Genomic DNA, 144179 nt, shown 5'->3' with positions numbered 1-144179 from the left:
GGTTGGGTGGGTAGTGGAGAGATGGCTCAGCTTTGAGTACTGCAGTTGTAGAGGACCAGGACCCATGAGGGGCAGCTCATAACCTCCTGTAATCCTAGTTCTAGGGGAACTACATGCAGGTGTACACACATGCGCGTGCGCGCACACACACATGCACACACAAGTACTTTCTCTCACACACCCACTTAAATCTTTAAAAAAAGAAAAGGTTTTTTATACAGTAGGTATTTTAGTGCTTTTTCTTCTCTTCTCCCTGCCCTCCATCGTGTTTTGTGTGTGTACAAGCATGCACACTCGCAATCACACTTGTGGAGGGCATTCAGAGACACTGGGTGACTTCCTCCACTGCTCTTGGCTTATCACCCTGAAGCCGTCTCTCATGGAGGAGGAAGCCTGTTGCTAGAGTGGCCTGCCTCTGGGCTTCTGGGATCTGCTTGTCTCTGCCCTTCATGCTAGGCCTGCAGGCAGGCACAGCAATACCAGGCTGTTTGCTGGGTGCTAGGACTTGAACTCATGCCCTTGTGTTTGCAGAACTAACATTTTACCTACTGAGCATTCTGACAAGCCCCAATTTTGGTCTTCCCCACCCCCTTCTATAATATAGGTTGTAAATACTTCATCTCACTCCGATATACTTACTTTGACTTTGTTCATGGAGGTTTTTCTCTGCAAAATCTTAAAAATGTTAAAAATAACAATATTTTATCTTGGTGAACCTTCACTTTGGGGCATAATTGGAACATTTCCCTCATACCTGGTTTATAGAGGAATTTGGCTATATTTTCTGTTAATACCCCAACCCCTTTAGTTCCCAGGTCCACTTGGAACTTACAATATCTTTCCAGATGGCTGTTGTGTTATCTGTTGCTGTGTGACAAAGTGGGCTGAAGGCACGTCCGTTATTTGTTGCAGTCAGTGTAGAGCTCAGTGCTGCTGGTCTAGCTCTGGCTCTGACTCACAGTTGCTGTGTTTTGTGTTGGGCTGGGACTGCTCAGAGCCTTGATGTGGATGTTAGGACAGTGGGGACTTTCTCCTTCCCCTTCTGAGTCCATGACCCCTGCTCTGTGTGGCCTCTCTGTATCTCTTCAGTGGGTCAGCTGGACTGATCTCCTCCCCCCCTTCTCCCCTTTGTTATCTTCCTGAGTTATTTCTGTTTCATTGTGACAAATTTAACATATCATAAAAGCCACCCATTTAACATTTACGGTTCAGCTGGGCGTCATGATACTTTTCTTTAATCCCACTGTTCACGAGCTAGATCTCTAATCTCTGCGACTCTACATGTTGAGTTGTGGTCCAGCCATGGCTACATAGTGAAACTGAGTCTCAGTCAATCACTCAACACATAGTTTGCACTTCAATGTTTTCAGTATACTCACAAAATTTATTCACGTAGTGCTAGTTGGCCTAGAACTTACCATGTAGACAATATTGTTGAAATCATGGTGATCCTTCTGCCTCTGCCTCTCAAGTTCTTTCTAATTGTAGCACTGATACATATCTCTGAGTTGCCGTTCTGTTCCATGTGGCTCCCATTGATAAAATATATATACTTTATATATGTATATATGTGTGTGTATGTGTACATATATGTATGTGTGTAGCTAAGCTTTAACTACACATACATGCACACACAGCTTAGCTCTGGTCAGGACTCAGCTCCCTGGCTAACAGGCAGGTGCCTTCCTGCTGTATCTTCATATGGAAAAGAGAGGGAGGAGCAACAGGAAGCTGGGGAAGAGTGAAGAAGAGACTGATGCTATGCGGGGGAGGTATACACCATCATGACCTTACCTAAACCTGTAACCTCTAAATGCCCCATCCCCAAATATCAGCCCACTGGGGTCAGGGTTCAATGTGTGCCCAGAAAAGGCACTCATGGTCAGTCTGCAACAATATATGTAGTCTAAATGCTGAACTACCTGGGGTTTTGGTTTTTTGTTTTGTTTTGATTTTGTTTAATTTTTGGTTTGTTTGTTTGTTTGTTTGTTTGTTTGTTTTTTGCAACAGGGTTTCTCTGTGTAGCCCTGGCTGTCTTGGAATTCACTATGTAGACCAAGCTAGCCTCGAACTTAGAGCTCTGCCTGCCTCTTAACTGCTGGGATTAAAGGTGTTCATACTCATGCCTGTCTTGGTTTGTACTGAAGGGTGAAACACTTCTGCCTTGAGTTCACCAAGAATCAAATCTTCCATTTAAAGTTTCATACATGAGAGGATTGCCAGAATGTTCCAACCAGTTCTGACTGCTCAGCTCTGACCTAACACCTCTGACCCCGCATCTCTGCAACCAAGTTCTATGGAACTCAGTGGATGTGCTGGTCAAGGCCCAGTGGATGATGGGAGTCATAGGAGTTGCTCCAAATCCCCGAGGAGGAGCTGGAACTGGCGTAGAAGTGAAGAATTGCGTGGACCTTCACCAATAAGGCCAAACTATGTTTCCAGCTTCACTTCCTTTTTGCTCAGTCCCCAAGTGTCTTTGGTCACTTTCCTGTTAGCAAATGCAAGTAAGAAAACAGAATCTTAACCAACTATACCTCAGCGTTCTCACCTTACACCATGAGAATGTGTGGTTAGAGTCTCACAGGGCCTGGAAAAGAAAATGAGCAAGCCTGAGTCTTTGCCTTCATGAAAAATCCTCTTCTGCCATAGGGCATGGGTCAAGCATGGGTGGTCATGATAAAACCCAGGATTTAAAATGATGGATCTGGTAATTACACAGGGCCTTCCAGGGGAAACTCCCTGTATGAACACAGTCATTTAATCCTACTGTGGTTTGGGTTCAGCTTGTCTGCCAAAGGTTTGTGTACTACACACTTGGTCAACAATGCAGAGGCATTGAGAGGCAGCGAAGCCCTTAGGTGGTGATCTACAAAGGTCAAGCACTCCATCCTCAGAAGGGATTAATGTAGTTCTCAGAGGACTGCATTCCTTCCTGAAATGGGAACTTGTCGTAGAAGTGAGCCGGCTTCTCCCTAGTTTCCTGACTCCTGCCCATATGCATGGCTGACCCTTCAGAGCACGCCACCCCCTTACTATCTCCTCTGTGGTGCCCCATAAGGACCCTTGCTAGAGTTCACAGCAATATGCTTTTGGGCCTTTAGACTTTGCAGCTGCTAGACTCACAAGCTAAATCAACCTCCATATATTACTACAACATCACGTTGTCAAGGCAACGTGAGAGAACAAACAAATCCTATGACGTTCAGTGTTATAAGAATTCTTATTTTACAGATAGGAAAAGGAAACTTGCCCATAGTCAGAAATGTAGTTTGAGACCTGGGATTTGAACCCAGGCTGTCTGGTTCAAGCATGTCCCTGGAACATTCTCCATATCAGCCTGCCTGTCTCCACTGTGCCCCAGACTCTGCAATCTTGTCGCCTTATGACACAGTACAGTTGTTCCTTAGGAACCACAGAGATTGGTTCCCATGGAGACAAGATTCTGCAGATGCTTAAGCCCCTTATATCAAATTAATATCAGTTGCACAAAACCTACAAACATCCACCTTTCATACTTTAAATTGTACCTTATATTTATAAATGTACAATGTAAGTGTGTATATAGATAAATATTGTATTATATTTCCTATAAAATATAAAGAAAATATATGTATATATGTGTGTATATATACATATATAAAATTTGTATGTACATACACATACACACAAACATATTTTATATATATTTGTACATCTATGCATTTCCAAGTTAGTACATATAAAACCCTTGAAGACCTATCTGTTTCAAACAAGACCTTTGATTGAACCTGTGGTTGTAAAGTCATAAATACATAAATCTAATTGTATCTATTTGGCAAGATTTCCTTGTCTGTCCCTTGCTTCTTGTGGATGTTGTGAGACAAGAGCTGCTTAGCTGTTCTCCACTGAATCCTTAGCCCTAAGAACAGCACTAGTACACGAGATGTGGTAAATCTTGATGTTTGCTTAAACTCTTTTAATGTGTCATCTCACAAGAAGTAATGTGTTTAAAAAACCAAAAAAGAAAGCAAAAATAAAAGGAGGAAACATGCACTGTGGTCACCAAAGGAGAAAATGAACTTCTGAATACATCTTGATAATACAGCTTGTGGGGTGATTTGTCGTCCCCCATGGGTCAGCTCAGGGAGACTGGTCAGAGCTGACTGGTGTGTTCAGGTGGCCAAGGCCTGAGATTTGTAGTTCACATTAGCAGCCAACTGTAGGACTGTGTGATACATCTCACCCCTAGTCCCAGTCGTGGAAGTACCAAAGAGAACAGACAGACAGCCGGACCCAAGATGAGAATTTGTTGAGAAAGTCAAAAGGGGAAAGGACATAGTTTCCAGCGGTGACTGTGTCCTGAAAGACGAGCGCATCTGGGGCTGAGGCGGGCAGCATCGATGGCACCTTGGGAGGACTGGAGCCTGGCACGGTGGTGCTCCGGAGAGGCCCAGGACGGGGTGGAATTTCAAAGTTCAAGGTTCCAGAGGTGAGGGAGTTCTGGGCCCTGACAATGCCTTGTAACAGGATAGGAGAAATGGATAGCAAGGGAGTGGAGCCTAAGACGAGGTCTGAGAAGTGAGAAAATTCGATATTGTGTGTCATAGGCTCTAATGTGTAGTCCTCTCAGCTCCAACTGCAAATGTAAAGCCTTACTTCCGGTCACTCGCATGGTTTTCAAATATCACCTCGTCAGCAGCCCACTTTTAGTCAGAAATGCATTTCTCAGGATGATTCCACAGTGGCAGCCCGCTTGAAGGTGACGGAGCAAGATACTGACCCAGGGGTTTCATAAGAGTAAGGGCTGTCAGTTTTACACAAGGTTTGATTCTGTTTCAAGGATCCTTTTCAGTGAAATACTGTGTCAGTGTTTGTGTCGTTGCTGCAATAGCAACATGTGGCATAGACAAAGGAAGGGGAGATTCGTTTTAATCCATGGTTCCAGGTTGTCTGTCTGAAACAGTGGGAGGCGGAGGTCCTGTCAAACACAGAGAGAATGAGAGCCGAGGACTAGGGACCAGGTGTGCTCCTGGTGGCCTGTCTCTTCCTGCTAGCCCCCAGCGTTTCCACTACCTCCTAAAATATCTCTAACACCTGTGCACCGAGTGTTCAGCACACAAGCCCGGGGACGACATCTCACAAACCATAATATCCTGCCTCTGGCCCCTGGAGACACATCACCATCTTGCAATGCAAAATGCACATAGCCCCATTTCCAAGAGTCCCCAGAATGAACAGTTTGAGCACCCTTTAAAAGTACACGTTGAGATCTCTGAGACTCAAGGTAAATTCTGCAAACTCCTGCCAAATCATAAAGTCCTGTAATCCTAAACTAAGACAATACCTAGTAAGCATTCTCAGTCTGTAAGGAACAAGAAGAAAAAGAAGGGTCAGATCGAAGCAAGGTTGCAATCCCATGGGGGCAAACAGTAAATCCTACAGCTCAATGTATGGCATCTGGCACACATCTGGCATGTCAGCTCAAACAAATGTGGGCTGTGATCTTATTGGTTGCAGCCCACATGGCCTCCCTCTTGGTCTGGCTTCTTGTTGACTCTAGCTCTTCTGGGCAGCTGTTCCGTGTTCTCAGCAGTTCCAGCATCCTAGCATCTCCGTCACAGCCCAGGTTTCACCTTCACAAGTTCACGCTGCACCCTTTCGGGTGCTACCTGCAAGGACTCCGACCTTGTCAGGTCCATTGCCTGCTATTCAGACTCTCTTCTGAAATCTGAGCGGACGCCTCGTTAGCCTGTAACTCTTGGCATTCTGCATGACTGCAAAGCCATCAACACACGGACAGTGCTCAAGGTCTGCAGATGCTTGCTCAGCCACATTGGCCTTTGGGTGCCCATACAGCTGAGCATAGTGGAATGAATCCTGGGGAAACTGCAGTTCTCTGTGGGACCAAGATGCTTTGGAGGCCTTTCCTTCTCAAGACAAAAATCTTTCAGTTGAGTTTACCTTTCCATGCCTTGAGCCTGCTATGGAATGGTCTGCCAGGTTCTGACATGCCCTCGGGGTGTCTTTTCTGTTAGAATGACACTTTGCTGTTCTTAGTGGCACCAATCTCTTCGAAACCAGGCCTCCCTTAGCCTCAGCTTTCCACTTTGCACTTTTCTTAACAAAATACAAGTTATTTAAGCTGTTTCTCTCTATTTTTTTTTTTTTTTTTTTTTTTTGCCTATTCTTAGTGTAAGTTTGGCTAATATCCTGTAATAACCACAGCACAGCCTGAATATAAACAATGTTAAATTTTCTTCTTCTGCCACCTTGTTTAAACTCATCCTTCCACAGCCTTAGGACTGGGACAAAATGTAGACAGTCTTTGTTACAATATGATACAGTCTCTGATTCCCAAGCCAGTCCTTGTTCCCATCTGAAACTTCTTGAGTTGTTGTTATTAGTGGTGGTGGTAGGTGTGTGTGTGTGTGTGTGTGTGTGTGTGTGTGTGTGAGCACACGAGTGCATGCATCTAGATGTTGGTTTAGGTATTGCACATTTAGAGAGGGTCTCCAGTATCCTATACTGGCCTCACACTCACCATGTACCTGAGAATGGCCTTGAACTCCTGATCTTCCCACCTCTAACATCAAGGTGATAGAATTATTGGTATTGTCACTGTATTTAATGGCATTGCAGTGTAAATTGATCTCCTGATGACATCATCTATTAAGTTCCTAAAAATGTTCTAGGCTTCCACTATTCAGTGTTCTAGGCTTCCACCACTCATATGGTGTTCTAGGCTTCAGACACTCATAGCATTCAAAGCTTCGACCACTCACAGTGTTACAAGCTTCCTATCCACAGTGTTCTAGGCTTCTGCCACTTACAGTGTTCTAGACTTCCATCACTCACAGTGTTCTAGGCTTCTGCCGCTCACGGTGTTCTAGACTTCCATCACTCACAGTGTTCTAGGCTTCCATCACTCTCAGTGTTCTAGGCTTCTGCCACTCACAATGTTCTAGGCTTCCATCACTCTCAGTGTTCTAGGCTTCTGCCACTCACAGTGTTCTAGGCTTCCATCACTCTCAGTGTTCTAGGCTTCTGCCACTCACTGTGTTCTAGACTTCCATCACTCACAGTGTTCTAGGCTTCTGCCGCTCACGGTGTTCTAGACTTCCATCACTCACAGTGTTCTAGGCTTCCATCACTCTCAGTGTTCTAGGCTTCTGCCACTCACTGTGTTCTAGACTTCCATCACTCACAGTGTTCTAGGCTTCTGCCACTCAGTGTTCTAAGCTTTCTATACTCACTGTGTTCTAGGTTTCACTAGAATAATTAGAATTCAAACTTTTTCAAACTCTTAAAATCCAGCCCCATAGGCTTCTGAACCAGGTCAGGCTTGTTAAGCCACTGCGACAATCCTCCTTTAATTTCCTATATTGTAACATCTACATTTCTGTGATCAAATATGAAAATAAAAAAGAAAGAAAGAAAAACAAGGAAAATGGCGACTTAGGCTCATCACCACTGATTTTATTAACTTGTTAGAGTATGGTGAGAGACTCACACCATAGGCAGGAAGCAGAAAAAAAGAGGGCATCAAGGACCGAGCATAACTCAAAATGAAGAAGTCTTAATGACCTCTTTCCTCCAGCGAGGCCTCACCTCCTAAAGCTCCCAACACTGCTAAAATTAGTGCCAAGCACTCAACATGTGGCTGAGGGTATCTTGTATTGAAACCATAACAAATGTACAATTTGTAATCCCAGTTCCTGGGAGGTGCAGGCAGGAGAATTGCAAGCTCTAAGAAAGTCTCAGCTACATAATTTTTCAAACAACAACAACAACAAAAACAAAACAAAACAAAAAAACAAAAAAAAAATCCAGGGTGGGTAAGGTGGCTTAGTAGGTAAAAGTTCAGTCATATAAGTCTAATCTCTTGGTGGAAAAAGAGAACCAACTCCTGCAATTTGCCCCCGACCTCCATTTGTGCTCCACTGAACACAGGAATGCACATGTGCACACACACACACACACACACACACACTTTAAGGGTCCAGATTTTAAGATGTATTTTGAGATAATACTGAACCATCTCTACCTACTCCTGTGGTACATCCATCATAAAAGATCTTTCATCTTTGGAAGTTCATGTTCTAGAGCTACGAAATACTAAACATATAAACAAACATTAAGCAATGGAAAAGTGAGAAGCAGCCCTTAGCTCTCCCAGATACCCTGCCTATAAAGTGATCCAATTACAAATATAATCAACAAAGATGTCTCCTGGGTATTACCCAGCAGCTTAAAAGAGAAAGATAACAAATAAGAGCTCGGAATAGGATGGAATGTCCAGTGAGGAGGGAGACTTCAGGCTCTTTCCATCTTCAGTACAAGAGACAGGGAGAAGAAAACACTATTTAATGTGTAGTCTGAAAGATTGAAGAAAGCTATCAGAAATCCCAGAGTAACTGTAGCCTGTGGATGAACTGGCTACAATATCCTTTAGGGAAATGTATAAGGAAGGGACTCATCTGTGCATTTCACCTATGGGGCTAAAGAACCGAAGGATATTAAGCACCATCCCCTTTCTCTACCTTGCAGGGGAGGGCAGAAGCTTCCGGAGCCGCTGCAGCTAGTTTGGCAGATTGACAGGCACCTGGGTCCTGTTTTGGAAGACAGGAGTAAAGGAATCCGAGCACTCGATCCTACATGGGAATTGATTTTTTAAGGCATTTTTAAGTCAACAGAAGCCATTTTGCCCTTTCCGTTTCTGCATCTCCAAGACAGATGGAGCACCCTCAACAAAGCCAACCGAAGGCAGAGGATGCAGTCTGGGATATTAAAAATAAAATCTCTTCCAAATCTTCACAGCTCTTTTTAAAACACTTCCACCCAAGTGTTAAAGCATCTCACTGCAACGCCTAAAAATGGAAGAAGATGAGGTGCCCTGAGGGCTCTTATTTCAAAAGCAGCCAGAATTAATATTTATTTCCCAGGAAGGGCCTTTTACACAATCAGAAAATGTGACCAAATTTAGTTGCACGTGGGCTTGAAAGTGATTATAACCAGAGGACTTTCTGTCGCAGACCTCTCAAGTGTAAAGTCGTTGAATTGAATCCAGAACTAAAGCAAGTGTAATCAATACTCAAGTCCAATATTTACATTTTACTGGACCCCAATGAGACACTGCATACCATTAAATATTTCAAAGCAATTCTCAAAAAAGTTCAATTTTTGAGTCTTTATTCCCTATAGTTGCTATTGTATCTTTTTAATATAGCTTATTCTTTACATGTTTTGTAATATTTAAAGTTTGTTTTTTCATAATAATTAAAAACAGTGACTTTTGGGTTTTTCCTTTTCTATGCAAAACTAATTTATTCTAAAGTTTGAGCTTCTCAAGGGGTAGATTAAGCTTATAAAAGTATGTTCAAATATCACTGTTTGGCCATTGTCATTCAATGATGACACAGGACTACATCAATGATGGATTGAATGTAAATAAAATTAATATTTCCTCTATTTTACTCTTCTGCTGGACCTATAAAGAAATGATTTGATATAGATTATTGATGGAGATAAAGCAGAAATCAATACTCTTTCTTAATTATGGATTCTCCTTGAACTAGGATTTAGTGTAGGTTCTGGGTACAGCAGACCAGAAGACAGTTGAGGCCCACCCAAGGCAGCTAGGGACATTGGCTTCAAACCACAGATCAGCCAGCTAATGAGCAAACAAGACACTGTAGATAGTAGCAAGTAAAATGAAATTTACTGCCTGAACTGATAGTGGCCAGGAAAGGGGGTTATAAGGGGCCTGGGTCGAGGTCAGGGAATTTAAAAAGATTGTGTTTTGATGAAAATCAGCTCTGATAAGAGGACATGGGAGAGGAGATCCCCAAAGGCACCGCCAAGCATAAAGCTCTCAATAATACCTGTGGAGTCTGGTGTGTTCTCCCAGTAAAGTGTCAGTAGAAACAGAGTATCAGTGTGTTTTCTCAGCATTTTGTCTTCTAATCTCCCACCAGAATGGCACATTAAACTGTACTGACAGTTTTCAAGACTTCTCCAAGCCAAAGTTTCAAACTCTTTTACATTCTTCCTACAAACCAGTTCCAAGAGTCTTGGTCAGGTTTATTCCAGCAACAGCCTCACTTCTTGGTACCAATTTGTATCCACCCCCATACACACTTTGCTGATGAAATACCTGGACAGAAGCAACCTAAAAGAGAAAGAACATTTGGAATCACACACAGTTCAAGAACACAGTCTTGTGGCTGAGGCTGTCAAGGCAGCCAGAGTTCAAAGCAGTTGAACATACCGCGTACACAAATCAGGAATGGAGGGCAATGACTGCATACTGCTGCTCAGTCCCTTTTCATGTATACAGTCTAGGGTCCTGGCTAGGGAATGGTGCTACCCACAGTAGGTTGTCTTCCCACCTTAACTAACACAGTAAGATAATCCCCTTGCAGGCATTGCCAGAGGCTATTTCACAGATGAGTTTAGAATCTATCAAGCTGACAAGCAACACAAACCAGTGCACTTTGTAATTCTCTAAGAGATGAATGCCTGGTACAACCTCAGATCTAGTACCCAGTCCTTTGTCCTGGTTTCTGAAGCAACACTCCAAACCTCTTAGCATTTGTTGCGTGCTGGAAAGCATCCTGTGTTACGGTGAGGTGACCGGGCTTCTAAGTAGGATTTGGTCAACAGAAACACCAAATTACTATTGTAAGCTCAGGCTTTTTAGCTCCAATTCTACATGCTAAGACACAGAGAGGGGCTGGGTATAGGCTTAATCACCAATCATGATGTATGCTGGCCTCTATAAACATCTTTGAGACACACAACATTCAGAAAACATGTCCTTTCAAAAATCTGCAAATGTCAAACAAAATATCACCTGAGTTCTGTGAGCCATGCCAGCAAATGATCAAACTTGAGAAAGAGGTCATGGAAACTTCTGATTTATAGTCATATTAGGCAGAAGTTGTGTGTAAGTTGGGGACTGCCAACTGGTGATTGATATTTGAAGTGGAGAATGGTCTTAAAGGATTGAGCATTAAAATGTGGGGGTCTAGCTTGGTGGTGATGGTGCACACCTTTAGTCCCAGTACTCAGGTGGCAGGGGTAGGTAGATCTCTGAGTTGGAGGCTATCCTGGTCTACAGAGAAAGTTTTAGGATAGCCAGGGCTACACATAAAGTCCCTGTCTCAAAAAAACAAAGCAAAACAAACACACACAAAAATTCAGTAGTTTGTACTGACTGACACATTAATGTTAGGACTCAAGCTGCCATTAGAGAGTTTGTTGTTGGTGAGCAGAAGCTTTCTGTGTTGAGTATGAAGATAGAGATGGTTCGAATTTTCCATGAATATAGAGGACCAAGAATAGAAGGCAGGACCAAGGATAGAAGCAGCAGAATGACGAATTGACAGTGGGGCCTAGGAGGGACATGACGCTGGCCTTAGGGACATCACGCTGGCCTTAGGGACATGATGCTGGCCTTGGGGACATGATGCCAGCCTTAGGGACATGATGCTGGCCTTAGGGACATGATGCTGGCCTTGGGGACATGATGCCAGCCTTAGGGACATGATGCTGGCCTTAGGGATATGATGCTGGCCTTGGGGACATAATGCCAGCCTTAGGGACATGATGTTGGCCTTAGGGACATGATGCTGGCCTTAGGCTAGTGTTGGCAGTGGGCATAGCAAAGAGATATTATTACTTAAAATATATTTTGATGACACACCTCACCAGACTGGTTGGAAAATTCTTTCATCTCACTCCCATTCTCTCCTTTCCAAGTCTATTTTAGACTGAAGCCCTGTTTTCAGCTCTCTGCTCACAGAAACACCAGTACATTTGTGCCTCAGAAAAATGCCTCCATCCCTCTTAAATGACATTTGGTCTGAATGGCCCTACTGAGCCACCAAGCTTATCAATCCAGTGCCCTGTCCTCTAGCCAGCCCTTCCTAGACTGGGCATTGTCCAATTCTGTAGATTCATCAAGACCCTCACTTCATATCTGTGCACTGCACATGGCCACGACTCCTGTACCCTCTGGGGGTCTGCAGCAGTCCTGGGAACATTGGAAGGATGATCGGGGCTAACTCAACTCTAGGATCTGCACACAGCTCATCTGCTTTAATTGTCACAACCCACATGGCTGTCCTCAGCACTGGCATATGGTTGAGAAAATCAGTGTGTGGATACATTTTGCAAACTGTGGAACCACACCCAGAGAGGATTAAAGTGAAATGACATTTCACTGGGCTCCCAACCTCTGTCCCCTGCTCCTCCAGAACTTCTGCACTAAGAACCATTCTAGAACAGTCCCCACCCCTAAGCTAGGTATGGCTGGTAAAATACATCTTGGAAGACTGAGATGGAATTGTCACCGTATTTTAGTTGGACATGATACTCTGTGTGTTGCTTCCTCACCTGTAAAGGAGAGTGAATAGACATTCTGCCTCTCAGGAGAAGACCAAAGAAGTGACTAAATACAAAGGGCTTAATGATCCTGCTATAGAGTGAGTACCATACAAACATTTCCTTCTCCCCATCATTTGCCTGTTTGCACAGCCAACATACCATTCTTATAAGGCAAAACACCACCTATTGGCCCACTGAGCTGTTGTCACTCTCCAGGGCTGGGAGTAGGTTGTTAGGGGAGTGCAAAGTAAGGTCATTCAGAAATCCTGATGGGACAAAGTCTCGAGATGAGTGTCAGATGCCAAAGGGACATTTAATAACTCGTGATTAATTTACTCTGAATAATGCATTGAAGTGCGGACTCTCCACAGCTTTATTTGGATTATGTTCCTGGCTGTCCAAGGCTCCTCTCATTGGCCAATAAGTGTGTGGTGTGAGCAGAGGGATTATGCCCTTACCAACAAATGCCCACATATTGGCAGGTTCTGCCCCCTGTAGTTCCCCACTGATGCGTGAACACTCCCTCAAGGAGAAGTCAACACATGTCTCCTGTCTCAGAATGGGATACCAAGAACAAACCAAAGTTCAATGCATCAAAATCCAAGTTGGGAAAACATTGTGTTGATCAGTTTTATTTATTGCACGTGGCTGAGGAGTTACTTACATGAGTGTGGGTGACCCCAAAGTAGCCATACCACCAAAAAGTCTCATCTCCAGTGTGGATGATAACTTCCCTAGAGCTCATAGATGAGTCCCCACTTTCTCAGTCTATAAACCCAAGTATCTTCAGTTACAATGAGGGCATGTATATGCAGTCAGGACAGAGTAACACGCCACTGGCTGGGAGGCATAGGATCATGACCTTCTCCATCCTGTATCCTTCCTATTCGGGAATGTCTACTGTCAACAAGCCTCATCTTAAGGGTGTCTTGCAAGCAGGTCACACCTGCTCTGATGAAGGTAATGGCTGTTATGCTCAGAGGACAGTAATCTACCTCACTCACCCAGCTTAACAGGCAAGGTTCTGCATCTTGCATTTTTAATTGGACTCCATGGTTGTTAGACACCACAGAGTTTAAGACATCTAATAGTCAAAATAGAATAGAATTCTCTGTGCTAGCAACAGCACAAACAGTACATGTCAGGAGTTTGAAATAATATCTTTTGAATCCACAGAAGAGATGGGAATGCCCTGTTCCTCATGGCTTTAAAGAACCAGGCTGGCTCCTCTAAAGGCTCCTCGGACATAGGCACAGAGACAATGGAGTGGCACAAACCACACATTAGCTCTTAGACACTTGGCCTGGAAATGTCTATCATGCAACTCATATTTCATTGGCCAAAATAAGGTCACATGGTCATACCTGGTCTTAAAAGCACATGCATTCTTCCTGAAGGGAAGTGTGTCCCAGATGTTGGGGGATAATAAGAAAAGGTACCAGAACAGGAGTTGATGGAAAATAGAAATGTGTCTGGGGGCACTGAAGGGTCTTTTTTCCTTTAAACAGAAGTCTAGAGGGAGATGGAGTCCCAGCTCCAAGCTCACTGTCTCAAAGCTGACTTCAGAGCCGCCCTGGCTCTGTGTTTCTACTTTGCTGTTCTGCTTTCAACAGTATCTCGGTTGTGGCTGCAGATCTTATTCTCGGCCAGATGTCACATGGACCTTCAAATATCACACAACACCCAGAGAAGAATGACAATGCCCTTCCCCCTCCCATTAGTTGTATCAGTGAGGATCTTTCCCGGGGTCTCAGCTTACTTCACCTTGGCCCCATAGGCTAGAATTAAGCTACATGTCCATGGCTGAGGACTGGTACAGGAAGTAAGGCCATCTTCTGGCTTGAGGGAAGGCCTCTTTTCCCCCTCTGCACAAATAGCACTGCCTTTCTGACTCTCCCTTTGCTTTTCTTTTGCAGATTAAGCCCACCCTCTTGTGCCTGCTAGACAGACTCAAATCCTTGGCTTTATTGAGACACAGTCTCATTAAGTGACCCAGCCTGATGTTGAACTAGATATCCTTATACGTCCACCTCCCAAATGCTAGGACTACAGGTTTGTACCACCACACTTGCTAGCAATTCTGGCTTCCATAGGAAATGGAGTGCTGCGCTGTGCACATGCCTACAATTCTAGCACCAGGCTATTATATGGGAGGCTTGAAAGGTCAAAACCAGCCTAGGCTACAATGAGAGTTTGAGGCTAGTCTACATGGAAGGGGGTGGGGCTTAAGAAGAAAAGACGGAAGGGAGACAGAGAGAAAGGAAAAGAAGGAGAGGTGAGGGAGAGAGAGGGAAGGGGGCAGAGAAGGAAAGAAGGAGGCACTGGAGGAGAACACAGACCATAAGGAGTCAGGAATATACAACCTGTTTTCACTTCTTCTGGAAAGAGCCTTTGTTCAGATTATGAACAACAAGGAACGCAAGTGTCCCTTCAGGAAAGCTTGCATTTGTGCTTATGCAGTTACTCACAGGGGACTAAGTAGGGACAAATAAAGAGCAAAGCTGGCATCTAATAAGGAAGGATCATTTACCTAAGGGTCAGGGAAATTAGAAACTACTTTGGGTTGATATTACATCCATCTCAAAAGAGTTGACCAAAAGAATTCACCACTCCCTTTGCTGTGACCCCTCCATTATACCTAAAAATTGGTGAGCACTTTGCTCGTTATTATCCTTATCTGTGTACCTGTCTGTCTCCACCTCTAAGGATGAAAATTTAGACCATTTCATCTTGTTATTCCTGTGCATGATGGGAAATAGCAATGGCTGACATTAGTTGTTCTCTCTGTACACTTGAGCCTATCGCAAGTTCTGGGTACATTAACTCTTGTAAGCCAACAATATGTATTGATATGTTTTTGCCAGATGCAGAGGACACAAAAGTCAAATCATTTGACCAAAGGTACACAAGTAATAAGCTGGATTTCAAGTGGAGGCGGCCTTATGGAGATGCTTAGCACTGGTGAGCCTGGTACATTTTATGCACAGGAAGGTAAAGGCGTGAAGAACACTGGATATCAGCTGTCTTTTACATGCTTGTGTTGCAGGGTGTAGTACCCATGGGCATGTTCCTTACACAGGGTTCTGGTGTCTTTAACTTCTAATTCGGTTGCTCTCAGCACTTACTGATGAAGGGAGGGACTGAGAGACAAGGACAGAAGAGAAAATGCTAATACCTTCTTTTTTATCTTTTCCCGACCTTCTCTTCCTCCGCATGTGCAGGAGCAACTTTGTTTCTGAAACCTAAGTGTCACTTAAGATAGGAACTGTCAGAGTTTCTGAGGCTTAGAGGCTTTCAAAGAGAAAAGTTAAAATGTAACATTGTAACCCAGCAAAGCTCTCTACTGTCCTTCTAAGTCACTTGGGTTTTGAAACAATGTGTCTCATATAAAATGTGTCTTTTTTTTTTTTTAATTTGGACTTGTGCTTTTTCTTCTAATTGTGTACTCTTTGAAATGTCAGAGCAATGAAGAGATGCCAAATTTCTTCCTGGGCATATTGATTTATTTTCTTAAAAGCAATTCAAGGTCATAAGTAAATAAAGGCAGTAATTAAGGACCAGGAAATGGCCGCAGTCAGTTGATGGGATTGTTGCTCCAGCATACTCTTTGCAAGCCGCTTGTTGCATTAGCTAGATAATAAGCTATGGGCATTAAAAGCCCTATTTTCCTTCTTGCTTTCAGTCCTATTATCACAGGACTCTTCCCCTGGATTGTTCCGACAGCCACATAGACTTAAGGGATCAGATCTAGTCGTCAGCTCTTGAGGACCCTGCTCCAGAGCAAACAAAACCAAAGCAACATGGAAGCATCACTCTTTTGCTAGTGTGTGTGTGTAAAATTGTACTATTCTTATTCATAAAAAAATATTCAAGTTTTCTGTTTGTTGATTCAGTCTTTAAATTTTAAAGACAGCTGTGCTGTGTGAGAGCATGTTCACTGGGGTGAGGAGTAGGGGGTAGTGTGATATGTCCACTCGGCTCCACACAGAGTCTACAGAACAACCTTAGATACCATCTTTGGGATTATTACCCACTTTCTTTGAGACAGGGTCCCACATTGCACTGGAAAGAGCACTTAATTAGCCTAGAAATCACCTGGTCCTGTTTCCACCTCTCCAGCACTGGGACGGTACTTGTACACCACAGTACTTGGTGTGTTTGTATGGGTTCTGGGGTCCAACTGAGGTTCTCATGTTGGCTGAGTTATAACCCCAGGCTAGGTGGCTGATTAAGAAAATATTACATCTATTTATTTCTGTTGGAGTGTATGTCTGGGTACTCATATAGAGGTCAGAAGACAACTTTTGGGAGTTTTATCTCCCTGTACCATGTGGGTCTCGAGGATTGAATCAGGTTCAATTAGACTTGGTGGCAAGTGTCACTGGGCTTCAGGCAGCTGAATTTGTGTTTCTTTTTAAGGCATTTGGTGCAACCTCGAATTAGAACTTTGTAATTCTCTAAACACTTCCAAATTATTTTATTTTTTATTCTTTTATTTCCCCCTTCCCCCCAAAGCAATTCCTGCTTTTATCTAGATGCCCATTGCCCCACAGGTATCCCCTTAAGGAGCGTGAAGAAGCAGAAATCTCCTGGAGCTGCTGGTAAAAGCATCTTGGAGCAAACCTCAGCCTTGGGCATTGTTGTACTTGCCTGGGAACCATCGGACCAAGCATGGTTATTGTGGACACTGAAGTGCTGGGGAGAAAAGACTGCTTCTTAGTCATCTATGCCCCTACCACAGTCACGCTACACTCTGCAGCTGCTAAGGGCTTAAATACCATTTATTGACTCGAATCAAATACTCCTCATACAACGATCTATGGTTTCTAATCATTTGGCTGAAACCCCTTCTCCTCACCCCAATGATTTTAACTCAATTTATAAAATTCATGGTTTATAGAGTTTCAGAATTCGAGGTCCAACTTTTCTTCCTGGTACAGCAACGTGCTCAGTACATCTCTTCCAAAATTCCAAGACAGGCTGCTTGCTCTGCTCAGTCAAGATGCCAGCCCGAGAATCGTTTCTGAAAGATCACAGTCATCATCACTGCCAAGAGAAGGAGTTCTTGGCACGCAGAGAACCTGGTTCAATCTGAGATGCCAGATGGTGATTTCAACTTCAGCTAAATTCCTGCTGAAAAGTGTTTGAACTGCAGATGAGAAGAGCTTCTATGACAAATTTCCAAGCATGAGATGCTTCAGAGGAAAATGGCAAGTGTTGAGACTCCCCAGCCCCCAACAGCCACATGCACACATACCTCAGAACTACTACAGGCATCCTTGGCCAAAATTCCCTACAAAGATGCCTTTGCTTCTGAGTGCACTGTAGATCCCAGCTGATGTTTGCTGAGCTTCAAGTATATTCACCGGATCCCCTGAAAGCAAATGCCATTCAGTTTGTAACCAGTGTTTTGGCAGAGTGTATTTCTACTGATCCAGAGATAGCCTTTCCCTCTTCATCAATAGCACCATCCTCAGACCAGCTGAGCATCGCTGTTTCTCCCCTCTTAAAATATCATAAGCCATGGGTTGCCTGGCACCCCCGTTGCAGAATCTTCATGTCCACACCTGTGCCAGGCCTTGCTTCTTACAGCTGTCCTTAGAAGACAACCACTGAAATTTTACCTCTTTACAGAGGTTGGTACTTTGCCCGTGGCAATACCCTTATGTGACCACTTCTTTCTAACTCTGTCTTGCTCAACCCACACACCACACTCCCCTGTCTCTTGGCACAATTAATTACTCTTAATAAAAAGTCACTTGTACAAAGCCTCACCTCAGAGTCTGCCAAGGAGAAGACTTAAGATGATTCTGGACAATGGATCCATTGAGAGTGCCATGCTATTACATAGAGGGCAATGCTTTGGAGATCAAGTGGTGTATACGTTCCTACTTTATCAATCTAGAACTCAGAAGGTAAGGTGAGGGGATGGGTCAGTTAGTAAGAGGCTTGCTCCATAAACATGAGGACCTAAGTTCAGATCCCCAAGCACCCACATAAAAAGCATGGGACAAACCTAGACAGGAGGATCCCTTAGCTCACTGGCAAGGAAACCAACCTGAATGGATGAGTTTCACGCTCAGGGAGAGATACAGTCTCCAAATATAATTTGGAGGTCAATTGAGGAAGACACCTGACATTGATTTCTAGCCTTTCCACTCACATATGTGTGCATATGTACATGTACTCACATGTGTGTGCACATGTATAAGCACCCACATATGAGCACATACATACACATACACCAAGACAAAATGCCAGCTAGGCATTTACAGGATAGTGACTAGTAGAAGGTATATTTGCAACAGTGTTTGCAGAAGCAGAAAAGCAAGGAAAGTGCAATCGTAAAAGCTGGTTATAGGGGTCATTAGCAACCATTGCTAACCTCTGCCTCACTGGCAAGATGAGAGCACAGCTCTGGAGCTGGTGATGGAGCTATGTGAGCACAGTGGTGTAACAGGATCTGGTCTCGCAGCAGACCCACGGAGACCCTACAGGAGGGATGTCGCTGCTTCTCCTTCCCTTTAAAGCTTGCCAGCGATCCCATCAGCTGAAACGAATAGGATTTCAGGTTTGTGGGACCTTGTTCATGCTCATCCAGGTTGCACTCCAAGGTCACAGGAGAAGGACAGAGAGAGGATGTAAGGGAACAGATGGGAGCTATCCAGCATACCTATCACAGACAAAACACACACACACACACACACACACACACACAGTTCTTGATTTTCCGGCCTTTACCAGATAAACATAAACAGACACACCTTTTTCTCTCTGTTGGTCTTTTTTCCTTCTGCATGATTTGTTTGCACTTTGGGAGATCCAGAGGTAGGCTACATCACATGGGAGCAAGGGCCCTTAGCAATCAAGAACCAAAATGCATTGTCATTAGACTCTGAGTATGACCACTTTCCAACCCTCATTTTCTCTTTTCATAACAGTCATTTCTTGCTTCAGATTTGAAGAGAGTAAGAGGAAAGATCACCTGGTTGTTTCAAAGCCTTTGAGATTAGTTATGGAAAACAATGTGTGTCCTCAGAATAGATGAGGCAAACAGAAGCAGTTTTCTAGTTTGTCATTTCTAGGTATTAAAATGCTGTGCAGTGGGCTCCCTTTTTTCTGATGTTTTTAAAATTAAAATACTTTTGAAGAGCTGAGGGGTTTAGACAGTGTCCAGTCTAGGGGGCTGGAGAGATGGCTCAGTAGTCAAGAACACACTGGCTGATCTTCCAGAGGTTCTGAGTTCGATTCCCAGCAACCACATGATGGCTCACAACCATCTGTAATGGGATCTGATGCCCTCTTCTGTCTTCAGGTGTATTGCAGACAAAGCACTCATACATAAAATACATAAATACATATTTCATCATCATCATTATTATTTTAACAACTTGCATTATTTCAAGATAACTCTTTGGGTCATCTATAACCAGTTCCAGGAAGCATGTGCTATGGAGACAGGCCCAGGCTGTCCTGGGGTGTCCCAGGCTCAGATGCATCTACTTTGTGATCTTAAGCTCAGCAGTAGCTGTCAGTCTATATGACCAGTCTGAAGAGAGATTAGCTACAGGCAAAACTACACAGCAGGAACTGAAGAATTACACAAACACAAATGCAAAAATACCTCATTGGGTATTTAATACTGATTAAATGTTGAAAAGATAATATTTGGGACATATTGAATCAGATAGCCTATTAAACAATAATTTTATGTGTTTATTTTACATTTTAAAATATAGCCACCAGCAAAATCTTGAGCTACATGTATGACTTACATTTAATTCTACTGGGCAGAGCTGTTTCAAGTAGATCCCCAATTCTTACCAAAACTTACAAAAGTAGTCCCATAAACCACCCTTCTTCACCCCAAGATCTTTTATTTTAAATGAAGGTTTCACATCACAGTGGTCAGGTGCTTATGGAAGAAACATTACTGCTTTTTAAACTAAAATTCCATTTCCTTCTTCTCTGAATGAAGCCGCAGCGATCGTCACTTTAGAACAGTAGACCATTTCCAGGTTTCCTGACTCAAGGAACAGGATGGTTCCCATAATGAAACCTACCCTCCATGAATATGCACCACCCTCTCAGTGTGAGAGGGCCAAGTACCCGAAATGTACCTAAATGCTCAACCGGAAAGACTCTCGAGTTAAAAAAAAAAAAAAAAAGACATGGCACAAAGGCAAAGGCCCAGGCTATATCACAGGACCTCTGGATGGACAGGAAAGCCATGGGGAAGACTTGGAGGTACACGTGTAGAGCAGTTGAGGGAGGTCAGCTTCCATGAGAATACGCACTGCCGCAATGACTGAGCAGACTCCAGGGCAGCATGGAAACACAGTGGTCTGATTAGCAGCCATATTTTAATGATGTCCTTGTCTCTGTCCTGCTAGAATCTGTAAACTGCCCAACTTGTTCAAATCAGGGGCTGCCTCCAAGCAACCCTGTACCCTCTCGAATGTAGGCGTTTTTCCTTCTCTCAGGGCAAGAGCTGAGAATGCTTCCTCAGAACACCAAGACAGCCCTGGAAACTTTCAAAATCTGAGCTGAGCCCCTCTCCTCTGCTTTAAAGTTTTAACCATGTGACAACTCTAGTCCTTTTCTGCAGAATGTAGCAGAAAGCAGTTCCCAAAAAACAGGCACAAGTACTTGAAGAATCCAGGCTCCCCTAAGGAGGTTTCACACAATGACAATTAAAATCGGAAGCAGACAGAGAAATGGCTCAGCAGATAAGAGCACTGCCTGCTCTAAAGAAGACTGCGTTTGTAACCCCAGCACCTCGAGCTCACAGCTGTGTGTAACTCTAAGATCTGACACCTCCACACAGACATATGTGCAGACACAACGCCTCTGCACTACAAATAAGTTATTTTAAAAATCAAAAGCAGATAAACTACAACAAATGAAAGGTGAAAATTGGCTTGCAGTATTACCACTAGGCAAATGCTCACATTTCTTTCCATTTATCTTTATATTATATCTAGAGCAGAATTAAAATTGCTTCTGCCAAGCAATAGGCTTGACTCTGAGAGAAGTCTTGTGTTTAGGCTGAACTAAGACCTGCCTGGTCCTGCGCAACCTAACATTCAGGAACATAGTGTTAAAGCATCTGCCTCAGACCAGGCTGAGCTGTCTCACACCTTCAATCCCAGCACTTCAGAGGCAGGGGCAGGTGGATCTCTGAATTCAAGATCAGCCTGGTTTACAGAGTGAGTTCTGGAACTGGCAGGAATACACAGAGAAACCCTGTTTCAAAAAAAAAAAAAAAAAAAAAAAAAAGAAGAAGAAAAAAGATTTTGCCTCATACAGGCTCTTACCAACCCTGTACCCTGTACCACCCAGCAGCACCCAACAGGGAACTGCCTGGCTCCCTGCTGTTCCCTCCTCTGTGACAAAGCCCAGGCAATCCTAGCACTAACTCCACCCTTCCCATCCTTTCAAAAAAAAAAAAAAAAAAAAAAAAAAAACAGTTTTGTGTTTTTCTAATTACACCATCCCTAGCAATCTGTGCTTCCTCCACAAGTATCGAGATTGCACTCAATATCCCCTGCCCCAAGGATCACAGCTTTAAACTAAGACACTACCTCATCCTCAAGGATTCCGGGAGGCTGAAGGAGCGAATGGAGAGTTAACCAGCATGAAAGGTCTGACATGGCAGAAGCTGGGCAGAACAAGGAAGCGGCTTCCTCACCCTTCCCCTCAGAGGCAGTGGGTGGTTTGAGTGCCCACCCAACGTCACTGTCTTGTTCGGGCCATCTCTGTGAGTATCCTGGCAGAGGGCTGCTGAATAGTGTGCTACTGAGTAGCTGTGCTTATAGTTTGGATGTGTCTGTGCGCTAGAAGGGGAGCTAGACGGAGAAATGCCTCATTCTCCCAGATGCTCTGTGTGGGAGAAAGGTTTGGATTTTTAAAATCCCTGGCTTTGGCATTTGATATTTTGAGATAACTGGATTCCCGTAAGTTCTAAGAAGTATGGAGAGACCCTCTCTATGAACTATTCGGTTTTCCCACTCTGTAGAACTCTAAGCACATGCAGTAAGAGAATACTAAACCAGGCCTTGGTCATCTGGGGGCCCCAGAAAATCTCTTTCACTACTTCTGCTTTGCGAGCATTAAATTCTAGGCAGCTTTGACACATATGATGTTCTTCTGAATCTTAGTCTGTGAAGGGCTTTCTGTGTGACGCTCCGGCTTCCGGGCCTCCCAGCTTCCTGCTTTCGAAATGCTACGGTGTCTACCTCCTCAGGGAGACAGTCATGAAGAGGTCACATCTGTTGGTTCCAGGAGCCTGAACTCGCTAGTTTCCTTTCTGACGCCTACAACTCTCAGTGGCAAAGGGGCTTTGTCCAGGGTTCTTGTGGAAATAACTCGTGGATGTAATAAATCAAGACAGATCCTTCCTTCCACACGGACTACTCGTGGACTTTGCAAAGACATTGCCTCGGGCCCATGTCTCCCTCCACCTCTAGCCTGGATTTGAGATCCTGTTTGACTACTTGGTATTAGGAAGCATAGGGAAGGGAGAGCACTGAGGTTTAGTTAGCACTTTTTTGGAGGGTAGCATGTAGAGCAGGCACGGGAGAGAGAAGCAAGGCGGGGACCCACCCAGCAACCTGGACGGCAGAAGGACCGACCACCAATTCTAATGACTTTCTGTTCTGCGCGGCTGTCACAGGGGGTTGGCTCCACCCTCTGAAGTTTATACAAGGGGCAGGCACTTATGAGAATGAGATGGGCAGCTACTTAGGCTTCTAAAAAAGGAGGGGGGTCCAGAGGGCTCAATGCTCTCTAGGGTCCTTTGCTTTGGGGGGCCTTTTCCCGTGACCTCCAAAGGTTTTTTTGGAGCTGTGAAAACCAGGGTCCCCAGCCGGTGACAGAGGTACCCGAACCTCCACTTAAAGTTAATCAAGCTGGAGTCTTGGATCTCCAGAAACGTTGTGGGACTTGTGCCAAGCGCCAGGTACTAGTAGATGCCTTTGAGAGGAAAGAGAGGCGGTGGGCAAAGGGCCGCTGGTGCGCCGAGGCGACCTCTGGATGCAGGACGGACACGAGGAGCCAGGGCGTTCCCAGATTCAAATCTCTCTGGCGGGGGCTCGCACCCGCCGACTCTCAGCCGCTACCCGCTCCTCCCTCGGCTGCGGCAGGAGGAGGAGCCGCGCCCTGGCCGGCGTCCCTTTGACTCCTCCCTGCGCGGCCAGGCTTTTCCTCCCCGCGGCCCGATCTCCGGGTGGCAGCGGCTGAGCCGGGAGCGAGCGAGCTGGGCGCGGCCGTCCCGTGCCGCCGGGCCAAGCCGGAGAGTCCCGCGGTCATGGTCTGTGCGGTGGCGCGGGGCGCCTGAGCCCCAGAACGCGGTAAGCGACAAGCTGGGGAGCCCCGGGGGTCGCGCGGCCTGGGAGAGCGAAGAGGCCTCGGCTGCCAAAGCGCCGTCTACGAGGGACCCCGAGCGCCCTAAGTGGCGCAAACCCGCAGATCCCGGTCTAGCACGCGGTGGCGGCCCTGGAGGGGCTCTGTCGCCAGCGGGTGGCGGCGGGCGGGGGGGAGGGGCGACGGCGGGGGCGGAGGATGCGCCGGCGCGCTTTTGTGAGCGCTGGCCCCTTACATATGGAAATGACGCTCGCGCGGGTCCCTAGTCGCGTCCTCTGGAAGGACGCGTGCCCGGCTCGGCGGCGCGGGCTGCTGGGTGTCGCGGCGCTCGCGGGGCCCTAACAAAGCGCCCTTTCCTTGCAGAGCTCCGGAGGCGGCCGGCGTGGGCGCTCCCCAGAGGCCGACGGAAGGTAGGCGAGGCCGGCGGGGCTGGACCACGGGGCTGGCGTGTGAGTTCTGCGACCCGCGGGTGGACAGGTGGAGTGGGACGCCGCTCGGGTTGCTAGGAACCTGGGCTGGCCCGCCCTCCCGCCACACCTCCGCCTCGCAGACCTGCGGTGCCCGGGGCTGAAAGCTGCTACTGTGCCTCGCTCCAGCAAGGGGCAGGAGCCCGGGCGAGCAGAAAGGGTTCTTGTTCTGTGGGTGGAGGCCACCCAGGCAGTCCCGAGACCCAGGAGCTGAAGGGAAGCCTGCGTGGGGAGCCCCTGGGTGTCGATCTTGCGAGCGCAGAGCTGCTTGGAGTCCTAAAAGTGGAGATTGTAGAAGGTGCGTGGGATCGGTGCAGGTAGAGACTTGGGGGCAGCTAGCTGGAGAGGGTGGTAATACATCTTGACAGTTGCTCTGAAAACCGCGATCTCCAGAGCAGAGGAGTGTGGAATGAAGTGAGGAGAGGGTGTAGGTGGGAGAGAAGTATCCAAGACTCAGGTCTGAACTGCAGTACCGCCCCCACTTCCCCTAAAAAGACAAGGCTGATGGAAACCAGCCTCCCCTTAAGGCTCTGTGAATTTGAGAGACGTTGGAAAGGTTGATGCTCCTAGCCTCAGTCCGGAAGGAGCAAACGAAAGGGAAGCTGGAATCGTGCACTGCCACGAATCGTATTTCCAGACAACTTGGTTATGATGAGAGGTCTCATCGTCCCTTACATGGGACAGACCCTTTCCGGGCGTTGAGGAAGTCCTGAGAAGGCTTTCCTTACAGCTCAACCAAAACAGACTACGGTTGTCTACGTGGCTGCCATGGTAGCTTTTAGGGTGCTCATCCCAATTAATCTCATCTTGGCACATGAACTAGGCCGTGCTGAACATGAGACCATGAACTATTTCTCAGTTGGGTTCGCTCTGATATGTCATCTTGGCATCAATGTATGTATTTGCATGCTTCCCGAGGCTTAACAAACCATAAAGAAATACTTTCCTCGCACCGATGTAGCTTATTCTAGGTGCAATGGTGAGCACAGGCTATTAGAGGCTGACCCGGAATATTAGTATGTCTTGCTGTGGAATTGAAAGAAGCTGTGAAATACCCCGACTGTTCATCAGTCACATCACAGGCTGGTTGAAAGAGGAGTTCGTGCTGTCTCTTCAGCTGTGGTTGGTGTTCATAGGGAGGTGATCCAGGCAGGAGGTATTGGCAACCTGCCTATTTTCAAGGCGCTCTGATGTTTTAGAGGATAGCATTCTGAACTGCGGTGAATGGATTACCACAAGCAAAGACATTACCAATGCAGATACTGGGGCAAGGAAGAGTAAGCCACCATACCCTCTGTGGTCCTCTTGTTGAAATGTCACGGTCCAGTCATTTTAATAGATGCTCGCTGAGAATGTCACAAGTTCTTTTTTTCTTATTTCCTTTTCATTTTAGATATGTAATGGTCCTTCATATCAAAAGATGTTAACTCACAGGACAAGAATAGAGCTCCACAGAATTCTGTGGACAGTCAATCTTAACTTAATAGTCAGTGTTCTTATCATGAGTCAAATGTTGTTCAAATAAATTGTTTTAAGTGTCACTGTATGACTTTCTAAAATAACGTTTTACCAGTACTGATGCTTCCATTTTGTGTTGATAATGAAAATTCATTTTATAAGTCTTACCCTGATAGAGGCTTGGCAGTTACCTCAGGATGTCTTAGAGCGATTCTGACAGCCTGAACCTTTTAGATGGCTACTTTTATAAATGCCAACTCATTTGTGAGCCAATAAATAATGCAGTTTGAATTCTGGCTATTGATCTCACATTTATTGGCCAAAGGCTTATTGGGCAGGCTCACTGAGTCACACACACACACACACACACACACACACACACACACACACAAAAGGATATATTTATCCTTTAGATAATTTAAAGCATTATGGAATTATGCAAACGGGAAACTTCATTAGAAAGTAGCTCAGGTCTTTGCTGCAATTTTGTATAAGCAATTAGACACTTGTTCTACATGGAAAGCACTCAAAAGTGTCGATCTCCTAATACCTCAGTACAGTTGGGGAAATATCTGTAGATATGAGAACAGACCAGACATTTTCCACTCAGACCCTAGGGAGCTCACAGCTTCAGCCATCCTAAATTAATTTATGTAAATACAACTTAAGAAATGAAAGTAGTTTCAGGCTTCCTTTCTTCCTTCTTTCCTTCCTTTCATACCAAACACAAAACTCTGTTTTGTTTTTCTATTTTGTGTGTGGCTTCTGTAGTTTTGTAAGTAGTTGAATATAGGTTACTGGATGTGGTGTACAAAGCTGCTGTTTTTCCTTAACTGATTAGGTAATTCACCTGCTATTAGGTGTAACAAAAGCTGGATTCACACCAACCTGCAGGGCAGTAAAATCCCAACTTTTGTCTAAGTTGAGAATAAATACTAGGGGGTGGGGTGCTCTTGGTACCATTAAATTTTAGCGCATGGTTAGCAAAACAACTGTGCTTTAAAACTCACCTGAATGTGAACTCTCCCTGTCCAGTTGCATGTAGGAGTTTATATATATATTTTTTTCTGCCTCAGCCCTGTTCCTGCTGGTGCTGTATTGCTTTTGGTTTCCAGCTTGGAGGGAGGAGGCACTGAGTTGGGAGGAGGCATTTGGCAGTTTGTGGCTGAGCAGCAAACAGGACTTTGAAGAAGTGCTTTAGGTTAAGGGGGGCATTGCTTATTCTGGAGCAGGTGCTGTACTTGAGTTTCTTCTCCTTGTTCTTTCTCTTCACAATAAAATTAGTATGAAATTAAGCCTGGAAAATTGTGCAGCTGATAAAGGTGTAGAAAAAAGAAGAAAAGGGAAAACACTTTAATTTGATCATGGTTCATTATTAGGTCTAATAAAAGCATAGGCAGAAAGCCTTAGTAGCCAGGGTTTGTCTGTGTTCATCACTGCAACCCCCAAAGTAATGAAATTAGTCACTTGGTGGTCACTGCCTGGGCTGTGGACCCCCAACAGCTGTGTCTGAACACACATCGGAGACATCTATTATGATACTCTCTTGAAAGGGAAGAGGCTGAGCCTAGAGGGGCGTGCAGACATTCTGCAGAGCTGTTCAGCTGCTGGGCCATCTGGAAGGGAAATAAAAGGTCTGGGCTGGGGGCTCTGGCATTGTGTTTATTTATTATTTGGTTTGCACTTGCCAGACTTTGTCCCCCTTTTGCTCCCTCCAGCCCAGAACAGATACTCACCCTGGCTGGGATTCCAGACCTTCAAGCTCCTGGTGTGAGGCAGTTCACACATGCGCTTCACACTGATCTGGGGACACTTCATCACTCACTCGGTACCCCAACCTATTCTTTGGAAGTCCCCCTCGGCACAGTGTTTTCATCAGCTGGGGGGGGGGGGGTTGAATAAAGAGTGCATACAGCACAGACGCGTGACGGATGCCAGTCTGTGGCCTAGTGACAGCCTTGTTTGGGGCTCACTGGGAGGAAGATGCTCCGAGTAATTGTCACTATGGCTAGTTATTGGGCAGTAAATGTTTAATTGCTCGCTCTATGCATCTGTCTCTTATTTAACTGTCCCTAGTTAGAATGCCAGCATATTGCCCACACCAGCCCTTTTATTCCAAAGGAGTCATAATGGCTTCTGGCTAGCTGTCACTGGTGGGGTCACTGGTGGGGTCACTCTGGCTAGCTGTCACTGGTGGGTTTTCCTGAGGTTATGGTTGTCATCCTTAAACTGAAATTGTTCTTTGCAACTTCAAGGAGGACTTACTACTCTTCTTCAGCTTTGTAAGTCCCCTGCTGCTGGGTGCCTGCTGGGCCTTGGCTCTGGAAAGCCCTGGCTTCCCAGATAAGACCTGAAGCATTCATTGGGGGAAAGACATGGATGTGCCATTCCTGAAGGGCTAGGGCCCTATGGTTGTCTTACGTACAGATGCATTTCATCTCAGCCTCAACCCCCGTGCTGCTTTAGGGTGAGAGAGAGTGCCCATCATATCCGTGTTTCCCAGAGACTTGTAGGCTATGCCCATCCAGTCCTGACCAAGGTAGCTGGGATCCCTCGATATACCACAGTGTGTGACTTGCCCAAGGTTTTCTCAGTACTGTCTGGGTGACAAAGAGGGGAGTAGGAGTTGCTCAGTAGCCCCGCCATTGCTGTGTCCTTTGTGCATGTATAAGGCTGGGGGACAATAATGGTCATAGCAGTAGGATCCCACCTCCTCCTCCACTGTAATGCTCTTGCCTTGAACAGGTTGCTTAGTTTTGCCTAACCCCAATTTCTCCATTCGAAATGGGGAAGTGATACTATCTATACCTCTGAACTAGGAGGATTAAATTACATGAATGAGGTGGTCTACTTAAAGTACTTGGCATACAGACTCACAGTGAATGCTGGGAGGAACATACTGCTTTCTGAATCCCCCAGCCTTTCTGCAGTTATCAGATATTAAATTTGTCAATAATCCTCCTTATTCGTTATCATCATCACTTATTAATATAGTGATGTTTACGGGGGTCACGTCCTTTGCCCATCCTTACCCTCTATTCAGTAGATTCCACTTCTGCTTCGCCGCTCTGCACGCAGACTTCTGCCTGGTTGATTTAAATTACTCTCCTCCGGCTTCCTTTCCAGGCCTCGGTGTTTTCTTGCTTGATTTTTCAGCTGCCTCTCGGACCTGTCTCTGTGAGCCTAGCCACTGGCTTGCCCTACTTAGTTCTAGAACAACCCTTCCAGATGGCTGCTGTTACCCCCATTGTCTAAACAAGAGAGCTTGACAAGGGTTTTAGCACAGTCTCCTCCAAAGTCTGGTCTCTGAACTGAGGAACGAAGCCGCAGTTTGTGACTGCGTTAGGTACTGAGTTACACTTCGATGACTCTACTGTGGTTGGTACTCATTGTTGGTGCTCTGTTTCTTCGGTTATGCCTGACCCTAAAAAATGCCCCTGTGAAGGGAAGATGTATATGGGGAAGAAGTCAGGGCAGGAGCCGTCTGTGTTGGTTTTGGCATCTTCACTAGGGCAAATGTCCCTCCCTGGAACCCCCACAACAAGAAGACCGTCCGCTTACTGAGTCCCTGGCCCAAAGAATGGATTCCACTGTTCAGCTGGGGGAAGGCAATAAGGAAGGAAAAACTGTGGCCCGCACTCTACCTTTCTGGCAAGTGGGGAGGGAAATTACAGAGGAACATTTGGAGAATTGTGTCAACCAGCAAAAATGCATTTGGTGCCCAATGAGAACTGACAGCCTGTCACCATGTGTAACAGTTCCTGGATGTCGCAGTCCTGGAGCGCTTGCTCCACTGGGGTGCAGCCCTCTTTCTCCCATATCACCCCTACCCCCACCCCACGCAACCTACCTCCCACCCCAACCCCTGTCTTCAGTCAAAAGAACATTCTCCTAAGATCTGGGAGATGAAGTTCAGGGAGAAGAAGAAGAAAAGCTGTTTTTAAATGAAGAAAGTCTGATCTAGTGAAACTCCAATAGCCTCCCTAAATCACACATGCTAGCTAACCAGATTCAAAGCAGCCGATAAGGCCAAGTACTCTTTCACAGGCTTAGAGCAGTGGTTCTCAACCCTCCTAATGCCTTGACCCTCCTGTTATGGTGACCCCCGACCATAAAATTGTTTTCGTTGCTACTTCATGACTGTAATTTTGCTACGGTTACAAACAATAAGGTAAATACATGATATGCGGGAGATCTGGTACGTGACCCCTGTGAAGGGGCTGTTCTAGCCCAAGGGGTCGAGACCCACAGGTTGAGAACCATTGGCCAAGCGAGGACGTAATGTTGAAGGGAAAGTGTTAGGATCTTTTCGTTTCTGAGTTTGTAAACCCATATACAGAAATCAAGGGAAAGTAGGATCGTCTGGCTTTTCTGAAGTTGATCAGATTACAACCCAGAGAGGAAGCTGAGGAAGGCATCACAGCAGTGAAGATTCCGAGCCCTGGGGGTTCCCAGCAGACCTCAGAATTAACTGGCTCACTCCAGGCAGAATCTCATTAGCCAAGCTTAGGCTTGTCTCTGTTCCTTCTTTTTTGTGGTTTGGTTTAACACCTTGGTGTTTCTTTTCTGAAGCTTTGATGTTTATGTAGCACTACCAACATATTTTGAAAACATTTACATACTGATGAGTTAACCCAGCAGACCAACCCTGGGAAGGCAGCCAGAGCCTGCTGCACCTCTGTGGTTAGCTGCAGATGGAAGAGACCCTCCCAGGCCTGGGAACCTGGACCTGCACTCTATCAAGTGGCTTTCATGGGTGGCCCCAAACACTGAGCTGAGTGGCAGCTTCTTTTCAGCTCTTTGACATCATCTGGTTGTGGGGTCATGGCTTACAGATTGTCTGGTTTTTTTGTTTGTGTGTGTGTGTGTGTGTGTGCTTTTTTTGGTTGTTTTTTTCTTGTTTGTTTTACACACACACACACACACACACACACACACACACACACACACACACACACACACAAAGACAGAGTCTATGTAGCCCTGACTTCTGGTACTCTCTAGGCCTTTAACTCACAGAGATTCCCCTGTTTCTGCCTCTCAAGTGCTGGTATCAAAGGCATCCACCACCACCCCCGGCTATTTGTCCAGACGACATATTTTGGATGACTAGAGTGGCTTTGTATTGCTTCCGAGAGCTCCATTGCCTTGGGCCTGAGCTGTGTGAGGCCGCTTAAATTACACTATCTGAGTTGCTGGGAGCTGCTCTGAGTCCTGACTCCAGGCTTTAGTTAAAGGGGCTGTTTTTACTGTCAGTGCTCTTAGGGGTTGGACCCAGGGCCGCGCACATGCTAAGCAGATATGATGTAGCACCCCCAAGCCCTGGGGATGGTGCTGTGTTTTGTAGTCATGGGGTTGGCTAGAAGCCTGATTGCAAACGTCTGAGGTCACCATCCCAAGGGTGTGTGTGTGTTTGGCACACGCTGATTGCATCATGAAGCTTCTTCCAGGTGTGCAGCATATGGGCTGGATTCACACATTAAAAATGGATTACTGTATACGGGGGCAGGAAAGAGCTTTTTCGATTTCTTCCTTCCTTCCCTCCCTCCCTCCCTCCCTCCCTTCTTTCATCCTTCCTTTCTTTCCTCCCTCCCTTCTTTTTTCCCTTCTTCCTTCCCTCCTTCCTTCCCTCCTTCCTTTCCTCCCTCCCTTCTTCCTTCCCTCCTTCCTTTCCTCCCTCCCTTCTTCCTTCCCTCCTTCCTTTCCTCCCTCCCTTCTTCCTTCCCTCCTTCCTTTCCTCCCTCCTTCCTTCCTTCCCTCCCTCCCTTCTTCCTTCTTTTCTTTCTTGCTTGTTTATCGAAACAGGGTTTTCCTGTGTAGCCCTGGTTGTTGTGGAACTTCCTCTGTAAATCATGCTGCTCTGAACTCAGAGATCCCCCTGCCTCTGCCTTTCACGTGCTGGGATTAAAGGTGTGCACCACCACACTTGGCCAGTGAACATCCTGTTCTTGAATACCTGGAATTGTGCGGTTTTATTTTTAGCAAAAGATGACTTAATGCCTTTGGTGACGCCAGGTTTTTAATGATCCAAGGGAGGGTGAAAGGCTGGGACCCAGGTTTGTCGGGTGGTGGGGAATCAGGATTGGAAGACAGGGCAGCCAGGAATAAAGCATTGAGTTACCAGAGGTGGAGGAGTTCAGAGATGCTGTTCAACTCCCAAAACATCCAGTGGTTCCTCAGGAAAGGTCCTCGATGTTTTGCCCTTTCTCTAGGCAACTAAGCATTACCTATTGTACCCTGGGACAAGAGAGAGCCTTGGGGAACACTTTCTGCCCTGCTGTGGGTAATTGCACCAGCAAGGCTAATTGAGTTGCTTTTTGAATTAAGGGCATCTGGGCTGTGTAAATTGGGAGATGGCTCAGCCAGTGTCTCTGATGTATCTGTGATGTGGATGCCTAGGCTGAATGGAGTGAAATTTGGCCACACCTCAGATCCCAGCATCTGGGGAGGTCGTCTGCAGCTTGCTGACTTACTTGTCTGGCAGCTCTGACCCTGTAGCAACTGAGTACTAATAATTATTTTGTCTGACTAGACCGGCTGGTAGAAGAGCCTTTCACGTTCCTGAGTCCCCAGGCTCAGGGTGAGAAACCCTTTCCAGTGTGAGACAGGCCATTTGCCCACAGATCTGTCAGGAAGGAGGATTGCCTGCCTTAACCCTTCGCGCCTTTGCTGCAGACTGTTCCAAGTGGCTGATGGGACTGGGGGAAATGTGTGTGTCCAGATAGGGTTGGGGGAGATTCGTGTGTTCAGCAGTGACCTGCCCCAACCTGTCGTCTTTCATGTCTCTCACAGGTGTGCGCTGTGTACTATGGGATGGATGAAGTGGAGCAGGACCAACATGAGGCCCGACTCAAGGAGCTGTTTGACAGTTTTGACACCCTGGGAACTGGGTCTCTAGGTCAAGAGGAGCTCACTGACCTCTGCCATGTGCTGTGCTTAGAGGATGTGGGCCCGGTACTGCAGCAGACGCTGCTCCAGGACAACCTCCTGGGCAGGGTAAGATCTGGGGAAGAATGGAGTTTGTTGAAAGTGGGGTGCGGTTTCTCTCAGGGTACTGGGGTTGGTGGGAAGCCACAGGCGTGTTGCAACTGGTCTCTTGCAACCTGGCCGTTAACCTGGGGTGTGTAGTTTGCTTGAGTTGATAAGGGTCTGATGAATCTAGTCTGCACTTGGAATTAAGTTGTACACTGAGCATTATGGGCAGCAAGAGAGATAGACTGTTTTCCAGACTTTCCCCCTTGTTCTTTCTGGGTCATTTCACTGAGTCCATAGTCATTATTGGGACAGAAAACAGAGAGGTGAAATTTCTATGAAAGAGAAAGAAAGGCAGGAGGAGAGCTGCTCTTCACAGGAAGCAGAAGTAGGTTTCTAGCTTGACTTTTAAAGAGCTGGTTTTCTTGTGGGTCATTTTGAGGTAAAGATCGAACCTTCCATCCAGGAAGTAAGACAGGAAAGTAAACAAAGCCTAGGCCGTCTCCAGTCCAGCCCAACATGCATGGGGAGTGTGTGTGTGAAAACCGGTTAACTTCCACATTTGACCAGGTCATGTTTTCCCCCTAGATCAAGTCTCTAGAGAGAGGAAAGAGGTCCCCCTTGTCCAACCCCTAGCAGTGAGAAAGACATTTGCTGTGTTGCAGTCTGAGAATGCCTCCAGTTCTCCCATTCATAATCACTAGCCTCTAAGATGCTCTGTGTAGAGTTTTCCACCCTTGGCTCTAGGGCAGGCAAAATGAAAGGGGAGGGACTTCCATCTGAGCCGTGTTGCTAATTGTGACACTCGGTTCACTGGTTTGTTCTGTGCTGTAACTCCAGGAAGCAGTGTGGAAGCTTAGTTTTGCCAGATGTATCTTCTCCTCATTTCTTGTTCACGGTCTTCCAACTGACACATGGATAAGTGTCCAAAGGCATAGGATTGGCTGCATGACACATGAAGGAGGCAGACACAGCACTAACTGTGAAGCTAGTATACAAAAAAAAAAAAAAAAAAAGATATTGGGGCATCACATGATGTGAGGTCAAATAGTTCACACTTCAGGAAAAAGAAGTTGATTTTGCTGCAAAAAGTAGGGCCACTCTTGGTCACTTTGAGCAAGATTAGATGTTTGTGAGTACATGTGGTACTTAGAAAAGGCTAAAAGACTCATTCAGAAGGTAGTAAGAGTAGCTATATGAAAGGGCAAACCATTTACTCTATCTAATGTGCTCTAGGGCTTTGGGTATAGTGGAGAAAAGCAAAGCATCTCCCAGTGTGATCCTCAGGTTGCAGGCCTTTGGGATGAAGGAGTCGTTGCTTTTAGTGCTTCAAAAAGCACAAGGAGCCAGAGAACTCCTCGGGGTAAGAGGGGATCCTCCACTGCACAAGAATTCTGCCCCAGCAGCTGGCTAACAATTTGCTTTCCAGATGTTAGCCCAAACCAGGGAACAGTTATCGATTGATTTGTTAATGGCTTGACACCATCAGCCTGCTTTTTACCTTGGCTGTTTGCCTGAATAGTGAGTACCTAAGTGGTCTGCAGTGTGATATTTACTTAGTGAGCCAGTGACAAAGTTAAATAGATGTCTGCATATTGATTTCATGTGGGAGGTCCCGGTGATTGTCTTGAGAGACAGCGTGGTGAATTAACACACTACGGTTAGATTTGCGTCTTTATGAAACTGAGTTCTTCTCCTTGGTTGATCACATTGGCCATATGCTGTGACAATGTCTCATGCACAGTTATAATTTTCAGTTATAAATAAATACATCTCTTGGCATTTACTAGAGCCATTCTGTGTATCACCTTCCTGATACACTGAGCAGCGATCATATATTGTTAAGGTGTAAGTGTTAAAGATCAATTTTAGGTGACACAGAGTAACTATAAGTACTGATGTGTGGAATTTCAATACATGTGTGTCATGCTTCGTGATGAGCTCAGCTGACTGGCATTTTCTTGTATTAGGAGCATTAGAAATCTTTTCCATTAGCTTTTTGAAATATTTCATTTATCATTTTTAACTATGGTTATTCTTTTTTTTAATTTTTATTTATGTGTGTGGAAATATGTATCTGATTGTGTGTGTATGGACAGAGACAGACAGACAGTAGTAAGGGTCAGCAGACCACTTGAGGTAGTAGGTTTTCTCCTTCCACCACTATAGACCTGTGGACTAAACTCAGGTCCTTGGCAGTCCTTAGCAACAAAGCTTTTTACAAGTTTTTATTGTTACTGTTTTTTGTTTGCTTGTTTTATTTTGAGATAGGGTTTCACTATGTAGCCCTGGCTGACCTAAGACTGTGTATATAGACCAGGCTGGCCTCAAACTCACAAGTTCTTCTGCCTCTGTTTCCTATTGGATGGAATTAAAAGGGTGGGCCACCATACCAGTCCCAAGCTGATTTTTATGTCAGCTATCTTCTTGTTAGAAGAAGTTTATAGAAAGAGTTAGAGACTAGGGACATAGCTCAGGTGGTAAAGTGCTTATCTGGAATGTGTAAGGCCTCAGGTTCAGTCCTGGTACTATGGCTGTCAAAGGGTTGTGTGGGTCATAAGGACTAGAAGCTTGATTTAATGACTAGAAAAGTAGAATGACAAATCTTAGTACATTCATCAGTTCATTAATTCAGCAAATATAATTGTGTGTCACAAGCGACAGTCATTTGGTTAGTCTCATTGTGTTGGTCCAATTTATGTTTACTATAGACTATAGTAGTTTGTAAAATTGGCTTTTGGATATATTAGGATCCATCATCTTCCTAGATGCTTCTGACTTTAATTTTACATTTGAATAGTAAACACCTTAATCGAATATAACTGTTATTATATCAATGTGTGTGCATTCATTTTCTATGCATTTGCTAATAGACCACTTCCCTTTAAAGAGTTAGTTGATCTGTCTGGATTCATGACTTAACTCGATATTTCCCTGATCCTGTGGACTGCTGTTCAGATGTTGGAAAGGTGTGATTTTTAAGACCCTTGATTTAAAAGAAAGGATCAGGTGGGTGTGTCCAGTCCCTGTCATCAGCTAAACCCCACCCCACCTGTGAGGGCCTCCTCGAGATATGGAAGCACTGATAATCTGCTTGGGGACACACCTGGTGAGTGATTGGCAAAGGGATCAAATGCTCACACAGGGCAGGATGAAATGTTAATTCTTTGCAGGGCCAAACTTTTACCAAGCAAGTAACCCGGTATTAGGTGCTTCTTGTTTCTTGTGACTTTATTTTTTATTTATACCAGTTTTAAAAAACAGCATATAAACAATGGTTTTCATTATGCCACTTTCTTTTTTTTTAATTTTAAGATTTGCTTATTTAATGTATATGAGTGCTCCATCTACATGTACAGAAGAGGGCATCAGATCTCATTACAGATTGTTGATGAGCCACCATGTGGTTGCTGGGAATTGAACTCAGGACTTCTGGAAGAGCAGTCAGTGCTCTAACCACTGAGCCATCTCCAGCTCTCATTACAACAGGTGTTCCCTTGAGCCTCTTCTATCAGCAATTAGGATAGGAAGGAGATCACTTGCTTTGGTGTGATAGGTAGCTTCAATTCACTTTAGTTTGGTAGATACCTTAGATTTAGTTTAGATAGATAGCCTTAATTTCATTGATCTGTCTGGAAACCTTCAGACTACATTCATGCCATACAATGCATTTCCTTTCCTTATCCAATATGGCAACTTTGAGACAAGACAGTTTCCTGAAGCTTTGAAGGTTTCCATTGCCGTGTTCCTTGATAATAATCTAAACTACCCTGTGTTCTTGGCACTGCTGTTCAAATGAAAATAGGCAGAACTTGTGGCTCCAGAGTCCCAAGAGTACCTGACCTTGTAAGCCAGTGCAGTGGTGCACACCTTTAATCCCAGCATTCGGAAAAGCAGAGGCAGGCAGATCTCTGAGTTTGAGGCCAGCCTGGTCTACAGAGTGAGTTCCAGGACAGCCAGGGCTACACAAAGAAACTCTGTCTCAAAAGACTCCCCCACCCCACCCCCAAAATAGGAGAGGAAAATTTTAATATTAAATTTTGATAGCTGCGCAAACATATAATTTATCTCCCTTTACCATCCATTTCAAAGTGCTCGGGGCTCTTTCAGGAATGCTGCTATTAAGTCGGAATGGTAGATTTGTCTTTGTTTCCAGGTCATTAAAAGCTCCTTATGGTTTCTTTCTCTTACACATACTTAGCTATTTGAAGAGTAAATCTGACATTGAGAAAGACTTTCTGGCGGTGGTTATTTGGACTCGTTCTGAGTGGATGCAATTACACTTGATCATCAGCTCCTGCCTATTTATAACCATCCGCAATCACGCTCCTGTGGATTGCGCTGTGACTCTCCTCAGACTGACAGCTGCGGGGTGGGAAGCGTGCACCTTCTACATAACTGCTGTTTGTGCTGGTTTTTCGACTTTAGGTAGATCGCTCTTCTCCTATACAAGATTCTCCTTTGGGTTTTCTTCAAACTCCTCCAGGCCAGTAATCCACCTCACCAGGGAGCTTCTATTCCATATTGAGGATTTGATGTCAAACTACAAAACGAACTCCCATTTCTAATCCTGTGATTCCTTAAGCCTCAGAGTATTTAGTGTGTCAGGAAGCAGAGGTAAAGGGGTGGCCCGAGACCCTGGAAAAGCAAGTAGGACAAGCTATGGATGGCCATTGTCATCTGATCGTCTTTAAATAATGCCTGGTTTCTCAGCCAGGGACAATGTACTCAGGAAGGCTCAGTAGAATTTGCCAATATTTTCTGATTCCTTTAATGGGAGTCTTCTTGTCTGCTGAAGGGTATTTCATGTCCTTCAGTGCCCATCACAGGTATTAGTCATCGGAGCTCATCTGTGTGACAAAGAATCCTAGTACCCAGTAATGCTTGTTGAAGGTCAGATGACTCATTTGAGGCAGTGCCAGCATGGGATGCTAAAGTCCCCAGCCCTTGCATTTAAGCTCATGTGTCCATAGTGACTTGTACACTAACTATGCAAAAGTGAATCTCATTCCTTTGCATTCTCTCTAAACATCGCTGCCACAAGTACGTAGGGACATGTACCTCAGTTCAAATACTGACCCCTGCCACTTTTCAACTATGACATCTCAAATACTCCAAGCCTCAGTTTCTTCATCTGAAAAATGGGAAGTGCAATAGCTTCCTTACAAGGCTGATGGGCACTGACTGACCTTTAAAGAGAGCCAGAGAAAAGGGCCTGTCTGAGTATTCCCCTTCTATGAGTCTTTGATAAAGAATGACTTCCACATTATTGGAGATTGTATTGATGGTCTGATTGATTGTAGATCTGATGCTGCTTGTATTCAAATGCTAAGTACTGGCCCCCTAGGTCTGGTTGCCTCCTCAAGGAGAAAATCCTCATGTATACCAAATGATGCTATATAACCTTGCTCTCCAAGTTAATTGGTCCGTAAAAGGGTAGCGCCTGTGATTGGGCAGTAGATAGATGTAGGCAGGTTTTCAGTTACCTGTCTGGGAGTTGCAGGTACATAGAAATGGGTAAAAAAAGAACAGGGAGGGAGGAGGAAGCCACCCTGAGAGGAGATGGACCATGAACATGTGGCCAGGAGAAACAGCAAGAGACAAGGGACATATGGCTGGGCTGTGAGTTAGAAAGCTCCAAAACCTGCCCAATCTTATAGCTGAGACTTATAGCTTGTAAAGAAAACACATGGATTCTGTGTCTTTATATTTAGATTTTCAAAATTTCATAGCCTGGTCTTTTGTGGCAAAACACACCTGTTTGCTAGCCAGTGAAGGTTCTCCTCACTCTAAGAGACCATTTCTGATGGGTCCAGATTTCTATACCCACCTCAACTAACAATGCCCTGAAGTTTGTTACTGACTTCCTTTTGTGTTAGCAGATACAAACCAACTAAATTTAATGACAGCTACATAGAGCTTTGTCTTGTTAAACGCTGGTTTGGATGCTCTAATTTGAGTCTGTTTGAATATTTCCTGTGCACAAGTGGAAACGATATCCATTTGATCTCCATGGTTACACAAGGTGACCGTGCAGTTAGATTCTTTATTGTATTCTCTTCACAGCCGCTATTCTGCACTAACACTCTCGTCTTGTGTAGTACTTTACATTCTTTTCCTCCCAAAGGGAAGTTTGTTTCCCTAAAACAGCATTCATACAGAATGTGGCAGGGAATAGTGATGAGGTAAAAAATCTGTCAAGAGGTGGTGACACATGACACACACACACACACACACACACACACACAGAGAGAGAGAGAGAGAGAGAGAGAGAGAGAGAGAGAGAGAGAGGGAGAGAGGGAGGGAGGGAGGGAGGGAGGGAGGGAGGGAGACAGAGACATAGACAAGAGAAACAGAGAGACAGACACACCGAGACTTGACTAGCCTTCCTATTAATTTATTTTAAATGTCATGTGTGTTTTTAGTCAGGCATGTAATTTCTGCATTGCCACAAACTGCCCTTTGAGGCACAGATAGAGATGCTTATTAAATGAACGGTAGCTGTTCTTACTCAGATGGGAAGTACCAGCCACAACCTGGAAACTCATTACCTTGGAAGACTGAATTGCCTTGTTTATTTTTATGTGTCTACATTTTGACATACTACAATAGTAAAGCTCCCTTGGAGGGAAAAAGGATACTAAATCTTCTTAGTTACAAACGGGGTGAGCTCCCTCTTAATGTGATTCTTAACAATAGGGGCTATTTACCAGCATTATGGTTCTGGCTCAAACCCTGAGGGGCTTTTTACCACATCAGTATTCATGAGCATTGATGGAAAAAAGAAACCGAAATCACCTATCTCCCTTAGAGACCGGTCTCCTTGAATCAAAGCTGTGGCATTTACTGCTCTTTAAATCCTGGGGCCAGGGTCTGCATGCCCTTGCAAGAAGGAAACAGAGAGAGAAACGGAGCTTGAAGCTGCGCTAATTGCTTAGCTCAGCTGCTGAGTGCTGTCTGAGGTTTGTCTGAAGGAAGGGACCAACTTAGATAGGTGACATTAGGCCAGGAAGCACCTCTGACGTAACAATCATAGATGCTTTATGGGCTAAAATGAGACTGATTTCCCACTTGGTATGGAAACCTCTAACTGCCTTCTTAGAGAAGGCAAGATCACAAGTCAGGTTCTATTTTCCTTTCCACTGACCAAGGACATTCTGACTGGTCAGGTGCCCCCGCCAGCTTGCCTTGTCTCTTTCCAGGTACTCACCAGATTCTATCTTCTTGCCACTAATACACTCACCTCTCTTCCACATTCCATCCTCCCTGCTCCCTAGAGTGGATCTGATAACTCCTTGAGAGCAGAGGTCAGGTGTCTTGAGTCTGAGTTCTCTGCTGTGCGCTGGGCAGCTGGTGGCTCTCGGCGAAGCCCAGGGTTTCACTTGACTCGGTGGGGCTCTCTTGAGAGGTCAGGTCATGAGTGAAGTGGACCTGAGTTTGGCAGGATGGCTGGTTCTGGTAGAGCCACATCAGAAGGCCTGATTCCCCAGGCAACCCGCCACTTTTAAGACATGGGCAGGAGCAAGGGACAGGCTTTCTTTCAACTACCTTTATCTTCTAAACTTAAAGGTGGCATCTCAGATGGGTATTGTAAAGACAATCTGTTTATGCGAAAACCTTTAAGAGTATTCCACTTACCTTGGACTCTCCGAGACATACATGAATAACACTTTCTAATAACTAAATCCTTTACCCTATGTGCTAACACGCAAGGGGGAAGCAGAGATTAACTGTTAGACAGTAAAAAGAAAAATCAGTTTAAGTTTTATTTGTTCAAAGAGTATATTATACATAATTAGACTTACTTAATCATTTTTGCCCTATTAGCTTTTTCAATATAGAAAAGGGATATGTCAGGCCTCATTTAGCAGCATCTACAGCTATGCCCCAAACTAAACAACCCCAGCCTATTAAGTTTTGAGTGCATCTATTTTATCTTTTAAAAATGAGTTACTTAGAATTATTTTAAATTTTTAAATGAAAGAATCTTCTATTATTTTCATGTGAAGTTACTTTTTGTCCTTGCTGTGGGGGTTTCTGTCTTTTGCTTGCTGTTTCTAGACAGCTGTGTGGATCACAGCAGGATGACCTTTGTGCAGTGAAGCCAGATGTGGTGGGGAACACCTTTATCCCACACTCCAGAGGGCAAGGCTGACAGGTCTCTGTAAGTTGGAGGCCAGGTAGTGAGATGCTGTCTTAACAAGTATTAAAAATGTGTGTGTGTGTGTGTGTGTGTGTTGGTACTGGAGAAAAGTCTCAGTAGTTAACACTTGTGCTCTTACAGAGAATCTAGGTTCAGTTCCTAGCACACATGGTGTCTCAAACATGTATATAAAGTAAATAAATCTTAGAACAATGACAACAGTTGGGAACTCCTGCACTGGTCCTATCTATCCTGGCAGATGTGCCTTAAGCTGTATGCCACGGTCTCGACCATTGGCTTCCTCATTGTCTGCCATAAGCTAGATAATCAGATAATCAAGGCTTTTCGATTAGGAGCCTCCCATCCCAAATGCTTCTAGTTGTTAACGTCTTAGTAGATAGAGGACTTTGCAGCTCCATAGAAAGTCTAGTGTTGATTGGCGTAATTACAGTGCCTGTGCTTGTGTCAGGGGAGGTTTCTAGACCCTAGGATAAGCTTCGTAACCAAGGTCAATGCTAAAGGCTTTCCCCCTTCTTCCTCTTAAAGGCAGAGTCTCCCATAACTCTGGCCAACCTGGATCTTGCTGTGTTGTTTGAGGCTGACCTTAAACTCTCAATCCTCCTGTCTCAACCTTCTCCACCTCCCAAGTGTTCTGTGATTACAGGCAGGCACCACCACACCCAGTTCTCAGAGAGACTCTCATCTATGACTATCAAAACATAGACCTTTAGAAACCCTCCAGAGACCTGCAGAGTCAAGTATAAAGAGCTTGAATTTCTCAGGAAATTTCCTCCTTTCAAATGAGCCCCCCCCTCCCCCCATCTAGCGTATCACTGCAGGAAGCGGAGAGAGGCTTCATTCAGGGCCCTCTGTGAATAGCTCAAGTCAGGGGAACTCAGAGTTGGGGTCTCCGTGTACAACAGAGAAGCTTGGTTTCTCTGACTCTGAGCAGCTCCTGGAGTAGACTGGCTCCAGGATTTCCCAACTGCTACCTTACCTATCCTCTTGGAGGTTGACTATGTTGCTCCTGTGGTCATCTGCTGTGCTTTAAAATACAACCCATTTCTGTATTGGGAACAGTCAAGCCAGAATTATACATGTTAATATTAACTACCACTTGTGGGGGCCTAATAAGTCCTAGAGTATTCTAGACATTTGACATAACTTTTACTTTACCTCCCTAGCACTTCTTAGGGAAGGGTGTTATGAAATCATAAGATATTCAGTGCTTAGCACAGTGCCTGCTGAATCCCCTACGACATTCCCAATGAGTTTGAGTTCCATGAAGACCGGAGATTGTGTCACTTCCATCTCTGCTGTCCTACCAGGGCTTAGTGTCTGGCACATAGGTGCTGCTCAATTCATACCTGTCGAATGAATCATACACGATATTTGCTAGGCAGCCCCAGTTGTTGCAGATCAGCAGACAAAAGCTCTGGGTCATTGGGCAAGCTAGCCAGGTCACAGTGGGAATTGAGCAGCAGAGTGGCTTTCAGAGCCTGGGCGCATCTTCCCAGATGCTCTGCTGCCTGCCCTGAGGAAGAGGAATGGTTTTTGACCTTAAGAGACACCTGTTAGCTGGGCTGAGCTCCCAGATGTGTGCTGTTGTGAACTGGCAGCTGAGGTAAATGACCTCAGCCATGTGAACTCCAGTTTACCTGTGTGGGACCATGCCTACCTGAGCCTATTTCTGAAGTCAGGACTGCGTGCTTTCTTCCTCCCAAGATTTTAAGGTGGTTTGTCAGGCGCAAACTTCTGATTCGCACAGCGTATGTTCCTGCCATTGCTTAACTATTTCATGGACCATCCTGTTGCTTGAGCAGTGCTCAGCCTCCCTGGACAGACTTCTGTTACAGGTTTCCTCTAGCTTGTTGATTTCAAAAGTCTGTATCTTACAGGAAGTTTGCCAGCGTGTAAACCCTAACAATTCTCAACATATACGTATATATGTAGTATATATCCATCAATTATGCTTTAACAACAATTAGAAAATTACATAAAGGATGATGTAAAAGAAATATGGCTGAAGTGATGGCTCAGTGACTAAGAGCAGTCGCTGCTCTGGCAGATTTGGGTCTGATTCCCAGCCCCCATTCCATATAGCTCACAGCCACCTGTAACTCTGGTTCCAGGACACCCAGTGCCCTCTTCTGGCCAGGATGTGCACCTGCAGGCACATATAAACAAACAGGCACACAGGTTCACAATTGAATAAATTAAAAACTTTAACATCTCTAAAGGGAATACACCTTGGGGAGATGTTTTAATGAATCAAAGTTAGTGTAGCAGAACTCACATCTACTTTGGAAGAATGTGCAAAAGTGTAACTCAATACAGTTTTATTTGGTTTGAAGTTCCCCCCTTCCCCCCTCAAGACAGGGTTTCTCTGTGTGGCTCTTGCTTGCTGTGCTAGAACTTGTTTTGTAGACCAGGCTAGCCTTAAACTTAGAGATCCACCTGCCTCTGCCTCTGAAATGCTGGGATTAAAGTGATGTCTGGCTTGGTGGTGTGCGTGTGCGTGCGTGTGCATTCGTGTGCGTGCGTGTTTTGTGATTATTTGTTTGTTTAGTATTAGGAAATTGATCCTAAGGCCTTGAACATGGTAGGACACGTGCTACCACTGAGCTACATCAAAAGTCTGTTTTTAATTTTCTATGTATTTGATTTGAGACAGGATCGTGTTAAGTTGCTCGAGCTGGCCCAGAACTTGCGATGTCACTCTGGCAAGGCCCAGTGCCGGAGCTCTTTGGTAGTGGGAATTACAGGTTGCAACTCATTCTTCGGTCTTATGACATAAATCTCAAGAAGGACGCCTCTGCCTTGTTTGATTTGTGCAGATAGGACATTTTTTCCAATAATAAGATGACTAATATGCTTTCTCAATTTTCCAATTTTAATTTGGAAGTGATACCTAACCTAACATCTTTCTCTTTTGATCTTATTTAAAAGGTAAAAAGGGCTGAGAGTTCACAGTGTATCTTCCTGAGTTTATAGAGGGGTTGCCAGCTAGCTTTTCTCCTAGAAAGCTGAGTAGATAACTTGTATTTGTATAAACGCCAGTGTGTTCTCTGCACTGCATGTCAGCAAGGGGCAGCCTGGCTTTTTCTTCCTGTGCTTTAGAGGGATTAAAGACAAGAGAAATGCCTGATGGTCCCTCAAGCCTGTCAGGACGGGAGGGAACAGTGCAGATGCCCTGCAGATGGGTTTGCCTTCTTAGGGCTATGGAAAATGATTTTCAACTTATTTTTAATTGCTTTTTAGGTACATTTTGACCAATTTAAAGAAGCATTAATACTTATCTTGTCTAGAACTCTATCCAGTGAGGAGCACTTTGAGGAGTCAGGTAAGAGCACTACCATTTCTTCTGCTTTATATTTCACCTTAAAACTGTATCAGGGGAAGGGCTGGGCATGTAACTCAGTGGTAGACTGTTTGCCTGGTGTACACAAGGCTGCGAGTTCAATCCCCGACCCTTCCCTCCCCATAAAAGGTTTGAAAAGTCTGCTGGAAAAAGATGTGAGGAGCTTGAAGTGTGCATGAGGAGGATTTGGGATGTCTGTTCTCCATAGACTGAGCCCTTCTTTCTAGAGACTTCTCTTTTGATATTATCACAAGAGCTCTGTAGCTGTTCATCTGCAGTGGGTTTTAATGAGGCTTCTTTACCACAGCCGCATATTATGGAAGAGATAATTGGATGGTTCCTAGGTAAGGATTCATCAGAAGGATTGCTGGTAGCTCCTTCAGCCTTACTTCCTGTGTCTGTGGCATTTGGTCTGGGAGAGATTTTCCTGGAAGAACAGTGGCTGACAAGAGAGAATTCTCTGTGGTCTCAATGAGTGTGACAGTGTGACAGTGTGGCGGTACTGCATGACCCCCACCCAAGTGTCTGTGGTCCCAGCACTGGGTGAATGCTTAGCCTTAGTAAATGTGAAATAGCCATCATGAAAAAAAATTAAGCTGTATCTCACTGGTTATTTCTAGTAAGTGCCATATATTTTAAGCGATATAGTTACATATCTCAAAAGAGAAAAGTGCTGTCAAATATAATCTAAAATGTTTTTGATTGGAACATATATTCTAGTCTAAATGTCTTTAAGTCTGGCCCTGGTGTTTGTATGTCTTAAAATCAGAGAAATATGATAAATATCTGAGGGAAATTCTGAAGTGTAGAAATCTGTATTAAGTATAGAAAATTATGAAGTCATTTGATTGACATGGGCTAGGGATAAGGGCTGACCATGCAGAGGCATCAGGAAATTTTGAGGGTGTTGTAACTTCTGTCTCTTGTAATGCAATGGGAGTTCCACGATCACATGAGCTTTTCCTACTCATACATCTCAATAAACCTGATTTTAACAGAAAACAAACAGAAAGCTATAGTCCAGTGTGAAAAGAAGCAGCTGGCATTTTGTGGAGTTCTTTGGTGTGACCTATTTACACGAAACACAGATGGAAACTCATTTCTTATCTTCACTGGTGATCTAGATCTTCACTGGACTTTGTAAAGTGTTCGGGATTGAGCCATATGTCTGGGCGTTACCCTTAGTGACATTTTGGGGTCTGGCCTAAGTGTCCCCATTTTTGCTTATGGTATCTACTATTAGTAAGGCTGTTTGTGGGCCCAGGACTTGACTGAGCTTCTTGGAAGGTCCTTAGTGAGCCTGGGAGAGGTGCTCATATTCTTCAGACTTTTCTAGGCTAACAACAGAATGTCTGTAGGTTACTACTGTGGGAACAAGGACTTTCGTTACATTTGGGACCTCACATTTTATTGGTACTTTTGCTTTTTAAAAGTTTGTCATCTTGAGAGCAATTATACAAGATCCTGGATAGAGTGGTAGGTTTTGGCTGATATGAGCGCAGGCAATTTAAACATAACTTCTGTTGTCTTCCTGTGCTTTCAAGTGCCCTGGGAAATATAGGCTTATGGTGGCCACACATGTGGAGGCTTCCCCTGGGGTTGTACGGAGTTGGAGACTAACAGTTGGAAGAGATGAGCTTGGGTCTGCCAGGACGCCAGGCTGACAGAGTTAGCCGCAGATGGTGGTTTCATTACTTCATGTGGTCCATACTACTGTGCAGGCAGAGACTGCCATTTGGACCACTCTTCCAGGACTACACAGAAGGCATTATCATTCCATCCTGTCCCAGAACTGTCCCCAAACCAGTATAATGCAGCAGCAAGATCCCCGTGGACAGGACAGCATTTCAGCCAGCGTTTCAATGGTGCTGTAACCCTTGTCTTAACAGGATACAAATCCAGAATGGAAGCAGGGCCTTGAGTATTTTATCTACTAGGAAGCAGGCATCATGGCCCGTGACTTCCACCCTTCCTGCTCTGTCTCTTGTCGGCCTCTGTCTCCCTGGTCCCTCCAGTTGTTCCTGGCTATCAAGCCATTTTTCCCACCAAGCCATGCACCTACTCACTGTAAGTCTGATTCTTCTACCCACTCAGACTGACTGATGTGTGTTCAGAGACAGAAGGGACCCAAGCGCAGTGTAGCACAGTGAGTTCAACCCTACCTCTCCAAAGCTTCATGATAATAACCATCCTTAATTGATAGGCTGCAGCAGTTAGGACTGGGGGGAGCTCTGTAGTTTTATAAAAGGCTAAGTGAAGGCATAAAGCAGGGCCAGGGCAGACCCAGGAACAAATTGCAGGAGAGGACATTGGTACTGTGTCACCAGCATATGTATAGAACCTAGTTTTAAGTGTTCTTAAATTTTTATTTATTTTTAGCTTATATTATGTATACGTGCCAGTGTCCAAAGAGGCCAGCAGAAGGCATTTGATCCCCTAGGATTAGAGTTACAGGCTGCTGGCAACCAAATCTAGTCCTCTGAAGGAACAGTAAGTGCTCTTAACTGCTGAGCTATCTCTCCAGCCCCTAGTTTAAAGAAGTTTAACCTTCAGATGGATGGGCTGGCCCTCCTTCAGACGGATACCTGGCCCTCAGTTTGTGCAGCCTGTCTCAGAGTCTGCCAAGGTATTCTAGGTGACAAGAGGGAGTGAACTGCAGCAGGCCACGCCTGACAGTAGGTGACAGAGCTGTCTATGTCCTTGCATCATTGGGATGCTCAGAACTTAATTCCTTTCTTACCACATGGGCTTATATTGTGGTGTGTTCGTCATGCCTTTTGAAATCCTAGTGGATGCTAAGAGAAAAGATAAAACCAGGAAGGTAACCAAAAAGCCAGGGCTATAGGATATAGTGTGAGAAATTCAGAGGGTCATGAAGTAGTAACAGTGAGGTTTCTATAAGACAAAACTCCTATGTCTGTACTAGACAGGTGCTCTCAAGGGGCACGACCAAAGGACTGTGTGTATGTATGTGCATGTATATATACTGCTTATAAAATGGAATTCTCTAGATGGGCTTACATGATGGTACCTGGACAACCCGACAATGGCTGTCTGTATGTTAGAAAGGCAAGAACCAGAGATCCCAGCAGACCCCAGTTAGCACTGAAAACTCACAAGTGCCCATTCATCGAGTCGTTGGTACTAGGTGCCCCTTGAAAGACCAAACATACTGGGGTCTGATGTCTGGAGGAGAGCAGCGGCAGCCATAGGCCCAGTCATTCACAAAGAAAGCAAGCCGGTGTCACATGCGGTCTCAGCTCTTCCATTGGATGTTTTAATCCTGGCCACCCTTGGAAGGTACAGCCCACACTGAGGGTGAGTCTACTCCCTACCGCCCTCTTCACATGTGTGTCTTCTCCAGAAATCCTCCCATAGGCACACAGACGTGCTTCATCGGTTACAGACACTTCCTAATCCACTCAAATGAACAACCCAACCATTATAGCACCTGACCAAGCAACAGCCTTGAAAAATCTCCCTGTTATGATGGGGAGAGCCTAGAGCCAAAAGCCACTGGCTCCACCTCTTTAGTGGTGTGACCTCAGACATCTCTCCTTTATGGTTTTTGACTAGCTGACATCTAAAAATGGTTGGACCCCTTTCAGCTTACGTTGTCTACTAATGCCCCAATAGCATTATTTAAATCTATAGAAAAAGCCCCAAACAGTAGCTTTCTCTTTCTGGAAGAGTGTACCTACCATCACTCTGTTACCTGGCCTAACTATGAAGCTCTCTGAAGGGCAGATGCTCACTGTATCCCATGCTTTCTTCATCTGCCAGCAAAAGGCAGTTGTACATAAATAATACCAAGCAAAGCTCTAAGGGGACTTGAGAGGATACAGAATTAAGTCGTTATTTTCACATCAAACTTTTGGGCTCTGCCTTTTATACCTTCTCTTGCACTACTTTTAGCTTCTTTATAACACTGACTTGAAATTCTGAGACTGTAAGAGTTTTTCCTATAAAAAGCAGTAACAATGAAGACACAGTGAAATTTAGATAAGGACAGGACAGTAGACGGGGATGGTAGGATGTCTTATGTAACTATGTAACTGTGACAGGGGTCCAACTCCCCTATAGTTGCATGCGCTATTTAATTTTTAAGTTGTTTCAGGGATCAGAGAGGGGCAACAACTCATTATTTATTCAATTTGTAATGGCACTGGATTACTGTGGTTTCATAGTGGAGATGCTGTAACGCTTTGTGTCCATGCTCCTGACTCCGGTCTCTAGAGATGTTGGCTTTCCTTCGATGCACCTTGCACTGGGTTTCTGTGGTAGAGTAAATGTTAGCATAATGCAAGAAGCCCACTAAAATGCCTTTCCTTTGCTGACGTGTGATTGGGAGAGAGCTGTTTGGAAAAGCCAGCTGAGCTGGGAAAACAGGAAGAGGCATTGTTCTGGCAGGTGGTGGCGTCTGTTACACAACTTCAATTCCGAGGGCCATTCCAACCCATTTAATTGTAGTTGTTTTCCTTATATTTTTCAAAAAAAAAAAAAGCCATGAATGTAAAAAAGCATGCCCCTTTCATTCACTTAGCAAGCATGAGTTGATGGAGTAAGTTCCTTGGGCACTGGGCTAGATGCTGATTTGCATCAAAGATGGACATGTTTGCAACTCCATGCAGAGGTACTGAGCCAAGCTCTGAGTCTGGCTGCTGTCTGTACTTGGTAAATTGCTACACATATAGCTTAAGAGGCTTGTATGTGTCTTTGCTTTGGGTAAGATAAAAATATAAGCACTTTTCTTCTGATGTTAGTAGCATGAGGATTGCAAAAGACTGGAAGTTTTCTCCAAATCACCATCACCACCACCGAAATCAACCAAACAAGTGGGTCTTAGAGCATTGTTATATCTGCATATGGTGGTACATATCTGTAATCTCAGCATGTAGGGGATCAGAATCACAAGTTCAAGGTCAGCCTGGTCTATAAGTGAGATCCTGACTTAAATTTAAAAAAGAAGGTATTTGCAAGTCATGAAATTGGAAACACTCGTGCCTGCTGGTGGTCAGGTAAAATGTTAGAACCTTTGCCATGAGCTGTAATGATGCTCTTGGCCAGTCAGTGCGTGCCTCTCTCAGATTTTATGTAGCGTAAATAAATGATCATGTGTATAGAAGGATGCTCACTTTGGATCGTGTGTGTGGAGTAAAAAAGTTGGCAGTGTAGCAGTAGGCAAATTGTGGCTTATGTGTGTAATTAGAGGCTAAGCAGTTATTAAAATGTCATAGAGGGTTGCTTATTGTTGGGAAGTTTTTACTAAAAATAAAAGGCAATCTTTTCAAAATCCAAGCGCTGTCCTACAAATACTCAGGCTACTTAAAATTAGTAAATGGGGTGCTGAGAATCTCAATAATGAAGTCATGTGCGTGGCTAGTATATGTTACTTCAGCTGCAGTGAGTGTGTAAGAAGGCTCCAACACAGGGGACACAAACGGTACAGGAGTCTTAAGAGAGTTTGTTCATCTCTGTCACAGCAGCCTATCCATGGAGGTAAAAGCAACGAGCCGGGGAGAGACAATTATGGCAGGATTAAGATCGGGGCGGCTCTGGTTTCTTTACATTTGCCATGAGTCTGACATGTTAGAAGAAACAAGACTGAGGAAATACACTGTGATTTGAAGGTTGGGACACTCTTCCTGTCTCTGCTCCTCCGGGTGCCCACGGCTGGGCACATCTTCTAACTCCGCTGGCTTGGGGCTGCCATCAACTGCACAGCAGCCTGGGGGTGGGCTAGAGTACAGGATGAAGCTCCGAGACATGACCAAGACCTGGCTCCATGGCTTTGTTCAGGAGGAAAGGAGGCCTTCATGAGGTTAAAGGACTCCTAACCCCCAAGACCCTGGTGTAGTATCTTGCTCCAGATCCCATTTGGCCTGTGTTTTTTCCATAAAGTCCAGATACCCCAGGAAGTATTACAGTTGAAAATGGATAGGAAAGTAACGTGCAAAGGTGGCTTTAGAAAAAAAAATGTGACTGTGGCCATTATTACATTAGAAACTGCAGATGGTATGAGTTACGCAACAGCAAAGGAGAAAAGGCACCATGAAGTTCCTAGTGGCAATGCTTTGAGCTTAGCCTTCTGTAGCAGGGAAGGTTCAGTCAGGGGGCTGGGACCCACTGAGTGATGGCAAATGAGCATCCTCACAGGTCAGCCAATTATCAGCCCTCCAAAGGCTGGGATGCTGTCACTGTTACTGGTACTGATCCTTGACTGCTCTAAATCTGAGAAAGACTATGGAAGTGGCCCAGTCAGCTGAGGGCATTGTCACCCCCACATCTGTCTGTCTGTCTGTCGGTCTGTCTGCCTGTCTATCATTCTAGCTTGGTTGCTCTTAGATTCTGCTGTTTGCTTTGTTCACATTTAGACTTAGTTGTGGTTCTGCACTTCCCAAAGCCTTCTAACCCTGTGGTGGGGCAGAGTTGGTGTGGTGTGCTATAGGTCTGACCATGCAGTAAGTGACTATACAACAGGGCCACATGTCCTCCTATGCTGCGTGACAGCCTTCCCAAGAAAGCCTTGTGGGGTTGTTTGTCTTGAGATTTGCACACAGTTCATCCTTTTTAAAAAATCATTTCTTATTTTTGAGTTGAGTTCAGGAACCCTCCAAGCTGAACAAAAATGCGCTTTGAAGGGCCTCAACTGGCACCTCTCCCCTTCCGGAGTCTTTGAAAATGGGTGTGAGGACTCTGTGATCCTGTTGATGTACACAGAGAGGGCTTGATAAAGACCCCTGAGTGCCTGGGGGTAGAAACACCACAGGAGAGGCATAGTCATAAATTGACCAAGGTGCCAGTGTTCCCGGTGTCTCTTGTGATGATGTCCTTGGCTCACTAAAGAGTCAGAAGGGGAGATGGGAAGGGTCTTCAGGACTAGACCAGAAAAAATAATGTTGAAACCATAATAGCTTGGCTTGCTTCTTCACCCTTGGAAATCGTCTAAGGCTATTCTGAAAAGTCTGATTTAAAAATTATTTTAAAAAGGTTCCTCATATCCCTCAATGGACATAAGTCTGATGTCCTGTGAGTAGGCGTTGAAGGGGTGCTCTGATGGCAGCCCTGAAAGCCTGCTTAGGTTCTCTGTTGTGTGCTTTGGTGTCTCTTAGGTCCTGAGCTTGCGTTTGTGCAGAGGTTTGCATGATGAAGTCGTTAGACTTGGGTAACCATCCAGGCCCCCTGCAGGGACTCTGTGCCCTCTGCTTTTGACCAGCCTTGCAATTTGAGACATCAAGGGCTCTGGCAGCACACAGGAGGTTGTGGTCAGTCTTAGGAGGGAGCAGAAAGTAAGGCAGACACAGGGTGCTTCCTTGTGCACCCTGCGGCTGACAGGAGCTGAGGATAGAGTCAAGGTGCTTGTCTTGTTCCTCTGCCTGCCATTGGCTTATCCACGCAGGCTGCCATTGTCTGAGGTACTGCATTTCCACTTTAATCTTTCTGTAAGTCCGGAGTCTTTTGCTCACTCCATACACGCACCTGTCACACTCTGAAGTGTCTCCTCCTGGGAAAGACGTACTGTAGAATAAAGGAGCATCTGTGCTTTGGCTTCCGAAGAGGAAAAGAAAGAAATGGGTTTCTTTTCTTTTTTACCTTTGGAATTCCCTACTTACATCTTTTTCCCCCTACCTGCTTTGTAGAGCCGGTGAGTTTCCTCACTTGATCTAGCGTCTTGAGAGAATTGAATCCAGGTTTCTTTTCAGCTCTTTCTAACCATGTGTTCGGTTTACGCCATCAAACATATCTAAATTAGGCCGGGTAGGACTGCCTCGAAGCCATGTTCTGCACCTAAGCTTTTTCCCAGGCTGGAAGAGACCCCTCACAGAGAGCAGCCTTGCCTGCTTTTTATCTGACACCTATTTTTATTTAATTATCTTCTTTGATCATTATTAATTATTGAGTGACGGTCTGTCCCCGGGTGTGTGCACATGTGTCTGGAAGCTAGAGGTTGTCATCACGGGTCCCACCTAAGTGTCTTTGGAGACAGAGTCTCTCACTGAACCTGAGGAGCTCCTTTAGAGGGCATGTCTCTGAGAAGACAAGCAAAGCAGTGGGATTCCACCTAGAGCTGGGATTAGAGGTGTAGCTTTGATGTTGACCATCCAAACTCAGGCCCCATGCTTGGGCAGCTTTTTGCCAACTGTGTCATTTCCTACTTATCCCTCCCCCTGTTTTATTTTTATGCTTGATACCAACTAGTAAAAATGGGCAAGAAGAGAAAATGACTGGTGAATATCCTTTGACGGAGCACGCTGCCAGAGACAGGACAGTCCTTCATGCCGCATTTCGTGCCTTGTCTCCTTGGAGCTCTGGCCTTTGCTGAAGGAAGCCCCACGATGGAAACAGTTTCACTTCCCCATGAACCAAAGAACCCCATATTATCTAACATCAGTGAGATTGTTCCTGAATGAAACTCAAAGAAGCTGTTGCTTCTGAGAACACTCCTAAAGGAAATTCCCTTTGCTCCAGGTGGAGTTTTTTTTCCCCATTAGACATGGTCAGGTTAGACACTGCATTCTTCAACTTGAGTGAGAGTATCTTCAGTTGCCACAGTGGACTTCTGTTTGGACTGCTTCTGCTCCAGGGAAGCTCTGTGGAGATGGCTAGGGAGAGTCACACTCTGCAGATACTTGCTATAGCAACAGCTGTTGACCATGAATGTTCTCTCTGGACCTTCTCACTCTTGGGGTCTCTGCTTCCTTCATATGATCTCACTGATGCTAATGTTCTTGATGTTCTCAGAACAGGGAGGTGTGAGTACATGAGTCTAAGAGGTAGCCATTTCTAACTGCTATGGCGGGCCTAATTTTTATTTCTCACATGGATGGCTCTAGAAACTCTGAAAAGGAAGCCTTAATAATCCATCTTTTTTTAAGTATATTTTAATATCTTTATTCTAGTAAGATTTTTGTAGGACTCGGAAACACACACACACAAGCTGATTATATATGTGTGTGAAATATATGTGTGGGTGGTGTATATACATATATGTAATATAGAAAATATTAATTTAAAATTTGCTTAAAATTTGTTATTAAAATGTAATTTAAGAGGTTTCAAAGTTCTTGAAACAAACAAAAAAAGTAACCTCCAAATCTTTTGTATAGAAGAAGAGCTTTTTAGATCCTACCAACACGCCCTCCTCTGTGACGAGAATTAACAACACATATCTGCCACAGATAAGCTTAGCCTCCCATCCCCAGGAGAGTCTGTAGAAACCATTGCTTCTATTTTTTTTTTTTTTTTTTATACATTTTTTCCTTTTGGAAGCAGTGCAGAGCACAGTAAGAACTCCTTTGTCTGTTATATCCTCAGACAAACCCTGTTCTCATACTTGGAAAGTACTGGGTTTGTGTTTTCCTTTTAATCTTTCTAAGCCTTTCTAGTTACTAATGATGTATCCTGTTGTCTGGCACTAAAATCTAAGAACATCTAATAAATTAAGGATGCTTCTGCATTGCCTCTTGTCTGACCAGCATCTGTGGGTGTCAGCTGCCAGCAAGTAGCTCGGGTGTCTGTACCGCTCCTGGGTACCCACAGACTGACACACTCACTTCTGAAGAAAGGTACCTTCAAGTGTGCATGCCACTCTCAGTATAAGTTTTGTGTGCTTAAACAATTCCTGTAAGAGAACCGCTCAGTCTAATACACTGACTGGGCTGGGACGTGCAAAGAGCTGAATATTAATCACTGGGAACTGCATCACTGTGATAAATACTTCACTCCTAGCTTTCCTGAGCATTTCAGGATGCTGCAGCTATCTGAGTTTATGCCCAAGGAGGTGGTATGGGGAACAGGGTCATCTGTCCCCCAGGGATGCTGAAGTCATCCAACCCAACCGTTCTTCCACTGAGGATATAGGGGTTTTGTTCCTTCAGGCTTGCCCTATGATATATTTATTTATCTCAATTAAAACACTTGTATCTGAGTTCTGAAATGTACTCAGACTACTGTGTTTGAACAGGACCCAGAGAGTGTGTCCTCCAGAGAGTCAGGGGGTCCATACAGACAGACAATAAGGCAACAGAGAACAAACCATCGTATCTATTTTGATTTGCCCTGGGGCTACGCAAAGTGTGTACAAAGCTTAAGCTGGCACTGGAGTGGAGTATTTATCTTTATTGCTTCAAAGCATTCAGAGGAGGGAGTAGCCTGCTGGTGGAGGCGGCATTGGCAGGCGATGGTGTGGCAGCAGTAGAGGTGACGGTTGTAGACATGGCGCTTGGTGGGTGGGTTGGTGGCAGTGTGGGTGAGATTGGTCATTTCGGATTCACTCCAGAATGTCAGAGTTCTTCAGAGTTGGAGGTGACTCTACCCCGGGCACGTCCTTTTTGTTTACATGTGGAAAGCTGGAGAAGCGCTGTATATCACATTTCTTATGTGGCTTTCCACTTACCATTTTATCCCACAGCTTTATCATTTTTATAAATGCAGTCTTGAAGCCAGCTTTCGCAGAAGCGAGGAGCTGTCCTTAATTGACTAGGATTCTCGGTGTCAGTTTCACCCTTGTGTTGCTCCACTTATCTGGTACCTCAGAAAGTGGATCCCTGAGGCAAGGGAGGGTGTTTCCCTGTGAGTTCTGGGTTCTGAAACGTGCTCAGACTGGTGTGTTCCCCCAGTCTCTCCAGAACTGTATAGGACTTCTTTTGCACCCCCCCCAAGCCATCAGCTTACTAAACAGATAACCAGAATCAACTGCTGTACCCCCTTTTTGATAGTGAGTTCCCTAGCCTCAGCTGGCCCTGTCCTCACTGTGTAACCGAGAATGACACCGAGTTCCTGAGTTCAGGGTCACAGGCATGATCACCATGTCTAATTGGAGCTACGTCCCCAGCCCTCCTGATCTTCTTACTGTTGAATCAATTTCCTTTCCGCCATCATGGTTTCTCCAACTTACAGATACATAGATGTAAATGCAGTCACTTTGGACGCTCGGAAGTAGAAACTGCTCTGCATCTGACCCAGGGACTCACATGTGCCCATGGCCACCACAGCTGACCCACAGGGCTGGTTAATTTGGGGGGATCATACAAGAGGCTGTACCCCACGTGTCTTGGGGCTACTTCTCATGTAATATAGCCTCTACTCTTGTCTTCTTGTCTAGACTGCTCACCAGAAGCTCAGCCCAAATATGTTAAAGGTGGGAAGCGTTATGGACGAAGATCACTGCCTGAGTTTCAAGAGTCTGGGGAAGAGTTTGCAGAGGTGACAGTGATTGAGCCCCTAGAGGAAGAAGCAAGGCCATCACACATCCCAGCTGATGACTGCAGTGAGGTAAGGAGCTCAGTCACAGTCCCAGGCCCAGTCACCGATCGTGGGCACGAGCCCTCGGCAGCATGAAACAGAAGTTAGGCACTCACAGTGCTACAGCTCCACTCAGACATGGTGCCTTGCTAGTCTTCCCTCTCCTGCCTCTTGTACATAGATGCTAACCTTCCAATTTTATCTCAGTTTCCAGAAAGTCTCTGCCTTGTTTATATTTATATACCTAGATTTCAGCCATTTTTTAATATTGTCTCTAGGAATTGTATCTTTTCATGCTATGGTACTTTTTATTTTAATTTAATTTTTTTTATGATTTAAGAAGTTAACCAGGGGCTCAGCAGGTAAGAACACTTTCTGCATAAGCTTGAAGACCTGAGTTCAAATTCCTAGAACCTGTGTAAAAAGCTGGGTGTGGTTGACGCGTGCCTCTGGGCACGGGGTAGGGATAGAGGCAGGGACGCCGTCCATGGTACGGTGGTAGAGGAGTAAGGAAGATGGAGGATTGGAGACAAGATTGCTCGGCTTCCTGTGGTGAGCCTAATTCCTGTCTTAAGAAAATAAGACAGAGAATGCTAAGATAGAGCACACAGCATTCTTCTCTGGTCTCAGCACAGGCACTGGTTCAAGCATCCATGCACACATATGCACACACACTACCCACACAAACATACATACATGTATGCAAATTTTAAAACACCCCAAGTTTAAATTTAAATCTTTCACCGTCTCCAACCTCAGACCATGAAGCAACTTCCATGACAGAAGAATGGAAGTCTCAGGGTTTCAAATTTTTTCAGTTTTTTTTTAAAGATATATTTTATGTGTTTGAATGTTTTGCCTGCTTTTATATATGTGCACCATGTATATACATGCCTATTGCCTTGGGAGGTCAGAAGATGGTATCCTCTAGAACTGGATAAATGGATGGTTGTGAGCTGCCATGGAGGTGCCTGGGACTTGAACCTGGGTCCTCTGCAAAGCATCCAGTGCACTTAACTGCAGAACTCTCTCCCCTGCTCTGAGCTCTGATATTTTAAAATCAGTGGTACTTTAATCTTTTGGGATAAACCTGCTCAAACACATGGTTCTTACTTCAAAGAATGAGCTGGGGGTGCTTTTCCAGGCTGTGGCAGTTCTCAGCATTCTTACCTGGGCCTGTCACACCCAGGGGCAGCTCACATACTGGCTCCCCATCTTCCCTGGTGCCCTGTTTTCATTCTGCACAGCACTGTAATCTTCCATAAAGAAGGAACGGTAACATTTCCTTTAGTCTTTCTTTCTGGCTCATTTGCCAACATACCATTTATAGAACATGATCAAGAATGCCTTGCTGAGCAAACTCTAAATATTTCTTGCAAATTTCAGCTCAGATTGGAGCTGTAAATATTCCAGGCACGAATATGAGTTGGAAGAGAGACAAAGCACCTCCGCTTTCTGGACGGGTCTGCAGACTGCAGGCTGATTGTGTGTGTGTGTGTGTGTGTGTGCGTGCGTGCATACATGTATCTGTAGACTGCAGGCTGATTGTGTGTGTGGGGGCGGTGCATGTATCTGCAGACTGCAGCCCAACTGGGTGTTTGTGCTTGTGTCCACGTAAGCGTATGTATTTATGGTTGTTTAGCATCCCTGTTACTAAAATTTATAGGACACTTGCTCCCAAGAATGTCCTCAGCTATCAAACATCTATCCTCAACATCCTGAATACCTACAAACCTAAAGGAAGCAAGGACAAACCTAGGTGTGGAGAAGAGATTCTCCATAGAAATAAATACTGAAAAATAAAGGGGGAACACACACAGGCATGATCGCACAAAATACCTTTGACTCTCAAAAAAAGAAAAGAAAAATCAAATGATACTGTTGCCAAGAAATGATGGTTCAGGGGCCGAAATATAAGGAAAGGAAAAGCAGAAGAGACAGAGCTTACAAGATGGAGTAAGAATAATGTGGGTGACGTGTGGCAGGAAATTTGGAGAAGGAAAGCACAGCCTGGGGGCCTCCTAGGGCAGGGATGCTGGCCATCCCAGATGCTCAGTTCAGTGGTTCCTTCCTTTCTTGGTCCTTCGAAACTCAGACAGGGACCTTTGCCTAGGAAAACACACATACTTACATGCAAAAACACATTACATAGACAGTTTTAAGAGGGCAAGGATCTGCATACGTTATGTAGTTGAATATTCATAGTACTGAGTTTTTCCTTGCTGTTGGAGAGGGTGTCCTGTTACTATGTAAAATCTGTTTCTTCCTGAGTCTGGGTGATATGAAATTTAATTGGGATATACATCTTGAAAAAGAGTCTGGACGCTTTAGGAGGTAAGCTTAATTATTCAGAGACCCTTTTTAAGTCTAGTGTCTTATCTCTTGAGCTGGTCTCAAGATATTATTACGTGGTGCCAAGAAACCCAATAATTGTTTATTTTTGACACAGTAGTTTCTACTTACACTCTAGGGATACATGAGAGCTTCTGAGCAGAGTCAGCCCTTACTGGCAATGTATTTCCTGCCCCTTTGTTAGCTCAGTTACCAACTTGCTGGGTATTTACTCTACGGAGGTTATGATTTTTTAGATCGACCTTTGAAGTGAGCCTTTGGTTTTATGTATAAGTAAACGTGAGTTGAAGCCTGAAGCAGGAGAAACCTTGCTGATGGTAAAGGATGTTGTGGAAAGATTACTTCATCCTCAGTGCGCTATAACTTCCTGCCGATGTGCCGGAAACCTCAGGGAGGACCTATGAACACTCCAGTCAGAATCTGCCCTGTTCACCATCCTCTAAAAGAGCTGCAGGCAGAGGCCTGGGCAGGGTCCTTTTTCTGGGTGTTTGCCCTCAGCAGAGACTCTCCTCACTATCACAGTCTGTGCTGCATCCCACAACAAAGCACCCACAGGGGTACCAGATGATATTCCCTTGCCCTGCCCAAAACACTAAGCTGAGTCGGTGTTGCCATTCTGGGTTTTTAGTACTGTAGCTGAACCCAAAGTTTGGCCATGCTAAACGTGATCTTCCACTCAGCACCCAATCCTGCCATTTCTCAAAGCAGGTTCTCTCTTCAAGTTCTGGATGTTTCTGTGCAGCTGCGACCCTGCCCAAGGTCTTACTCTCACTGGCAGCCTCACCTGGGCCGAAGGTCCTGTGTTGTGGTTTTATGAGCATGTCAGTCACTTGTCCACATAGTGTCTCTGTTTACTGTCAGTTTCTGCCTCAGCTGCTTGTCCAAGAGGCTTCCTCCTTTCTACAGAAGCTGTGTCTCTGAGTGAGTGAGGAGGTAAAGGTTCTTCTTACTTAGAGGAACTGCCTGACTAGGGAGTCCAAATCTTAAATCTGTCAGGGGTTCTGTACTCTGCTGCTGCATTTATTTCTGTCTCCTTTCTTGTCACTTGAGAATTTGCTATTTCATGTCTTTGGAGGTGTTGAGAATCTATTCTCTAGGATCATACACCATCACAGGCCTTCCTGGCAATATCAAAGGAGAAGGAATGGGGAGCCGGAGACAGACTTCTTAGGTTTGCAAGATAGAGATACTTAGCCAGTTTTATAGATCTGCTATTTCTCCTGTTTCAACAGGTTTGATTTTGTTTTTTTCCTTCCCCAAAGTGGCTTCAGAGTTTCTCGCTGGAGACCAAAACATCAGAACTCGTTATCAGCAGTTGAACAGAGGGTGGTCTGGCTGTGTTCCCTAATGAGTAACTAATTTTAGCTCCAGGTTGAGTCAAATCATGATTTGAGGTCCTGTGGAGGTGTGGGTTACCAGCAGGATGGAGCAGTGTCCCATTCATCTATCCAAGCTGTCCCCATTAGGAACTTACCCTCAGGACAAATGAGCAAACTGTACCTGAAAAGGTAAAGTAAGAATTCATCTCTCCCCTCTGGGGTTATCCAATCAGAGGGGAGGTTGCTGCCCTCCCACTTCTGCATAGCTGTCATTTCCAGGCTCTGGGGTGACATGGTTCAGTGTCTTTTTTTTCTTTTTTTATACAAAGTCCTTCTCCCATACGCACCATCTAAACTACTGATCATTCTCGACGGTAATTCTCTGCACTTTACCTGTAACTTCACCTTCTTGCTCCCATTCATGGGAATGTCCACAAATGTAGACAAGTGTGAGCAAGGCTATTGTAAAGATTGTTTTGAAGCATCTAGATTTATATTTAATATCAGGCCCTGGTGACACTTCAGGCTTTATTAGGCACCAGCAGTTTGGAAGTTCACATGGTCACTGTTTGTGGTGTGCTTATGTCATGAGCTGTGGGTGAGACCAGCATAGTCACAGGTCATAGCTACTCTGCTTCCCCTTGGACAGAGCGTATGAAAATAAACTATATTGGGCCTGGAGAGGTGGCTCGGCAGTTAAAAGAACTGGCTGCTCTTCCAGAGGATCCAGGTTCAATTCCCAGCATCCTCATGGTGGCTCACAACTGTCTGTGATCACTCTTGCATAGACATCCACACAGGCAAAACACCAATACACGTGAAATAAATGATGAAATAAATGAAACTTTGCCATGACTTTGGTCATGCTTGGCTTTTGTTTCTGTTTGCCTGTGTTCAAGGCCCCAAAAAAACTGTAAACATTTTCATCATCTCTAGCCCTTCTCCTCCCTTGAGCTTTTTATCAGGCAATTTGACTCTTTCCCCCTGAAAGAGAAAAATCTCTAACCTAGCTGTTATGCATGTCTCCCCTGCCAAGTGTATAGTTAACAAGGCAACAGAGCCATTCTGCAGGGAGAGGCTCTGTGAATTCCGTGATGCTGCGTGAGTCCCTCATCTGGACGGCAGGGCATACAGAGTGCTAATTCGCAGGCCAGGTAGAGCTCACCAGCAGCAGAGATGTGCCTGGCCCCTGATTTAATGTGTTTATCTGGCATGTGGGTCCCTTGGGAGTCTGACCTCTCCTCTCAGCGGAGGTCGAAAGGGATGGCGATTTTTCTTTTTTATGGGATCATTTTCACCCAAGTCAGTTCAGGAGGACATTCTACTCTTGAGTGAATCACAGCCAACAAAGGGCACATTCTTGGTCCCAGCCTAATGTGTGACTAACGAGGGGGTTGTGGTTGACACTGTTTATTCTTTACTTCAATAAAAAACAGAGGTGAGACTTAAGCATTTTAAGAGTCCATTTTTATCCTCTTTGATGAATGGCTATTGAAAGAACCTTGGGCCTCAGGCCATGTTTCCTCACAGGTAGCTAACAGGGGGAAAGAAAAAAAAACCATACATTTTAACTCTATTCTCTGTTCTTCAGGCTTGGTAGAAAAGATTGTGTAATTAATACAATTGGGGCAGGGCCACTTTGCTTTCTGGCCTAGTTGAAGAACAGGGCACAGCTTGTTAACTGTTTCCCTCTATGGGGAATAAATTGGGTCCGTGAGATTCTTATCCAGAGCAGGGGGATTGCAACAATTATTTCTTCGGCTGTAGACAATAATAATGTAAGTCAAAACCGTTGGCTCACACGCTGTAGTTCAGTGAGAACCCGAGAGAAAAGTTAAATCTGACGGGCACATTGGCCCAAGGATGCTCAGTGGAGTCCAGGCTTTATGTTGGGTCCGTGCAGGTGAGAGGCCAGAGTGGTACTTGGTTAGCCCTGCCCTCCTGAAAAACAAAACAAAATTCCTGACCTCACTGCCCACATCAATCCAAACTGCTTTGAAATGCTGAGATTCACTTTTTCCCTTATGATATTTCCACATATGCATAACTGGGTGTTGAAACAGTGAATTTTTCTATTGTGTGAGTTAATGTTAATTGCACGCACATTTTTAACTGAGAGACGCTCTACTCGGACCTTTTATGTTGAAACACACATGTCATTTTTTCGTTATTCCCTTTGTATCCTTTGTTCATCTTTCCCCTCGCTCAGGGATGACATCATCAGGACAGATGCTTTTGTTAACGGTATTCCAGTCTTCCCTTCTTGTGTCTCACTAGATGACATGGCTAATCCAGTATGGATCACGGATCCCTTGAGTGTGACCTAAAACCTTGGAGTCCTCTTCAAGCTCACAAGATGACTCTTGTTCTTACAAGGCTTGCAGATCTTCGTAGTCTCCCTGAATTACACCAAGATGTTGTCCTTTAAAGCCCATCTCTAGGGGCTGGAGAGATAGCTCAGTGGTTATGAACACTGGCTACTCTTTCAGATGGCCTGCATTCAATTCCTGGCACCTACATGGCAGCTCACAACTGTCTGTAACTCTAGTTCTAGGGGATCTGACACCCTCACACAGACACACATTCAACTAAGACACCAATTCAGAGGAAATAAAAATAGATAAATCATTAAAAGACTCTTATCTCTACTTCACAGCTTCCAGATGAGTAATTTCTGATACTCACTTTTCACTGGAAACTTAAGCCGCACAGCCAATCAGAATTGAGCTAAAGATGACCATATCCTGATGATTGTAACCCTCTCCAACCACACTGTTAAGAATCTTCTGTAGACAAGTTGCTTACTACCCATTCCACAACTGAAGTGACCAGAAATATAAAAACTGCCCGTTCTACTTAATGAGACCCTGTCTTGGAGGTAGTGTTTGTCTGTATTTCCGTTTAATCTAAAATGCCTCCAGAAGGGGTGGGGAGACTTTCCCCTTCAGGACTTTAGAATCAGCAGTGCCCAGCCTTACTGAGGGAAGAGGCTTACACTGAGCATATCTCCTCATGGGCAGCACTTGAAGGCTTTCTGGCAGTGTGCTAGGACTCCTGCAATTATGGCTGCATTTTAAAACCATACATTATTCCCACTATCCCCAGCCCTCACTTGCAGCATTTAATTGCCTTTAGAGATGAAGGCACCAATTTGCATTCCACTCCAGTAGCCCCTCCCTGAGCTCAAAACAGAGAGACTGGAGGCTGGGGCTGTCAGACTCTCCACTGCCTTAGTCTTCTCAGAGTCCCAGGAAGTGTGTCCCCGAAGAAACAAAAGCAGACCCCCCCCCCCCAGGCACATTCCACTTCCAATATCCAGCTCAGAGTGCAGCTTTCTAAACATTTATGACTGGCCAAACACACTGCGGGTGCTGTGCTTTGAGTCATATGCATGCTTCCTGAACAGATTTCTGGTTCTCTTCAGAGATACCCCATGCTTTGCTAAATACATTTCCCCTTTTAAAGGAGCATTGTCAATCTGGGCAAACTGGGTTGCTCGTCCTCTGGGCTTGCAAGGCCTTCCCTTTTCAAAATGAATGTGCTGCGGTCTCCCAGGCTGCAGAGATCAGCTCATCAACCTCTGTCTAGGTAGAATAGCATCGTGTGTGCCCATAATCATTTAATTAGCCATACATTCTGTAGGGTGCAAAGGTCATAGCTAGAGCAGATGGCTTGTGGAGGCAGTGATTGGCCTATTGTAGGCAGAGGCCACACAGTCCGAAGGCTGCAGATGCTGGCTCTACTTTGGGGCTAGAAGCTGGGATCCAAGAGCCTTGGCCATCTGCTCTGAAGTCCCCTAAAGCAGGTGTCTCTCCACAGAAAGCATTCCTGAATTGAGGCAGCCTGTGTTGCTGATGCGTGCAGGGTACCTCAGCCAGCTGTAAAGCAATTAAGCTGGCTACAATGGCCAGTGTGACATTAAGATGTGTGGCCCTTGGGATGAGTGCAGGGATATCCTTTGTCTAACTGAAGTGTGAGGGTGAGGGCCACTTTCTGCAGCAGCCATTTGGGGACCAAGCAACCTCTGACCTCTTCTGTGTCTGCCCGGTTAAAAAAGGAATCACAGGGTCACCTTTGCCAGATGTACCATCCAGGGGCCTCTGTGGAGTGGAAGGTCCCAGGGGAGACCCCCCACTCCACATTGACTCCCAGTTGATTCCTCCATCACAGTTAACGTACCACACCTGTCCTTCCCTGCCCCCCATCTCAGTCTTCTTAAGGTGTAATTGGCAACAGTTTTATTAAATATAGTCACGAAGATGTTTTCTATCCGAGAATATTTTGTTAGATGTATGCAGTATGAACTGAGTTAACCAAGCCAGTTCATTTGCTAATCTCTTCCAGGTCATCCCTGATGCTGACATTAGACTGTGCTGTCTTTTTCTGCCCTCACCCTGCCTTGAACATCCGAGTAGCAGAGAGAATAACTAATCTCTATTTAGTTAAGAGCAGGGACCTCCCAGGGAGCACTTAGTCCTTGGTACTGACCCGTGTTTTCTGGTATGAAGCATGCCTTCACAGTTGCTATAACTTACCACAAGGAAACTGAGGCATGCAGAAGTTAAGGAACTTGACCGTGATGCTCATGCCACCAAAAGGCAGTGAACCTCAGGGGTCCAATTTTGGAGTTCCTGGCCAACTCATTATTCTGGAAGAAGCAATAGCCATAGTTGGAAGTCTCTAAGACACACTCACACCTCCACGTTCCACTCACGGGGCAGTGCTTGTTCCCACTTTGTAGGGAAATAACTTCCTGAGCAGCAGCAGGACTGAACAGAGAACTGTCTCTGCTCACCTTTTATTCTCTCTGTGGCTTTGCCTCCCGTATCCCGAGTGACCGAGATGTACAGAAAGATGCTCACATGTGACATCAGCCCCTTCGAGAGGTGTTCATGCGTACCCACCCACTCAGAGGGCCCCTGGGTTCATGGGGATCAATAGCAGTCGTTTCTGGTGAATTCAGCATCCTGACAGCATCCCAGCCTCTGCTTCCCTGTGCCTGTCTGTCAGAGACCTTCCTGATTACCCAGTCCAGGGCTCTGGATGAGCCTGTGTCTAGAGGCCACCAGCCAGCTCTCGCTTCTGCCAGGTTACCATCAGCAATTAAAGGACCCTGGTCCACAATGATGCATCCTTTTATTGGTGCTGTTTCAGTAGCTGAATGACCTAATCCCCAACCTCCTAGACTGCCCCTCCCCCATTTTTAATTGGACTCACTGGCTCCAGGCAGCAAGAATGAAAATAAATGAAGTGTGAATGAATTGAATCTTCCCTTACCCATCCCACCCCCTCTAAAATTGCAATTTAATAACAAACACCCAGCTTTTATGTGCCTCTCTTCCTCTTAAAGGGACAGACCCTTCCTTTAGACTATAGAGAGGCAGAACTCCTGCTAGGTTAGGGTGAGGAACTCCAGTCCCCAGCAGAGATGATCTTGGAATGAGATGGAGCAGTTGGGCTGAGCTTGTTGCTTTCCCCAGGATGACCTCCATGAGAGTTACCAAAATTCACAGAAGAGCACTGGGGAGACTGTCACCCCAGAGTTCAGCCCAGCTTGTTATCCCTCACTCTGCCCACCCATTATTTTGAGGTTATAAGAAACCATTCCTGCTAAGTGATGACCCGGGGTCAAAAAGCCACGGCTGTTTTAGGTTCCTGTTTAATTATCTACTAGTGTGTATTGTACATAATAACGGGTGTCATTCAGACATTTGCATACACATATTCACTGCTTTTATTATATTCATCACCAATCCCCTTTCTATTCCCAACTAACCCCCCTCTTCTACTTAATTCAGGTTGTTTTTAGGAGTTAGGGGAGAATGGACAGCTGACCAGTGGCTGGCTATACCACTGAAGAAAATGTCTTCCCCACCTGAAATAACCATTAACTTCCCTGAGTAAAGTCTCAGGGAAGGATGGGGTCTTATGAGCCCCTCCCCCCTTTATGACAGAATATTGTTGGTCTCAAGGCGAGTCTTGTGTGACCGATTTTGTGAGAATGATCAGCGGTGTGGTGAGCGTGCCCAGTGTTGTGCTCTTAGGGACTGCTCTTTGGGATGGTTTGGTCCCCAGAGCAGGTCTTAACTGAGGGCCTCTGCTCATCCCAGGCTCTGCTGAGCTCAGGGGGTATCAGTAGCATTTGCCTGCCTAAGCAACATTGGCTCCCCTCTAGGCCTGCACCCACCACAGTCTGAAGCAGAAGGCAACTTACCAAAGGGAGAGACTTCCGAGACACTGCTGTGTCCACTCATCCTGTAAAAGATCATTTATAACAGTGGAGGGAACAAACGTTCTCTTATAGACCCTCAACTAAAACGTGTCTTATTTTTAATTATGCGTTTCCTTCCGGTCTTTGTCTGGCTGTATAAATATTTGTTCCCAGGGACAATCACAGCGCAGATCACAGTTCTGTTATGCTCTTTCATTTAACGTTTATTAAAATGATTTTTTGTGGTCCTACATGGTTTTTAAATGACTTTTAATGACTACACTGTGTTGTATCATTGTGCTTTATGCCCCATCGTTTAATATTGGTTTTAAATATGTTACTATTGTAAACACGCCACAGCATACATAATTGTGCACGTCTCTCTCTGTTTTTCTTTTATTCCGTCATCCCTCTTCCCCGCCTCCTCTCTCTTCTTTTAATTGCCTTTAGATAGCAAATAAAATTATTGAATGGGGAAGTAAATTTTTTATTTTGATATAAAGCCATTTTCATTATAATAATATGAACATTGCTGCCAGTCACACAGCACAGGCCTGCTTCAGACTATATTCTTGGAGGGAGCTATAACTTAAATACTTAGATAATTCAGTAACAACGGCTCAGCAAAGAAGATTATGAGCCCTCGGTTTTAGTTCCTGTGACCTTGTGTGGCATTGAATGTGGTGCTGTGGTGAGCTGCCATCTGTGTGGTATGCATCCCTGTTGGAGCTCAGTGGTTAGGGAACTGTTGTTACAGAGAACCACCCCCCACCCCCGCTGTCTACTCAGTTCCCAGCATCCCTGTCGGGCTGCTCACCACGGCCTAGAACTCTGACTCCAGGAGATCTGACACCTTCTTCAGACCTAATATCTTTATATTTAACACTGATACACATGAACATATAATTTTGAAAAATCCCCTTTTAAAAAAAGGTACAGATACTGGCAGAGACGTACTCCAAATGAATGGCTCATTTTTGAATACAGAAGTGAAAAGAATTCCACAAGTACAAGTGCCATGTGTTTTACACACGTGCAGTACAAAAATAACAAGACTTAGTGTGTATGTGCCTGGCACGGTGCTAAACACTTTGCTATTCCCTAAGTAAACTCATACTACGTTATTCCCATTTTACAGATAAACTAAGGTCAAGTTAACCCCATCAGTAAGTGGGGACTCAGTAACAGGCAACCTAGCTCCAAATCTGTGCAGTGGCTTCTTGCTGGACCATCAGTTAAGGGTGAGAGATGGAGAAGGAAGTGAGTGATCTTGGGCAGTGATGGACAAGTGAAGGCTGTGGTACCCTGAGAACAATGTGAGGATGTGAGAGCGAGAATCTTTGTGCTTCAAAGGCTTTGCTCACTGTTTTAACAAGCATGGGGAAGTATATGAGCAAATGTGAGAAGCCACGAATACCCTGCCACCTTAGGAATTGTTGCTGAAGACTTTTTGAAGTAAGTTTTGTTTTGTTCCAAGGTGTTCTGTCCCTGCTGAGGCTCTTTATGGTTTGAGCCCAATGGGAACATTTTTTTCCCCTTATTCCATCAGAGTCTATGGTTTAAAAAGTCAAGAATAACTTGTCTTTAATAGTTTCATTTGGACCAGTGGTTCTGCGGTCATAAACTCCATTCAATATGTTATAGGTAGGATTTGGTGGATTTAAATTTTAGGGTACTGAGATGCTCTATAATGAATTTGCATAATTTCAGATGCCCAAGTAGGGTGAGCATTTGACTCAGTCTGTTGGTAGCCAGGATGCTCTCATCAGTGGGCCTCTATGGATTTAAAGTCATATATATAATAGTTTAATTCTGATCAGACAGAGTAATCAATGGAGGTCTATTGACTGCCAATCGCTTCTGCTTCACCAGGCCACACACATCTTGAAACTTAGAGCACCATCTTTATCTGGAAATGCAGGACAATTAAATGATGAAATTATAACCCCAAAGAAACACGGAGAAATCACCTGGGCCCTGGTGGGTCAGTCCCAGCCATACATGACCTTCGGCTGTCTCTAGTTCAGCATAGTCTGTTTGGGGATTTTACTTGGACATCTTAAGGGTCCCTATGGACTAAGGAGCATGAATCTTAGTAAACACTGTCTCTCGTGGAGGAGAAGATGGCTTCTATGAATGTGATGGATAATATTGTCAACTTGATGGAATTTAGATTCACTTGGAGGCAAGGCTCTGGGCATGTGTCCTGGTTTAAATATGTTTGGCCCAAGGAGTGGCACTGTTTGGAGGTGTGGCCTTGTCAGAGGAAGTGTGCCACCATTGGCATGGGCTTCAAGACCCTCATTCTAGCTGCCTGGAAGTCAGTCTTCCACTAGCAGTCTTCAGATGAAGATGGAGAACTCTCAGCTCCTCCTGCACCATGCCTGCCTGGATGCTGCCATGTTCCTGCTTTGACGATAATGAACTGAACCTCTGAACCTGTAAGCCAGCCCCAATTAAATGTTGTCCTTGTAAGAGTTGCTTTCATCACGGTGTCTGTTCACAGCAGTAAACCCTAACTAGGACAGCATGCCAGTGAGGGATTATCTAATCAGGTTAAGTAAAGTGAGGAGAGCCATGTAAACTGTGGGCAGTTCCAACCCATGAACTAGAGACCTAGACTGAGCAAAAAGGTCACCAGCGTGGCTGGGAGGAAGTATCCATTGCTTCCTGACTGGGGACACAGTGTGCCCAGTTGTCTCCTGCTGTGTCTTCCTGCTGTGCTCATGTCAGAGTCTCAGAAATCAACTGGAATAGTACTGTTCAACCAGCCCAGCAAGTGGGCTGGCTATTTGGTATAAGGCAATTTTATTCATAAATCACACACACACACACACACACACACACACACACACACACACACACACACACACACTTCTTTCCCTTTTAGTATTATTTTGGGGCTGTGTACAAAGACCTGGGTTTTATGTCTGTGTCTCATGCTTTGCCTTTGCTCTTGTTTGCCCCCTCACTGTCCTCAAATAGTCCAGGCAATCCATGGTAATTATAAAGTCCAGGCTGACCCAAAACTCCTGGTCCCCTTCCTTCTGCCTCCTGGGTGCTATCTCTAGGCAAGGGCCACCACACCTGTGGATTAAAGTTGTGTGTTTAAGTGGGCCCTGTCTTCTCATCAGGACTCCCTTCACTGGTGTAGGCCCTCCATAGGAGACAGGAGCAACAGGCAGCTTGCTTGAGAGGACCAAATCATTTGCAGGAGAACCAAAGCTACGTGTTATAACTGGTCCAAGGAAGATTGATACGGAATTGGCCAGTGGAGCAAGGGCTGAATTTGTTCCTGCCTACTGATGAGGGGGGGTTACCAGTACAAAAGCACATGCTCTGGTCTCGGAGAAGCCTCACTCAGAACTGACCACGCCTAGGGATCTAGTCAAATAAATTCCATTATGGTCAGTATAACTTATACCAGCACGGTGTGTTGAATTCAGCTTTCTGGTCTAAGTGCAGACTGCATCTGTATTTGCTCCCATCGACAGGTGCACCCAACCCGTTCTTGCTTCGGTAATTATTAAGGATTCCTGTTCTCTTTGCTGTTCACAATTCATATGACCCTCGGGACTCAGTTTATCCATCGCTGCTGTTAGGACATCACCCTTCATCTTCCTAGTCTGACGTTGTGTCCTCAGTCACCATTCTGTCTGTCCCCGTGTCTTCATTAGCATGTGGGCTTTATTGAGATGATAATATAATTACATTTCTCCCTTCCCCTTTCTTGATCCAAGTCCTTCCTTATACTGCTCCTTGCTCTCTTTCAGATTTGTGGCCCTCTTTTCATTAATTATTGGCACATACATATCTTAATGTATATACCCAGATATTATAAAGACTGAGAGGTTTACTTAGGAATATCTATGTATGTGTTACTTGTGTGTGTGTTTTCAGGGCTGAGCATTTGGTATTGAGTAGTCTCTTGTGTGCTCTTCCCTAGAGAAGACAATCTCCGCTCTCAACTTTCCCTAGATGCCTGTAATTCTTTGTGTAGGGTTGAGGCATGTCCATTAGTGTTCTCTGAGTTCAGCTCCTGCTTAAGTGGTCATGTTGGTGAAATTTCATGTGTGTAGCTTCTGACTTTACTAGAAGACACAGTCTCACAGGAAATTCCCTGATCCTCTAGTCCTTACACTCTTTCTGCCCCTTCTTCCATATATGTACTTTGTATGACAAGAAATAAGTGTGTTATGCTTTTGTGTGTGTTCCCAAGATCTAACATGAAGGTGATCACTCAGCACACACCCACTGAAGAACAAATTTATAAATTTGGATGCACATTTGCTTGTTGGTGAACTCTGCATTTTCCTTTTAGGCTGGTTTAATGGGTTGTAATAGGTTCTGTTGTTGAATAAGTGACGTTAAGAATGATAAGACAAATCCCTAGTGTCATGGAAAGACAACACTTTGTGCTGGTGAAGTTGGCAAAAACCAGTCTATTTCAAGAAGTTTCAACCTCTTGCTTTGTGGTCTGGTTAACCTAAAAGAGCCGGTACTGACACAAAGGCTAAAGTCATGTGACTAACCCACATGGTGACTTGAGTCTGAGAGCAATCTGGTCTTGAGGCTGGGTTCAAATGTGTACTAATTGTCTGTTGTCTTCTCTAGCACTGGAAGACACAACGCAGTGAGGAGTATGAAGCAGAAGGTAAGAGAAAGCAGTGGACTTGGGGGACTGCTGCGGGGTTGGGGAGGACTGCTGTGAGGTTGGGGAGGACTGCTGTGGGGTTGGGGAGGACTGCTGTGGGGTTGGGGAGGACTGATGTGGGGTTGGGGAGTACTGCTGTGGAGTTGGGGAGGACTGCTGTAAGGTTGGGGGGACTGCTGTGGGGTTGGGGAGGACTGCTATGAGGTTGGGGGACTGCTGTGGGGTTGGGGTGGACTGCTATGGGGTTGGGAGGACTGCTGTAGGGTTGGGGAGGACTGCTGTGAGGTTGGGGGGACTGCTGTGGGGTTGGGGAGGACTGCTGTGTGGTTGGGGGGACTGCTGTAGGGTTGGGGAGGACTGCTGTGAGGTTGGGGGGACTGCTGTGGGGTTGGGGAGGACTGCTGTGAGGTTGGGAGGACTGCTGTGGGGTTGGGGAGGAGTGCTGAGGAGGGGACGCCCTGGCTGCTATGGCTAAGGCAGTCTGCACTCGCTTTTCTCCCCTCACTACAAGGAAGCTATGTGCTAACAGGACCAACAGCAACAGAAAAAAAATCATTTCCAAGTGACACTTCACACTCTTCAAACCCTGGCTATGAACACTGTAGGAAAGACGGCAGCTAATATGTACCAGTCCCTTTATAGAGGACTACTGTAGTGCAGACTGTCTAAGGGATTTGTGAACATCCTCAGCATTTAAGTGTCCAGTATCTATAGACTACTAAGCCAAACACAGTTGTGTGGCCACCAGATGGCACTGTGGTTCAGCTCACTTTCCTGCCTAACCCCAGATGAAGTGTGGGTTAGTATAATTAAAACAATGTGTTCTCTGGCTTTCCAGCCTGGACTAATACTGCAGTAATGGGTTTAAATTCTGTGGATAAACATCAGGAATGACACTGAGTATTTCTTACAGTCTTCCATGGTTCTCCCAGGTAATAAAATCATGCCCATAATTATCCCACATCTAAGCTATGACTTCACAGGCTCAAGTTTACATTGCCAGTTGAGAAGCAGGATGGTTAATACAGGATGGTTAATACGGAATGGTTAATACGGAATGGTTAATACGGGATGGTTAATACGGGATGGTTAATACGGGATGGGTAATACGGGATGGTTAATACGGGATGGTTAATACGGGATGGTTAATACGGGATGGTTAATACGGGATGGTTAATACATGGCTATTTAGCCATGGTGTTTCAATAAGTAGTTTGACCCTGTCTTTAAACAGAACTTAGCATACATCACAGGTGCTAACAGATGTGCAGCTTGCAACCTTTTCTTTCAAGTGAGTCCTGGGTTTCTGATTTGGAAAATAGATGAACTTCAGAGGTTAGTTATGGTTATTTCCATTCCTGGAAAAGATGCTGTAATACTTAGCCCAGAAAGAAAGGAGAAATGAAGCATTCTGGAAGCCTCAGTTGAGGCTTCTGACCTCGTGTGTATGAGATAATGTTTCTTACTCATGGGTGATTGTCCCGGAACAAAAACTGCCTGCAATTTACATCCGGGCCTCAGTATCAAATCAGAGTGGGGTCCACCTTTATAATCATCTATACAGCATTTATTATAGGACTGGAGAAATGGCTTAGCAATTATGAATGCTAAACGTTCTTCCAGAGGACCCAGGTTCGATTCCCAGTATCACACATCAGCTTGCAACCATCTGTAACTCTAGTTCCTGCATAGGCACTACATGTGTGTAGTACACAGACATGCATGCAAGTAAAACACTCATCTGTGTGGAAGAATAAGAAACAATCGAAGACTTACTCTCCAAGGGTACAGCAGGCACTGTCTTTGCACCACTCCTTTGAAGACAACACAGCTTTTGCTTTGATTTCAGGCCAGCTCAGGTTTTGGAACCCAGATGACCTGAATGCTTCACATGGTGGGTCTTGCCCTGCTCCAGACTGGATAGAAGAGAAACTGCAAGAGGTTTGTGAAGATCTGGGGATCACTCGAGATGGTCACCTGAACCGGAAGAAGCTGGTTTCCATCTGCGAACAATATGGGTTACAGAGTGTGGATGGAGCGGTAAGCACATTGCCGTGTTCTGATTTGAGAATGACAAGAAGAGCTTTGTCTGCCCCCGGGGTTGGGAAGAGCTGGACTGCGACCTCCTTAGTAGAGGCACAGCTTTCTTGTCTTCCTAAAAGGACATTCTACAAGACTTTGTCTTTGGGGAAGTCATGTTGTGTGGCAGAAATCAAATCTAATGTAACTCAACTTGCTAAATGTACACTATGGTCACCTACTGTGCTAAGTATGTTACCCCATATGAGGCTCATCAGGCAAACAGTAAAGTGTGGGGGATGGAAAGGAGGAATTGAGAGAGCCTCAGGCTTGACTTAGGAGGGAACTTTGAAGGTCAGGCTGCTGCACGTTCCGTTCTGGAAAGTTCTAGTGTCATTCCTGGACCCCTGGGTAGACTAGAGTAGTGCCCAGGACAGGCTGCCTCTCTAGCTGTGGTTTGAAGTTTGCATGCTGGTGTGAGGAATGCCTTGGTTGTGTAGAACGGATTCTGGTCATGAGGGAATGGGGCCGGGTAGCCTGCCAGATTTGATAGCACAAAGAGTCTTGAAGCCCCAGAGAGTTTATGATGTAAGAGTTTTATGATGTAAGTTTTCTGTTTCTGGAGAATCAGGGGAGGATCTTTACATGAATAGGCGTGAATAGCCGTGGTGCTATACAGGAAAACCTGTAATCCTAAGACGTGTCTTTCAGAAAGCTGCCAATAAAGATGGGGGGAGTTAGAGGTTAGGAATGCAGTCATTACTCCAGAATCCTTGATTATAATGCTATCTGATACCACGTTGGCTGCCTCCTCGGGACAAAGTGGTAACATATTCTTCACAAGAAAGAGACCAATCTTTAAAACCTGCCAAGTAGCCTGACTTGCAGAAAAATTTGGTTTTTAGGTTTTTTTTTTTCTCTTTTTGTTCTCATATGATGTGACCATTATGTAAGTCCCCTGACGACCTTTGGATATCCCAGTGCCCCATGTATTTTTCAGCGGTGGCTATTGAGTCATAAAATTAAATTAATTGTCCTAATTTCTGAACTGGTACAGTACAAAGACTCTGGGGCTGTTTTGTGTTTTACCAAGAAACATTGCACAAACTTCAGTTACTGATCTGAAAACAATTTTTGGAATATAAACTACAAGCTACTCCCAGGGAACTGGCTTCCTCTTCTGCAGGGAGCTCCTAAAACTGGGGACAAGGGGCACATTCAGTTCTTTCCCTGTGCTGTGGGATTAGGAAGGCATCACTGCATCATAGAGCATGCTCCTTAGTGTTTCTACTTCCTCCCACCAGGAGGCTGAGGAGATGCCCTGCACACACTTCAAGTCCTTAGGTCTGAACCCAGAGGAGCGATTAGCATAGAGTAATTAGCTTAGGAGGTGGGATCCTGGAATTTTGCCCCTGAAAGCAGTTTGAACTTGGTCAGCCTTTTGCAGAGGAAGCCTGTGAGGACACTGCTACCCCCTGTTTTTGAGGGAGAACTAGAGGAGTTCTCTCTGTCAGTTGTCCACACCCCACTTAGTGCAGACAACTAAGAAGGCGGGGTGGGCAGACTAGCTCCCTCAAGGCCACGTCAAACCCAAGGATGACTTCATTTGACTTGTTCAGTATTTTAAAAGCTGACCTTTGAGGTACACTCTTCGAACTTGGAAAATTTCCCTAAGTATTTTGTAACAGCAAGCCACAGTCTCCTCCTCCGGAGACTGTAGGAAACCATGTGCTGAGCTAGCTTAGTTCTCGACCGCGTGTTTTCTGGTGTCTGAAGCCTCTATGCCTCTGTCACTCCCATCACCTCCCAGGTCACTGTGGTTCCTGGACCCTATTCTGGTGTGTGTTTCACACCCTACACACTGGGAAGTGCACACAGACTGGCCAGTGTGGGAAATGAAAATGCCCTTGTTCCTAAGCTCAGTGCCTCAGCTGCTCAGGTAACCTGCATTCTCTTGAGCCCAGGCCCGACCACCCAGTCCTCTCTAAATTTACATCCTTTTACCCAACACTTCTCATCCTGAGCTCTGACTTAAAGTAATTGGCAGGAGTCTACTCTGGCAACCTGAATGGATTAAGTGACAGGTGTTCAGGCCACGTAGAAACTACACTGATTTGGCTAAGGCCAGGCACACAGTGAGGACATAATCCATTGCTTTGTCTGGATTTCATAAACATTTCTAGTTGAATGGTCCTGAGAGCCACTTCCACATCATTCTTTTGATTGGTGAGAAAGAGACAGAAAAAGTTGAAGGCTTTCTGGCAACCTCAGCATCTCGTCCCAAATGCCACCCATCACAGGATTCTGTCAGAACCTATTTCTTTCCCAGATTTTCAGCCTCTAGAAATTTCCTTGCCTCGGAATCCTCTCCCAAACAAGACATATGTTTCCTATGAATTGGCAGAAAGCACACGAAATAGAATTTGTTAGTGTTCTGTCTCCTTGCTTCTCAGTGGCCCAAGAGTCATGCGGGAGCTCGTTAGCCATGCGGTTTCAGGTCCTTCCTGCTGTAGCAGTACGTATTGTAAGACCTGTTTGATTTCTGTTCTGTTCTTGGAGGCCATAAACCTATCACACTGAGGGAAGAGTCTCAGAGGGATGTCTGTGCCTTTCCTCCTGTCTCTGATTCATACTGCTCTTCCTCCTTCCCCATTCCTGTGGGACTAAGAAACAAACCATCTTTCTGACAAGCCTCCATGTGGGCTGTGGTCCAAGCCCCCTGTTCCCTGTTAGATGATGAAAATTATAGGATGGCTATCAGACAGCACAGAATGGAGAGTCAAACTCCTCCTCTTAAGATCACTTTCACCCAGTCTTGCTCTTTCCTGGGCTAACATATTAACATAACATCAGCACATTCCAGGGAACATCACTGCAATCTGCCTCAGTCCAGACGTGATGTGTTAGCATGCTGTTTGAGTTTCTTTTCCTGTTGCTGGAATAAAATGCTCTGACAAAAGCAGCTTAAGGGAGAAAGGGTTTTATCTTGGTCGCTGTTCAGCTGCCATGATGAAGCACCAGGACCACTTATAGAAGAAGTATCTAATTGGAGGCTCGTTTACAGCTTTAGAGGGTGGAGCCTATAATCATCATGGCCGGGAGCAAGGTGACAGGCAGGCAGGTACACATAGGGTTGGAGCAGCAGCTAATCTGTGGGCAGAAGGCAGAGAGAAAGAGAAAAAGAGAGACAGGCAGATAGACAAAGAGGAAGTCCATGCCTGACCTGGGCTTTTGAAACCTAAAGCTCACGCCCAGTGACGCACCTCCTCCCAGAAGGCCACACTTCCTCACTTCCTAAACATTTCCACTGTGGACCAAGCATTCAAATACACGAACCTGTGGTAGCTCTTCTCATTCAAACCACCACCGATTTATTCTGCGTCACCAGTGAGAGCACAGCCCGCCATGGTATGGAAGTCAGGGCAGCAGTGAGTCTGTTCTCAAAGTCATCTTCAGGAGAGGAAACGACGAATGCATGGTGCCGGCCAGCTCACTTCCTCAGTTGGGTGGTCCAGGATCCCAGCCGCAGTGGGCAGAGTGTCCCATTCCAGCCAGCGCCATCAAGATGATCCTCCACAGACATGGCTGGAAGTTTCTCAAGGGAGGCTAAATCCTGTCAGGCTAACAATTAGCACTCAGCATCACACATGCCAATTTGAAAACTTCAGCACAAGCCAGTTATCACTTAAGAACTACATTTTAACCACATTATCACTACATTTTAACTAACATCTTGTTAAGATTGTGAGAAGCTGTATGTTTTTAGTAATTTTAAAAAAAAAACAGTTGTAATAATAACACTTGTGATATTTAAGGCTGCCAGACCTGGAAGAATGAATGAAAGAAAAGAAGAAACAAACAAAAACAAAACAAACAAAGAAAACTACAGTTGATTGCTAAACTGTGTACAATTACAGAGATGTTAGAAATAGGGTTTTATTTTGTTTTTGTGAGGGGGACGTCAACATTCCTAGAGAGGGAAATTCTTTTAAGTAAGAATAGAGACAAAATTATATGTCTGGACTTTTAGAGTCAACAGCGGGCTGAATTTCTGCTGGCCAGAAGTGTGTTGTGCGTGTAGTGCTTGTATGTGTTTAAACACACGACTGCTCTTTCTTAGATGCTGGAAGAGGTGTTTCTCGGCCTTGATCCTGACGGCACCATGAGTGTTGAAGACTTTTTCTATGGCCTGTTTAAGACTGGAAAATCCCTTCCGCCATCAGCATCTACTCCCTATAGACAACTCAAACGGCACCTCTCCATGCAGGTAAGAGACAGGTGTGCAGAGCCCGTGGTGGCACACGCCTATGATCCCCCAGCACAGTGGGCAGAGGGGAAAACAGCAACAGTATTGGAGGTTCGCCTGGGCTACCTAGTGAGACCCTATCTTAGAAAAAAAGAGCCATCAGAACATTTTTCTTTCTGAATAAGTGTTGAAAACTCACTTCGTGTTTCTGAATTAATTAATCTGCTGTCTAAAAACAAAATGTCAGGAAGAAAAAGTGTTCAGAGTGTGAGATAGACTAAGGAAAGGAGGGTTTGAGAAATGGCCATAAATTACAGAGCGCGGAGGCTGCTAATTATGCCTCTGGATGACAGTGTGGGGTAACAGAAACCTGGTGTCAAGTAGAAATACATCTCGTCTATTGCGGGGAATCTCCCAGAACAGTTCTTTCTGATAAGGTTGTAGGCTTGACTCCCTGGGCATAGCGTGCCTTTCTCCCTCTAACAGTGTAAATTAACTTCAGCTCTCTGTGGCCAGGACTGGGCAGTCCCAGCCTTGATCAGCATCTAGCTGAACTTCTGGGGTCCAGCTAAGTTTACCTAAGACTCTTCTTCCAGTCTTTCGACGAGAGTGGACGGCGGACCGCAACCTCATCAGCAATGACAAGTACCATTGGCTTCCGGGTCTTCTCCTGCTTGGACGATGGGACGGGCCAGGCATCTGTGGAGAGGATACTGGACACCTGGCAAGAAGAAGGCATTGAGAACAGTCAGGAGATCCTGAAGGTTTGGCAGCTAGAATGGCAATTCTAGGAAGGAGGGTGTCAGTTGATCTTTTGAATCTGTTTTGATTTGATTTATCCTTAATGACTTAATGTTTGTGAGATCTCAGAAAATGAGGTAATTTTTCCTGCCTGCTTTAGCCAGAAGCCCACAGTTGAATATTTCCATGTTTTTTTTTTTTTTAACATCAAGTTAATTCTTAGCTCATCTTTGATCAGCAGTTTGAAATTATCTACGGCGTATCTTTACATGTCAGATGGGATGTCATAAGATACAAGCAGCCAACCTTGATTTCCTTAAGAATACAGGTTTCTAGATGAGCTGTTCCTAAGGAGCGGGGCATGCCTGGTCTCTAGCCTGGCCTGAGTCGGCCTCCGCTCTCTGCTTTCTGAAGCTGAAACTGTCATTTGTTTTGTTTCCCAGGCTTTGGACTTCAACCTGGATGGAAGCGTCAGCCTGACAGAGCTGACCCTGGCTCTCGAGAATGAACTTTTGGTCACCAAGAATGGCATTCACCAGGCTGCTCTGGCTAGCTTCAAGGCTGAGATCCGGCATTTGTTGTAAGTTGAGCAGGTTTGCTTGGCTCACTTCCTTTACAACTTCTCTCCCTTATCACCATCACCAGGCACCTTTTCCCACCCACAGGCCAGTGTGGCTGTCTTCCATGTCTAACTGTTAAACAGTTACCCTCCTGGGCTGAAGGGAAGTGAGCTGGGGCTCTGATTGGCTGCAGCATGTGAAGGGAACAAAGCCTTTTTGTTTGGGGGAGGGTTTTGGTTGTCTTGGTTTTGTGTTTATACCAAGCAAGCCAGATGAGAGGCCTTTTTTTTTTTTTTTTTATGGTTGTTCGTTTTTTGTTGTTGTTTTGTTTTGTTTTTGTTTCTTTGTGGGGGTGGGGTGTCTCCTGGTTGCTTGGAAACAGCTTTCTACTAACTCACTTTATTTCTAATTCTAGAGAACGGGTTGACCAAGTAGTCAGAGAGAAAGAGAAACTACGGTCAGACCTGGACAAAGCAGAAAAGCTGAAGTCTCTAATGGCCTCTGAGGTGGATGATCACCACGCAGCCATTGAGCGGAGGAATGAATACAACCTCAGGTGTGGCCAGAGGGGCAAGATTCAGGGTCCTCCCCATCCCTCCCCCACCCCACCCCACCCCCAACCCCTACTCATGGCAGAGAGCAGAGCTGAGGTCTAGGTGCAACCCAGCCACCCAGAAGGCAGGACACTAGGCATTTTCTCTGCTTCAGGCTCCAGGGTTAGGTGTCCACATACTGTCCTCCAAGGGCTCTTCAGACCGCCGATTGATTTCCCTGTCACCCTTCCTTCCAGGAAACTGGATGAAGAATACAAGGAGCGTATAGCAGCCTTAAAGAATGAACTCCGCCAAGAGAGGGAACAGATCCTTCAGCAAGTGGGCAAGCAGCGGGTGGAGCTGGAGCAGGAAATTGAAAAGGCCAAGACAGAAGAGAATTACATTCGGGACCGCCTTGCCCTCTCCCTGAAGGTACTCTTCTTGGTAGCTCCGTGGCCTGGGTCCATGCTAGGTATCTAAAGAACACTGGGAGCTCCCTGAAAGCTCGGGTCTGCATAGGGCTAAATCCAAGGATTCTCCCTTCTCATGGCCTCAGGGTCTGGTGTGTGGGCACTGTTGGTGAGTATTTCCTGTTCTTCACACTTCTCTCAGGACTGGGCGGCACCTGGTTGAAGACCTCAATTCCAGAGTTGCCCCTCTGAGTTTGTCCTCATCTTCAGTTTCTCCTTCCCCTTCTTGTCTGCCCCACCTCCATCCTTATTCCCTGGGCATCTCCAAACATGATTTTCCTCTTGTCACCTTCCCTTCCTCCCTGTCTCAGTGGAGGACCGTGACTTTCTCTTTTCTGGACTCTCATACCAAATAGCATAGTACTGGGCCTTTGTGACTCAAGCATGTTTCCTAAGGTGCAGATGGTTACGTATAACTCTTACTCCTTACCTTGGTGTGGTTGTTATTATCAGATGGTATAAGTAAGCTGCCTGCAAACTAGCGGGTACAGGGAAAATGTTTGCTATGATGATGCGCCCCCAGGTCCACGCAACAATTGAGGGGAAGGCCAAGGCAATGAGCAGTTTCTGCCATCTCCTGCATTCTCCAGTCAGCATCATTAGCAGCAGCAGCAGCAGCAGCAGCAATTGCTGAAAGTCCCAGAACTTAAACTCCTTAGCCATCTGCACTCATGGCTGCTCTTTAGGTCATGTTGGTTTTCTGGAACACCTTAGATGTATTCCTTCCTCTGCATATCGTAGCCTCTGATTAGGTTCTAAATGCACCGTGGCCCCTCAGGGGATTATTAGGTGTGTTTCCAATAATCCTTTCTTCTATATGTTCATCAGAGGGAACTTAAAGATAGGTGCAAGCATGCTGTGGATTAAAAGTAGGCCTGGGCAGTGTTAGAGGTGGCCCTGATGGCAAAGGCATGGATGAGCTGGCCCTGGTGGGGTGAGAGCTAGCCCAGCCCCTCTGTGGCTGTTACCCTGGGGAAAGCAGGTTCGCACCTTGCCTGAGCAGCCCAGTGGAACTGGCTGTGGAGGTGTGGGTACAGGTGGGCTTGCCCCAAGGGCGTGAGAGCAGCAGAGCTAGCCCTGCCCCTTGCCAGCTGTATGTGGCATTGGGTAAGCTAGGCAGGGCAGTGTTGGAGAGCTGGATGGCTGACCACCTCAGCTACCCCCAGGCCCACCCCAACACCTACCCTGTCTATGATCGGCTGGAGCTTGTAAAAGGACCAGTCCTGCAAATCCAAAGTGGCAGTATCTCCATGACTCAGGGCAACAACAGGATGTCAGGGAGGAGTCCCAGTGAGGATCCAGTGTTGATGGTGTCACAGAAGCCAGAGGCCTCGAACCAGACCAATGACTCACTGCAATGCACATTTGCAAGTTAAACATGTGTGGACAAAAGGTCGACTGTGGCACACACCGTGACATACTACAGCTTCTATCAGATATTTTGTTTTGTTTTATCTTTTTATTTTTTGCTTTTTAATTTGTTTAGGGAGTAGGTTGCAAGGGGTGGGTGGATGAAGCTCTTTCTGCCGCCCCTCCCGTGGCACCGTCCACAAGCCCCATGTCCTCCTGTATGCTCCTTTGCTATGTCCCCAACACCACAGACATGGTGTCCATTACACCCCCTTTCGTGTTGTCAGGAGACCTGCTTTACTGTTGTGTCTATGTGCACCTCCTTCTTGTGGGCCACACTACCCCCTGTGCTCAGTAGAGATACCTGATTTGCCTCGCAGAGCAGCCTTGGGTGTCTGGGAGGCAGGGTGTGGGCATTCTTTAGAAAAAAAAAAAAACTGAATTTTTTATTCTTTTACTTACCCACTTTACGTCCTGCTCACTGCCCCCCAGTCACCCTCTCTCACAGGCCTTCCCCCACCCCTTCCCCTTTCACTCTGAGCAGGTAGGAGCCCCCCTGGGGATCCCCCACCCTGGCACTTGAAGTCTCTGTGAGGCAGGCGATGTGGGTATTCTTTGAGAGACAAAAGTTCTAGAGTTGGTGTGGGAGAAGGTAGTATTTTTTTTTTTTTTTTTGAAGGCTTTCATTACATTCTTTTTTTTAAACTCCATATTGCTATATTAGGGTGTGAACTGGAATACATAAAGACATACTGGCTCTCTCTGATTTTGGCAAAATGCACTTCGAAAGGAACATTCTTCCAATCAGCCCTTAACATGGAAAAGAAAGAAAATATGTCAAATGACAAGCCTGTATATATATATATATATATTTTTTTTTTTTTTTTTTTTAACAAATGTGGGTAAAAATCTTTCTAGAGCACTATGAAAGATATTTTTCTTTTTAACAGAAAACGGTTTGTGAGTTTCACTTGGTTTGTTATTTTATACATAAAAATTATGAACCATTTATATGTAACTTCTGTATCCTTAAACCAAAATTGTAAGTTAACTATAAACTGTAATGCCCATGGATTATAATCAGTTTTAGATTTACTCTTTTTATGGTCTTTCTGAGTCTCTTGCTGTAGGTCACCCTCCCTCCCACTTTCCCTTCCTCCCTTCCTCCCTGTTAACATTTATTGGTTTGGTGGGGCACACACTGACATGAGCATGTGACAATCAGAGGACAGCTTGGTCATGGGAGTCGCATCATTTAAAGATGTGAACCAGCTCATGTTCATTTTAGAAACAGGGCTTTATTACCAGATTTCTTACATTGAACAGCACATGGAGAATATGCCGTTTAAAATACTTCACTGTAATGCTCTGTAGAACTAAAAGAAACCCATATATGTACTCTTTCTTAAAAGATGTATTGCTATCAAAGTAAAATTTTAATATTAAAAAATAATATCCCTATTAAAAGGTGAGACTAATTTTGAGTTATTTAACTCAGTATCTACAAGGCATTATCATTTTGAAATGGGACCAGTGAGCACACATAACTCTGTGCTGTCTTCTGTTATTTGTAACTTTCTTTGTGAGCTCTGGTGTATATTTCCTTCTGATAGTGTGTGTATCTCAGTTGGTTCTAAGATGTATTTCAAGTGCTCAGTGTCTGCACAGGCCTATTAGTAGCTCAGATATAGAGCATCACAATTTTATAAGGTTTTAGGTTTTTCGTGACTTACCTGGATTTTATGTGCATTGGTATTTTCCCTGCGTGTATGTATGTGTGGGCGTCAGAAGCCCTGAAACTGGAGTTACAGACAGGTGTGAGCTGCTGTGTGGGTGCTGGGAATTGAACCCAGGTCCTTTGGAAGAGCAGCCAGTGCTCTTACCCGCTGAGCCATCTCTCCAGCCCCTATAACATTCTTTTTAAAGGCAGACTTTTGGATTATGAGCTATAATAATAATTGTCTGGTTTTGATTCTCTAGTTTTTACGGTAGATACGGGTTTCCTAATCCCAAGCCCTGGCTTGTGCTTTGTATAAAGTGACAGGACAGTTTTCTGATTTCTGACTTGTGCCATATTTATTTCCCCCACTTGCTCAAGGAAAACAGCCGCCTGGAAAATGAGCTTCTGGAAAATGCAGAGAAGTTGGCAGAGTACGAGAACCTGACAAACAAACTTCAGCGCAGTTTGGAAAACGTGTTAGCAGAAAAGGTAAATGTGTCCACTTCCGATTTCCTGCTGAGTTGCCCAAAATGTCACTCACCCAAAAGAACAGAGGCAATGCCAAGGACATTTTTATTAGGGAACTGGGCGCCTGAAGGAAGTTGTAACTTCTCGGGCTATAACTTACAATGGTGGCTGAGGGAGGCATTGCCTGGTCCTGAGGTGAGCTCCCTCCCCAAGTGATCACGTCATTCTTGGATGCTTTCCTCCTCTTCCGGTTGGTGGTGTCCTGTGGTGTCTGCTTCAATGTCTCATTCCTGTCATATTTGGGAGCTTGGATGACACCAGAAACTGGGAGCTTTGGAATGTGATAGGTCAAAGAAGAGCCCTTGGGAGTAATGACAGCTTTGTTTTTTTGTCCTTTCTAGTTTGGTGACCTCGATCCCAGCAGTGCTGAATTCTTTCTTCAAGAGGAGAGGCTGGCACAGATGAAGAATGACTATGAGCAACAGTGCAGGGTGTGTGGCTGAGCAACACGAGAGGGCCTGGGTTCAAATCCCAGCCTCGGCAATCCCTGGGCTTGCAGGCCACTGAAATCCATGGATGCCGATACTTCCTTTAAGCACAGTGCTTAAAGGCCCCCAGTAGGCAGCTGCAAAGGTTCAGAGAGAATCTGCATACAGTGCTTGGAACAGAGCCAGGGACATACCAAGCACATGCATAAATGCTAGCTGCTAATATGGTTCAGAATCCCAGGCTGTGACAGTCAAGCCAGCTCCATTCAGGTCTACCTTATCTATTGTAGAGAGGACTGTCCGGGTTTTTGCTGAGTGAAGGAATAATGCGCCTATATTCATATTCTTATCCCAAAATTAGCCTCCCTAGCTAATGGTTGCAATTAGCCATTTCCAGTGTCTACCAGATGCAGTTGTTCTTACGGATAGCAGGAGTCTGTTTATTTCTTTTGTTTGCTTGCTTGTTTTGTTTTGTTTGAGACAGGGTCTCATCATGTAGCTCCGGCTGTCTTGGAACTCATTAAGTAGACCAGGCTGGCCTAGCACTCAGAAATCCACCTGTCTCCTCCCCCAAACGCTGAGATTAAAGACATGCGCACACACAGAGCCTGTTCTCTGTGTTCCTTAAATTAGTTCTCCTGAGCTTAGGAATTTGATTTTTTTTTTCTTAAGCTGAACATACTTATTTAGCAAGTTAAGTAGAACTGAGTTCTAGTTTTAGATACAGTTTGTACTTTTGCAGAGATGAGGAAACCCTCAAGAGATCGCTTCTAGCCTGCCTTCTCAGGAGCTTCAGGCACGCATCTAAGAAGTGACCCGTCTCTGCTGTCTACCTTCATGATGACATGCATGTCTAATCATGCAGTTTTTGTTTTAATTGCCTCTAAATTGAATGAAGTCATCAGTAAGGGTCTGTTACTCATACCTTCAGAATTCCCCCAGGTCATCTTTTTCAAACCATTATAAACCATACATTGTGCGCATTCAGTGTACACAGTTCCGTGTCTTAATTATATTCAAACAGCTGCGAAGCCCTGACCACAACTCATTGTGAGAGTGTTCTCTTCATTCCAAGAAACCCTGGTCCACTTCAGCCAACTTCTCCTATTGTCCCCATCACAGCATCCCTCTCCTCTCTCAGTTTATCCTCAGCCCCACCCCCACCCACTCCCGTGTCTCCCCCTCCTCCAAGCCCCATTCCAACCCTCTCTTTACCCCTGACCCTGCCATAGGCAACTACTGGTCCTTTGCAAAGGGCTTCCTTCACTTGGGATGCTGTCCAGGTTCATCATGTTGTTGCATGTGTCTGTTTTCTGTTTTTTCCCGTGGCTGCATGGAGTCCCATCGTATAGATACGATACATTTTTTAATCAGTTAGTAGACATTTGAGATTTTAGGAGCTCTCATGAATAATGGTTCTAAGCAGATATTGGCACCATGTTGTTTTCCCACTACATGAGCATCCTCAAACACCACATCTTCACTGACAACTGTCACTCATACCCATCATCGGTTTCCTCACTCCCCTGGTAGCTAACAGTATTGAAGGTCTTTTAATACACTTATTGGTTGTTTGTATGTCTTCTTTGATGAACTATCTGATACAGCCTTTGTCCATTTTTTAAAGATTTATTTATTACATGTAAGTACACTTGTAGCTATCTTCTGACACACCAGGGTATCAGATCCCATTACAGATGCTTGTGAGCCACCATGTGGTTGCTGGGATTTGAACTCAGGACCTCTGGAAGAGCAGTCAGTGCTCTTAACCACTGAGCCATCTCACCAGCCCCAGCCTTTGTCCATTTTTAAGTTGAATTCCTTGACTTTGACTTCCAATCATCTTTAAAAATTCTAGTTACAAGTCCCTTATCTGATAATACACAAAACTTTCCTCCAGTTACATAGTCTTTTTACTTTAAATTTTTTAAAAATATTATGTGCTTATGTGTTTGTCTGTGTTTTTTATGCACACAAGTGCAGTCTCACAGAGGCCACAGAAAGGAATCAGATCCAGGACTGGGAGTCACTGGTGATTGTGAACCACCTGGCATGGTGCTGGGAACCAAGCTCAGATTCTGTGGGTGGGCGAGACGGGCTCTTAATCTCCTTATTCTCTCTTCAGCATCCATCTTTTTTTACATTCTTGGTATCTTTGGAAGCAAAATGAGCCTGTACTTTGCTTTTATCCACTCTGATTTCTTGTCACTACATGTTAAGACTGGCATTGTTTTTTAAACTCCAGCTATTACAAGACCAAGTTGATGAGCTCCAGTCTGAGCTGGAGGAGTATCAGGCGCAAGGCAGAGTGCTCAGACTCCCCTTGAAGAACTCGCTGTCAGAAGAACTTGACGACGGTCACAGTGGTGGTACTGAGCCCGGCCAAGGTAACCACATTTGCACTTGACCTTTTTGATATCTGTGTTTGACCTAGTTTGTAGACAGTGGCTGAGTGGAGCACTGCAGAACTCTGGCATCCTGGAGTACAGGGAGTGAGAGACTTTGGCAGTCTTATTGATTGATTGATTGATTGAGCTACTTCTTGTGGCTAGCTTTTTTCATTTGTCCTTGAGGTCTTTATAAAAAATATTTGTGATTCTGATCTGGCTGACTCTTCCCTCCCCACCATGGCTGCTTGGTATGAAGATGGTTTGGAAGAGTTAGCCAGCCACACACCACAGAACCCATAGCTGATTTTCAGAGGCTGGCTAGGCTAAATGCCTTATTTGCCTCTGTAAGAGCAGCAAGTAAGTTAAGAGCTCATGCCTGTGGCTTTGAGGGAGATGGGGAGGGAGGTTTTTGGGTGGGCCTGCCTGGGGACCACCATGCAGCCCAGCTCCTTGCCTGGGTCCCTCTTCATTCCTCAGTTGGGTTTTAATTTGAGCAAGGTTCTTACGGTTCCTGCTGTGCCTTGTGGCATCTCCCTTCCCTTTGGTCTTTTTCCTTTCTTCCCCTGTCTACTGTGGGATCAGCAGGTATTTGGGGAGGAAATGTAAGAAGTTCTGAGTCCTTCTCTGATCTTCACCTTATATAGCTTTTCCACTTGAATGTTGACTGTTCCAAGAAACTTCTGCCATCTTGGAGGGGGATGGGACCAAAATGTATGAGGAGAAAGCCCAAGGCAGGCCTGTCAATCCCAGTTGCTAGAATGTTGCCCACGAACAGTTCTCCATCTGCTTGTGTGTCTCCAGATGAAAACAAGTGTTTTTCAAGTCTCACTGCCTTAAGAGATTTCCACATAGCAATAAATATATTTGACCTTGTGCTAGCTCAGCCCCACTTTCTGTTTATATATTCCGTTTTCCCATGGTGCTTATTATGGGATGCGGGAGAAGTAAATCACATGAAGGTGTTGAGAATTTCCTCCCCAATTGCCAGTAGTCATGCCCCTGGGTGAAAAGAACTAAGACACCCGAAAATTCAAATGTGCAGTACTGAGGTCATCTTGGCCTGTGAAGTTGGCCCCATAATACACAGTAGTAAGGGTGCTAGCCATCCCCTTGTTCCCATGCCACATCGTCCCTCTGAGTTTGTCACTGGGTAGTTTCTGGATAGGCAGGCAGGAGGCTGTTTAGTTTGACCAAACTCTGCCTCATACAGTTTCCCCACCAAATATCCCTTTTTCTGAGAGCTCACGGTCAACATATTCCATACATACCCATTTACCATTCAAAATGGTGAATTCAACTAAGGCTTGGCATACCTCCTATACTTAGGAGGCTCTCCTTACCGTCTTCCTCTTGTTGCCCTAAAGCTTGAAGAACAAAGACTCTTTTGTGGCAGGCCTGGTGGGTTCCGTGTGTTTTCAGGGCCTGGTTCTGAAGACAGAGCCTGAGGCAGGTCGGGTGGGGTCCGTGTGTTTTCAGGGCCTGGTTCTGAAGACTGCAACCCACTGAATATGAGCATCGAGGCAGAGCTGGCCATCGAACAGATGAAGGAGCAGCACCACAGGGACCTGTGTCACCTGAGACTGGAGCTGGAAGACAAAGTGAGTCCTGTCAGCGTATGGGCGGGCGGTCCCACTGCTTTTCCATCCCACGCCAGCACTTCCTGTGCATTTATTCTGGGGTTCAGATGCTTCCAGGAACCCACTTCCTCAGTCTGAGGCCGAGTCCTGTTCTCCAGTCTCTCCAGAATGTGATATGTGCTTAGCCCCTTATGTTGTAATATACTAATTATAATGTTTTTAGCTTGTTAAAAAAAATATCCCAATTAAAAACCAAACCCTTTCTTTGATGTAGTATCACTTACTAGAGTAAATACAAGTTCTGATTCTTGGCCTCAAAGTCCTTCACTATGTGGCTTCCACTCACCTTCGCCATGGGTTTGGTTCCCCCCCCCCCCCGCATGTGGTTTGTGAAATGTATGTGTATATGCATGGTTACGTGTGTTTACCTGGTTACATGTATATGCATGTTCATGTCATAAATGAGAGCAGACGGGTGTGTAGGCTGGAGATCAGCATCTAGTATCTTCCTGCTTGGTCCCTGGATTCCTTGATTGGAACTCTGAACCCAGAGTTCCCCGTTAGTAGATAGCTAGCTTCCCCAGGGGCCTCTGTACCCCAGCACCGTCATCACAGGTAAGAGCCACCATGCCCAATTTATGTGGATCTGGAAGATCAAGCCGAGGTCCTCTTCACTCAGTGCAACTCTCCAGCCTCTGCTTTTGACTTTTTTTTTAGCTTATGAATAACCACACTGAGCGGGTCCCCGCATGCGCCCCCTTTGCCTTCCCACTTTCCTACTTGGATCCTACTTGGGATCCTAAAATGTGTAGTTTGAGTCCTCAAATGTTTCTTGACCTCTGTAAGGTACACCGAGTTGGAAAAGAGGTTGTTAGCTCAGGGAGAGTCTGCAGTTCCCTGGCCCTCCAGCCTCGCCTATCTGGTGTGATCTGAGCCAGTGAAAGACCTATCTGAGAAAGGTGATGGTGCCTCAGAGATGGGATTGTGGTTGCCCTCTTGCCTCAATACATGTGTCACACACACACACACACACACACACACACACACACACACAAATAAATAAAACCAGACCTGACTTCGCTTAGCATTTTACTTCAGGTAATTTCAAACCAAGTTTACACCTTCAATCAGAGTGAGAAAGCGAGAGTGTCCTTTGGGACAGAAGCACTTTTTGTGCCCACACCCTTTCCCCGTGGCTCAGAACCCAGTCATCCCATGGCCGAATGTCTGCTTCCAGGTGCGCCACTATGAAAAGCAGCTGGGCGACACCAAGGAGGCCTGTGAGAAGGAGCAGGCGGCCATGAAGCAAAAGTATGAGCAAGGAATGCACACCTTGGAGAAGCAGATCGGTGACCTCCGGAGTGAGATCGCAGACCTTCAAGGGCAGGCAGCGGTGCTGAGGGAGGCCCACCACAAGGCCGGCCGCAGGCACGAGGAGGAAAAGAAACAACTGCAAATGCTGTTCGAGGAGGAAAAGACTCAGCTCCAGGAGGAGCTGCGGCTGGAGCATGAGAGGGAGCTCAAGGCCAGGCTGCAGCAGGCAGAGGAAAGCTTTTGCCAGGAGAGAGAGGGACTAGCTCAGGCTGCTGCCTGGACCGAAGAGAAGGTCAGAGGCTTGACTGGGGACCTGGAGCAATCTTACCAGGAGCAGCTGCTAAGCCTGAAGGAGAAGCATGCTCTTGAGAAAGAAGAGCTGAGGAAAGAGCTCTCAGAATATCACCGAAGGGAACTCCAGGAGGGAAGGTAAGAAAGTGAGGGGGAACGTGAACAAAGGGACACTGCTTCTTGGAAGTTCCTGTCAGTCAGGGAGGGCTGGAAAATGGGGGGGTAGGGGAGGGAGGGGCGGGGGAGCAGAGCAGCCTATGGATTGAGTAGGTTCTTTAAAAATTAAGCCAACCAGTTTTGTCTTCTTCACCAAAACATCTCCCTCGGTCTTTGGGACTGTTCTGGTATGTGTGTGCGTGTGTGAGTGTGGGGGGGGGGGGCGGAGGGCGGGCAGTCAGAGGAACTGTTCTCTGTGACACTACCGTCTTCCTATGCTCAGACGAGGGCTAGGTCCTTCCTACTGCAATGCTGTTGCTTTCTGAGAGAACCTATTCATAAACTGGATTCTGGAATACTCATATTTCCTTTCTCTTACAAAATAGCATGTTATGTTTATTGTCCTTGCGTGAAATCCCAGGTATAACTAAGATTTCTTGGTTCCCACCCTACTTAGTACACGGCATTTTTATTGATTAAGCAAAAACAGAAGACAACTATTAATGTGCCTGATTCATGCAACTGGAATCCTATAATGCTTGCTTCATTCAAATGAAAGAGTATTTCCCAGATGAGGAGTGAGGTCACTCTGCCTTTGGTCACTTAATATGAAATGCCAGCTCTAGGGCATTTGTTAAACCACATAAGTACATTCAGGAAGCATATTAGAGGATTTGGTTTCATAAGCTCCCCCTGCTTCAGAGACAGATAAGTATCCTGGATGTATGGTCTCCAGAAGAGAGGTGCTTTCCCCGTGCACAGAGCCCTGTAGAACACTGCTCGCCCTGCAGACTCCTGTTCGTGTGGGAAAATGTTGGGTTTGCTTCCGGAGTTGGCAGCCGTTTCAATAATGCTGTCTGTTGACCACATTTAGGGAAGAAATGGAAACAGAGTGTAATAGAAGAGTCTCTCAGATAGAAGCCCAGTTTCAGGCTGACTGTGAGAAAGTCACTGAGCGCTGTGAACAAACTCTGCAAAGGCTTGAGGGTCACTACCGCCAAGAGTTGAAGGACCTCTTGGACCAGCACCTGGAGGAGAGGTCTCAGTGGGAGTTTGAAAAGGATGAGCTCATTCAAGAGTACACAGAGGCCCAGGAGCAGCTGAAGGAGGCGCTCCAGAGGGAGAAGGCCACTGCTCTGGCTATGAACCAGGAACAGGAGATGCTGGAGAAGGCATACAAGGAACGTTTGAATGTCCTGAGCATGGAGAGACAGCAGCTGCTGCAAGACCTAAAGCACTTACAGAACACATCTGAGAGCCAGCACAGTCTCCTGTCTGACCAGATACTTGAGTTGAAGAGAAGTCAGGAGAGAGAGCCGAGGGAGCGAGGGCAGGAGCGCTGCCAGACAGGGGTCTCTGAGCAGCTGGCCAGCCAGCAGCTCGAAAGACTACAGGTAGAGCATGAGCAAGAGAGGCGGGAAATGGCAGGCAAGCTTGCCGCCCTGGAGAGCACCTACAGGGCGAGCTGCGAGAGAGCCGATCAAGAGAAGGCAGAGATGAGCGCAGAAATCCACAGGCTTCAGAATACAGTTAAGGACATGCAGCGGGCGGCATCTCTCGTGCTGCTTCAGAGTGGCTGCCAGGCAGTGGCAGGGGAGGAGGCAGAAGGAAATGAAGCCATGTCCCTGCTTCAGCAAGGGGAACAGCTGTTGGAAGAAAATGGAGATGTCCTCATCAGCCTGCAGAGAGCTCATGAGCGGGCAGTGAAGGAAAATGCAAAAATGGCCACTGAAATTTCGAGATTGCAGCAGAGGCTGGAAAAGTTAGAGCCGGGGTCAGTGATCTCATCTTGTTTGGAGGAGCAGATGACTGAGATTTCTGGAAGTTCCAGAGTACAAGCAGAGCCTGTAATGAAACTAGGTACAGCCACTAAGTGTTTCCTAAGAGACCCAGGAGACCCTGAGGCCCGGGACCTGGGAAGTACAGGGACAAGCTCTGTTCAGAGGCAAGAGTGCAAAACGGAGGAGTCTGAAGCGTCCCTGGAGTGCTTTTCTGAGCTTGAGAACAGCGAGGACACCAGGACAGAGTCCTGGGACCTGAAGAGTCAGATCATTCAGCTCCGGGACCAGCTAACAGTCTTGCGTGCAGATTGTGATCGGGCTTCTGAGAGGAAACAAGACCTGCTCTTTGACATTTCTGTGCTGAAAAAGAAACTAAAGATGCTGGAGAGACTCCCTGAGGCGTCTTCCAAGTATAAGGTGTTATATGAGGATGCCACTCGAGAAAACGACTGCCTCCAGGAGGAGTTGAGACTCATGGAGACGCGCTACGAGGAGTCGCTGGACAGCAACAAGGAGCTCACTGCTGAAGTCTACAGGTTGCAGAATGAGATGAAGAAAATGGAGGAGGTGACAGAAATGTTCCTCAGCCTGGAGAAGAGTTATGATGAGGTCAAACTGGAAAATGAGGAGCTCAGTGCCCTGGTGCCGAGACTTCAAGGGAAGATGGAGAAGGTGCTGGAAAGGGCCGCCCTACAGGGTGACAGCTACTCCCTGTGGGAAGCCCCTTCAGAAAGCCTGGCGGTCACCTCTGACAAAAAGATGCTTGAATCTTTCCATCAGATCCCAGAAGAGTGTACACCCAAGGTCATGAGTATGCACCAGATCATAGAAGAGTGTAGACAGGAAACCCGGCACTGTGAACAGGAAAGCACACAGCTCCTAGCAAGAATAAAAGCACACGAAATTGCCTGGTTCCGCAGAACGATTCAGACACATCAAGAAAAGCCTAGCATGCAGGATCGAGGTGTCCTGGAGGAAAACGCTGCTCTCCTGGGCCTTCAGGACACACATCTTCAACATGAGGCCACAATCGCAGAGTTAGAACTGGGGAAACAGAAGCTACAGGAGCTGACTAGAGATCTGAGGGAGCGCGTCAGCACGTTAGTGAAGCAGAAAGACACACCTTCTCCAGGAGAGGAGGAGGAAGAGCTAAAGGCAATGATGCATGACTTGCAGATCACGTGCGGTGAGATGCAGAGGAAGGTTGAACTTCTGAGGTAATGTATGTGCCTCTCGGAGGCCTGCAGAGAGCCTGATCCCGTCCGGTCCCGTCTAACTGCTGCCGCTTGTAGAGACACTAACCTATTAGTCTCGAGAAGAGCAGTGCCCTAGCCACCTTCTGCTTCTGTGTGTATTAACAACTAGAGTAACCTTGTCTAGGAGGCACCCCTTTCCTCATAGCAAGTTAATGTCGTCCACATGGAGCACGGAAGCACAGAACGGCGAGTGTCTCTGTTTAACCACCTGCATAGTTGGGGTTCCTTCTTAGCCCTCTTCTGGTTCTGACGTCCCTTGGATGAACTCTTTTGCTCAATGTTAATTGCTGTCCTCACTTTAATGAAGCATGTGATATGGAATGGATGCCTCTTATGTAGTATTAACTTACTTGGCGGATAACAACGCTCTTCCTGTACTAATATAGGGAACTTGTTGAATGGATTATACTTTTTCCTTCCATATTTGAAGTATATGCCAGTGTCCTAGAAACAGTACATTTTTATCATTGAACATCTGATTTTGCCAAGGAGCTATCAGATTGTAATAAATAGGAGTTGTAAATGAACATGCTCAAAGAAGACAAAGTTAACTACTTTAAAAAACTACCAGCCTTGACTTTGTGAAATTTGACTGCATTTCAGTATTTTTTTTTTAAATCAAAGTTGGGTTTTTCTTTAATTTGTAAAATATTACATTGTGCCTGAAGTATCTTAGTGGTATAAAGCAAAAGAATTCGCTTGTGAATATTGAGTTTCCTCTTCCTCGGATTACTTTTACTTCAGAACCTCAGGCTAGAGTGAGAAGAATAAACAGTATTTTGGTGGGCCCGTTTTATGTAGCACGGTTTCCCTGGGGGGCCTAATCTAAAGCTCAGACAGCTAAGTAACGTGGCCTTTGTTCAGAGCAGGGAGGCTTGAGACTGAGGTAAACGAAGCCAGTTGTTTGAAGCAGCCTGACTGCCATGGAGAAGTCCACACCCGCATTGGCTTTGAGTTTTGATCCCTGCCTTTCCGCGGAAGGGTTTCTGGCCACACTTCCCTGATGTCTTTTAGTGAGATTCTTATTTTTCCAAAAGAAGTGACTCAATATGTTGCAACTTGATTTCCAAGTACCAAGAGTCTGCTAATTTAAACTTCGACTTTAACTGGCATGGATTTCTTTCTATATTGGAAGTTACTAGAAAATATTTTCCAAAGATGCCGGGTGACTGCCATGTTGTAACTTTTTTTTTAAAAATCTCTACACTTCAGATATGAATCTGAAAAGCTTCAAGAGGAAAATTCTATTTTAAGAAATGAAATTACAACTTTAAATGAAGAAGATAGTATCTCTAACCTGAAATTGGAGGAATTCAATGGATCTCAGGAAGAATTGTGGTAAGACATAGCACAGTTAAATTTTACAAGGACTAGGAAGGATTTAACTTTCCAGTTTAAAAGTGTCATTCCTAACTCATGTCTTCATTGCTTTAGGCAGAAAATAGAAACCATAGAACAGGAAAAGGCTTCAATTCAGAAGATGGTTGAAAAGTTAAGGAAACAGGTAAGAAACATTTAAAATTCCTCAATGATTCTTATCGCAGAAGTTTTCTTTTTCCTTTTTTATTTTGAAACTTACAAATTGAGCAATAAGCAAATAATTTACTAGAATAATACATTGTGCATGATGGTAAGGTTGTAAATTCTGAGGACGATGGTAAGGTTGTAAATTCTGAGGACGACCATGGAGACCCACCTCATAGTGACTCTAAACTAGTTGCCCGCCCAGAAAGCAATATACAGTCTAGTTGTAGACCCAAAGTATTTAGTACAAGCTTTGTCTCCAGTAAATACATGAGCGAAGGTAAGGCCTTTGAGCCTAACTTGGGAGCATCGGTTCTACTCCTTAGTGATTTTGACTAGTGTCAGCTCCTTCATTTTTCTGATTCAAAGCAGAACATTTCATACAGAATTCTCAGATACAGAATGCCAGCAGATCTGCATAACATTTCTTATATGTGTAGCTCATTCAGATGGCTTATGCTGTTCAATGCTCATTTCGTATAATCCCACAACATATACTCGAGTATGGGAAGACTATTTAAGAACATATCTGAAATAGTCACAAGGACATACTTGGGAAGAAAGTAGTCTTAGTAAATGAAATAGCCAAGGTAACATCCAAAATATATCTTGTACTATTTCAAATAGAGGCGGAACTCAGTTGGAAAATAGACAACAGGCAGGGAGGATCAAATCACAGATAGAGCACACACAGGCTAGCTTCACAGGGTTAGCGAAACTTAGTAGTTTTTTCATCTACTAAACAAAAGTTAGACATTATAATAGTAAATAAATAAATGTGTATAGATAAATAAATCTACACTGTGGAAAGTAAGCTGATAGGACCTATAAGGATACTTTGGGGGATTTCTTGCCAAATACACACACACACACACACACACACACACACACACACTTCCTTTCTATTCATCAAGGTCATATTAAACAATGGAACAAGCAGAAACAAATGAATCCAGAACCCAGGATTGCTACCATTTTGTTGCTTAATAATGAAACAATAGGACAAATGTATATCTCTCTGCAGGAATGGAAAAACGACAATATGGGGAATCTTTTTTACATAAAATGTCCTGCATTCGTTAAAATATGTAACATATGGTGACATCTAGGCACACTAACTTGGAAAGATAACATCTATATGATATCAGAAATAGAAAAAGCAAGCTGTTAAAATATGCAGTGATCCTTTTCATCTTTATTTTTTGGCTAAAAGAAAGATGGTAATGTATATGCATAGAAAATGATCTAGTGGTATGCAGATTCAGCAATGAAGAACCAGGCACCCTGTGGCCTGAGATTAACCTTCATCTAACTTTTATATACTTCTAAACTGACAGAATTTGTAATAAGGGGCATATATTATTTTATTATGTGTGGTTAAGAGAGAGCATGCAAAGGAAAATTAAATTTATTATAAAAAAGACATATAGTAGGTACTTCCTGTGTTCTCAACCTGTGGGTTGTAACAGCTTTGGGGTTGAATGGGTGTTTTACAACAGGTCACCTAAGACCAACATAAAACACAGATATGATTTATGACAGTAACAAAATTACAGTTATGAAGTAGCAATGAAAATAATCTTGGGGGTTGGGGGTTAGCACAGCATGAGAAACTATGTTAAAGGGTCGCAGCTTGGGGAAGGTTGAGAACCACTGCCCCATAGGCAGAGTGGCCAGGGCTGGAAGCCACAGGGCAGCCTCTTACAGAGATTTCTTTAAACTACGTTGAGAGAGGAGAAAAGACTCTAAAATCATTGTTGCTGTTGTTGTTAGCAAAAGTAGGGCAGCAATATTCTTTAAAACTTATTTCAGTTTTAATTAGGTTTCAGATTTAAAAATTAAAAACCAACAGTTGGACTCAGAAAACACAGAACTCAGCCAAAAGAACTCCCAAAACAAGGAAGAACTGAAAACCCTTAATCAACGTCTGGCAGAAATGCTATGCCAAAAGGAGGAGCCAGGAACTTGCACCTCTGAGAAATGGGAACAAGGGAATGAGAGCCTCAGAGAAGAACTGGATCGCTACAAACTGCAGGTCAGGTCTCCAGCCATTGAAATTAAATGTATGTCTGAGTGCTCTGTCTGCATGTACCTGTGTACCAGAAGAGGAAGCCAGGTGCCACTACCTATGGTTGTGAGCTGCCATGTGGCTGCTGGGAATTGAACTCAGGCCCTCTAGAAGAGCAGTCAGTGCTCTTAACCACTGGGCCCTCTCTCCAGCCCCAGATTTTTTATTCTTACTCCAAAGAAATAAAATCTTATATATAAGATCATAATGATTAAGTCATTATTGTCCTGGTACATCAATATATACTCCAGATAGATCTAATGTATGAGGGGGTGGAGCGTTCTCCCATGACAGATGGGTGAGTTCAGTGAAGCAGCCATGAACCAATTCATCTCGGCTGTGAAAAAAAAAATCTCTTTAAAAAAAAAAGAGAATTACACTTGTGCTAGACATGCACAAATTTTTTGTTTGTTTGGTGCTGCTGTTGATATTTCCTGAATACAGGTAACAAATATTTACTCAGCGTTTACATTGTGGTGCTGGAGATGAGTTAAAGGCTCTAAGTGAACACAGGTAGGTTCTGGGCAAATATGGACCCAATTATAAAAGATCTTGAGCATGTGAGGGTTTGAATGTCCTGTGGGGAAATGGGGGGGGGCACTCCTGGAACTAGTCCCACACACAGGAATGGGGGGCATTCCTGGAACTAGTCCCTCATAAATGTCAAGAGTGTGTGTGATCACTCTGCTGGGGTTGAGATGGAGGGGTTTTGTTTGTTTGTTTTTGTTTTTAAAGCACCGGGACTAACTGGGGACAGATATTTGGGAATAGATTCAGATTTCATGAAGTGGAGCATGACACTATGTATAATAAATAAAACAGTTCAGATACCAGAAAAGCACACCGGGTGAAGTTGTCTTCAACCACAGAAAAGGAGATCTGTCTCGGAAAGATGAACCTGGAGAGGTGCCTGGCGGTTAAAAACACTGATGCTCATAAACCTGACATGACAACTCACAGCTCCATGTCCAGCGGATCTCATGACTCTTCTGTGAGGGCCCCTGCACGCATGTGGTACACATATATGCATTCAGGCTTGTACATTCACACACAAGATCAATAAATGTGAAAAAATGTTAAAGAGTAGAAGAAAACTTAGGGACATAAGAAAAAGAATCTGACAGCAACACGGAAAAATACAGAAACAAGGGAGTTTTTTTTTTTTTTAAAGGATTAAAATGACCCTCAAAGCTCTGAACGGATGTTCCCAATCAGTCATAATTAGAGAAATGTAGAGTAGGCAGTGCTGGCACGTAATTCCTCGCTTGAAAGATTGGTGTCTGTTCAAAAATACCAGGCAGCCTGTTCTCCTGGCAAAACCGTGTTGGCAGGCGTCCTCAAACGGAGGTGCTGTGCACGGATCCCATTCCTGTGGAGGTGTTGTGGCACTACCCGCCACCGTCCCAAGTGTACTCACCTTTTTCCCAACAGTTTCACTTCTAGGAATTTAGCCTCAACATATCCCTGTAACCGAGTGAAAAGTCACACATAAGGATATTCACTCCAGCTTTGTTTGTATTTGCAAAGTTGCTGGAACAATCACAGTGCTCAGACGTGAAGGCGCGCGGTTGATCTGAGACTTGTGGTTTAGACCTACAGTGAATGGTCTTATACAGCTGTTAAAAAGGGAGACACATAAAAAGAATGAGCACTCTCGATGTGAAGTGATTTCCAGGACATGATGTTGGTTTGTTGATGGAGCCACAAAGTGTATCTGCAGTGTGTTTCCTGCATGTCGGGGGGGGAAAGAAACACGTGTGTCTGCCCATTTATGTTCAGGAACTGTGGGAGCCACGAGCCAGACACTAAAGAGATGGCTGCAGAGAAGTTGGGAGGGAGAGAATGGGCGGGAAATGGGAATGTGTAGAAAGGCTAAGTAGGGGAGCCAGGCTTTGCCTTTTACAGAGCTCTGACTCTTACGTGTTTCACACGGGTTTGGGTTGGCTTTTCTCCAGCTCTAGTCACTTAACCTGGAGCTTTGCGATTGCTCTACCACTGAGCTACATCCCAGCCCCGTGTCACACAAGCTTATACAGACCTCAGATGACCAAAATCCATCGTGATGGGTGCAGGGATACAGACCGAGCACAAACACTAGCAAATGGACAGCACTATGTGCAATGTAACCACAGTAGGGACAATGAGAAAGAGAAGTCCGCAGATGCTTTAATAACTACTCAGGAACTGTGGCTCTTGTAGGCACACAAGGCTGCTTTTTGTATCTGCTATAAGTGAATGAGGAAGAGCCCAGAGAGGCCAAGAAGAGAGCCGTGTTCCTCCAGGTTGGAGAAGAACCTTAAGAGTGTCAGAGTGTGGAGGGCTGAGGCGAAGCCTCTGATCTTGTCAGAGTCTGAGACTCGTAGATGTGTTTTGTATGGGGTAACCAGATCTTGATTTCCAACTATCAACCTCCTTTTATAAAAGCACCATGGAAAAATCTTACTGATTCCAAGGTTAAAACAAAAAAGATGCAAGTCAAACCTGAAATGTCCTATGCTGCCAGACAGAAAATGGTGCTAAATAAAATAAATAAGTAAAAATTAAAAACAGGACAGTTTCCAAAGATGCGGGACCCTGCCTAAAGGAGCTCCTACTAGTGTAGCCTCAAGCAGTTTGATCAGTGAAATATAGCATAAAATGAAATAGTTATAAGCTTAATAGATATGTGAGTACATATTGGTACCGATTGACTGAATAAACAATAGGGGAGAAGCAATTGCTCTTACAAAAGCAGAAATAAGAAAACAGAAAATCATCCTCAGGAAAACCCCAAGTAGTAGCTATTGTAGCCAGGATGTACTGGTGGGCATAGGAATGAATAAGCAGAAATTCAAAGAATGAATATGCACAATCACAGGGAACCTCTCCCAGGAGAAGGTAACTTTACACTAGAGAAACAGGCCTCAGACCCATGTTGTACACATGAAGAGTCTTTGAAGATATATGGTTAGTTCTTTGACTGCAAAGATAAATGGTCTCAAAGCAATGCCAGTAAGCTGGTCTTACAGGTCCCTGGCGGTTGTCTTCCTTAGGCCTAGTGAAGCTTCCCTGGTCAATGACTGTGTCTGTTGTGTGTCTAACACCTTCCTCAGACTTCCACGTTGGTGTCATCGCTGGAGACAGAACTTTCTGAAGTTAAACTGCAGACTCATACTGTGGAGCAGGAAAACCTCCTTCTCAAAGACGAACTGGAGAAACTGAAGCAAGTAAGTGTGCGTTGCTGGAATGGAGGAGGCGCAGCTGCCCTGTCTCCGGCCACCAGAGTGACTCCAGCAGCTTATCGCTTCCAAAGCGACAACTTGACACACAAGAGTGTTACTAATCCCCTAGTGAAACAGCATTTGTATGGTAGACCCTAACGGCCTGTCACTATGAACCCTAACCACTTCAGTTTCAACTGCTTGTTGTTCTACTTTATCCAGGCCAGATGACAGAGTGACATTGGTTGGTCTGATAAGAGGGCGAGTTTCTGGCTCATGAATTCCAGAACTGTTCTCTGATTTCTGGAGGCCCAAATAAAGTTGGTCCCACTTGTATCTTTTCCTTGTGGCAGGCGTGAGGCACCTCCTAGGAGAACACACTCTCCGGCATCCTCAGACCATACTCTCTCATATTTACAAGTTTAACTTGTAGAGCTCCGTATACGGATGAGGTTGCCTGTTTATGTTCCCAGCATTCAGGAAACTGAGGCAGGAGAATTGTGGATTCAAGATTAGTACAGGCTACATAGTGAGGCCCTGTCTCAAAAAAAAAATAAATAAATAAAGTTAGTTTGGTTTTTAGAAGGCTATTTCAGAGTTTCAAATGAAGATTTAATTTTAAATATAAAAGAGAGTATACTCAAAAAACTATGGATGGGATATTTTTCAATCTTCTTTAGTTTTATTGTGTGTAAGAAGGTTTCTGTTGCACCAGTCTCATTTTATTATAGAATTTAATTTTTATAATAGAATTTTGTTTTTCTATTCATTTGCCCACCATCAGATTACATTCCTATTTGTGCTATCACATTATAAAATGTTCCTTCCTATATCTGCTCTGCCCGTAAGCATTAAGCGTCTTTCCCTAAATGCCGTAGCAGTTCATTCTTAACTAGGTTCACACCACACCTAACCATCAGTGTTCAGTCTTAACTAGGTTCACACCACACCTAACTATCAGTGTTCTGTCTTAACTAGGTTCACACCACACCTAACCATCAGTGTTCAGTCTTAACTAGGTTCACACCACACCTAACCATCGGTGTTCATTCTTAACTAGGTTCACACCACACCTAACCATCGGTGTTCAGTCTTAACTAGGTTCACACCACACCTAACCATCAGTGTTCAGTCTTAACTAGGTTCACACCACACCTAACCATCCGTGTTCTGTCTTAACTAGGTTCACACCACACCTAACCATCCATGTTCTGTCTTAACTAGGTTCACACCACACCTAACCATCGGTGTTCATTCTTAACTAGGTTCACACCACACCTAACCATCGGTGTTCAGTCTTAACTAGGTTCACACCACACCTAACCATCAGTGTTCAGTCTTAACTAGGTTCACACCACACCTAACCATCCGTGTTCTGTCTTAACTAGGTTCACACCACACCTAACCATCCGTGTTCTGTCTTAACTAGGTTCACACCACACCTAACCATCCGTGTTCTGTCTTAACTAGGTTCACACCACACCTAACCATCCGTGTTCTGTCTTAACTAGGTTCACACCACACCTAACCATCCGTGTTCTGTCTTAACTAGGTTCACACCACACCTAACCATCCGTATTCAGTCTTAACTAGGTTCACACCACACCTAACCATCCGTGTTCAGTCTTAACTAGGTTCACACCACACCTAACCATCCGTGTTCAGTCTTAACTAGGTTCACACCACACCTAACCATCCGTGTTCAGTCTTAACTAGGCTCACACCACACCTAACCATCGGTGTTCAGTCTTAACTAGGCTCACACCACACCTAACCATTGGTGTTGTTTGAGCCAATCTCTAATTGACTCCCTTACCTAGTAATGGCGGAAGACCTCAGAGCCTTTGTCTGTGGTAATGTTTCACCCAGGACTGGTACCAAACAAGTACTTTATAAGACTTTCTGTGTCAGGAACTGTAGAGCGGAGTGCATCTTTTCTGCCACAAGTCTTTCTGTGAGGTGAGAGTACCTCGAAGCCATTGCTGTAATTAATTATAATGTAAATGTAACATTGTTATAATTAACTCCAGGGCTTTGAAGGCATTGCCTGCTCACCCCTTCAGTGATAATGCAGTGTGCATACAGTGTGGCTTTTCTCAGCTTCAGAGCACAAGGAAAAGAGCACAGCTGGAGAAAAGCAACTGGGGAGGACATTACTTGGCACATTTTATTACACGTCTCTCCCAACCACTAGTGTAAATAGATGAAGTAGCCACGAGTCCCTGTGTGCGCGTGGCAGGAAGTCATTCTGTCATGCGGACTTTACAGTAAGGTGCTGTGGGGTGCCAGCCCATCCTTGCTGCCCTGCAGCTCAGACCCAGAAAGCATGTGTCACTCTATATAATGCAACTTAGAGCTCTGGAAACACTATATGTGTATGTATATGTTATATTATGTTATATTATATTACACCAAAAGAAGCATAAATAGCATCTACAGAAGTTCCCTGATTGATACTCAAAGTGGTGTCAAGTATGATGGGTGTTAGGGAGTTAAGGAGGCCAGGAACTGGGGGATTACGATATTACATTGACGTGCAGATACTTCAAGGGCGTTTTCCTATATCCGTCTAACTTGTTCGGGCTTATGAGGTATGCTGGATTTGCTATCGGTTGAAAACAAGCTCCAACCTGTAAAATCTATTTTGCCATAGCTAATTCCAGTGTGGGAGGCCTTCAGATAGGGAGATGGAGCTGTCATAATGGTAAGAGAGGGCTGACCGTGTGAAAGGCAAACAGGATAAAGTGCAGGAAGGAGTAAGGGGTACAGGAAACAATTGGCCCCTAGGAGTCATTTCCAACTAGGTCACAAGTTGGGGAACTGGTATTACTGAGTGTAATGAATAAAGCCAGAGATGCCGTGAAACATCCTGCTATGTCCAGAAAGACCTCTGCAGCAAAGTATCCATCGTGACACTGGTACCATCTCTGATGCTGAAAGAACAGAAGCAGCCTGGTTTGCCTCAGCTTTGAGTGCAGAGAAGGAAGCCAGCATGTGCACTCTGAATGGGAGTCCATTAGGTTTCTTCCCAGGGGAAGGACACAGCCTTCACTTGCCCACATGCTGACACTTTGTATGTGAGAAATACCAACTCACTAGTTTGTTTTGTTTTTGAAACAAGATCTTGATGTGTAGCCCAGGCTAGCCTCAAATTTCCAATCTTCCTGCCTCAGCTTCCTGAGTGCTAAAATTATAGACGTGTGAAACCATGACATGTACATATAACAGGGTGTTATAAAGCCCTGGTTTAACTAGAAACAATTATTGTGTAGTCATGTAGCCCAGACTGGCCTTGAGCTACTGATATTCTAAATCATTGATTCTCAACCTTCCTAATGCAATGATTCTTTAATACAGTTCTTCTTGTTGTGGTGATCCCAACCATAAAATTACCTTTGTTGCTACTAAATAACTATAATTTGGCTACTAGTGTGGGTCATAATGAAAATATTTTTTGGAGACAGAGGTTTGCCAAGGGAGTTAGGACCCACAGCTGGAGAACTGCTGCTCTAAACCCGTCTGCTCCTCCCAGCATGACAGTTACCATGCTCAGATAATGCTGTGGTCTTGACTAAAAAATAATAAAAACTGTGACATGTGTCACGCAGAAGTTAAACTGAAGACAGGAGAGCTGTGTGTCGTGTAACTGGGACAGTAAGACTGAAAGCTGGGACTGAAAGCTGAGTGGCATCCGCCGGCATCTGTAGTCTAAGTAGACAGACAGCTCAGCAGTCAGGTGCGGAGCATGAGAACCTAGTTGGAAACAGTTATTCAAAGTTAATTACTGGCTTCTAGAGTTTCTCTGTCCCCTGTTTACAAATACCTCCTTTTCAAGTTTCCAAATAAACATGGCTGGCAGGAGGTGTCAGCTCACGGCCTCCTCATTTCGTCTCTTACAGCTGCACAGATGTCCCGACCTGTCTGACTTCCAGCAAAAAATGTCTAGCATTCTAAGCTACAATGAAAAACTGCTGAAGGAAAAGGAAGTTCTGAGGGAAGAACTAAAGAGCTGCACAGATAAGGTAGACACAAGAGTTCCCTTCACTGTGGAGTGTGGGCCACAGCAGGCATTTCCCTCTGGGCTGCAACCCTGGACTAGTGAAGCGGACGTGACTTTGTCTCACTATCATGATGCTATTCGGTATATAATAATAATAACAATAACAATAAAAGTATTACACAGTAGAAATAGGACTTTTAGCCACTGAAATCTATCACAGCCAACACTATTTTTTTTCTATTATACCTTCACTAATAATACAAAGATGTTGCTGTCCTTGTCCCACCCGCCTTATGGGCATCCTTTGGGTTGAAATCCAGTCTTGAGGTTTCCAGTTGCCTTTCAGTCCACTTCCTGCCCTCAGACTAGGATATGCTGGGGAGAAAAACATAAAAAGCCGAGAAGAGAGGCATGACATTAAGTAGGACAAAACCAGGAAAGCTTCATTCCCCTATCCCCCACTGGCCTTCGCCTTAAGACCAGTTTTTGATAGTAGTGATGTATACTACCTTCCTCCACCCCTTCCTGGCTCTCTCCTCGAGGTAGACAGGAGGGTTCTTTATGGAAGTGATGGAAACCATAATGCAAAAATGCCCTCCTACCTTTGTGTCCTATCTGAAACAGTTGGCAGAATCGAGCCTTTTAGAACACAGAATTGCTACAATGGAGCAGGAACAGGAGGCCTGGGAAGAGCAGAGCCAGAGCCTCAAGTCCCAGCTGGCGGCATCCCAGGAAAAGGTGTGTAGACGGTGCTGGCTTTATCTCCATAATCAGTATTTTCACCTTCCAAAGAAAGGCCCAGGAGAGTGTTCCAGATGACGCTGGCTCAAGTAGCCTCAGAATAATCCCATGGGGCATCATTTGAGATACAATTTAAAACACACTGTGTCCGTTGAAGCCCGTTAACCCGGAGCTTACTTACTGTGAACAGTGCTTCCTTATTAAGGACGGGGCCTAAAGAGGTTTGTTCCTAATGTAAGACAGGACTTCTAAAGCAAGTCCATGCCCTCTAATGCTGAAAGACCAAGACATCAACCTGCCTTTTATGAACTTAAATTGAATTGAGATACTAGTGTAAAATGGAATTCTGCAAATATAAACTATTATTTTCAACAAAGAGGTCCTTCGCAAACTAACACTTCAGACTCAAATTAGTTGCCCAAGACGCAGTGTGGGTGTGCTTAGCAATGGGAATTCCTCAGTTCTGTCCCCTGCTCCTGGCAGTCTTGTGGATGCCCATATCAGCATTACCTGGCCCCAGGCAGGTTTGTCTTTTTCGTAAATATAGCTTACCTGTAAATATATGTAGCATCCTGAGTTTCGGGAAAGAGAACTGGATGTAGGAAATGATATCCGAAGGGGCCTTGGCATTCCCTTGTTTATCCTTTCCTGGACATTCAAGAGGTGAGACCATGAATGCTCAAGTCACCAAATACAATTGTTCTCCCCATGTAGGTTCAGAATTTAGAAGATATCCTGCAGAATGTAAACCTTCAAACGGCCCAGATTGAATCAGACCTCCAAGTGACTCAACAGGAAAAGGAGGCGCTAAAGCAGGAAGTGATGTCATTATACAGACAGCTTCAGAATGCCATCAACAAGGTTTTTCCTTTCTTGATAATTATACTAGGTTGTGCATACATATTATATCTATATGTGTGTGTATATATGTATGTATGTGTATATATATATATATGTATATATATCACAATGTGGTTTTATATATAGTTTTTTTTATTTGTTTGTGTAGCCACTACTGTACCAAACAGTAAAACATTCTGTCTATATCCTTTGTTCCCTCTAGTTGATAACCCCAGGGATCTGCTTTTGTGTTCTCTGCCACATAGGACAGAAATGTTTGCCTCTGAACCACATATAAATGGAGTTATAATGGTACAAAAGTTATTTTTTTTAAACCAAAGAACTTAAAAGCCCATGGCTGAGCTGAGATTTATAATACTAAAACAAAAGCACTTTTAAACTAAACAAGAGCATGCATGGGAAACCAACCAAGAAAAACATTAGGAGAAATTAACTTAGGAACACCCATCTACAGGGGCAAAGAAAACAATAGAAGTGCAGAAAAGGAAACCTCTAGTGTAAGACAATGGTGCTGACTTACAAGTCACCTCTGCAGTAACAGTCTAGGAAAAACTGCTTTAACAAGAGGTGGCTGCCCTTTCTGGTGCTGTTAAAAACACATCTCACTTTAAATATTAAGACTTGCTTTATGTTCACACAAATCGTTGGCAGCATTCTGCATGTCCAGTAGATGTTTAATTTTATTCTATAATAATAAAACTAGCCCATGGTTCAGTTATTTTATCTCTCAGTGGATAATACTTAAGATGGGTTTTTCAATTTTAAAAATACCAAGGGTTATGACATTCTCCTCAAGCTTTTTAAACCTTTTCTTTTCCATGTTTGACTTAAAAGGCAGAAGCTTATCTGGCTGTGCTACTTATTAATTTAATAAAGTTATTTTTAGGATAAAAAAAGTCACTTTGGTACCTTAAAGTGTATTCTTGGATTTAAGCCTCCATTACAGGGACAGTGAGAGCTTTGGAGTCTGAGAAGGAGCAAGCGTGGCGGGTGTGAAAGCCGGGTCGGGTCAGCCTGAGGGGCTTCTGAGTTCTCTGTGCCTTCTGTTCATCAAGAGTGTTATCTAGGTTCAAAGAGGGCTTCCCAAGAAGGAAGCAACTCTGAAACCACCATCCTCTTGGCACTTGAGTCCTTTGCAGACCATGTCAGGGCCCGCCTATCAGGCTTTCTGTTGAAGCCAATGGACTATTTTACCAGTGATCATTTTGAACCTTTAAAAGAAAAAGAAAAATCCAAGACTATCATTTTCTCCATATCTATAAGCTTGAGAAGTGTTCGCGAAGGACTGTCATTAGTGAAGTAGGAAACGTCTCAAGACAGAAGTAACCTGTCAGTTTGCTAGTAAATTTTCATGTTCCAATTCCCTGTACAGGACTGGGTCTCAGAAACAGCTACCCATCTCTTAGGGCTCCAGAGCCAGCAGAAAAGGCTGTCCTGGGACAAACTGGATCATCTGATGAATGAGGAACCAGAGATGCTTTGTCAAGAAAGCAAGAGACTCCAGACTGTGGTACAGAACACCGAAGCAGACCTCACTCACTCCCGGGAGAAGGTAATGCAAACGCTGTATGTCTTTGAAAATAATTATTACTTATGAAAATGAGATGTTTGGTATAGTTGGACTTAGTACCTTGTGATGGAAGACTTATTTTGAGATGAATACGTTTTCATGTACTTGTATATGAAGCTAAACTATTTTTATTTTATATAAGAAATTGCATATTAAAATACACCTGTTACTTTAACCCTCTTATTAGAAGTACCAACTGGTGGAAATTATAATGTCCATATATTCCTCATTCAAACTGGTTAGCTGCCCAGACCAATAATAACAAAATGGCAAACTCAGACTCAGATCTCTTTGTGAGAGAAAACTTGGTGCCCCTTTGTAGAGACTCAGCATTTTAAGACCAGAGTAACTTAAAGTTTATGATGACCACCCAGCTGACACGTGTTTACCTGTGCTGTATTGTCAACCACTTAACCCGTGCCTCAGCACGTCTGCTGTGGAATTCCAAGTGTTATGAAATTTCATTGAGAACACCTACTGTGTGCACTGGAATCTGCTCTTACTGGATCTACAGTGGGAATGGGACAGCTATGGTCCCCATCCTCATGGGACTGGCAGATGCAGATGTATGGGTCCAGCAGCAGAGTCTACCAGAGTCAGCCTCAGCCACCTCTAAATGTTCTTCTGCCCATGACAGAGCCACAGAACCCAGGACTGCTTCTGTTCAACAACTCCTTCACACTTACTCTGGGCTCCTGGAGACTTAGCTGACTGAGAAATCTCAACATGCCAATAATGTTGAGTTTGTAAGTTCAACCAGCTTTATCTGGAAAAGGGTCTTTAGAAATAATTTTTGAAAAAAAATAAGCTTCAGAATTCAGAGTCTAGGTCTTGTTATGTTGCCTAGGTTGATTTGAATTTAGGGGCTCAAATGATCCCCTGCCTCAGTCTCCCTGGTAACTGGGACCTCAGCCCTCTGCCACCCTGACCAGCTTAAAAAGTGCTTTCTAATATCACGAAAGCCAAGCAGTAAATAAAACATTCCCTGTTCGCCATTTGTTCCCTGGCTGGCTGGTTATATAAACTTTTCTTCCTTTTCTTACTAGGTCCGTCAACTGGAATCCAACCTTCCTCCCACCAAACACCAAAAACAACTCGACCAATCATGTACTGTGAAGCCCATCGAACAAGAAAAATTGACCTTAAAGAGAGAGTGTGAGCAATCTCAGAAACAACGACCTCCTACTGGTGGAAAGGTGGGTTTTTCAAGAATAATGACATACCCATGCTCTGACCCGTGTATTCCCAGTATCAGCTTCTTGTCTGGACTGGCGGCTTTGCGCCTTCCCCAGATCCTTTGATGCCTCCACAATCTTGTCAAAACAGTGCTATCAATCTTTTTATTGAGTAAAGTTTTTTTCTGAAAACAAGAACAATTTAAGCTTTTAAAAGGAAGACAGTTCACACATGCACAGTGTGTGCACACACACATCACCTTAAAAGAATGTATTTTAAATTGTATGTTTGCATGTGGGTATGTGCACATGAGTGTAGAGGCCAAAAGAGGATGTCAGACCCTCTGGAGCTGGAGTTATTAGCTGTTGTAAGCCACCCAACGTGGTTTCTAAGAACCCAGAATATCTAGAAGATCAGTGTGTGCTCCTAACCACTTAGCAATCTCTCTAGCCCCTAAAACTAGGTTTTAAAGGCAATAACAAAAACAAACAACAAAAAAACAAACAACAACAAAAAGACTTTGAAAGTTTGAAGATTTTGTTAAGAATGAGCAACAGATGTTCACCGCACCACACAGCACAACAATCTACCAATAAGAGGAGAAAGCAGAGCGGACCGTGGAGCGTGCTAAGCTAATGTGACTTGCAAAGCTCCTCTGGGGGGATTAAGAAACTGGAAAAGTCTTTATCTTCCAATTAGCGTTTGATAGATACTTGGAAAGAAATGCCCATTTGAATAGGAGGAATTTACTTAGAAATCCATAAAGAGAAGCTTTTGATTCTTATCTTCTTCACTCTTATTTATAAAATTGAATGTGTTGGAGCAAAGAGGAAGTTATGAAAAATGGAGATTATTCCCCAGTGGGAAACAAGCATCAGGCGTCAGCAATGGTGTGAGATTGGATATGACACAAGCAGTGCTGTCACAAGGGAGGGAGGGGCTGATGTGTGCACTCGCACTCCTGGGCACAGCTACTTTGTTGTAGGGTGGTGTGTATTTCTTACAGTGGGCAGCAGAGAACTTTAAAGCCAGCTGCCTTAGAAAACTCTGGTCTTTGTGAGACATGGTGGCTAAGTCCAGATTGTTTAAATGGCAACTGTGTGCCCTGAATTGTGGTTTGTTGGTTTCCTTTGCAGAATTATCTTGGCTTTCTTCCACGACTAGAGGTCTCTAATGCAACTTTATCAAAATAAAAGAGAGCAACTCGGTTTTTAAAAAAAGTTAACTTTAGATTTTGTTTGTTTTTTTTTACAGGTCAGTCAGATGAGTTCCCTCGAGCGAGAATTAGAAACAATCCATCTGGAAAGTGAAGGTCTGAAGAAGAAACAGGTGAGGCTGGAGGAACAGTCAGTGGAGGTTAGTACTTGAATAAATGACCCTAGCTTCTCGGGAGGGACCAGACATGGCACTGAGTTCTGGCTAGGAAAGTCTAGTTGTCAGGCTAGATTCTCTGGTCTCTCGTCCCCAAATGAACAGACAGGTTTGCTTAGTCACACTCTGGGTGTCCTTGCTGCTTTGCAGAATGAAGACTAGCTTTAACCCCAAATGTACTGTGGATCGCAGGGACTCTGCCTGATACTGCCCGAAGGGCCCAGAGCTCTTGCCATTGGTATATATGTAACATTTCCTGATCTATCCGATGCTGCACTGTTTTATGATATGATTACTCTCCAACCACCTGTCCAGATGTATGAAGGACTCAGAGCATCTGCATTTAGGTCTCTTTTCAAGAACTGCCATCTTTTTTTTTTCTTTTTCTTTTAAAGATTTGTTTATTTTATGCATGTGAGTGACACACCAGAAGAGGGCATCGGATCTCATTACAGATAGTTGTGGTTGCTGGGAATTGAATTCTGGATCTTTGGAAGAGCAGTCAGGGCTCAACTGCTGAACCATCTCTCCAGCCCAGGAACTGCTGTCCTACACAATAGAGCTCAGGCAGAGAGGATTTCCCTTAATGTGTGTAATGTGTGAAGCCTTGGGTTGGATTTCCAGTGATCAAAGAATGAAGTGTTCATGAACCATGGATACATTTGTAATTCAGCTGTACTTTGCCAATGGTACAACTGACAAATGGGTAGCTGATCTGGCAAATTGACGGGTGTGTGTACACTGGGCCCAGCAACCAGTGTGCTTTTGAACCATTGCAAGATAAGAACAAATGCGTAGCCCTCAGCAAGTGAAGACTTGATGTTATGCTGTGGGTAGATGAAAAATTAATCTAACATGAAAGGAACTATAGAATCTGTATAGAATGTATCTTGCTATCTTCTTAAAATACATATTTTGTGGTTTTTTTCCCAAGGCAGGATTATAGGATGAAAGGTTTTGAAGTATTTTGTCTTTGTTGTTTTGTTTAATTTTATTTTGGTTGTCCAAAGCAAGGCTTCTCTGTGTAGCCCTGGCTGTCCTGAAACTTGCTCTGTAGACCAGGCTGGCCTAGAACTCGGAGATCTGCCTGCCTCTGCCTTCCAAGTGCTGGGATCAAAGGCCCTTATAAAGCTATATATGGCAAGGTGGTTTTCATGCTTCATTTACAATAATGTGGAATTTGAGCAAAGGTATCACATTGACATTTAAATGACCACTGAGGTTTCTGACAAGTTTATGTTCTCTGATTTATCCATTAATGGGAGGATCGGTGAAATCTCCATAAATGCATTCAAAACTGTGAGTTCAGCCTGTGCTTTGAGGTAGATATGAAATAGTTAAGAAGCTCTAATGAGTAAGATAGCTAAAGCTGAGCTCTGGTAAGAACCTGAAGGGTAACAGGGTAAATATACTTATTCATTGCTGGACTCGGTCCACATGCTCTACCAGTAAGGAAGCTGGGTCTTCTCCTGTTTGCCCGGCTCTGGGAAGCCCCTTTCTTCCAGACCCATTTCTATTATTAACAGTCATCAGCCATTTCCTGCCATTCTTTTTCCCTAGTAGTAAGTATTTGCTGATAAGGAAAATGAATGTTCCTGGTACCGGAACTGAATAAGGGAAAAGCATGAATTTAAACACGAAAGAGAACATTTTATATACTATTCAAATGAAATACCCATTAGGAAGCAAGACTGAGTTGTTAATTTTATAGCTATACAGACTGGATTTGTCTTTTCCTCCTTCACTTTTCTGAGCCATGTAGCTTAGGCTGGCCTTGAACTTACCATCCCTTGGCTTTTGGTCTCCTGAGTGCTTCTGGCACATTTCACCGCATCTAGTTCCAGATTGGAATTTTAACAGCTCTTTTGAGATAATTCACATCCTGTACAGTTCGAGTGTTTAAATTATACAGTTGGGCTTGGGATGTGGTTTTTTCTTAAACCTTGGGAACATGTATGTAAGAACTTTGCAGCTTTGTGCATTTTTAAGTTTATATTCCAGTAGCTTTAATTAAGTCCATTGCTTCTAAAACTGCACCACCCTCAGCTCTAAGCCTTAAGTAGTAACCAGTCTTCCCCCAGCCTGGGTAAGTCAGGTTGCAGTATGATTGTAGGTAGTATGTGGACACTTTCACTGCCTATGGACCCATGCCTTCCTTCCTCTCTGGCAGTTTTCTCACCGGTGGGGTTCAGGTGTGCCGAACAGGCAAGGAAGTGTTCCTCTATCGGTGTCTTTGGGGGTCTGAGACCTTGAAATCTTTCTAGATGATTCTTATCTGATACACATACTTCCTTGTCTCTACAAACTAGTTTAAGGGGCACATGTGACCACATACCCACTCCCGTGTAATTAATGATTACAGATTAGGCTGAAAAATGGAAGAATTCTGGCTTGAGACTGACTCCCGTTCCTGGGCATTTTCAGCGGTACAGGGTTGACTATTGAGAAAGGACCACACACTACCTTAGCTGTCCTTTGCTGTGTCACTTGTCCAATTTAGAGGGTTGAACAAACATGCTTTTCCTCCATATCTCTATTCGGATTTAAGCCCAGGTTCGGTACTGAATAGATCCGGGTATGAGCAAACCTCATGTTCACAGCCAACCAGATTCCAGCAGGAAGGGTGACATTGCTGAGCTGCAGTTTATAAGGTCCGTTACTATAAGCTAACATACAGCAGAGGTGACTTTGGTTGCTCGTATACTCTTCATATGCACAGTGTCCTGTTCCTCCTTATTGTAACTTGCACTTGTCTTACTCTTCCTTTGGCTCCTGTAATTTCCTTTTGTTTTTGTTTTCCCTGTGGCTAACCTCTACCTAGGACTCAGTGGTTGGAAGTAGCAGAGCGGGGCGCAGTTCTGTGCCCGAGCTAGTGTGTGAAGGTAGAGCACTTTCAGTGAACTTCCACGGCGTTGTCTCAACAGTCATTCATTTCTGTTCATTATGACAGCTCGTGCACACGTGGACAAGAGCCAGTATTCATTTTGCTTTAATGTAGAGTATTTCTATTTACAGTGGTTTCCCCAATATTTAAAACAGTTTGCCACTGTTAGAAGCCTATGGGTTCAAAATCCGCCATAGGCTTTATCATAAGTAATGCAGTAATTTCACATCTACAGCAACTACTACTATTCAAAATGGATAATGACCCACCTCAGAGACTTAGAATTTTTAAAAAAATGGATAGTGGCTCTGAAACTTCATAACATTTCCTTCTAGTTGAGAGGTCCTTCTCCTGCCCATAGCCTGGAGGTGCTGCCTCTCCAGTTCAGTCTCTGCTCATGTGCATTGCATGCCTCCCACTGGGCCCTGCGTCTGCTGAATGTGTTGAAAGATGAAAGGTAGCATGCTCCATTGATTAAAATGCATTCCTTCCCATTCCTTAAGTGTCCTCAGCATGATGACACACTGGTTCCTGGCTGTTTTCAGCAATACTTTTTTGGTTCAGTTCTGGGTGGTCTGGGCTATGACCTGATATCCCACACTTGCCTGTCTTGTTGCTGTTTGAGGATCTAACTCCTAGTAGATGAACGGAGATAGGTTGAAATAATTTTAGGTACGATAATCTTAAAATGCTAATCTGGGGTCAGAAGATACATAGCCAGTGAATTACGGATCTCATGGAGATTTCCTTACAAACCTCTATGATGGTAAGGAAAATGGGGAAGAGCTTAGAGCAAAAGCACTCCTCTCCATCTTCCCAGCTCCTGTCTTGCTTTTAATAAAAGGGGAAAGGCAGTTGAATGTTCTAGAACAAGAAACATAGATATAATTTAGATATGCTATGCATATCATAGACCTCATACCCTTATGTCGCTCAGGAGTGAGGAAGGTCTATTCTTTCAAGAGGCTCTTCCCACACACTTCACCAGGCTTTGTCCTGTTTGGGTGATCAGGGACTATGAGGCCATGAAGAGATAGATCCTGGGCTCATTATTTCCTTCTTGGCACCTTCCTTCAGAGGGCCCTCCACGGACCAAGCTTTGTCTTTGTCCCTCAGATGCAGCCCCTGAGGTCCACTGTGACGCGTAGCCCATCCTCTCACTGGGATCTGCAGTTGCTCCAGCAGCAAGGCTGTCCGATGGTGCCCAGGGAGCAGTTTCTGCAGCTTCAACAGCAGCTGCTGCAGGCAGAAAAGAGAAGCCAGCACCTGCAGCAGGAGCTTGACAACAGGACCTCCGAAACCAACACACCGCAGGTACAAAGAGTTCTTTTCTATGGGGAAACTCACATCATCCCGTCCACTTTACCTTTGTTTGAAAAGTAAACCAGTCCAAAGGTGGGGATGATGACCTCTGCCTTCCCCCAGTGCACGCCCTCTGAACCGAAGTGCCCGCACTCGCTTTGGTTTTCCAGTTTACTTCCAAGCTCTCTGCTTATAAGTCGGGCAACTCCAAATGCTGGGCCTTCTTTGCACACTTGCATGTGGCAGACGATCAAGGTTACTTGTGTATAAGTATGTAGTTGGCCCAGCAGTCTTGTCTGGTGCCCCAGTGTCACAGAGTCAATCCTGGGGTAGGAATCTCTGCTGACAGACACTCATTCTCCTGTGCAGTGTGGCCTGCCAAGGTCTGAGAGTCACAGGCAGGGATTCTTTGTAAGGAATGATCTGGAATGTGCACTTCATAGTGCCACGTTCTTTGTTGTCTAGTTCATTTCACTCACTATTTGAAAGATTCAAATTTGGAAAACTACTTAAGCTCCAAATAGTTGTTTCTCCTTAGTACATAATCTTCACTTTTCATAAATTTGTTCTTAGTTATATAATTACTAGTGAGAAATAAAAATAATGTCTCCTTTGTTTATATCTAAGTCCGTTCTTTTGATTTTAGAAATACTTAAGGCTAAGTTAATATTTGGTAAGGAATTTTCCAGTTTCTTAATCCCCCCAGAGGAGCTTTGCAAGTCACATTAGCTTAGCACGCTCCACGGTCCGCTCTGCTTTCTCCTCTTATTGGTAGATCGGTGTACCGGGCCAGGCCATGCCGTACACCCATTCTTCCTAGCACAAACTTCAAACCTTCAAGAAGTCTTTATATGCTTTTAAACTCCATGTTTTTAGGAGAGTTCTATGTACCATTCTCACCTCCCATTACTAGTCAGCTTTTAAAATTAAGATTGTTAGGTGGACTGCTAAAGCTATGTCCCAGCTCTCCACAGACCACCTCAATGCCCCAGAATTAAGGTGACACTTTATACTAAAAATGGCTTTGGTTGAGTATGAAAGGGAGCTTCAGTTCTTCACTGTGGTATCTGAAACCTTGGCCTCTGTTTTTGAAAGGCTTTCCTGGTGATGTGACTTAAGACGTGCTCTTTGCTGTCCCAGACACAGGTTTTAAAGTATGCTTTTCTTAATCTGCCCATCAGTATTTGAGAATTAAAAAAACAAAACAAAACAGATTTCTGTTTCAATAACTCCAGTATAAGAAACTTGTTAAGAATCCTTCAGCCAGAGAAGACCTGTTTGTTACACAGTAGAACGGCTTCTGGGCTTTTTCTTTCTCCAGTTGCTGAGAGAGTATTATACATTCCACAGATCTGCCTGGTGCCCGTGAACACAGTGAGGAGTTGTGTCTGCCGTTGTTTTGCTTTGCTAGCATGTGTGCTGTGATTGTGTGTGCTTCTAACAATGTGTCTGTATTATAAGTGTGTGAGTTTAGACGCCCCTGAAATTACGTCATAATCTTGTCAGCAGGGTGAAGTGTCCCACTTGCCTTCTTTCTCTAGGCCTTGCTACCGGAGCAGCGAACAGTGCATGCAGATTCCTGCAGAAGGATTGGGCACCTCTGAAAACTGGGCTGCTGTTGATGGCATTTGTTACCATGATAGAGTCTCAAATGCACACGTGCACACACATGCACACTCACACTGTACAGGCATGAGCTGGGACATGTTGGAATCAAGTGCTCTTTTAAATTCCTCCACTGCTACCTTCACTGCTAACGCCTTCACAGTACTGTCTCTTACTTATGCAAACATGAAAGACTTTGTGAATCAGTCACAAACTGCAGCTTGCTACAAATCAGCTTATTTATATGACTTAGAGAGTGGATTTAAGATTCTCGAAAGGATATATTCTATATATTTTCTCATTCCATATGTTGTAATTATTTTTAAAGGAAGGTACTACTTTTATATATGGAATTTGAAGAAAATCGGGGTTATTTATACTGTTTTGTATAAGATGTATCATACTTTTTGACAGAAAGAAAGGAAATTTTGATGCAACAATAAAAGAAAATGTAAACGTACGGCCGTCTGCTTTGTTCTTCTGCCCTCCTTTGTAGCACTGTGTCCAGTGAATTCCCTGCTACTGTGGCTTTCTGGGTTTTTTTGTTTTGTTTTGTTTTGTTTTGTTTTTGAAGCAGCATTATTCATTATGTATAAACACTAAAAAAAAAAAAATCATATCTTTTAAAGTATAGACCTTTTTTTTAAAGGCCGGACCTCCATGGCCCTATTTATCAAAATTTACCGTGTATTAAGCTTTTACTAAATACAGATTTTTCTCTTCAAATTGGTCACGTTGTGTCCGCTCATGTTTGAGCATCCTCCGTGCTTTTCAGAGTACGCCTTTTAAGAAATACTTAGCTGTCCCCCAGTTGTTAACACCTGAACCACAGTAATAGTAATTGGTAATAATAACATTAAGGACCTGAAGTATCTCCTAAAATTCCTGGTGTGGACATTTTTGTAAGCAAGGGTATAAGCAGGGTTGTCTCTCCCGAGGCCATTTTGCTTCCTCAACTTGTATCTCCTCACTCCCACCCTTGCTGTGTGAGGCCGAGGAAGGCCATGCCTCTTCCTGTCCTGTGGGGAAATGTTTCACTTCTAACCTGCTCCCATGGTAAATGCATCCTCTAGTCCGACCTTTGCTTCACACTGATACGTCACTGGGAATCAGATTAACAGGGTAACTGGCAGGAAGAAGTTGAGTGTGATGAAGAAGGAACCTTGGATGCTCACCAGTCATTTCACAGGAAAATGAGAGGTGTGCGTTGCAGCTGATTGGAAACATTAGGCGACCCCAAATAGCCCAGTGTTTGCAATGTTTAGAGGCCCACAGGATCACAAAGACACACATCACAGTGGAAGGTTGGTCCTCTGCTTTAATTTACTTTAGATAGCCACTGTGTTAAAAGTGCACATGGGTTTCAATTAGGGGTTACAGGATTGATATCAGGAGATGATGGAGCCAAGGTAAGAGCCTTGTCTTTTTCCTGGATTCCTCTATGATACTGATACTTTTCTAAGGTATAATCAACGTGGGCAGTACCCAGAACTCCCACTACATTAGAAACCCCTCATCTGGTTATGAAGGAACGCCTCAGCTGTCCTGTCTCTAGGTGTCTTATGGGGAGAGTAAGATAAGGTACCACCAGTACTCTAGTTGGCATGATCGTCAAATGATAATACGCTTCGTTGTCCCTCTTCTCCTTAGGGAAGCCAGGAACACCTTGTAAATCTCATGGAAGAACGAATGATAGAAGTTGAGCAAAAACTAAAGCTGGTGAAAAGGCTTCTTCAAGAAAAAGTGAATCAGCTCAAAGAACAAGTAAGCCTGTCACTGTCTCTGCCCTGACATTCCAGTTTGTGTGGGTACACAGGAGGTGTATGTGCTCTCATGCACATTGCTCCTTGGGGAGCTATCCACTGTTTTTTTTTTTTTTTTTTTTTTTTTTTTTTTTTTTTTTTTTTAAGAGGCCCTGGGGGTCTCTGATTAGGCTAGGCCTGTCTCTCCGTGCCCTGATCACTGTATCCAGCTCTTTACAGGAATTGCTTGTCTCACTCTTCCATGTGGGAATCAAACTCAGGTCCTGTACTCCAAAGGCACACACTTTATTAACTGAGCTATCTCTCTAGCCTCAACATTCCAGTCTTAACCCCAGATTTTGCATCTCTTTATTGCTGTTAATTTGTGTTTTTAATAAAAGTTAATTTTGCTGGAGATGTCTAGAAAACTTAGGAATCACTTTCATATAAGCCCCAAAATAAGAACTCGATTCCACAATTCTTTTTCAAAACTACATTGAGACCTTATAAAATTGTCCACAATTTTATAGATGTATATTTGCTAACAGTGGCTCTTATCCAAAGTGTTCCTAATGAAATCTACATCTCTAAGTAAACAGAAAATGATACATTTGTTTTTTTAATTGGGTAATAAATGTAACATTAGCTTTTCTGTACCCAATAGTTTGTGGCAACCTCAAAAGGTACCTTGGGCTGATGAAATGGGTTGGTAGGTAAAGCTATTGCCACCAAGCCCGACGACCTGAGTTCAATACCTGGAACCCATGTGGGAGAATGAGAGGACCAATTCCCTTAAGTTGTCCTCTGACTTCCACACAGGTATATATACATGCCCCACACACATTAAATAATCAAGCAAACAAATACATGCATTAAGTATCTTACGCTATCACCAGGCTTCAAAAGGATATGCTATGAATGGGGTCTGAACCCCAATTCTAGACCATTAAACAACTTGATCTTTTCACCTGTTAATTATACACATGACCACTCTGTTTAAAAACTACCTTTGTGTGCCAAAAACATGGGCAAGAAGCTCCTCCTAGCCTCTCAGAAAACTGAGACTGAGACAAACTGGTTGGGAACAGAGCAGAATTTGCCAGCCCTGGATTTCTAGATACATAAAACCTAAGAACATCAATCCCAGGAGAGAAATCTAAATGCAGATGCATGCAAGAACGGATATATGCAGAAACTTTTCTTCGCTCTGTATCTTAAACAGAGGAGAGGGGAAGAAAACCCCTTTTGTGAGCATTTGTCCATGCAGTCCTTTGTGTGTTCCTAGGGTCAGCACAAGTTACTATGTGTCACATCCTGTTCTGGGCACTAGAGACACGGCTGTGAACAAAGTGAGGTTTCTGGGCACGTGGAATGAAAATTCCACCAGACGCCAAGAATTTCTCCAGATGGAAGCTTTAAAATAAACAAGAGATAACTATTTTCAGTGTGGGATCACACAAGATCTAGAAGCCTGAAATCTAGAAGCCTGAAGAGAGCTTCCTGAAGGCCTCTTAAAGCAAGTCTGAAGAGCTGGGTAGAGAGCTGTAGGGAGGCAGTCTAGGCTACAGTAACTTTAGAGAATGGGGAAAACACACAGGGTGTGTGGGCAGTTGCCAAAGCAAGTTTTAAGCTTAATGTTGAAATATCTTGTTGTATTTATAAATATTACAGGTTGTAGTTTTGAATGGGAAAGCATTCAAAAGAGTGGATGTTAACACAGTTGACATCTCAAAATGCTATGTTGGACAAGCATTTTGGTATTTTTAAAAAATGAATAAAGGACAAGCACACATTTAGGGAAAAAATCCAGTTTGGAGCCCTTAGAATCAATCCACTTTTGTTTTTTAATATAGCTTTACCATCAGACTTGAGATTTGAGAATACAAGCAGAATAAATCCACATTTCTGTTTGCATTATCCACTGTTAAAAGCTACTAACACAAAGTACATGGCTGGCAGAACTGATTTGCCATTATTAAGTGACTTCCCCTATGTTTTAAATTTGGAGTAGCTAACATAAGTGGAATCAAGATGTTTCTTTTTCTGTCCTAGCTCTGCAAGAATACAAAAACAGATGCCATGGTGAAGGATTTGTATGTTGAAAATGCCCAGTTGTTGAAAGCTCTGGAAATGACTGAACAGCGACAGAAGACAGCAGAGAAAAAAAATTTCCTCCTAGAAGAGAAGATTGCCAGCCTCAGCACCATTGTCAGGAGCCTGGCGCCAGCACCACTGACTTCCATGCCTCCTCTGAGGTCATAGCCAGCCCAAAGCATACACTAGCATTTGTGCACGGACACTGTAGGATTGTGTTCATAGGTTCTCCGAACCATCCAACTAAAAAACTTCCAATGGCTTAAAAATCAAGCCTACCGGAAGTCGGCCCGCAATGGAATTGGAGGCTCCAAATGGGTGCTTACTAGAATTCCACAAATCACTATTTAAATTTCACTATTTAAAACATTCATAAGCACTGAACTTGGACAGCTACCAAGAATGAAATGAAGAACCTCAAAATCCTAGTTTTTAATGTTTTTAAAATGCTATTATCTGTGTGTGCAATCCTTTTAAGTTTGATATCTAACTAGAGTGGTTATATTATCATCTTTTTCTGAAAACGTTTAAGTACTGAAATCATTCTGCTTACAATACTTTAGTCTCTTTAGTTAATTGACTGGCTGCAGTTCTGTTTGGAGAAGGCTTGGCCAGTAGCTAGCTGATGTCAGTTCTTGCTACTCTTGCTTTTAACAGACTCGGAACTAACTTACTCAGCTGCACTCTTAACTAAAGATAAAGCTTTACTTTCTTTAAAGAGTCCTTTATCCTCCTCCTAAAGCTTTTGTTTGGGGCCTTGTCTTCACAAAAAAAAAAAAAAATGATAATGATAAAACTCTACTCTTATCATTACTGAAGTATATGGACACGGACAGACAGACTACTTTGGAAGGTGATCCCGTGGAGCATGGTGGAGGTGGTTTCATCTCTCGCAAGCCTTGGAAGTTCATGGACATACCTTTGAGTCTGCATCAAAAGCTCAGGGAACAATTTTAAACCCTCTTCCTGAACTATTTGCTGCCTGGCCTCTCGATAAGAACTGGATATGCGTAAACCACACAACCATATTTGTCTTATATATTAACAGCCATAGACTTTTTTTACTTCTATATTTTAGTGCACTTAATACTCTGAAAAGGCCTTGACTGTAGAGTTTAACACTCTCCTACTCACAGAGAGTTTCTACTGTTTGTTTAACACAGATCAACATTTCTATGCTTCTGACCTTTTGATACCTCATATCTGAACTTACGAATCTCATACTGTGGAGAACATTGGCGTGCTAACAGGGGTAAAGGAGAGAAATCAGAGTTTCACTCATAAGAGGTACAAGAGAAAAGTAACCATTGCTATGGGAAGGGACACAAGACAAGTCAAACAGGCTGAGAAGTCACATGATGTGAGGAAATCTCTAGTCATTTCCATCATGACTCTGGGATTCTTTAGGGCCTCCAGCCCAGGGCTCCCTCTACCAAGTTCTGGCCTGGCACACTGTCTGTGCTCCAGTAGCTCACACTAGCTTTGCACTACTGTTCCTATGAGAAAGTTCTGATTTCCCACCGAGGAAAGAATTAATCCTTCCCTAAGATTATACATCTAAGTATTTGACCTCTGGTATCATGCTTCTTCTAAATCTTTCTTCTCAGCTATTGTATTACCTTAGCTTTAACAGGAAATCTTGGATAGGCCTAGGCTAAGATCAGAGGTGGACTAAGTCTGTAGAAAGTACTCATGTGAGAAGCTTCAGGCCGGAGGTTAATTCCACTGGAACTGAAAGTAAGCACGTTTCTCCAGCCGTTGGCTGGCGTGGGGCCACGTTTGTTGTACTTTTAATTTTATTTTATATTATGAAAAGTGTAGGTTAGTGTTTCTTATAAATTTGTATTTATGTATAAAGTACTATACAATGACTGTAAATATGATGTTTTTAAAGTTTTAGAGTTCATTTAGAATTATTTTACCCAAAATCAAAATGCTACTTTAGTAAAATGTTAATTTCTTGCTTTATCCCACTTACTGAATAGGGGAGAGATCAATATGAGAAATGTGTACAGATATCTTAAATTTATACATTCATCCACCAGTTTTTTTTGTTTTTTTTTTTTTTGTTTGTTTTGTTTTGTTTTGTTTTAAGAAAGCAGGAGTTTCACTGCCCATGTAGAATATAGCTTAAAGCATTAAAAGCATCACAGGTAAAATCCTAGAATTATGTGTAGATTTGAGTCCCAGACTTTCTTTCCAGTGGCTTTCTCTAAAATCACAAATTATATGTTTTATGGCCGTAGCTACTTTTTTTTTAAGCACTGGTTTTAGACTTTAAGATACTGCTAGAAAGACCTCCATTGCCCTGTTTGCTGACTTCTAGTTTTTAAAGGCCTTGTTCTTTTGTTTCCCCTAAGGGGAGAAAGGATGTATTTTATCTAAGGGTCTTTCCTCTTAAAGTAAGTTTGTGAAAGGAGAGAAGTCCATGTGGTTTAGGATGAACCACGGTATTTTCATTTGCTTTTCAAACACTCTTAATTCCAGCTAAGCCATTTTAAATGTGAATCCCTCCTTGAAACTGCAATATGCTATTTGTATATTTGACCATCTGCATGTTTTATATAAACAGATCATGAAATTGTTACTTTATGGTATAGGAAGACATCTTATAGGTCTAGTGTTTCAGTAACAAATCAATATTCAGGGAAAGTATTATTTTGAGAAACTTTTTTTAAAGAAATAACTAAGGCTTCTTGGGAATTTTTAACATGTGGAAAGTAAATTTGTGATTTCCCCCTTTTACTTCACTGAGTAAAGAAAAAGAGAGCACGCTGCAGTTGTCAGCATCTTTTAAAGGTATTCCCAGTCACAGAAGTCTGAGTACAGTGTTAATCGAGTCTTCTAAGTGGAGTCCCTGCAATTGTATATAGCATTCCAGTGAGTCATTAAGCAAAGCCAAAAACCAGGTTAAAGCCTAGGCACCAAAGCACTTACTGGAATGTCGGGAGACTGTGGCTTCCCCCATTTGAACATCTTAGCACTGGGAAGGCTCAGTTTCGGGCATCTGGACAGCTATTTAATAGCAAATTAAAGTTGTGCTTTTTCTTTTTGTTTTTTGGATGATACAAGGTAAGTTTATTCTCATTACGAGAACATTACCATAACATGATTTAAAGGAATATTGGTTAAAAAATAAACAAACAAACCAAGTAAATCCCAAAAGTTAACCAAGGTTAACTTGAGATAATCTAGGACCAACCCCAGAATTGTTTTCTGCCCAAGATGAATGTGAATATGTTTTTATTGGTTTTGTATTTCACTTTAGTCATTCTATCCCAGAAAGAGTTTACTGTCAGCTTAAAGTGTAAATAAATAATTTTGCAAACATGCCTCTGGTTTTATGTCTTAGAATTTTGTTGAGCAGTTTTAGTGTGTTTATTGTTAGACTTTTAAGTGAAGCCATGAAAATGCTGCAGGAAACACATTCTACAAATGCAGAATCCAGGTCCCATGCTACATGCTATTGACACCTCAGAACTGCTCTAGGGGATCCAGTGCCCTCATGTGGCCCCCAAGAGCACTTGCATGTGGAGCACATAAACTCATGCAAGTACACATTCATACACTTAAATTAGGTAAATCTTTAAAAAAGAAGATTCCCCCAGGTGATTTGATGTGAATTAGAACAGAGATTCAGTCCCTTCCCATCAAGGAAGTGATGTAATTTAGACCAGCCAGCTGTGGTACTTGGGCTCTGTACCAGTGGTTAATTCACACAGAATCTTGACTTAACCTTAGAAGGCTCAGCATCCAGGATGCTTCAGAAATGGAGCCACTTGGCCATATTCATCTGAGTAGTTCAGACTGTTTTAACTGAGCTGCTCATAATTGATGATACAAATGATAAAAGACCCCCAAAAGTAAACCAAGAGCACACTGTTAATATATCAAACCCGGAAATGTACAGGGGAAATGTGGGCTGACTTAGGCCTATCTCAGAAGCCCTGTTTCATTCATTGTCAAAACTTTTATACCAACTTCACATTCACTGCTTTTATGAATTTACATTTGGAAAAAAATGAAGCTTGCAAAAATTGAAACTCAGGGCTAACCTGACCACAAATAGGGAAGTCAAGATTCATGGTCCAAGATCTACTGTTAAAATCCCACAATATCAGTTGCTACTTGTAGCATAACAGTATTTAATCAGTGTTGATGTGATTGTTACCATTGACTTTGGGATCAATAGGATAGAGTATCCAAAATGTCAGAAGGGGAGTTCCCAACATTTCTCCAAAAGAGCAAAAATCGACCAGTACAGAGCAATCACACGGCCACTCAACCTCACCCTGTCTGACCACACTGCAATCAGAAGCATGTATGGCCACCTCTCAGTGCTGTAGGGAGCCGTATTCGATTTGGGACAAGGAGCCGCGCCCTAAGATGGCGCCGGTGTTCGCCCTAACTAGTAAACACCCCAAGAGCGAATGTGCCTGTATCATGCAATGTTACTGACCAATTATAATAAGACACCTTAGCTGGCAGACGGGCAGGGAGGATAAAAGGAGAGAGCCTCCCGGGTACGGGGCTCCCCATCCATCAAAGCATCAAGAAAGGAGTCCGGAATAAACTGCTGAGAGAAGAACCTGGCCGTGTTGCGTCTTTTCCTTGCGGGACGAGGTTGGGCGCGACACAGTGCAGCTTCTGACCACACACTTCTGTCTGGAGGATAAGAGCTTTGGGATCTCTCACTACTGCTGGGGCTGGTGTCAACAGTACCTGAGGAAATCTCTATTCCCCAATAGAAAATACCATACTGTTTCATCACACCTGCCTGGACTGCTGGAATGTCCCCAATCTCAAATGGCCCCAGACACAATAGGTCTTTCCTATTATTGATTATACCATGATCTATACCATAGTTTACAAATGTATATATGCATGTATATGGAATATCATTGGTTGTACTGTTATTGATTGTAACACAGTTGTTACAGTATGGTCAACGAGCTACTGCAAGTAAAGCAAAAGAACTTGAGTGTGCATGTTATAGTCAAACTGTCTATGAGACAAAAGTTCTAGGGGTAGACGTATTAGACTAAAGATTTCCAAACAGGCAGTACAGGGTAGGAAGAAGTAGAGAGGCACATCCCAAGCTCCGAAACAGAACAGCTACCAGGAGGCTTCACTCAGACCATCCTGCAGAAGTACAAAAGCAATGAAATCATTTCAAGACAAGCAACTCTGGGGAGTATATAAGAGGCTTACATCCGGGAGTGAGAGCTAACACCACAGGAAAGCATGGAGGGGGGAGAACTTAGAGCAGCAGCCTATGGTGTCAAAACCTAATCAAACGCACCATTTTGTTTTTATATTGACATCTAATATGTTAGGCCCTGGATTCTATTTTCAAGCAAGACTCCATTGACTACACTTTGACCCTGATGGGAAGACTGGCCTCACACCATAGATAGAACTGAACAGGTGAATATGTGGAATTGGGGAGAAGACTTTCTGACTGTATTGCTCCCAAGAATTGTAGTGAATATCTGAAAAACAGTGAATGGAAGATGATCTCCCTGTCAAAGAAGCCACATAACCAGGACATAGGCACTAAATGGTTCTCTGCAGTCCTGTCACTTCCTCAGGAGAGGTCACTCACAATGGGCCTCCTTCTCCTGACCTTTGTTACTGCCCAGTTCTAAACCTCACATCCACTTTATGTTCTCATATCTCTGCTCAGTCTGCACTCCACCTCCAGAGCTGCCGCCCTAACAACAGTGTGCCTTCACCGGATTCACCTAGAACAATGTCACATTCAGAAAGTTATATTGTGTCTCCCTGTTTCCAATAATTTTTCTATAAGGAGAAAGTGGTTTTTAAAAGCTGTTTGTTATTATATCTATGCATGTATAGGCTTCACATGTGTGCCTGGCATCTGAAAAGGTTAGATATGACCATGGATCCCCTTGGACTGGAGTTGGGGATAGTTACAAGCCACTGCATGGGTACTGGGAACCAAACATGGGTCTTTTGCAGGAACAGTAAACGCTCTTAACCATGGAGCCAACTCTCCAGAGTAGAGGACATGAAAACATGTCTCATCATTTACAATGCCTTGATTTCACTTCTTCAGGTTGCTGATGTCTTACATCACAGATTTCCAAGAAGCCGTTGGGCATCCTTCAGCAGTTTTCCAGGCTGAGCTCATTTGCTCATGTTGTCAATCTTGAGGTCATTCTCCCAGGCCTGGGCCAACACTCTGATCCTCTGCCTGTATTGTGCTCCTAGTTCAGCCTTGTCCAGTCTTAGCACCCGGGCTCAGTGAAAAGCCCTTTGTTGACCAACACTGATCTGAGCCATCTTCTTTCCCTTTGAGAGCATCTGCATTGCACTTACAGATTTAGGGTTTATGGTTTCTTTTGATTAATCTTTCACTGTATGACCCAATATGATATGGTCTTGTCTTTCAAAAAAAAAAAAAAGTCTCTGCCATTTTGATGTATTTCCTTGTAACTCACATATCTTGGTGTCATTTAGGTGTTTCTTTTATTGTAAACTAGTGAAATGATATGCCCAGTTTGTAAACTTGCAATCTTTTTAAATAAAAGTTTAGTTCAGCTCATTAAAAAATTTTCTGTCTCTTTCTTGAGTTTTGTGAGACAAGCTTTCTACAGTTTTAATATCTACTCAATTGTGCCCGTTTTTCCTCTTTCCATTAGAACACCAACTCTGGCCAGTTTCCTAAGGGTTCTATCACTGACTTTTGCTAACAATTTCCCCTTTTCTGGAATTGGACAGGCAAACACCTATAACCCCTAAATTTAGGAGGTTAAGACAAGACTATTGATGCTAGGTTGCTTCACATAGCAGAATTCTGTCTCAGAAAAAAATTTGAAAGTTTTGTCATCTAAATATGAGCCAACCATTATCATTTCTTTACACTGAAGTTTTCAAAGAATATTGTGCATAAATATGTGTATTTGGTATAAAAAAATAAAGAATCAAAAGATAAAATGTCTTCATATACCATCAGGTTTTTTATCTTATATTCAATATATTTCATTAAAAGCAAAAATGCAAAAATGAAATACATAGTCTTTGCTTCAATGAGTTTTCAATACTACAGGAGAGGCAGAAAAACTAGCAAAAGACAGCTTCACCTAAGCTAATGTGTTGATGACAGTTGTAGATAAGTTTGGAATGGTATTTAATATTTGACCCCTCTGACTTTGCTTTGCTGCATTTATAAAATATATTTTCAACAAAATCATTTAAAAAAATTTCCCCAAATCTAAAGAAGGAAGTGTCTATCAAGGTATAAGATGTATTCAGAACACCAAATGGTCTGGACCAGAAAAAATTTCCCCATGTCATATAATAACCAAAGCATTATTGACTGTAGAGAACAGAAAAAGATTATTAGAGCTGCAAGAGAAAAAGACAAGTATCATATAAAGGCAGACCCATTAAAATAGCACCTGACTTCTCAACAGAGATGCTAAGAGCCAGTCTGGACAGATGGCCTACAAATTTTAAGAGACTACCATCCCAGATGCCAACCCAGACTACAAGACCCAGCTAAATTTTCAGTCACTATAGATGAGAAGTTGTAATACTGCTTTCCACTCATCTAGGGGGGGAAATCAAGATGATGTTACAGTTCTCAACATCTATTCACCAAATGTAAGGGCAGCCAATTTCATAAAAGAAGCACTATTACAACTAACAAAAGCAAAAACAAACAAACCAACCACATGTTGATCCTCACACAGTGATAATGGATGACTTCAGTATACCAATCAATGAAAACAGATGGAAATTCAATGAATTTCCACAAAAATCAGGAACAAGATAAAGCTGTTTTATCTCTCTATACCTATTCAATAAAGTACTTGAAATCTTAGCTAGAGCAATGAGGCAACTGAAGGTTCAAGGGAATACAAATAGACAAGGGGTGACCCTATGGCCCACAGTAAGGGCCGGGCCTCTGGCAGAGGGACTCAGGATCCACCCAGAAAGCCCGTGCTCGCCAACCAAGCCCACAGACCCTTTGCCACCTGGAACAGCAGAGATCTGGGAACACAGGCCTGGTGAGATTGCGCTGTACGTAACCAAAGCACAGAGGCCCACAGTAAGGCACAGGCCTTTGCCAGTGGGAACCGGGGTCTGCCCGGGAAAGGCAGTGCTTGAAGATCAGCTCCACAGGCTCTACAGGCCCTCACACACCTGGACCAGGGGGGAGCCTGGCACATAGGCCCAGGGAGAGCACACCAGGAGCTCTCAGAGAGCAGAAAGTACTGTGCTATCTGGAAAAGGGTCCATTTTGGCCTAGAGAAAGAGCCAGGTCCCTGCCAATAGTACTCAGGATCTGCGGGCAGGGGGCTGAGCTCCCAGAACAGCCTCACAAGAACTCCCACATCTGAGCCCACAAAGACAGAGCTGAGTCGCTGCTACCAGAACTCACTGCTTGCCCACTAAAAGCCAAACACTCAGAAGCAATTTTCTTCCTGAGCCCACGGGCCCTCAGATCCACGGGAGAGACAGGTGCCAGTCACTGACAACAAGACCACGTATAATCGCAGATAACAAGATGGCAAGAGGAAAGCAAAAGAACTTAAGCAATGGAAACAAGACAAACTGGCAACATCAGAACCCAGCTCTCCCACCACAGCAAGCAGTGGATTGCCAAACACTCCAGAAAAAGAAGACTCACTGAGTGACTCAGAAGTCACGGAGAACTTCTGTTTTTTATGCTTTTTACATAACATTTTATGTTCTTTCTCTACTAATTTACAGGACGTTTCTTTCATTCTTTTCAGTGGTGTAAATTTTGTTTTTACCCATATCCCTTGGCTTCTAGCATGCTGAATTTTTTAACCTTTTCCATTTTTTTATTTCCTTTACTCCAACCACTGACTAGTTAGTCTTACTTGATAACTGCCACCATCTCAAACTGGAATTCCTTTCTGACCACAACCTCCAGTTCCTGCCTCCTGTTTCCCCACTCCAATCAATCTGGCCTTTGTCTGCATTGTTATTTCTAGGTCCTCAGTGCTGAGCTGCATGAGCTAACCAGCGTCACCAGCCAAAGGCAAAGAATCTTGATATCGTATGTCCTGCTCAGACCTGCCTTGACCAAGAGCATGACTTAGGTGAAGTTTTAAAGATAGGAGACTCTTAAAGGCAAATATTTAAAGATGAGTTCACATGGGAAAACTCAGGCTAAAGTATGAGTTAAAATTATTTTTCCATCCCCCCATCCAGGTTTTCCTATTTGCTAAAGCATATTCAATATTTAATGTCTACTTTTTTCAGTTACTTCTGAAATGCCCAGTTCTTTTCCATTGTGATACAGAGGATGGAAACCATGTAACTTAGCTTGCTAGGAGCTCACTCTACTGTGCCACATCCCAGTCCCTCTAGAGCCAGTATGGATTCTGCATGTTCTACAACTAAAATGTGCAATCTCTCCAAGAGCAGGGTATTACTATATCATCCCTCTGCACAACCAGCAGCAGGATCAATAACCTATAGTTTTGGGGGGTAATGGTAGTTTGAATAAAAATGGGCCCCATGGGCTCATAGGGTATGTCATTATTTGATTAGGATTAGGAGTTTGTCCTTGTTGTTATAGGTGTGGCCTAATTGCAGGAAGTGTGTCACTGGGAGTGAGCTTTGAGGTTTCAGAAACTCAAGCCAGGCCCAGTGGCTTACTCTCTCTTCCTGCTGCCTGAAGATCAGAATTTAGAATTCTCAGCTCCTTTTCCAGCACCATCTGACTGTGTGCCACCCTGCTGTGTGTCACCCACTGTGACAATAATGGACTAAACCTCTGAACTGTAAGTCAGCCCCAATTAAAGATTTTTCTTTATAAGAGTTGCTGTGGTCATAGTATCTCTTCACAGCAACAGAAGCCCTAACTAAGGAATGGTCCTCACAACAAGACAACAACTTGTAGTGAGGGAGTCCAGGCCAGACACTGGAATTTCTGGGAGTGGTTTTTTTTTCTTCTTCTTCTCCCATGTATATAGACTATTTCCATTCAACATTGAAAACTACTTTTTATTTTATGTTATAATTAAATTGCAAAGTTGCAGGTTTCCTTGTGGCTTTTCATACACATGTAATTCTAGGGCTCCTCTTCCTGTGCCCTCCTCTCCTGCTCCGTCCTTACACTCTTCCGCCTTCCGGGTTCTCCCTTCTGCTTGCACGCCGCCTGTGCTCTACTGCCCCACCCGCAATAAACCTTTTTACCCCTTCATGTGCCAATTTCTAGTTTCCTGTCTTCTATACACATTCACTCCCACGTAAATACACATGTAAAAATTAGAAGCTAAAATCTGAATATGAACCAGAACATGTGGTGTTTTCTTTTTGAGTCTCAGTTACCTTTATGTTTCCCAGTGCCATCCATGTTTAGGAATATATAATAATTTTATTTTTTAGAACTAAAAACAATTCTGTTGGGTATATACAACACATTTTCAGTTGATAGGCATCTAAGCTGATTTAATTTCCTGCTATAAGGATGTACAAGTATCTCTGAGGTGAGATATAGAATCTATTAGATATAGACCCAGTGATTTACCTAGCTCAGATGGGAGTCCTGTTTTCAGTGTTAGTGAAGCCTCCAGAATAATTTCTATAGATGTCGTATCAGTTTACACCCTCCTTGGAGCAAATAAGGGTTCTTCTCTACCCACATCCTTGGCAGCATTTGTAGTCATTTGTTTCCTTATTGTTATTGGAGTGTGACAAAATCTTGAAAATAGTTTAAACTTACGTTTCCTGGATATCTGAAGATTTGAAATATTTATTGGCCGTTATGTATTTTCTTTCTTTTCAGAACTCAAGTTCCTTGGCCCATTCTAATGGTTGTTTTCTTGTTACATATTTATTTTTGAGTTCTAAATATTATGTACAGCTTGCAAAAATTCATTCATCCTGTAGGCTGTCTTTTCACTCAGCTGTTTTCTTTGCTGTATGTCCTTTAGGTTTTCATAAGATTCTATCTGTTGATTTTTGGCCTGATTTTCTGAGCAACTAGTGTACTAACAGAAAGTCCTCTCCTGTGTTTGAGTGAGCCCCTGTGCTCCCTCTGGTACTTTCAGTTTCAAGTTTTATGTGAAGGGTTTCAATCTACTTGACTTAATTGATGTACGGGTGAAAGACAGGGATCTTGTTTCAGTCTTCTATGTGCAGATATTCAGTTTTCCCAGCACTGTTGGTTAAAGGAGACGTCCTTACTTCAATGACCATTTGCAGGATCTTTGACAAAAATCGGGTGGCCAGCTGTAGCTTTTTGGGTTTATGTCTGTGCCTTCTCTTCTATTTCATTGATCTATACATCTCTTTTAAAATATTTGTGGGTCTGTGATTGTGTCTGGCTGGGTGGGGGGACTGGTGGGAGTCAGTTTTCTCCCTCTGCCATATGGGTCCCAAGGATCAGACTTAGGTGATAAGGTTTGGCACCAGGCATCTTATCTACCTGAGCTATCTCAGCAGCCCACACATGCTTATTCCACTACCATACTGTTCATTGTCCTCTTTCCACACTCCCTTTATTAGCTAAGAAAATAATCACTTTCCTTGTGGCATTTCCCTCCGTACCTTACTTCTGTTGACTCTCCCTCATAAACACTCCTCCTTCCTATCTCTACCTTGTCTTCCAGTATTCTCACTCCTACTTTTTTCACTAGCAAATAATGCAGTCTTTGTAAATCAGCTCTATATCAATATCTACATAATATAGATACAAGACAGCAATGGCAATCTGTTTCTGAACAGTATATGCGACTAGCAGTTTGAATCAGTCATAGCATATGGACTCTGCATCTTTAAGACCTGAATAAGGAAGGAAGCCCCTCTGGCAACAATTGCAGTGGAAGGTGACAGAGTGAACAATACCATACTGTGATTGACAGCTTGCTGCTGAGAGTCTGCTCAAAGGGAAGTCTGTGCAGGCTGGGGTTGTGACTCAAGTACAGTTCCAGAATCTTCAGAGAGACAAGAAATGAAGTCCTCTTCAAGTCCAAGTGTGTGAGACTCATAAAGGGCCCAAAGTCTCAGAGGAAATGGGCAGCTGGTTGTCTGTCTAGACCAATTTTTTTTTTTTTTAAGACCTTAAGATAAGTGATTTCAACCAGGCAGTGTGGTGCATACCTAATCCCAGCCCTTGGGAGGCAGAGGCACATCTCTATGAGTTCAAGGCTAGCCTGGTCTACAGAGCGAGTTCTAGGTCAGCCAGGACTATACAAGGAAATCCTATCTTGAAAAACCACCCCCCTTCAAAACAAAAATCCAATTTTTTTCTCCAAATCCAACTCCCTTAACTTTCTTAGAGACCACAGGTATACTGGCTTGTTTTGTGTCAATTTGACACAAGCTGGAGTTATCACAGAGAAAGGAGCATCAGTTGAGGAATTGCCTCCATGAGATCCAGCTGTAAGGCATTTTCTCAACTACTGATTAAGAGGAGAGGGCCCAGCCCATTGTGAGTGGTACCATCTAGGCCGGTAGACCTGGGTTCTATAAAAAAGCAAGCTGAGCAAGCCAGGGGAAACAAGCCAGTAAGTAACTGGCTTGTTTCCTCCATGGCCTCTGCATCAGTTTCTCTTCCTGACCTGCTTGAGTTCCAGTCCTGACTTCCTTTGGTGATGAATAGCTATATGGAAGTGTAAGCTGAATAAACCCTTTTCTCCCCAACTTGCTTCTTGGTTGTAATGTTTTGTTCAGGAATAGAAACCCTGACTAGGACAACAGGGAAGCTCCTTTGGAAGACTGCTTGCCAGTACTAGAACATCAAGAGAAACAAATCAGACATACTCTCTGGAACCTTCACTAGCGGAGGAGTGGCCAAATTAAATTCTACCAGACTGACCAAGTCCAAATTCTAAAGGAAGTGATGTTAACTGTGTCCTTCATACTCAGCTTACTTAACCCTTTTGATTTGAAGAGTATACCAAAGTAGATTTGTTGATTCAACTGTGTTCATGTTGAGGAGTAAATGGAGGGAAACAGCGGGAGAACCCATTGGATGGAAATGGAAGACTGGCTAGAGACTCCATAATCATTCTGAATTATCACCACCACAGGACAAACATCCAGTCAGTCTGGCTCTTGGGGTTGGATCTGATATCTGTAGGCTTCACTCTTTATCCCAGTTAAAGGATACTTTTGTGCTGTAGAAAAGGTATTGACATTGATCTTGGCCTGGCAACATTACCCATGGGAAATATCTGTACATTCTCCAAGTTGTTTTCTATGGTAGAATAGAAATGTTGCTATTCTCTAACTTTAATACCTCAAGTCTTTAGAATAAAAGGGTGAAGAAAACCCACCAATCCCTGAACAGGCAAATAAAATGATCCCTGAGCTCACTCAAGCTCAGGAATTGAAATCCTATCAATCCTTATCCTCAAAATTTCCACCCTGGAAAGTTCTACCCTCACTCCCAAGAAATCCTAAATAAACCCTGCTTTCTGCTCAGTTCCTTCACTCAAGCCGAGGAAGCCATTTCCACCCAACAAATCTCTTTGTGCGAGGTGTGACTCTGTGGTATTCCTTGGTTCCCAACTGCCAGGGTACCTCTCAGAGGCCAGCTCTAACACTTTCTTGAGAGAAGAGCTTTTGCTGAGGAAAACTGTAACACTGTCTGAGGAAACCATGTATTCCTGGAGCAGAACTGTTACACTTTCTCTAGTGGAACCTTCCCTGATGCAGCTGGAGCAGAGAGGTAATACTTTTTGTCCAGGAGCCCTTCCCTTCAACACAGAGTCATGACATTTGCTGATGGTGATGCTCTGGGTGTTGCTGACAATCTGTTGTGTCTCAAAGCAAGAAGGTTTAAACTGGACTAGTTTCCTATTGTACCTGAAAGGTTTACTACATCGCATGCAAGTCAAGGTTGATTTTCTGTGTGAAGTTTTGGATCTCCTTCGGAAGGTGTTCAGGTTGATGGTGAGCCACAGCCACAGTAATGAGGTTACATCATCAGTGTCAGACTGTTCTCTTCAGTGTGGAGTGTGCTTAGTTTTGGCAGATTTTTTTAAACGTTCTTTTCCACAGTCTTTAGATGATAAAAATGAAGGGTCAGGGTGGAGAGGGGATTCAGCCTGTCCACTGGAAAGGTATTTCTCAGTTTATTACACCATAACAAAGCATCTGCAAGCAGCTAGAGCCAGCATCATGAGGTTGACCAGACAGCTCTGCTACCACAGTTAGTTACTATAGAGTCAACTCTTGGCTGCTGGTGGCAGTTTATGTCTAGATTTCTCACATGCCTCCAATCCCATTCTCCTCCCTGCATCTGTTGAGCTCCCCAATCACCCTGGCATTGCTGGGACTTTGTTTTTTAGTCCCAAGTGCTGGACTTGGCCATTTGATGCCCTGGGTAGACAGTGCTGGAATATTTCTATCTTTGTCATCTTTCCCTTTGGTTTTGAGGTCCTTTTTATTTGCTTTCTTTCCCCAAATCTCCAGGGACTCTTGTTTCTTTTTCTCTTTCCTGGGTGGATGGTACCTTGGGATCTTTTTAAAACTGACTTGGGATGAAGAAGAAATTGGCTTGGAGTTGCTTCCACCTGTCACATGTTAGCTGTTTCTGATAACTCATTTCAAATGGTGCTGGTCTGTCAGTGATGCATTACAATTCTAAGGTGGACAGCAGTTTGGGGCTTCAAAATTCCCTCAAGGCAAGCAGGAGAGAGTAATCTCCATAGGCTGTGTCCTGGGGAATGCCTCCTCTTCTCAGAGTTGCACCAGGAGGTGAGTACCCTTTGATGTGCAGCAGTGGGGTATGCCAGACCAGGTGGGGACTCTCAGAGGGGACCCTCGGAAGACTCATTGGACCCAGCAAGGCTTCTGCCATCTGCCGGAAGCAGATCCAGAACACTTTTAAAGTACTTGAGGGCTGGTGAGGCGTTCAGTGGGTACAGGCACTTTAGGTCCTGAGCTTGACTGCTGTAGAATTCCTAAAGCCTCGCTGTGATCTAGACTTTTCCATGAAGAAACAGGCCACAAGTTACTATAGTAAGTGCTAGTCGTCATTGACATAATCCAGAACACTAGGGAAATGCAAACAGTCAGGCTCAATATTACTACCCTGGTAATTATCTTTATATCTTTTTGGTATGTATTGTCAAGATCTGTCATGGAAAACAGAGCTAGGAGCACATCTTCCACCAACCGAACAACAAAATAGAATCGTAAATGCCAAACTTGTAGTCACTGCTGCTGGTGCAGTGCTTGGGCTCAACCTGGGGAGGTTAATGCCCCCCTTGGAAAATGAAGGCACACAGAGGATGCACGGAGAACCGGCCAGGCCAGCAGGACAGCCGGCTTCTCCCACCTAACAGGATCCGGAAGAAGCACAAATGACCGGTGGCCAACAGGCAGCCAGTGCCACCCTCACTCCCATTGACATCTTTCAGGTTCCCTGACCTTTACTTACATTCATTAATAAACATATTTAACAATTAAAATCCAGAATCTGCTTATAAACAAGAACACACATGTTTATTTTTCAGAGCTTGGGCAACCTTGCTTAAAATTTTTCCAGCTTTATCCAGTTTCCTGAAAATTAAATTTTCTTTGTGGCTAAATAAAATTTCACAGGGTATGTAAGCAGATTTCCATTATATGTCAGTTAATAGGTATCTATGTTGATTAAACTTCTTTACTACTACGAAGAGATCAATGGTAAACATTGATGTAAACATGTCTCCTTGGCAGGATGTTGAGTTCTTTGAGTATACATCCAGGAGTTGCATAGCTGAGTCTGTTTTTAAAGCAGCCTCTAGAATGATTTCCTTAGTGGCCATTTACACCTTCCTCAAACAGTGACTAAGGTCTTTACCTACATCATTGTCAGCACTTCTTTAGTTCTTGAATGACATTTATAGTGACTGGGCGTGCGTGGAAGAATCTCAAAATAGTTTTCATTTCTATTTCCTGATTCTAAGGATATTGCACAGCTTTTTTTAAAAAAAAAGTACTATTTGCCATTGGATTTCTTTTCAGAACTGTCTTGTCCATGGGCCCATTTGTTGAGTGCCAGTTTTGTTTAGAGTGGGCTTGTCCCTTATATATTGCAGTTCTTTATATTGTCTAGACACTGATCCTTTATCAGATGTATATCAGGCAAAGTGTTTCTTCCACTCTGTAGGCTTTATTTGTTCACTCGGTTAATCTGCTGTGCAGAAGAGCTTTAGTTTTATGTAAAAACATGTCACTTCCTGGGGCTATTTGCTATAATATTCGAATTCTATTAAAAAATGTCTACCTAGCACCTCTATCCTAGTGTCTGTCCTATATTTTCCTTTAGCAATTTCAATGCTTCTAGTTTTAAATAAAGCTGTTTAATTTAATTTAAACTGGTGTGTGTGTGTGTGTGTGTGTGTGTGTGTGTGTGTGTCCCCTAGATAAGAATCAAGAAAGTTTTCGTAAAAGCATTCAATGAAATGGAAAGGAGATGTTACAGAGAAATTGCCCAGCAGATATTAAATAGAAGTAGAGCATTTTTGGCAGGGAGAAGAAAAACTCCATTGTGTGGGGAAGCTCAGGTCTCTTCTGGGAGAGGAGAGCATAGTACTAAGAGGCAAATGAATCCTCTAATAGCTGTGAAGATGACTCTTTTGTCTCCATGTCCATTTACTGCACTTAGAGATCATCTTTATCAGGACCTTTAAATAAGCAAGAAGTGGCTCATCTGGTCAGATAACTTCACCATCTTCAATTGCACCATCTAGATTAAATACTCAATCATAGACCTTTTAGGGACACTCAAAACTACTTTCTGAACCATAGTGTCTTAGAGTTTCCATTGCTGTGAAAAGACACCATGCAACAAATGCTCTTAACCACTGGGCTATCTTCTTCCCAGCCCATCCATTAACTTTTTATAGGTAACTCATAAAAGGAAAACGAAATAGCACAAAGAATTTGAATTACTGAAAGCAACAAATAGGAATAAAAGTTTGATTTTGTGTAACATTAACATTCTGATACTTCAGAATTCTTTGAAATAAAAACTTTGTAATAGAGACCAATTTATATGCCAATTATCCTATATGGTTTTGCCTGTTCATATGTGGCACAAAGTGTTGAGTTAAAACATTACAAATCTATTAAAATCAAACAGTCAAATTGCTTCATTTTCAGATTAGAAAGGCCAGGGAGCTATGAAGTTAGCCCAGAGTCATACTTCATTGTCTCCTCTAAGCAAACCTTTAATGCTCAATTAAACTGGATGCTATTAAGATATCTGCTATTTTTTCTACTGAGAATGCAATTTCAATAGAAAAGTGCCTCTATTGTGTAATACAGTATTAGCATTATCAGCAGCAATGTCTGGAGAATTATAGCTGCAAATCCTGGATGCTTCAATTGCAATTCCAGAAATCTAGGGATTTTTACAACACAGACATGAGTTCAAAGCTTCTTGATTCAAAGCCCCATCTATTTACCATGGACTGCGACTGCTGCCTATAGACTGCTGGTTCTGGGTTTAACCCTCCTTGGTCAAAAAGACAAATTATAGGTCTTCAAGAAAGCACCCAATTAAGGCTTTTTCTCTGCTGTAATTCAAAGCATTGAACAGCTCTGGAAAAGAGCTTTGTGGGGCACATGGATGGTTTTTAAAGCAAATGTGCTACAAGCAGTGTGGACTCGGGTTAGTGGGTTTTACTATGGAATGGCAGGAGATAGGCCCAAGACAGGAGCAGAAAACTCTAAATGGACACTGGTTTTGTTATGCTTAAATAACTGCTGTTGTTTTGTTGTTTTGAATTGTTGGCAAGCTCTCACTAGTGCAGGCTGACCTGGATGTATGCCTCAACAGAGGCTGGCTTTGAAATCTTGTTCCTCCTGTCAAACCCCTCAAGCACTGAGGTTGCTTACAGGCTTGCTCCCCATACCTGGCTTTGGACTTCATCTCCAGCTGGTGGATGTTGCAGGATATTTGATCACACTATGTGCCCCAATTATGTTATTTAATGAAAAAACTTGCTTCTAGTTGTGGTGTGGCTGTCCTTAGCATACACCTTTAATCCCTCTGGCTGGGATACAGACATGCTTTTAGCATATGCTTTTAATCCCAAACTATGAAGGTAAGTTAGTTGGTAGAAGGAAGCACCCGTGTTTAAAAGTGATGTCTAATTGAGTGGCAGACAAAGTGACAAATCAGAAAAATTTTACAGAATAGATTATGACCACCTCACAAAAGGACAGGGAAAAGAGCCTACTTAAGAGAGCACCACAGAGAAAGAGAGAAAAAGGGAGACAGTTTTATGGGGACAACTGTACAGAGACAGATGTCAGAGAACAAACTAGACACAGGTGAAGACAGAACAAGTTAGAGAGTGAGAAGGATCCAGAAGATTATATTGCTGAAGTTAGTTTGAGGTCGAGCAGAGCATAAAGTCAGAAGCCAAGAGAGAAGCCAGGTCGAATCAGTTAGTTGAGAAAGCAATTTGAGCTAGAATAGCTGAGTTGAAATAGCCATCCTGAGTTCAGTAAGAACAAGAAGGGATAAGCTTATTCAGCAGCAAGTCTCAGAGGCTGAAAACATTCTAAGCTTAAATTAGATTGTATGGCGGCTAGAAGCTTCCAGAACTAGGCCTAGGTTAGCAGAGAGAGGCAGTAAGCCTCTGGAGATGACGATTACACCACATGTTAAAAGTAACACTAAAGCAATTTTAGATGGGTCGAGAAACCACAGAGAGGCAGATTCTTGGAAGTAACTTGTCCTTGATGCCTTCCTGGTCCTCTACTTCTAGTACCTCATGTTATGATTAAGACCTTCCCTAACTGGCCCAAAATCAGGAAACCAGTTGACCACAGTCTGAACATTTAAAAATCATAACCCTAATGTAGATTTCCTGAAGCTGTTGTATTTTAATGTTTATTCCACTTTCCCAAGAAGGGTTGCCTAGACATGTATGTGACTCCACTGACCCTTCCCATTTTAATTAGTGAAATAAAGAAAAGCCAGCGACTGGGCGACTGGGCAGGATGAGGAAAGTAGAGAGGGCTGAGATCAGAGGACGGAGGGTGGAGGTCGTCGTGGCAACATGAAGTTTCCCAAGGACCAGCTAGACCCAGGTGATATTAATTGATGTTAAATAGCTATGAACATTAAGGATTTTATAGGTCTAGCATCTTATATGAAAGGCAGTTTGTATCTTTGTCTATTTGACGTAATCTTGTGTAGAGGGCTTGTGGAATGAGAGTTGAACATATAAACCTGTATGAAAAGCTATCGGGCTGTAGAGTTGTGTCTGTGTGGGACTTTTGGGGTACAGAAATACCCCAGGACAGAGGCAGAGAACAGGCAATAGTAAACTTCCAAGGGAAGGGAGTTTCGCAGATGAGTTGGGCCGTGGTGGTTCGGACGAGGCTCCAGAGGTGTGCGTAGCTCTGTATCAGGGCCGGTAAAGAGATAAACTGATTTTTACCTTTTAATATTTACTGCAACACCCTAAATCAGTCTTTTCTCCTGTACGTCTGACATCTGGTCATAATAATGAGAAAAGTGACTAATGTAGTTCTGCCACTAAACAGGAAGGTAATCTAAGACAACATGTAATATTTTTTCATGAGATTAGCATAGTTGATTTCAGAATTCCCACCCGGTTACAAAATCCTCTAATTCTTCCCCCTGTGAATGTGGAAAGCATACTCCATTTCATTCTCTGGAAAGCCTAGGTATAAAGAACCATCTTTAGTACTAAGATCCCAACAACCTCCTTTTTCCTCTCTTCTGACGCCAGTCTTGGGAATTCTAGGAAGACCCCCTTTCTCCTTTGCCTTCCTTCCTCACAGTCTTCACGGGAAAACCCTATCTTTCCTCTTTCAGCCTCCCTTGTTCTCACTACACTACGGACTCTTTAGTATCTGAACCTCAGCAGTAAGCAAAGCTTCTCCTCTCCTCAGACAAGGTTGAACTTCATTTGGGTAATAAAGGTTTACACAAAGAGCAGCCCTGTGTTCTTACTCTAATGCCACAGTCCCTCAGCAAGCCAGCTGCATCTCCAAGATGTCTACAGTCACTTATCGTTGTCCTGTTACCTTTACCCGTATGCATGCTAGCAAAATTGTTTTGATCACCTCCCTTATTTTGAAACCCTAGTCCACTCTCAACACAGCATTCAAAGTGATTGCATTAAGCACGTCTCTCCTCTACTCCAGAGGCCTAGGTGGGTGGTCTGTTACCAAGGAACTTCATTTTCCCCGACCTTCCTCTGCTCCAGACCCTCTTACCTACAATGAACCAGAAACATGACCACATGCAGTGACGTTGCAATGGTAAGTGAATTCCAGCATCGCCTTCTCACCAGGTTTGTTATCTGTCGCCCTTTCCAAAACGGTGAGATCACACTTGTTTATGGTTATATCAGCACTGTGTAACATACTGTTTTACTAGTTTTATTGTGATCTCTCCTTCCCACAACAGCAGGACCTTTATTGTCACATCCCAAACACCTAAAACAATACCTTGTATGCTGGATGCTTAACAAGATATTTGTTATAGAATCATAGGGACCTTTACAAGGAAACAGTTCATAAAAGCAGGGAGACAGACAACTGATAAAATGTCTCCTTTGTGTGTGGCTTTAAAAAAAAAGCAGTTTTGGTGTCTTGTTATGAGGTTGGTGCATCGCTTCTGTGTTTTAAGCACATTCTCTTCATTATGCAAGCCTTACTTTGGTTGAGTCCCATCTTATTTTCCAAGGGTTACTCTGTATACCTAAGTGAGTTAAAGAGAACAAAGTAGAATCTGATGTATCACATAGAAAACTCAGTTCTGAACTCTGGTGCTCAAAGGCCTAAAGATTCTAAGACTCAACTGCAAGAGAAAGCATGTGGTTATTAAGTATAAATAATGAAATAAATACATTAATGTCAAATCTATCTTAGGAGTTGTGGAAACTCCATCTTCTTTGTCTTTTTAATCCTAAAAAGCGTATGAGGGGCATAAAAGGAAGTGAGTTTCCAAGGTTGGGTGAGAGAAGACAGAAGAAACGGAGTTTACAGTAGGTATGCTGTCACCAGAAGAGGCATCCGTGTTACTAGGTGCGGCCCTGGCTGTCGTCTGGTCCCGCGTCCCCGCCAACCCTCTGCAACAAGGACGCCCGACTGCGGGCACACTGCCTCCAACAGGGCGGTCGCCAAGCCGAGGCGAGAGCCACTCGCAGCCCAGCGTGCTCCGGACTGCCTGGACTCCGGCTCCTCACGGTGGTCACCACTCTCGGCCCGTTAGCCGCCTGCCGTGAGTCGCCGCACGCAGCCGCATCCGCGCTCGGCGGGGGAGGGGCGGCCGGCGCGCGTCGGCTTTCCCAGCATTCCCAGCGGCGCGGGGAAAGTTTACCGGACGTAGGCGGTGGCCGCAGCGGTAGCGGCTCCCGGCGGCGGACCATGGCCTTAGTGGGCGGCCGCGGCCCTGTCCCAAGGAGGCCTCGGGCGGCGTCGCTGAGCCGGCTGACTTCCCGGGAGGAGCTTCCCTGCGAGTGAGCGGCGGCGGGCGCGCTGAGCGCCGCCAACATGCGGCGGAGCCTGCGGGCGGGCGCGGGCGGCGGAGACCCGAGGCGAAGGCGGCGCCGGCCCGGGAGGAGGCGGCGGGCGGCGGGCTCGCGGCTCTAGCGAGGCTGCTGGGGCGGCGGCGGGCGTCGTCCGCGAGGATGCTGTCCCGCAAGAAAACCAAAAACGAGGTGTCTAAGCCGGCCGAGGTGCAGGGCAAGTACGTGAAGAAGGAGACGTCGCCCCTGCTGCGGAGTGAGTGTCGAGGGCGGCGGCGACGGGTGGGGACCCAGCCTCGGGGTGGTGCTGGAAATGCTTGGCTGTCCCCGGAGTTGGAGAAAAAGTACTTCGTCCCGGGCACCTCTCTGCTGGGTACATCCGGGCGTGCCCCGTGTTTGCGACCATTGCGGGCGCCGCTCATCGGCGCCCTAAGTAGCTCACACAGAAGACTGGATTCCTTAGTCCTGCAGCGGGACACAGTCTTGTGGGGCCAAGAGTCTGATACTTGTAGCCACTACCCAGAGTCTATTCATTCCTTAGAGCAGAGGAGCCACTAAAGCATTCGGATTAGGTTTTGCTCCCATAACTTTTCTTCTCCGTTTAGAATATTTGAGTTTTTTAACTTGAACGTCTTGATTTTCCTTTTTAAAATTCTGGGGCAGTCAGAGTAGTTATGAGAAGGAGCTAATCCTTTGGTTCTCTTTCTAGGAGCTGGGCCCCTTGTGTAAGTTTCCTTCTTGGAAGCTGGAAGTAACCGTGTGATTTAAATTAAGCATTACCTCATATTGCAATTGGGAAAGTTGTTCACAGAGGTTGCTAGTATTTGCCCAAGATCACGCAGAAAGGGGTGGAGAGCATGTTTTTCCATTGTGACCATGTGTCAAACCGTACAGGTTCTGTTAGTAGTTGTAATGCTTGACAACGAAGTTGGTGGGGTGGATGTGTCAGTAACTCTGAAACCATTTTTAATAGCTTGTTTTTCTGTTTTTAGGTAATAGCTTGCTTTTTGCTGCAAATAAAGTTTATTAAACATTTAAAGTCATGCAACATGTTGAGTCTTTTAGTGAATGGCACTCGTACAGAGTTTCTGCGATTGACTGTTAATATTCCAATATTAAGTTATTGTAGTGTTAACTTCTAACACCTTAGTAACATCTACTTAAGGAATTCAGAAAATGTGCTCTATATCCATAGTTCATGTCTTTTTTTTTTTCATAGTTCATGTCTTAAAGGTAGTTGCTTTCTAAGAACGTCTAAGCTGTTCACACATTCTGATTTCAGCAGCCCATTATCTTGTTTTGAGTTATCTGCTCTCAAAGGAGCCATAACTTTTTCCAGACTTTTTCACTAGATTCAGCATTTGCATGGATCTTTTGAATTAGATGACTTTATTTTTCAATTTCCACATTGAAAGGTTTTGCTTTCTAGTTTTGATAATTATGCTTAGAACTGGGTAATTCTGAGTAGAAAGACAAAACTACTAATGCAAAGTCTTTTACAAGAAATCTGACTTTCCTTTTTTTTTTTTTTTTTACTGAGGAATGATTGTTTTAATGAAACTGTGTGTGAAGAAAGACTCTTGGTGATACTTAAATCAAGTAAAAACATCAAACTGTGGTCATACTTGATGCTGGTGATGGCATTGGTTTGTTAGATTATTTCAGTCGTAGTGACATAATATCATATTATGTATGACAATATGAAGCATCCATGCATTTGTAGCCAAGTTTATACCTGCACATTAATGCATTTATATAAATGCATTATACATGTATTTGCTTGGGGGAAATAATCTTAAAAGTTCTAGTATTGTCTTAAAATTTTAAATTTTTTTTTGCCCTTTTGTTTGCTGTTTTGATGTCAAGCTAGTAGACATAAACAGCCTTAGAAGAGTGTACTCACGACTTAGTGAAGTGGTGGATCTGTGTGTTTTATTGTAGATCTCATGCCTTCATTCATTCGGCACGGGCCAACGATCCCCAGACGGACTGATCTCTGTCTGCCAGAGTCAAGCACTAGTGCTTTCTCAGCTTCTGGAGATGGCATAGTTTCAAGAAACCAGAGTTTTCTGAGAACTCCAATTCAAAGGACGCCTCAGGAAGTAATGAGAAGAGAAAGCCACAGACTGTCGGCACCTTCTTCTTACCTTGTCAGGAGCCTAGCAGATGTTCCTCGAGAGTGTGGCTCATCACAGTCATTTTTAACAGAAGTTAACTTTGCTGTTGAAAATGGAGACTCTGGTTCCCGATACTTTTATTCAGATAACTTTTTTGATGGTCAGAGAAGACGGCCACTTGGAGATCGTACACAAGAGGACTACAGATATTATGAATACAACCATGATCTCTTCCAAAGAATGCCACAGAATCAGGGGAGGCACACTTCAGGTAACATAATAAACAGCACATTGGTTTATTCATACTGATACTCCAGTTTAAAAGGTGATCTTTGGATTTTCTTGGAAAGCAAAAACAACAACAACAAACCCCATTCTTGCTTCCTCCTGCTTGCTAGTTTTTAACTTGTAATGAATGACAATTCTTGTGTCTGTTTACTATGTCGTTATGTTAAACTTGGTGCATATTGTAAGACTGTCTTGACTGTTAAAACTGTGAAAAATGTAATGTCTCTTAGATTGAATTTGGGTTTGGTGAAAGGAGAAGGATAAGTCTGTAGGCAAACTGGTCTTAACCCTAGGAAAGGAAAGCAGGCCAACTGACAGCCAGGTATACACAGTGGGCAGTTGCATACTTAGCAATCTAGCACTGTCTCTCTAACCCTGACTTTTTGTAGGCAATTACTATTTTCCAGGTTGGTCAAAAAGGTTTACTATATGGTTAATTATATGTGAAACATAACAGGCAGGAAATATTGGCACTTCCTTTACCCCCTGACCTGGAAGTATTCCAAGGAGGGGATTAAGGAATGTTGCAGCTCCACTTGATTTCTAAAGTGACCATTACTGTAGATAAACTGGTGGAAACTAAAAAGAAAACCTTTATCCCATTTTGTAAATTATAGGCTTTAAATTTGGCAGAGTAAAGATAAATGTATGAAGCCTATTTGCTTTTTAGTGGCCACAACTTCTAATAAACTGACTTACCAGTTTGGAACATGACTGTATTGGCTATAGGAGGTTTGCTTTTATTTAATGTTAATTTTATGTTTAGCATTTCTTGATCCTCTTGGGATACCTTATTTAGTGTGACAAAACCACCATACATATCATAGTCTTGGAACAACTAATGGTTACACTTTGTGGCACTAACTGTTAGAGGGAGTCAGAAGAAAGATCAGTGTAACTGGAATACTTAAAGGAATGTGTGCTCCAAAGAGCAGATAAATTTGAAGTAGGCTTTGAGTTTGGACTGGACATTAACAAAGTAGAAGAAAGACATTTTAGGTAGAAAATTGGGAATACCCACTGCAAACAGAAGGAGTGGTTTAAATTTAAGAGACTGTATTCCTACCTATTTTAAGAAATATGATAATAAGGTGAAATGGAGATTCATGGTCCAACAGAAAGTTTAGACTTGACATAAAGAAGCCATTGCATAGCTCAAGATTAATGCCTGGAGAGACGGTCCTATGCTGAGGAGCACTGGCTGTTCTTTCAAAGGACCGGGTTCGTTTCCTAGCACTCATGTGTCAGCTCACAACCTGTAGCTCCAGTTCAACTTTGGGCTTCTGTAGGCATTAGGCATGCAAGTGGTGCAGTGTATGTGCACTGCCTTCAAGTACTAAAAGAGCACCAGATCCTCCGGAAGTGGGGTTGTAAACATTTGTAAGCTGCCACATGGGAACACAACCCAAGTCCTCTGCCAGACCAGCAAGTGCTCTTAACCTCTGAGCCATCTCTCCAGCTCCCAGTGGTTAACAGTTTAAAGCAAGTTAATGAAGATCTGCTTCAGAATTTAGCAGGGACAAGAGGAAAGTGAGATATCTCCAAATTCATAGAACTAGGTTCCTAATAGGGTTGGAGAGAGAGGGAGAAAGAGTCAGACATCAAAGAACGTGCTGAATAAACTAAATGACTGAGTTAATTCAGAGCTTCCACATCTGGAGACTGTTGACACAGTTTAGCTGAAGAGAGCAGAAACAATGGCTGTGTTTATTGTTAATATAGATAAGTGGTCCTCAACCTTCCTAATGCTTTAATGAGGACCCCTTTAATATACTTCCTCATTTTGTGGTGACCTCTAACCATAACATTATTTTCATTGCTACTTCAGAACTATAACTTTGCTACTGTTAAGAATGATAATGTAAACGTCTGTTTTCTGATGGCCTTAGGCCACCTCTGTGAAAGGATTTTCTGACCCCCAAAGAAATCACAACCCACAGGTTAAGAACTGTGGATGCAGATGATCTATTCAGTTCTCTGCACCTACTTTCACATTTCACTGATAGCTCAAATAGATTGAATAATCCCAGCTCCAAGAATCTGATCTGTGAGACACTTTAAAATCCACAGTTTTTGAGTATAAACATGACACCACGCCGAGGCAATTTTTTTAAAACTTGGTTTGTGTGTGCATGTGTGTATGTGTTTTAAAATATAGTCTCATTGTATAGTGCAGGCTATTCTGTAATTCACTATGTAGCCCAAACTAGTTTCAAGTTTGCAATGATTCTCCTGCCTTTGTCTTCCTAGTGCTGGGATTATAGGAGCAAGTCCACATAGTTCATTGTCAAGATGGCAGCTTTATTGAAAATAATACGAAATAATTTTCAGGCTGTTTTTATAAGAGAAATGTAAAACATTTATGATGTTCAGATTTGGTGCATTTGCCCAGTATATTATACACACATCAGTTTCAAAATCCAAAACACTGGTCACAAGCATCTGGATAAGAGATACTCAACCTTTAATTTTTTTTTTGCCCTTAACTTCCTGTATTTTAAATATGAAGAAATGAAATACAAAGTTGAAATCTTGTTTTAAAATTCTGATTGAGGAAATACTCTTAAGTTTCTACCAGTCTCTTCTATATAGAGCAATAGGACATCGTTTTTACAATAAAGGCAGACTTTAAAACAATGTCTCAATCACAATTAGGAAGAAAGTACAAGGTCTGGGGAGATATCTCAGTAGAGTATCAGCTGAGCAAGCATGAGGACCTGAGTTCAGGTCCCTAGAACCTTGCCAGAAATGGTGACATGTTCCTGTAACCTAGCAATTGGTGGAGGCAGAGATAGATGGATCAGTCTCTGAAGCTCATTGGCCAGACAGCCTAGCAGAATTGATGAGCTTTAGATTCATTGACAGACATTTTCTCAAAAAGTGCTTGGAGAGCAAATGAGGAAA

The 144179-nt window shown here is 44.0% G+C and overlaps 2 protein-coding genes across 8 annotated transcripts in view; both read left to right on the top strand.

Annotated features, from left to right (window-relative positions):
* Positions 1-23582: 23582 nt before the first annotated feature.
* NIN (ninein) lies at positions 23583-118134 on the top strand. Of its 4 annotated transcripts, none has more exons than XM_080938384.1 (31): positions 23583-23717; positions 24094-24140; positions 32448-32651; positions 44032-44113; positions 55236-55405; positions 69872-69911; positions 71761-71951; positions 76051-76197; positions 76773-76940; positions 77361-77497; positions 77893-78033; positions 78268-78442; positions 81929-82039; positions 82420-82509; positions 84752-84893; positions 86373-86494; positions 87711-88216; positions 89109-91232; positions 92484-92609; positions 92706-92775; positions 94618-94830; positions 97956-98069; positions 101963-102085; positions 102688-102801; positions 103519-103665; positions 105038-105217; positions 106282-106431; positions 107666-107740; positions 111783-111980; positions 115224-115337; positions 117368-118134. In XM_080938384.1, exons 3-31 carry the CDS (start codon positions 32469-32471, stop codon positions 117575-117577), a joined length of 6363 nt encoding a protein of 2120 aa, XP_080794510.1. In that variant the 5' UTR covers positions 23583-23717; positions 24094-24140; positions 32448-32468; the 3' UTR covers positions 117578-118134. The 4 variants fall into 4 exon arrangements, with proteins under 4 accessions (XP_080794510.1, XP_080794509.1, XP_080794512.1 ...); XM_080938383.1 differs by having other exon boundaries at positions 107666-107767; XM_080938386.1 differs by lacking the exons at positions 115224-115337; positions 117368-118134 and adding an exon at positions 113510-113907.
* A 20611-nt stretch (positions 118135-138745) lies between these two features.
* The window catches only part of SAV1 (salvador family WW domain containing protein 1), a 19319-nt gene continuing 13885 nt past the window's right edge, over positions 138746-144179 (top strand). For all 4 annotated transcript variants that reach the window (XM_080909472.1, XM_080909473.1, XM_080909475.1 and 1 more), the window contains exons 1-2: positions 138746-139126; positions 140812-141258. In XM_080909472.1, coding sequence (XP_080765598.1) covers positions 139033-139126; positions 140812-141258 — 541 coding nt within the window. In that variant the 5' untranslated portion in view covers positions 138746-139032. The remainder of the gene's footprint in view (positions 139127-140811; positions 141259-144179) is intronic.

Source organism: Micromys minutus (assembly GCF_963924665.1).
Source record: "Micromys minutus genome assembly, chromosome: 1".
NCBI classification, from domain to species: Eukaryota; Metazoa; Chordata; class Mammalia; order Rodentia; family Muridae; genus Micromys; species Micromys minutus.
The sequence above is the reverse complement of the archived record's forward strand: the minus strand, read 5'-3'. Positions and strand labels throughout refer to the sequence as shown.

Coding starts and splice junctions, on each gene's coding strand:
- NIN (XM_080938383.1), top strand. CDS start 32,469: ATGGATGAAGTGGAGCAGGACCAACATGAGGCCCGACTCAAGGAGCTG. Junction 44,114..55,235: donor GGAGCACTTTGAGGAGTCAG/GTAAGAGCACTA, acceptor CTTCTTGTCTAG/ACTGCTCACCAGAAGCTCAG. Junction 102,802..103,518: donor TGGCGGCATCCCAGGAAAAG/GTGTGTAGACGG, acceptor CTCCCCATGTAG/GTTCAGAATTTAGAAGATAT.